The sequence below is a fragment of the Balaenoptera physalus genome (assembly GCF_965194825.1).
Source record: "Balaenoptera physalus genome assembly, chromosome: 3".
Classification (NCBI taxonomy): domain Eukaryota; kingdom Metazoa; phylum Chordata; class Mammalia; order Artiodactyla; family Balaenopteridae; genus Balaenoptera; species Balaenoptera physalus.
The window spans coordinates 36,033,710-36,177,888 of record NC_138890.1 but is presented as its reverse complement, the minus strand read 5'-3'; the positions used below and the strand labels follow the sequence as shown (position 1 = coordinate 36,177,888).

Genomic DNA, 144,179 nt, shown 5'->3' with positions numbered 1-144,179 from the left:
CTGATTCTATAAACCAGAAATTAATTTCATTAACAAAACAGCCTGGAAAGAAATAAACTATATAGCTAGATAAAATAAATTTAATTTCTGAGACCTATGATGTATTTTCTAAGCAGCACAGTATTTGCTATATATTTTTTTACATCTGGAAATTGATATGTATTTATAACTTGAATAGGGAGATTTTGTTTGGCATACTTTGATGTAGATGTGTACGTTTCACAAATATGAGTATAGGCTGCACAGATTTTTTTCAGAATTTTAAAACTTAACAGAAACCCATATCTCACTGAGTTAAACATCTCTGTCTTCATGTAACATATGAGGGAATTAGGCAGCAATAACTCCAGGTGTACAAAGAGGTCCCCCAATTCTGCGTGTTACATTATTTTGACAATATCACACTCCAAAAGAGATAGGCATGAAGCACCAGAATTGTGCATTTGAATACATATCTTTATAGAAGACACAGGGACATATATATGGTATATATACTATATATATAGTATACTATATACATATATATATATATATATATATATATATATATATATATATATATATATATATATAGTAATAACCTATATTTCAGCATGCGTCTTAGAACAAACTTAAGTGTGTGTGTATTACTAATGTTATTACTAAGGAACTTAATCTGAATTAACTAAAAACAACTAAACCATTCTCAAAGCTGAATCCCAAACCATATCACAGCACAAAACATTTTCATAGGACCATTAAAAATGCTAATCCAATATTAATCTGCCAAACCTAAACATTGTGTAAACCGTTTCAAGATCTATTCTGAGCCAAAACTATTCACCGTGAGTCAGTGGCTCTAATTCCCTTGCTCAGTTCCAGTTATTCCAAACCATGTTATGCCCAGTCATCACAGTGACCCAGACTCAACAAGGAACCAGCATTAGCACTGGAATAAAAAGATTTAAAGTAGGTCAGTGGATGATCTGCTTTTTGTTTTTCCTGACAAGTTTAATGAGATATCCAGTGCATTTATTTGTTCATTTAAAAAATATTTGTTGAACACCCACTGTTCACTCAGCACTGAACAGAGCTCTGAGAGGTACAGGAGAAAACTTGACAATGGTTTTGCCCTTGTGGAATTTTCTAGATTAGTAGAAGAAAATAGATATTAAGCAAATACTTTCCCCAAAATTTGTGCAATAGATTGTGATATGTGTGCAGAAGCAGCAGCATAAGCACTTGTAAGAGTAGATGATACAGGGCTCTCCTAAGCAAATGTTGCAGTAAAAATTGGAGGCTGAATCAAAATGCTCTCATCTCTTAAACTAAATTTGGCTGGTGAGTGAATTTTTTCTGGACGGGTAAGTGATGCAAATTTATGCAAATACTTTATATCCTGACTCTTCACACCCCTTTTCATATAATTTCCTTATTGGGCTCACTGCAGTTAAAATAATGTTTATACTATAGAGAAAGTCTTAAGACTGCATGGGATTTGCAACGCTGAGAAAGTTTAGAGCTAGTTTTTTGTCTTTGCAGCCTTATAAATCTGTCACTTTTCAGACTGTTTTAAAAAGATATATTTATTTTAGCAAATCTATTCTGTTATTTTGATAAAATCTCTGGGTTATATTTAAGTTGTCTGATTTAAATAATTTTGCAGTGTTTAGTTCATGTCTAATTTATTTATTTCATCTCTGACTGGTAGAGGTGGAAGTATGTATTACAAAAGACATGGAGATATCGTCGTGTTTGGAGAAAAAAGTACAAAAGGAAACAATAAGAAAAACATTATGTACTATTTAATATCTTTTAAAAATGTGTGGTGATGACAGTAGACTTTGCTGATTTTTTTCTGCATTTGTTTCCATTCTTCAAAGTGCTTTTATCTTTGAGTTAGTTTTTTTGTATTGCAAGCCGTTTTTCATTGCGCCTTGCTTTGTAAGGTTTACAAAACTCTCCCACACAACACGAATATAAAGAGGGATGTAATTTGTGAGGTTATAAATGGCATCTTTTAACTGTAATAAAATAAGCAAAGAATAAATAACACTGGATTAAACTGAAGCCCATTAGTGAATTGTGAAACAACACCAAAAGTGACTGAAAGGATTTAGTAACAAATCCTCAAAGAGTGTTCCTTTGTGTAATAAATGTTTTTGACTGTGGTGGGAAGCCTCCTCCGTGTGTCCTTGCACGTGCCAAGTAATCCTCTGCCTTTGCAGCTAAGAGAAGAAGAACTATGTTGTCTGTATACATAACAGTAGCTCCCCTGCATCTATTAGAAAAGAGTTAAAAATTGGGAACCATTGAAATAAAGTCTAATTCTACAATAATTTATTGTTAATTCTGTCAATGACTTTCATTACGTAGACACTAGCTTCTCTTTTTTTCTAGTCCCCAGCTCCCAACACCTGGGTTCTGCTGTCATATGGTGGCAGAGGGTGGGAGGGTGGGAAGCAGAAACATCGGTGAAGGCGGAAGGATAATAAGACTATGGAAGCTGGAGACAGGTAGTCAAGACCCACATCTTCTCTCCATCACTAACAAGCTGCATCACTTTAGGCAAGTTATTTCACTTTCTAAACCTCAGTTTCTACATCTGTGAAATGGTATAATAGTAGTCTCTACCAGAGAAGGTTGTTGTGAAGATGTACTGAAATGTAGCGTGTAATGTGCTCCAGACAATGCAGCATACAGCATGTTCATAGTTATGAGGAAAATTAAAACAGAAGAAAGTATATGTTAAACATTGAATAAGTAGTAGAAGCAGATATAAGAATTAAGAGAAGCCCAGAGAAAAGAGGGAGGTAAATATAGTAGCACTGATGTACCATGGGGGTTCCCACACATAAATGAAGGTGACATGATTAACAGTCGTATGAAATTATAGTCGGATTTCAGTTTCAGAAGCTGTGCAATCCTGAATCTGCCTCCTTCCCTTCCTGAATTTTATATTATAGTCACTTAAAAAGCTTTTTATTGATTTAAAAAATTCACGTGGGTGTCACTAGTCACTACCAGCTGCTGGAAATACTAAAGGAGGTTTGAAAGCATCTGATTTGGAGACTGTAAGAGTCTCTTAGTAACTGTTGTCATGCATAGCATCCATCAATGGAACTTAATATTTTAACTGATACTAGAGTAAGATACAGAAACACTGATGCTTAAATTTCTCTGTTTATGGAATGCTTACGTTAATTTTTATGTTAAATATTTCCATTCCAAACATATTAATACATCTGAAAAATTCTCAAGACCTAACTCAGTGCTGTCAGTGAGTTGGGTAAACCAGAAGTGATCAACTGGATGGGAAGGTACAAATAAATTGTTCTGTTCACCCCAAACATAAATGCAGCTGACTCTCCTTAGTGACAGAGTATAAATAGATCACGTTATAAAAGGCACATTGAGGTTTTTTTTAACCTTTCAAAAGAATTAGCATTGCACATAGCATTACTATTTAAGAATTTCCTCCACACAGAACATGGTGTTTAAAAATCTACCCCCACTGACACTCATCAGAATCAAGAGAGTAAACAAAGATTGAGAATCTATATCTTGAGGAGTCCTGGTAGATGAACATAGACTGGTGAAGGCACAGTCATGAATGCTTGAGCAATGCTGAGAGTAGGCATCTGGTTAAATGAAATTTCCATTTAACAGAGTCTAGCAGAAACCTTAGTTACCTGTTACAAAAAGTCAGATGGCTATTTTTTATCGAGTAGCACATGGAAGTGTCCTTAAATTTCATAACTATTGGGTTGGCCAAAAAGTTCATTCGTTCTTTTTTTCACGTAAGATGACTCTAGTAGCACTTAGTTGTCTTTAACTTCATTTGAAACAATTTTGTTAGATTGTATGTAATAGTTGTCACATCAGCGTGTATTTTAAAAAAGACTTGTCAAAATTGGTGAAATTTGTGTAGCCATTTTAATATTGAAGACGGAAGAAAAAAGCAACATTTTTGGCATATTATGCTTTCTTATTTCAAGAAAGGTAAAAACGCAACTGAAACACAAAAAAAGATTTGTGCAGTTTATGGAGAAGGTGCTATGACCAAATGAACGTGTCAAAAGTGGTTTGCGAAGTTTTGTGCTGGAGATTTCTCTCTGGACGATGCTCTATGGTCGGATAGACCAGTTCAAGTTGAGAGCGATCACATCGAAACAATAATAGAGAACGATCAACGTTATACCACACAGGAGATAGCCGACATACTCAAAGTATCCAAATCAAGCATCTAAAATCATTTGCACCAGCTTGGTTATGTTCATTGCTTTGATGTTTGGGTTCCACATAAGTTAAGCAAAAAAACCTTTCTTGACCATATTTCCACATGTGATTCTCCACTTAAACGTAACGAAAACATTCTGTTTTTAAAACAAATTGTGACAGGCGATGAAAAGTGGATACTGTACAATAATGTGGAATGGACGAGATGGTGGGGCAAGTGAAATGAACCACCACCAACCATACCAAAGGCCGGTCTTCATCCAAAGAAGGTGATGTTGTGTATATGCTGGGACTGTAAGGGAGTCCTCTATTATGAGTTCCTTTTGGAAAACAAAATGATTAATTCCAACAAGTACTGCTCCCAATTAGACCAACTGAAAGTGGCATTCGACGAAAAGCGTCCAGAATTAGTCAACAGAAAACGCATAATCTTCCATCAGGATAACACAAAATCTTCCATCAGGATAATGCAAGACCGCATGTTTATTTAATGACCAGGCAAAAACTGGTACAGCTAGGCTGGGAAGTTCTGATTCATCCGCCATATTCACCAGATATTGCATCTTCAGATTTCCATTTATTTAGGTCTTTATAAAATTCTCTTAATGGAAAAAAATTCAATTCCCTGGAACACTGTAAAAGGCACCTGGAACAGTTCTTTGCTCAAAAACATAAAAAGTTTTGGGAAGATGGAATTATGAAGTTGCCTAAAAAATGGCAGAAGTTAGTGAAACAAAAGGGTGAATAGATTGTTCAATAAAGCTCTTGGTGAAAATGAAAAATGTGTCTTTTACTTTTACTTAAAAACCGAAGGTACTTTTTGACCAACCCAATACTTTGTGAGTCCTGATTGCATTCTTATTTGTTTCTAGTACCAGTGACAGTCAAGAGATATCAATTTTGTTAATTTGCATCTGGAATGCTTTAGAAATTCATGATTTACAGTAATACAGGTGGTTCTCTGTTATTTGAACCAATGAGCATTACATGTAAGTGTCTCAAAATCAGTTAGGAATATCCAGAAGAAAGCAATCCTTCTTCATCCCATGCCAGTCAATTTCATAATGACAAGACCAAGCTTCCTGACAGGATCTTTACACTGTCTTGAGGATCACTGGCAGGCAGGCACCATAATGGACATGAGGACATGGGCAATTTCCCTTCTGACTGAGTGCAGCTCTCCCTTACCCTCTGTGTGCTTCTGTGTGAACCAGGTTGTAATCACACTCACTTGAAAGGACATCAAATCATTTTCCTGTGTCTGTGGCATTTTTCCATCAATCACTCTCATCAGTGCATGGAACAATTGTGCATTATCTGGGGACTTTGTTGGGGTCCAGATATACTGTCCACCTATCATCTCACTGGCCTGGCAACCTCATTATTATGAGAGACAAGTGTTAATTGTGAATACAGGAATATTGTAAACTGAAACAGTTATATTTTCTCACCTGAAGCACATTTTAACAATACTTGCAAATATCTGGACATATTTTAACTTCATATCCTATTTTTTTCAAATAGTTCGGAATTTATCTTGACAGCAAGAACAAGCCACTGAAGGCTAGAGCAAATTAGAGGTTGTTGGAGTGATCCAGGGAAAGATGAAGTGTTGCTGATAATGCCGGGGCCCTGGGAAGCAGTGAAGAGACTTGGCAATATTTAAGAGAGAAAGTCAGCGATGTTTATCAACCCATCAGATGTGGATTTCAGAAAAATGGAAGCAGGGTTGTTTTAGTGTGTTGATTAGTACATGGTGGATCTGTGGATATAATACAGAGTCAGAGTCAGTTTGGGCTTTATTAAGTTTGAAGTGGATGAAAAATATGAATTTGTGTATATAAATCTGGAGTTCTATAGAGAAGTGGAAAACGATGATTAAAATTTGAGAGTAAACAGCACATAAATACATCATAAATCATATTTGAAATTATCAGCAGGGGAGAGTATAAAGGGTAAGAAGAATATAGGGTATAAAATGGAACCCTAGGAACAATGAGTGTTTTCAGAATTGTACAGAAAAAAGGAGCAGCTAAAGGAGACCGAGAGTCAGTGAGACTCGGTGCTATTCTAGAAGAGAATAAGTGTTTCAGAAGCACAGAAAAGAGGGAATGGCCAACTCTGTCAAGCACAGCAGAGAGATTGGGTAAAATGAGAGCTAAAATTACCCAATATACTTTGTAATGGGAGGTCACTGTTGACCTGAGCCATTTACGGTGGCTTTTGTGGAGGTATAAATCACACTGTAGTATAAAAAGTCGAGAATGGTAGGTGAGAATTAGATAAAATATAAACTACTGTCTCAAAAATTTGATGGTGATGTAAAGACTATATATAATCATAGTTATAAGCGATTTCATAGTGGAATGAAATTATGGATTAGCAAAGTCTCTGAGGATGGAGAGTTTGAAGGTATAGGTAGAAAGAGGATATTTAGTGATGAAAATAGGTTAGCAAGTCTGAAGACCCAATGCTTTAACTTAAAATGACAAAAGTGAGAGTACATTTTGATTCAATATTACAGCTATGTTTTAAATAATTTAAAATATTTTTAAAGATTACTTTTCATTTACACTTATTACAAAATATTGGCTATATTCCCCGTGTTGTATAATACATCCTTGAGCCTATCTTACATCCAATAGTTTGTATCTCCCACACCCACACCCCTATACTGCCCCTCCCCCTCTCTCCCCACTGATAACCACTAGTTTGTTCTCTATATCTGTGAATTCTCTATATCTTTTCTGTTATATTCACTAGTGTGTTGCATTTTTTAAGATTCTACATATAAGTGATATCATACAGTATTTCTCTTTCTCTGACTGATTTCACTTGGCATAATGTCCTCCAAGTCCATCCGTGTTGCTGCAAATGGCAAAATTTTGTTCCTTTTCACAGCTGAGGAGTATTCCATTGTGTGTGTGTGTGTGTGTGTGTGTGTGTGTGTGTGTGTGTGTATGTATATATATACATCTTCTTTCATGGACACTTAGGTTCCTCCCATATCTTGGCAGCTATGTGTGTTTAAAATTTTATATAGTTGAATTTAAGTACTCATATTGTACATTTAGTTTATAAAATGAGTATTCCCAATTCAAAGATATAAACCTCTGGCTTTCAACTTGTTACCAGAGTCAGTGTGTCCAAAGCATTTGACAGATTCCTTTAATGTGAACTTTGTTAATTTCAAATGCTATGGCCATGGCCTAGAATAAAATGTAGAAAGACATTTCACCAATAAACAAACAAACAAGTAAATAAATAAATAAACCATAGAAAGCCATACTATTCAGTTGGGTAAAATTATCTAAGTAGGTGCAGCCAGGAAACCCAAAAGACTATTAAATCTATGAGTGGAGAAACTATCTTCTTCATTTACTTTATCTTCAGGACGTAACACAATTCCTGGTACATACTAGACATAATACTGTGCATTATACAGTGTAGGTGAGTTTTGGGAGCATCAGACTGGGGAATTATTGAAGCCATTGAAAACTGATTTCTTTTGTCATCCATTTGTGTAACTTAGCAGAGAACTGGACACACATTTAAAGGTCTGGACCCCAGAGTTGATTTCTAAAAGCAAACTGATACTGGAGAAAAGATAACAATCCTTTCATATTTGTCTTAACTCACCTGCTTCCTCTGCTTTCCTATATGTGTTTCCTACATTTTCTATAATCATAAATCTAACACCCCCTCATTTTCTCTCCCTAATTTTCTTCCTTCTTTCCTTAAGAGTAAACTTTTAGCATTTATTTTGGCTATTTTTACCTGAAGGAAAATAACAGCCACCTAGATGGTATCTTTCTATTTTTTTTTAACATCTTTATTGGAGTATAATTGTTTTACAATGGTGTGTTAGTTTCTGCTTTATAACAAAGTGAATCAGCTATACATATACATATATCCCCATATCTCCTCCTTCTTGTGTCTCCCTCCCACCCTCCCTATCCCACTCCCTCTAGGTGGTCACAAAACACCAAGCTGATCTCCCTGTGCCATGTGGCTGCTTCCCACTAGCTATCGATTTTACATATGGTAGTGTATATATGTCCATACCACTCTCTCACATCGTCCCGGCTTACCGTTCCCCTTCCCCGTGTCCTCAAGTCCACTTTCTACATCTGCATCTTTAATCCTGTCCTGCCCCTAGGTTCTTCAGAACCTTTTTTTTTTTACATTCCATATATACATGTGTTAGCATATGGTATTTGTTTTACTCTTTCTGACTTACTTCACTTTGTATGACAGTCTCTATGTCCATCCACCTCACTACAAATAACTCAATTTCCTTTCTTTTTATGACTGAGTAATATTCCATTGTATATATGTGTCACATCTTCTTTATCCATTCATCTATCGATGGACACTTAGGTTGCTTCCGTGTCCTGGCTATTGTAAATAGAGCTGCAATGAACATTGTGGTACATGACTCTTTTTGAATTATGGTTTGCTCGGGGTATATGCCCAGTAGTGGGATTGCTGGGTCGTATAGTAGTTCTACTTTTACCTTTTTAAGGAACCTCCATACTGTTCTCCATGGTGACTGTATCAATTTACATTCCCACCAACAGTGTATGAGGGTTCCCTTGTCTCCACACCCTCTCCAGCATTTATTGTTTGTATATGTTTTGATGATGGCCATTCTGACTGGTGTGAGATGATATTGCATTGTAGTTTTGATTTGCGTTTCTCTAATGATTAATGATGTTGAGCATTCTTTCATGTGTTTGTTGGCAATCTGTATATCTTCTTTGGAGAAATGTCTATTTAGGTCTTCTGCTCATTTTTGGATTGAGTTGTTTGTTTTTTTGATATTGAGCTGCATGAGTTGCTTGTAAATTCTGGAGATTAATCCTTTGTCAGTTGCTTCATTTGCAAATATTTTCTCCCATTCTGAGGGTTCTCTTCTCATCTTTTTTATGGTTTCCTTTGCTGTGCAAAACCTTTTAAGTTTTATTAGGTCCCATTTGTTTATTTTTGTTTTTGTTTCCATTTCTCTAGGAGATGGGTCAGAAAGGATCTTGCTGTGATTTATGTCATAGAGCGTTCTGCCTATGTTTTCCTCTAAGAGTTTGATAGTGTCTGGCCTTACATTTAGGTCTTTAATCCATTTAGAGTTTATTTTTATGTATGGTGTTAGGGAGTGTTCTAATTTCATTCTTTTACATGTAGCTGTCCAGTTTTCCTAGCACCACTTATTGAAGAGGCTTTCTCCATTGTATATTTTTGCCTCCTTTATCAAAAATAATGTGACCATATGTGTGTGGGTTTATCTCTGGGCTTTCTATCCTGTTCCATTGATCTATATTTCTGTTTCTGTGGTAGTACCATACTGTCTTGAAAACTGTAGCTTTGTAGTATAGTCTGAAGTCAGAGAGCCTGATTCCTCCAGCTCGGTTTTTCTTTCTCAAGATTGCTTTGGCTATTTGGGGTCTTTTGTGTTTCCATACAAATTGTGAAATTTTTTGTTCCAGTTCTGTGAAAAATGCCATTGGTAGTTTGATAGGGATTGCATTAAATCCGTAGATTGCTTTCGGTAGTATACTCATTTTCACAATGTTGATTATTCCAATCCAAGAACATGGTATATCTCTCCATCTGTTTGTATCATCTTTAATTTCTTTCATCAGTGTCTTACAGTTTTCTGCATACAGGTCTTTTGTCTCTTATGTTAGGTTTATTCCTAGGTATTTTATTCTTTTTGTTGCAGTGGTAAATGGGAGTATTTCCTTAACTTCTCTTTCAGATATTTCATCATTAGTGTTTAGGAATGCAAGAGATTTCTGTGCATTAATTTTGTATCCTGCTACTTTACCAGATTCACTGGTTAGTCCTAGTAGTTTTCCGGTTGCTTCTTTAGGATTCTCTATGTATAGTATCATGTCATCTGCAAACAGTGACAGCTTTACTTCTTCTTTTCTGATTTGGATTCCTTTTATTTCTTTATCTTCTCTGATTGCTGTGGCTATAACTTCCGAAACTATGTTGAATAATAGTGGTGAGAGTGGACAACCTTTTCTTGTTCCTGATTGTAGAGGAAATGATTTGTTTTTCACCATTGAGAATGATGTTGGCTGTGGATTTGTCACATATGGCCTTTATTATGTTGAGGCAAGTTCCCTATATGCCTACTTTTTGGAGGGTTTTTAGCATAAATGGGGCTCAATTTTGTTGAAAACTTTTTCTGCATCTACTGAGATGATCATATGGTTTTTCTCCTTCAATTTGTTAATATGGTGTATCACATTGATTTTTGTATACTGAAGAATCCTTGAATTCCTGGGATAAACCCCACATGATCATGGTGTATGATCCTTTTAATGTGCTGTTGGATTCTGTTTGCTAGTGTGTGGCTGAGGATCTTTACATCTATGTTCATCAGTGATATTGGCCTGTAGTTTTCTTTCTTTGTGACATCTTTGTCTGGTTTTGCTATCAGGGTGATGGTGGCCTTGTAGAATGGGTTTGGGAGTATTCCTCCTGTGTTATATTTTGGAAGAGTTTGAGAAGGATAGGTGTTAACTCTTCTCTAAATGTGTGATAGAATTCGCCTGTGAAGCCATATGGTCCTGGGCTTTTGTTTGTTGGAAGATTTTTAATCACAGTCTCAATTTCAGTGCTTGCGATTCGTCTGTTTCTATTTTCTATTTCTTCCTGGTTCAGTCTCAGAAGGTTGTGCTTTTCTAAGAATTTGTCCATTTCTTCCAGGTTGTCCATTTTATTGGCATATAGTTGCTTATAGTAACCTCTCATGATCCTTTGTATTTCTGCAGTGTCAGTTGTTACATTTTTTTTATTTCTAATTCTATTGATTTGAGTCTTCTCCCTTTTTTTCTTGATCAGTCTGGCTAATGGTTTATCAATATTGTTTATCTTCTCAAAGAACCAACTTTTAGTTTTATTGATCTTTGCTATTGTTTCCTTCATTTCTTTTTCATTTATTTCTGATCTGATCTTTATGATTTCTTTCCTTTTGGTAACTTGGGTGTTTTTTTGTTCTTCTTTCTTTAATTGCTTTAGGTGTAAGGTTCAGTTGTTTATTTGAGATGTTTCTCGTTTCTTGAGGTAGGATTGTGTTGCTATAAACTTGCCTCTTAGAACTGCTTTTGCTGCATCCCATAGGTTTTGGGCTATCGGGTTTTCATTGTCATTTGTTTCTAGGTATTTTTTAATTTCCTCTTTGATTTCTTCAGTGATCTCTTTGTTATTTAGTAGTGTATTGTTTAGCTTCCATGTGTTTGTATTTTTTACAGATTTTTTCCTGTAAGTTGTATCTAATCTCATAGTTTTGTGGTCAGAAAAATACTTCATAAGATTTCAATTTTCATAAATTTATGAAGGCTTGATTTATGACCCAAGATATGATCTATCCCAGAGAGTGTTCCATGAGCACTTGAGAAGAAAGTGTATTCTGCTGTTTTTGGATGGAATGTCCTATAAATATCAATTAAGTGCATCTTGATTAATGTATCATTTAAGCTTGTATTTCCTTATTTATTTTCATTTTGGATGATCTGTCCATTGGTGAAAGTGGGGTGTTAACGTCCCCTACTATGACTGTGTTACTGTCCATTTCCCCTTTTATGGCTGTTAGCATTTGCCTTATATATTGAGGTGCTCCTATGTTGGATGCATAAATATTTATAATTGTTATATCTTCTTTTTGGGTTGATCCCTTGATCATTATGTAGTTTCCTTCTTTGTCTCTTATAATAGTCTCTATTTTAAAGTCTATTTTGTCTGATATGAGAATTGGTACTCCAGCTTCCTTTCAATTTCCATTTGCATAGAATGTCTTTTTCCATAACCTCACTTTCAGTGGGCATGTGTCCCTAGGTCTGAAGTGGGTCTCTTCTAGACAGCAAATTTACAGTTCTTATTTTTGTATACATTCAGCCAGTCTATGTTTTTGGTTGGAGCATTTAACCCGTTTACATTTAAGGTAATTATCAATATGTATGTTCCTATTACCATTTTCTTAATTGTTTTTGGGTTTCTTATTGTAGGTCTTTTCCTTCTCTTGTGTTTCCTGCCTAGAGAAGTTCCTTTAGCATTTGTTGTAAAGCTAGTTTTGTGGTGCTTAATTCTCTCAGCTTTTGCTTTTCTGCAAAGGTTTTAATTTCTACACTGACGCTGAATGACATCCTTGCTGGGTAGCGTAATCTTGGTTGTAGGTTTCTCCCTTTCATCATTTTAAATATGTCCTTCCACTCCCTTCTGGCTTGCAGAGTTTCTGCTGAAAGTTCAGCTGTTAACCTTATGGGGATTCCATTGTATGTTATTTGTTGTTTTTCCCTTGCTGCTTTTAATATTTTTTCTTTGTATTTAATGTTTGATCGTTTGATTTATATGTGTCTTGGTGTGTTTCTCCTTGGATTTATCTTGTATGGGACTCTCTGTGCTTCCTGGACTTGATTGAGTATTTCCTTTCCCATAAAAGGGAAGTTTTCAACTATAATCTCTTCAAATATTTTCTCAGTCCCTTTCTTTTGCTCTTCTTCTTCTGGGACCCCTATAATTCGAATGTTGGTGTGTTTAATGTTGTTCCAGAGGTCTCTGAGACTGTCCTCAATTCTTTTCATTCTTTTTTCTTTATTGTGCTCTGCAGTAGTTATTTCCACTATTTTATCTTCCAGGTCACTTATCCATTCTTCTGCCTCAGTTATTCTGTTATTGATTCCTTCTAGGGAATTTTAAATTTCATTTATTGTGTTGTTCATCACTGCTTGTTTGCTCTTTCGTTCTTCTAGGTCCTTGTTAAATATTTCTTGTATTTTCTCCATTCTTTTTCCAAGATTTTGGATCATCTTTACTATCATTACTCTGAATTCTTTTTCAGGTAGACTGCCTATTTCCTCTTCATTTGATTGGTCTGGGGGTTTTGCCTTCCTCCTTCATCTGCTGTGTATTTCTGTCTCCTCAGTTTGCTTACTTTACTGTGTTTGGGGTTTCCTTTTTGCAGGCTGCAGGTTTGTAGTTCCTGTTGTTTTTGGTGTCTGCTCCCAATGGCTAATGTTGGTTCAGTGTGTTGTGTAGGTTTCCTGGTGGAGGGGATTGGTGCCTGTGTTCAGGTGGATGAGGCTGGATCTTTTCTTTTTGTTGGGCAGGACCAGGTCCAGTAGTGTGTTTTGGGGTGTCTGTGACCTTTTTATGATTTTAGGCAGCCTCTCTGCTAATGGGTGGGGTTGTGTTCCTGTCTTGCTAGTTGTTTGGCATAGGGTGTCCAGCACTGTAGCTTGCTGGTCGTTGAGTGGAGCTGGGTCTTAGCGTTGAGATGGAGATCTCTGGGAAAGCTTTCGCTGTTTGGTATTACATGGAGCCAGGAGGTTTCTGGTGGACCACTGTCCTGACCTCAGCCCTCCCACCTCAGAAGCACAGGCCTGACACCCGGCCAGAGCACCAAAACCCTGTCAGCCACATGGCTCAGAAGAAAAGGGAGAAAAAAGAAACAAAGAAAAAAATAAAATAAAATAAAGTTATTAAAATCAAAAATTATTAAAAATAAAAAAACAATTTTAAGTAATAAAAGAAAAAAAGAAAGAAAGAAGAGAGCAACCAAACCAATAAACAAATCCACCAATGATAACATGCACTAAAAACTATACTAAAACAAAACAAACCAAAAAAAACGGACAGACAGAACCATAGGACAAATGGTAAAAGCAAAGCTATACAGACAAACTCACCCAAAGAAGCATACACATGCACAATCACAAAAAGAGAAAAAGAAGGAAAATATATATATTTTTTTTTAAATGAAGAGAGCAACCAAATCAGTAGACAAATCTACCAATGATAATAAACTCTAAATACTAAAGTAAGAGAAACATAAAACCAGAAACAAATTAGATGCAGAAAGCAAACCCCAAGTCTATATTTGCTCCCAAAATCCACGGCCTCAATTTTGGGATGATTCATAGTCTATTCAGGTATTCCAGAGATGCAAGGTACATAAAGTTGATTGTGGAGATTTAATCCACTGCTCCTGAGGCTGCTGGGAGAGATTTCCCTTTCTCTTCTTTGTTCGCACAGCTCCCTGGGTTCAGGTTTGGATTTGACCCCGCCTCTGCATGTAGGTCGCCTGAGGGCGTCTCTTCCCCACGCAGACAGGACGGGGTTAAAGGAGCAGCTGATTTGGGGGCTCTGGCTCACTCACGCCAAGGGGAGGGAGTGGTACGGAATGCAGGGCGAGCCTGCAGTGGCAGAGGCCAGCGTGACATTGCAACAGCCTGAGGCACTCCCTGTTTTCTTCCGGGGAAGTTGTCCCTGGATCACGGGACCCTGGCAGTGGTGGGCTGCACAGGCTCCCAGGAGGGGAGGTGTGGATAGTGACCTGTGCTTGCACACAGGCTTATTTGTGGCGGCAGCAGCAGCCTTAGCATTTCATGCCTGTCTCTGGTGTCCACGCTGATAGCCGTGGCTTGCGCCCATCTCTGCAGCTCATTTAGGTGGTGCTCTGAATCCCCTCCCCTCATGCACCCCAAAACCATGGTCTCTTGCCTCTTAGGCAGTTCCAGACTTTTTCCCGGACTCCCTCCTGGCTAGCTGTGGTGCACTAGCCCCCTTCAGGCTGTGTTCACACAGCCAACCCCAGTCAGAGCCTCAGCTCCCAGCCACAACCCGCCCCGGAGGGCGAGCAGACAAGCCTCTCGGGCTGGTGAGTGCTGCTCGGCACCGATCCTCTGTGCAGGAATCTCTCTGCTTTGCCCTCTGCACCCCTCTTGCTGTGCTCTCCTCCGTGGCTCTGAAGCTTCCCCCACCACCACCCCAGCCCCCGTCTCCACCAGTGAAGGGACTTCCTAGTGTGTGGAAACTTTTCCTCTTTCACAGCTCCCTCCCCGAGGTGCAGGTCCTCTCCCTATTCTTTTGTCTCTGTTTTTTCTTTTTTCTTTTGCCCTACCCATGTATGTGGGGAGTTTCTTGGCTTTGGGGAAGTCTGAGATCTTCTGCCAGAGTTCAGTAGGTGTTCTGTAGGAGTTGTTCCACATGTAGATGTATTTCTGATATATTTGTGGGGAGGAAGATGATCTCCACATCTTACTCCTCCACCATCTTGAAGGTCTCCCCTCTTTCTATTATATTATCTAAAGAACCACCAGTGTCATCTTTCCAAATTGTAATTGATGTCCTGCTCTAAAAATATAATGGCTCCACATTGCTCTCAGGAGCAAGTCCAAAGTCCTATAAGTTTTTTAAGTCCATGTTTAATCTGCCTTTACCTAACTCCCCATTATTATCTCATGTCCCTTTCTCTCTCCCTAACCATGTTGTTCTACTGTTGTTACCTCTTCTCAACTAGAGTCTGTGTACTAGCAGTGCCAGAAATGCTTTTTCTAACCCACTTCCCCTCTTGCAACTAGCTGGTGCTGGCTACACAAATCACAGTTGTCTTCGTAGTTCTACATGTTCATGACAGGCTGTGTTCTTTGTAACGAATATCATATAGTTGTTAATAAACTTTTTTTTCCTTGTAGTATACTCTTCTTCCTCTACAGGATATACATTCCACAAGGTCAGGAATTTATCCATTTGCTTATCTCTATGTTCCCATTGTCCCTGAACATAATAAACACAATAAATATTTATTTGAAAAATAAATGAAATGATGGTTTTTGAGGAAAAAATATGCTATGAGCCACTCATAATTAGTACAATTTTAAGTGATTTTCAAGGATGAGTATCTAGGGTCATAGTGCAGAGAAAAAAATCCAATTCTTTTTCAGCCTCCCACACATGCAAGTCTGATGGTCAATATTGTGGTAAGAAAGTTTGGAAAATGAAATTTTGATTAAATGAAGTTCTCAATGTTCTCAAGTTAACGATCTTTTAAGGTTCAATATTAAGTAAAGAACCAATTTTAACTTAACAATATTGGCATCCATCTCCACTAAATGTAACACAATCACAGGTTTTGTCTATTATATTATATAGGATTATATAACCTCATATAAATTTCCAGAATATTTACAACTTCACAATTTTAATACTGAATAATAATAATTTATTTTTTTCTTGGTTGACCTTTTATTTATTTTTATTTGTTATTAAAGTATAGTTTATTTACAATGTTGTGTTAGTTTCAGGTGTACAGCAAAGTAATTCAGATATACATATATTCTTCTTCAGATTCTTTTCCCTTATAGGTTATTACAAAATATTGAGTATAGTTCTCTGTGCTATATAGTAGGTCCTGGTTGGTTATCTATAATTATTTCTTTTTTGATGACTAGAAGTTTTAATCAGACTCTGGACCCTCAATCTGGATGTCAGAAATTGCAAACCATGTTATACTAAACAATCACGAAAATAAAATAATTGAATGTTACTTTCAACAATGAGATTGGGACCACCCAAAGGATTTTTTTTTGTAAATTTCAATGAACCAGAAATTGGTTGTTTCTGAAGATCCCATTCCCCCAATACTTTTTGTTGAGGTTATGGCAAAATATATAAAATAGAATTTACGATTTTATCCTCAAATTTTAAGGTTAAATAAAGATGTAATGTACATGGTAGAGACTACTTTGCTGTTCTCCAAATCTGTTTCTTCTCTTTCTTGTACTTAGTGCTATCGTTTATTTCTCAGCTGTGCTATTAGTTCAGTGTGGTCATATGGCTGGATGGTAGCCCATGGAATACGGGGTGTGAGCGGAAGCTAGTTGCTCCTCTTCCACACTTTCTCTATACAATACTTCCGTCCAGAGTTCCTCCATGCTTTTTCCTCATCTAGTGGTTGAATGAAAGGACTAAAAGGCCACAGAGGATTGTAAACTCACAAGAGGAAAGGATGTTGGTTTCCTGAATGATCACTTGGAAACTGAACTGACAAAATGGAGCATTTAATGCCATCACTTAATGTGGAGTGGAATTTGGAATTTTGATGGTCACAGATATAGAACCTGGCATTACCCTAACAAATACTATGTGCTCTCCATAGCAGATGCAAATATTGACTGATAGGTTTTCCAAGTATTAAACTAGCGAAACATACGATGGGTGCTTTTTCTTTTGTTTGTTTTCCTCTTAATTGACCGGCTTCCGGAAGTTGATGGTAGCAGTTGAAGAGACAAATAAAATGACCCTATATTACTAATAGCAGGAAGAAAGGCTACGATGAGCAGTACATCCTTTTGGGGATGGCACAATTCTCTATGGAATGCTTGAGGCAGACCTGAGTTCACATCAGAATGTAATGATGGTTGCCATGGCAACAGGGTGGTGGCATTTATTTCTGTTGAAAATATCTGAAACACTTGCAGCACCTTTTCCAAATTGAATGCTCTACTTTGAAGTTATTTGCCCAGATTCCGTACCCTAAACTGCTACAATTCCCTGCTGAGCTCCACTCCTTACTATAAAGGGCAAAAAGCCTCAGCACACACTTGCCATGTCACTGTTCACTCATTTTTCAGCTCATTAGGAAGACTAGATGGGAATACAGAAGGATTCCTGTGACTGGGGAGAACTTGAACCATAAAGGTGATAAGGTATAAACTGCTCCCTGTGAGAGGAAGGGAGGAAGTTACTGACTTCCTTCTGAATCACTGTATTTGGATGGATCTGATAGTGAGCTCTGCTAGGGTAACTTAATAGAAAATATAGCTCACTTTCTCTTCTTAAAGAGTTAAAACAATACTCTTAGGAAGACCTGGGGGATGGGGAGATCTCTAGGTTAATGAAGCTCACCTAGAATGATTCTTTTGTAAAGCAGCCAATATTACCAGAGAAATCACTCCCTTGCTTAAAATACTTCAGTGGCTCCCCATTAAGATAAATGTTTAAATTCTTAAGAGGCTACAAATACCTTACTCACTGCTACATACTCATCTCAGGATAACCTCCCCATCTCTGCCTTTACTTCAGCTTTATTTCTTTCATTTCTCCAAAAGGTCATGCTTACTTGCATCTCATAACATTTCCATTTGCTGTTTGTACTGCATGGAATTTTCTCTGTGGACCACAGTTTGCAGTTAATTACATCTCATCCGTTAGAACAGCACTGAGACAGTGCTACCCTCAGGCTTTCCTTGCTTCCTTAACTAGGCTGAGGATCTCTTTCACATGTCTATTGTGGGTTGCATTATTTGTTTAAAATATCCTCGGTGGGACCCTTCTCTGGTGTTGCTCTTTATAGGAGGAGTGTATTTCCTTTCCCACTGATGCTTGATTTTACGATGAGGCTTGCTTTATACAATGAAATGAGAGTGAAAGTGCTGATGGCATGTTCATGAAGAGGCTTCAAGGCTGGTATAGCTAAGATAGGAGATGATCTTTTCTCCTGGATTCTGGAAAAAAAGGACATGGAGCAGAGTTGCAGCTGACCCACAAGGGACATTAATATGAGCTATAAATAAGTAATTAAACCTTTATTGTTGTAGGTCACAGAGACTTGGGATATGTTTGTTATTTGACTATAATGTAATGAAAGCTGAGTAGTTCACTGTCATAGTTTACTTTTTTTTTTTCTTTTTAAATAAGAGGAAGTATAGCATGGTAGTATTAGACAGGCTCTAAATTCAAACTCCTATATTCGATGTCCATTCTGCCACTTGGTATTTTGTGTTCTAAGATATCACATTATTTAATGTCTTTGGCTTCTGTTACTTTACTTGTGAAATAGAGATAATACTAGTATATACCTCATAAGGTGGTGGTCGGGATTAAATGAGTTAATATTAATATTAACATTAAATGTAATTAAATATTACACCAATGTCTGGCACAGAACAAGCCCTCAGTAAGTGTTAATTATTAGTATTCATAGGACTTAGCAAATTTTTCCGTCACAAGTTTTCTATGATTATTTGATTAAGGTCTGTTTCCCCTATTAGACTGTTAGAATCCTGAGAGCAGAAACCTCACCAACTTGATTCACGTTTATATCACCAGTGACTAGCATAAACCTGACACATAATGAGCGCCTGACAAATATTTGTTCCTACAATGAATTTTTTAAAATAAATGAATAAAACAATAGCCCAAAGCTAACATCAGTCACTGTACTGAAAGGAATAAAGAATACTATTAACATTTAAAATTACTTGTAAGAGGAGTAATATTTCAAGCAATGCTAGCTTTGTCCACTGAAATTATATAAAATCTAGACTGATGGAAAAACCAGACTTTTTGGTTGAAATTTGCAGAGTAAAATTTCCTGTGGTAGATGGCACTGCTGGTCTGGTGTCAGCACCATTGCTATTCCAAAGGGCACAATTGTGTGAAATATGGGATGGCGATCATTTGTTAAGATGTTTCTCAAAAAAATACTTCAATAATGACACATCTAATTATTGAATTTTATGATGAATAAAACCAGTCCTAATATCTATATAATGCTTGTTCTCAAATTCTCCCATTGCCATGTTCTGCCTATCTTAAAGGACATTTCCTGGTACCCCATGTTGGCCATCATTTTTCATATTGTCTGATGTGACTGCAACTTCATGCCCATCCCTCTCTGATAGCACCACCATCTCCCCATTTCCCCTAACCCTCAGCCCCTGACAACTATTCTACTCTCTGTTTCTGTGAGTTTGGCTTTTTTAGATTCCACATGTGAGATCATACAGTATTTGTCTTTCACTGAATTAGTTCACTTAGTATAATGCCCTCAAGCTCTATCCATGTTGTCACAAATGGCAGGATTTCCTTCTTTTTAATGGCTGAATATAATGGAGTATATATATCACATCTTCTTTATCCATTCATATATAGACAGTCACTTAGGTTGTTTCCATATCTGGTCCGTTGTGAATAATTCTGCAATGAACATGAGAGGGCAGATATCTCTTTGAAATCCTGATTTCATTCCCTTTGAATATATATACAGAAGCAGGATTGCTGGCTCACATGGCAGTTCTATTTTTAATTTTCTGAGGAACCTTCATACTGTTTTCCACAGTGGCTGTACCAATTTACATTCCCACCAACTGGGCCCTTTTTCTCCATATCCTTACCAACACTTATTTTTTAACTTTCTGCTAACAAACAGGTGTGAGGTGATATCTCATTGTGGTTTTGATTTCTATTTCCCTGATGATTAGTGATATTGAGCATCTTTTCATATACCTATTGGCCATCTGTACGTCTTCTTTGGAAAAATGTCTATTCAGGTCCTCTGCTCATTTTTAGTTCGATTGTTTGATTTGTTGCTATTGAGTTGTATGTGTTCCTTATATATTTGGGGTGTTAACCTGTTACTAGATAGGCAGTTTGCAAATATTTTCTCCCATTCTGTATGTTGCCTTTATATTGTATTGATTGTTCCTTTTACTTTTAGTTTGCAGAACTAAAAAGTGCAGAAGCTTCTTAGTTTGATGTAGTCCCACTTATCGATTTTTGCTTTTATTGCTTGTACTTTTTGTGTCATATCCAGAAATTGCTGCCAAGACCAATGTGAAGGAGTTTTTTTCCCCTGTTTTCTTCTAGGAGTTTTACAGTTTCAAATCTTATGTTTAAGTCTTTAATTCATTTTGAGATAATTTTTGTGAGTGGTGTAAGATAGGAGTCCAATTTATTTTTTGCAGGTGGTAATCCAGTTTTTCCAGCAACATTTATTGAACAGACTATCATTTCTCCATTAAGTATTCTTGACTTCTTTGTCAAATATCAGTTGAAGTGTTCATTTCTAGGCTCTCTATTCTGTTCCATTGCTTTATTATGTTTTTTTTTTTTTTTGCCAGTACCATAGTGTTTTAATTAATATAGCTTTGTAATAAGTTTGAAATCAGGAAGTAAGATGCCTCCAGTTTTGTTCTTCTTTCTTAGGATTGCTTTGGCTAGTAGAGGCCTTCTGTGGTTCCATACAAATTTTAGAATATTTTTCTATTTCTGTGAAAAATGTCCAGACTTGTGGTTGCCAAGGAGGGGAGGTAGAGGGATGGACCGGAAATTTGGGGTTGGTAGATGCAAACTATTACATTTAGAAGGGATAAACAACAAAGTTCTACTGTATAGCACAGGGAATTAAATCCAATCTCCTGGGACAAATCGTAATGGAAAAGAATATTAAAAAAGAATGTCTGTATGTCTATGACTGAATCACTTTGCTATACAGCAGAGATTAGCACAACATTGTAAATCAACTATATTTCAATAAAAAAAGAATATCCAAGAGAAATCTAAATGACTGAATAAAATTTATTCAAATTATTAAAGACTATATTCATTAGATAATAGATGAGATTCATGTGATGGTAAATGTTTTTCCTTGAGTAAAGAGCAGAGACAGTTTATAACAATGAATAGAAATATTTGATTTAAACAAAGTTTAGAGGTGTAATAAGCTTTGGACTCTAAATTTCTTGCCCTGTTATCCCTATAAATATAGATCTGACTTCCTTAGAAAAACTGGGTGCTTGTTTTCCTGTATCATATTTTCCTGTATCATATTTTTATCTCCCCAAAGAAAACTTTGATATCTCTGACATATAATACAAGCTTCCAGTGCTCCTCTTTCTGTGAGATGCTGTCTCTTATGGGCTTCATTCTATTAGTCCTGTGTGGATTGTGGGCACATTTAATCTGGGCAGGACACCAAAGGGACAAAAGCACATTCCTGAGCTTTTACATAAAGCCCTTCATTTGTCTAGCCCTGGCACCAAAGGGTGAAATATCAATTATTATAAACGCATTTTGGGCACTTAGAGGCATTACTCATTCTTCGATGTGGAATGGGAATTTGTGTTTCTAGGAGAAGAGAGGGAGTTGGCAGGTGCAATGAGAAGCACTGCAGTAAAAATATCCCTAAAAAGAGAGATGTTGTGTGTAGAGAGTGTGCGTGCAAGACCTCCTGCATTGCTTAATCCATTTCTCTTGGGTAGAGAAGCCAGTTTACATTTTCCAGTGAACCATAACCACTGATGATTGCTTTGATTTCACTGTACAGGAGGCTTAACAAACAGCCAACGGATTTACGCTTTAGTGGAAAGCATGGCATAACCTTCAGCAGAAAACCTCCTTCAGAAAGAACCAATGTACTTAGACTGCCAAATGCATTTAAGTGTTGCAACAGATTAAGAAAACAGGACATATGTGTGCCATGTTCACCAGGCTGAGTGTCCTCTGAATAATCCCCTTGGGAACAAGTCCACACACAATAGCACTCACATGCTTCTTGATCTTAGCAACATCTGCATCTCTCTAGTTGGTGCTATAGAGGTTGGAAAGAAACTATTTGATGGTAAGATTGTTTTATTCCATTTTAGGGATTTGTACCTTTAAGAGCTGTTCCTTTTTTTTTAAAAAATAAATTTATTTATTTATTTTTGGCTGCGTTGAGTCTTCCTTGCTGTGCGCGGGCTTTCTCTAGTTGCAGCAAGCAGGGGCTACTCTTCATTGTGGTGCTCAGGCTTCTCATTGCAGTGCCTTCTCTTATTGCAGAGCACGGGCTCTAGGCATGCAGGCATCAGTAGTTGTGGCACGCTGGCTCAGTAGGTGTGGCTCATGGGTTCTAGAGCACAGGCTCAGTAGTTGTGGTGCAAGGGCTTAGTTGCTCCGTGGCATGTAGGATCTTCCCAGACCAGGGATTGAACCCGTGTCCCCTGCACTGGCAGGTGGATTCTTAACCACTGTGCCATGAGTAAAGTCCCAAGAGCTGCTCCTTTTTAATTCACACATTTTGCTCTCTGTTGAGGGCAAAAGCAAGATATGCTGTTTTAAATGATATGTGTGGATAGTACAACATATCATTAAAATATCATTTTCCCTTGTAAAATTTGAATTGCAAACAATTACAATTTTAACTGCTTTACTGAGGTATGAGTAACAAATAAAAAGCTGTAAATATTTAATTTATACAACTTGATGTTTGGAGATAGGTATACACTCTTGAAACCATCAGCACTATTAGTGCCATAAATGTATCCATCACTTACAAAAGTTTCCTCTTGCTCCCCCCTTGTGTTTTTTGTTTGTTTGTTTATATGTTTTCCCTTTTTGTGATCAGAGCACTTACTATAAGATCTAGCCTCTTCTCGAGTCTGTTGGGCCCTGATTGTCTTCAGCTAGAAATAACTCACTTACCAAAGTGGCACATTCTGGGGCAGCCTCCCTTGAACCCCATCACATCATAATAGTAGGCTTTATTTTTCAAGCAGGGATACTGCCTTTGGGGAAGTTTCAGGAAAAATTATGGGATCAAATATGATTTCTGTGGCTAGTTTCTATGTGGGTTAATAGAGAGACACATTATTTTATGCAGTATAGATGGAGGGAAGGAAGACTGAAGCAAAAAACTTGTTGGTCCTTGACTTACAAGCTTTCTCTCAAACAGGTCCTGCGAGCTTTATCCCAGCTCTATTTCATTAGTGGTTATAATTAGAAAGTAACTGTTCTCTGTTCCTATGGTATTCTGATATAAAATTTGGGGAGAGATGTGCTTTATTGATTTTATATTAGTGCAATGTATGAGACTTTTAAGAGAAAGGTTTTTTCCTTATTTGTAAATAATCTTTAAAATTATTTTTAAAGTCACTTATTGCTCACAAGCCAGCCTAGCATCTTCAACCTGTGTGGCACCGTGCGTTAGAACTTGGCCCCTGCTGTTCCATTTGTCCAGAACACATCTTCAAACCAGCTCAGGTCTTTCTCCCTTTCTTCACAATGTTGTTCAGATATCATCTGCTCAGTGAGGTCTTCCATGGTCACTCTATTCAAAGTGTCACCTCCATATCTATATTTCCTGATCCCCTTCCTTGTTTTACTTTTCTCTCCAGAACTTAACACCTTATAACAAAGTATATAATTTTTACATTGTTTATGTGATCTCCATCCACAAGGATGAAAGCTCCATGTGGGCAGAGGTTTTCAGCTGCTTTTTTACTAATACTAACCAGAACTTAGAACAGCCTTACATCTAATATATACATATTTGTATATATACAAATATAGCATTAAAAGCTATTAATACAAGAAAATTTGAACAATATATAAATATAACTACATATATCTTAGATTCATTTTAGTAAACTACATATAATCAGGGACTCTAATAGAAGCAATAACCAAGGATACTTGTCTAAATACTTAAAATACTATGATTCCATATTTAGGGAATTATTTAAAAATTAAGAAGGCTGCATTAATTTTAAAAGGAATAATTTATCATGGATTTAGGCATCAGTTCCTGAAATCTTTCAAAATTTGTTTTGCAAGGTATATTTTAGCCTAAAGGATACTATTGCTTTCAAAATATTTTCCCAGTAACAAAAGAGGAACTTTTTTCCTTACATTTTAAAAGTGTCCATAAGAAATTATAATAGAGTTTTACCTAATTTCAATCATTAACTGAAAACTATTAAAACAAGAAAGACCAAAAGCAAAACAAAACAAAAATTACATCTTGAGAAAATAACAACATTGCAATCTCACATATTATGGACTTTTTTTTTCTCTTAGCACCATCTCTCCCACCTGTGTTTATCTGCCTGCATTTACTGGCAGTGGGTCCAGCTTCATAAGATCTGTTTTCAAAGAGACGTTAGCAATCAAACCTCGTGTATGAGTTTGTTTTCCATGTTAAACCTGACTAGGAATTAATTGCCAAATAAAGGATTACATATTAATTCATCATGCATTTATTCATTCAGTATGCATGTGTGTGTGTGTGTATTTAGCAAAAGCCCACTATGTACAAAACATTAGGCTTTGTGCTACCTGCAAGAAGAACAAAACACAGTCTTGGTCTTCAAGCAACTTACATGCTATGGGAGATAACAACTTGAAAATCCAAGCTGTGTGTGGCGATACCCTGGTGACTCCCCTGGGGGCCTTCGTAGTATTGCTCCCTCCGTGGGGATCCCTAGAACTGTGAAGTGCACAAGTGGTCATAAGGTCTGAAAGTGTAGGATGTGATGGAAACAATTTTATCGAAGGCAGGACAGCATAAGTGTTCTTCAGGAGGTGTAATCATTGTGCCATGGGAGTAGTTAATTCTGCCTCAAAGACTGGAGGGTGGCAAGCGGGTGGCAGGAGCTGCAAATGGTGTAATGTGATTTCTTCCAAAGTCAGGAAGATTACTTGGCTTAGGTAGACTGTTACGAGTAATTGGACATAAGAAATAGAAAACATTTTACAGATCACTTCTAGTTCAATATCTTTGTTTTATCGGTCAGGAAACTGAAGCTCAGAGAGAGGAAGTGACATGCCCAAAGTTACAGAGCTAGTTAAATGCAGTATGGAATACTAATCGCATTTATTAGCTGTTACTTACTATTAGATATTATTTTCAATTTAGAATTTTCCTTTACTTTTTTCAATGAAACTCATCTTTCTCTCAATCTCTTGATTATTGAAGTGGTCTTGGATCAAATATTAAGGGAATTGTAAGGTGATATAGTATGGAAGACTTTTTGGATAAGATCATGTGTTAAAAATCTACTTCAGGGAAGAAAACTATTAAAAAACAACTTTGTACAGTTTTCCTTAACTAAATGCACTAAAACTTAAGATTCTATATTTTTTAGTTTCTTCTCATGCTTTAAAAAAACTGTGACCATAGCAGGAATAGCATGTCATGGCAATACTGAAGCGGATTTATATGTTATTTAGAGATTGTGAAAAACTCTTTCTAACAAAACTAGGAATTTCTTTAAATCCTTTAAGTCTACTGTGACTAAAAGAATTAGAGTTGGAAAAGTTTCCTCAGCAGAACATAAATTAGAAAGTGTATGGCCTCAGTGTGCGTTCCATTTCTGATTTCACTCCCACCTTCCTCCCGACACAGTGGCTCTACTGGTAAAAACAATTTCATTTAAATACTATTTACTTAAAATTGAAAAAATGCTTGTAAAATTAAACACAGTTTAAATTATCTTTTAAATTAAAAAAAAAGATCTGTTCTAAAGCCTTTAGATAAATAGCCACTGAATCTTGAATTTACATTTACCTATATTTGTAAAAGTTGAGAGTACTCATATTCTATAAGCACAGGAATTTAAGGGTAATGGTATAGTACCCTTATATACCCTCTATATATATGTGTGTATATATATGTGGCTAATATATAAATAATACATATATTTTAGCCACAATGTGATAAGCATACAAAAAAATTTAAAAATGATGTTCTATACTTAATGATTTGTATTTTCCTTGGCAATTAGTTAGAAATTAGTGATTAAACTGAATTGAAAATGCCATTTGAAAAGTATTAAATGGGACGGTTAACTAATCAAATAAATTTACATACTTGAAAAAATGTTATGAATTTGGAATATGAATGATAGTAACTAAATTTTTGAAAGACTTTAGTTCTGGTAAAATGTGCTTAAAATCCAGAGGCATTATGAAAATATTAATTAAATAAAATCTTTAAATTGCTGCCATCCTAAATATAAATCCATCCCATTTATGGAATATTGTATTAATTTTAGTGCCAGGTTAATACTGTTCACTAACTTGAATCTGGATTTCCAAAAGTGTTCATTATTTTACAGCATTTATGAAGAGGAAAAGAGAATAATGTTTACGTGTGGGTATTTATTTTTCCATGGAAAACAAAAGTTAAAGAGAATGAGAGGTAAAATATTAATGGTAGACATACTTGAACAATGAGATTATCATCACATTTTTCTTTGCTTTAAATTTCTAAATTTTTCACTGTTTTTGGTTTAGTATGTATTGTATGTATCATTTGGAAAAACAACCATGACTTAAAAACAGACAAAACAACAACAAAACTAAAGCAAGTAATTTCTCATAAGACTCCTTGGTGGGGAAAGTGGTGGGGGGTGGTGGTGGGATGAATTGGGAGACTGGGATTGACATATATACACTAATACGTATAAAATAGATAACTAATAAGAACCTGCTGTATTAAAAATAAATCAAATACAATACAGAAAAAAAAAAAGATTCCTTGGTAGATTTTTTTACCTATAGGTAATATAGAACCAGATAGAAAAGGTCTGAGGGTAACTTGTAAGAGAAAAACACCACAAAATAATTAAAAATCCATAAGTACTGAAACATTTGTTGAAGATGACTAATTTAGTGGCTTAATTGTACACTGAAAAAATGGCAGTGATCCGCCATGCCTTTGAGTTTTATGGAATATGGATGTACCACATGATCTTACTCTAGAGTTCGCTGTCTCCACATTATAATATAGGCCAGCTAGGAAACATAGGCAATAACTCAGCAGATGGCACTCCTATCCTTAGGTCTAGACTAAAACCAAATCTAAAGATGTTTGTTTCACACTTCAGGATAGAAGTGGCACTTAAAAACATGTAAAGACTATTTATCATAATACTAACATGGATCAATGCAATCCGCATCAAAATCTCAGCAAGTCATTTTGTGGATATCAACAAACTGATTCTAAATTTTATATGGAGTGGCAAAAGACCCAGAATAGTCAACACAATACTGAAGGAGAAGAACAAAGTTGGAGGACTGATACTACGTGATCTCAAGTTTTACTATACACCTGTAGTAGGCAGTTCAGATCAGGATGGTGGAGCTAAAGGAGTGTGGCGCTCACTTTCCCCCATGAACACAACAAAAACGCATCTACAGGTGGAACACTCCTCACTGAAATCTAACTGGAAACTGTCAGAAGGGCTTCTGTACAACCAAGGCTGTAAGAAAGATACACACCTAATTGAGTAGGAAGGGAAGAAAGGCAATCAGGTCAGGACCTGTGCCCTTGGGAAGGGACACAGAGGAAAAAGGAGATAACACGGGCAGACTTCCACCCTGGGTAGTGTACAGTTTGAGCCACAGACTGGGCACCCGGATCCTGGGGCCCCATGAGAGGGAGACTATCCCCGTTGGCTGGTTGGAGGACCACTGGGCCTAACAGAAGGGCTGTGGGAAGCCTGGACTCCACTCATGAGGGGCCTACATGCTAGCTTGCCCCCAAGGCAGGGTGCAGAGGTCTGTTCTGAAGGCTACTGTATTTCCAGCAACTACTGCTCTGTGTATCCCAGTCTGAGCTGAGCAAACACTTCGGCCCCACTCACTCCACGTCACAGAGCAGCACTAGATCTGGGGTGGCTATGACAGGGGAAAAGAAAGACCATGGGACGCAGAGGTGACCCGGTCCTGAGACAGAGCCTGAGTGGGACAGTGGCCATGGTCGGTGCTTATTCAAGCAGTGTCTCAGAAGCAGCCCAGATCTCTGACGGTGGCCGCACAACCACAGCTCCCCTCCTGAGGCATGCTGAGAGCCCACGTGGGCCCTGCCCACACTGCAAAGCAGCTCTACAATGGGGCAGGGGCAGCAGAGGCTGGGGTCAGCGATCAGCTGTGTTGGACAAAGGGGACTTGCATCCAAGGATACATCTGAGAGAAGGCACCGGTACCTGCACACTGAACCTCTGTCTGTGGCTGACACAAGCTGAGAACCTGCAGGGGCCCCACTTACTTCAGCACTACCCTCTCCGGGGCAAAGGTCCTGGTGCTGGGAGAGGGAAAAACACACAGTTCAAGGGAACAGAGCCTGCTTGGGCTTCAGACCGCACCCTGATAGGGTGGTGATTGTCACTGAGCAGAGAGGAAGTCCCACCTCACACCTGGCTCCAGCTCTAGCCCCTCCACCTCCAACGCCACCTCCTACCAAGGTGATAGCTCTAGCACACCCTGAGGAAAGATGTGACTTGCATCCGCATCAAATCCAGCTCTCCCACCAAAGGCACTGGGCACACATGGTCTGTACAGGAATGCTCCCACGTAAGACACACATTCAAGACCACAGTAAGTAGCTGTTTCACTCAAATTCATAGATGCAGAGAAAGTTAAGCAAAATGAAAAGGCAGAGGAACTACTCTCAAGTGAACAAGTATGAGAAAACTCCTGGAAAAAATAAATAATGAAACAGAAATAAACAATTTACCAGATAAATAATTCAAAGCATTGGGAATTAAAATGTTAACTGAATTAGGGAAAATAAGTTGATGTAATCAGTGAATACTTTAACAAGAAACTAGAAGATAAAAAGACCCAACCAGAAATGAAGAATTCAATAGCGGAAATAAAAAACACACTAGAAGGAATGAATAGCAGACCAAGTGATACACTTTGCTTGATTCCCAAAACAGCAACGCTGTAAAATGGACTCAGTAACTACACATTTTAATCCGGGAGCACTCCAGTATTGTTTCTGGATTGGTGCTTGCTGACATTCTGTCTGCCCCTAATTTTACTTTACACCTAGTGTAAAGAGAAACATGGCATTGTCACTTTGCTAAAATGCCGTTTCTTAAGAAAGACAGAATTTTCTTGATCAAACTGTGGAAAACAGGCTCCACCCAAGTTATATCACTCCCGGAAATTGTAATATATATTTATAAACTGTAACTCCCATCGTCAGTAATGTGGAGGTATTGTCTGCCTCAGGCACTGCTTAAACCCCAGTGTTTAGAACAGTGCCTGAATGAATGAATGAACCTGTGAATGCAAAACAGAATAAAGGAGGCTAAGAGAAATGTATTTTTAAGGAATTTATCCAAAGACTCACAACTTATAAGTTGTACAACCAGAATTTTAACTACAGATTTCAGTCCAAACCCTGTGGGCATTCCACTGGGCCAACTGTTTCCGTCTTGCTTCCAACGGTTAATGTCACCATGTCCGTGGAGAGCAGCATAATGTAGTAGTAGTTTGAGCCATATGGAATTTCCTTTCTGAGTTGAGTGCCATTTAATCTATAACATGAAGTATATAAAGGAGTCACTCTGCTAATAGGTACGCTATGTTATGCAGAAGAATCAGTAAGTTCAAGGGCCCATATGTCAGGGAAGAGTACGGATTATTCTAGAAACTGACAAAAGGCCAACATAGTTGGAATTTGAGTGACTGACAAGGAAAGTGTTTGAAATGAGACTAAAGAGTAGGCAAAGTCTAGATCCTACATGGTCCTGTAGGTTATATAAAGGAATTCAGATTTTATTCTAAGCACAGCAGGAAGCCACTGCTTTTAAGTTAGAAGAGTGACATGATCTAAGGTGAGTTTTTGAACAGTCACTCTGGCTATTGCATAGAGAAAGAACTAAGAATGGGTGAATCTACACACATGCACTACACCTTCACACCCCACATGCCACCTGTGGAAGGGTGTAAAGGATGGGGAAAGAGTATTTTGCACAGCATTAGGTACATGGTGACAGTGGAGTTTATGATAGCATTCCACGTCTCTGAACACCAGATATAGGTGTGTCTCCCTCTCTCTCTGTCCAAGCTGCCTGCCCCTGCAGCAGTATGAGAAATCTCATGGGGAACGGGACCCTACCCTACAGATGGCAACTCTGATATGAATGGAACACTAAACTAGATATAATTTCATATGCAAAACATTCAGTGCGTAACAACTTACATATTTTCTATTGTTAAGGTGCATTTTATTCCTGAATGCTATCCAATTGTTAACGATGGTTTTCTTTAATTTTTTTCTATGGCCAGGTAATTCTTACCTCTAATTTTTTTTCTTTTTTTTTTTTACCAGCTCTCTGTTTTCTTTTATTTTCTAGGATAAAATTCAGGCATTTAAAGTTGCTCATGGAAAAGGGAACCTTCCTACACCGTTGCTGGGAATGTAAATTGGTGCAGCCATTATGGAGAACAGTATGGAGGTTCCTTAAGAAACTAAAAATAGAGCTGCCATATGACCCAGCAATCCCACCCCTGAGCATATATCCAGAGAAAACCATAATTCAAAAAGAAACATGCACCCCAATGTTCATAGCAGCCCTATTCACAACAGCCAAGACATGGAAGCAACCTAAATGCCCATCAACAGATGAATGGATAAAGAAGATGTGGTGCATGTATACAATGGAATAATATTCAGCCATTAAAAAGACTGAAATATGCCATTTGCAGCTACATGGATGGACCTAGAGATTATCATACTAAGTGAAGTAATTCAGAGAAAGACAAATACCATATGATATCACTTATATGTAGAATCTAGAATATGACACTAATGAACTTATCTACAAAACAGAAACAGACTCATAGACGAAGAGAATAGACTTCTGTTTGCCAAGGGGTGGAGTGGGTGGGGAAGGGACGGACTGGGAATTTGGGATTAGCAGATGCAAACTATTATATATAGAATTGAGAAACAACAAGGTCCTACTGTGTAGCACAGGAAACTATATTCAATATCCTGTCATAAACCATAATGGAAAAGAATATGAAAAATAATATATGTATGTATAACTAAATCACTTTGCTGTACAGCAGAAATTAACACATTATAAATCAACTATACTTCAGTAAAATAAATTTTTTTAAAAAGTTCTTCATGATCTGGTCCCTGTACCTTTCTCTATTCTCACCTTTATAAGCAATTCCCGTTCATCCATCACACACATACAAACATGCATACACACATACTTTGTGCTGAAGCAATAATGAATATAGTCATTGCATTCTATGATTTTTTCCCATGCTTTTATATCTTTTGGGATGTTTGCTTTTTGATTTGACAAACTTGTATTCAATCTTAAAAGCTCATTTGCTGTCGTATTCCCAGAAAGCCATCCCTGGTACTCCTTTAACTGGAGGCAGTTATACTTTTCTCTAAATTTTCTCTACACCTTATTTATGGATATATTAATGAATTCACTTATCAAACTGGTATTTATTTATTACCAGAATGAATTTCCTGTTAAGGGATTACTTTTCATTTGTTTTATGCTTCTTGTGTCTAGCAGCATTGGGCTTGAGGCAGTTTGGCCATTCAAGGAATATGTTCTAGATTGAATTCTACTTTTCATCTATACAGATATTCTGAATAACTACTATGCATGTGCAAATAAAGTAAATTCAGATTATGAAGTAAAAGTGGAGACCAGGATAATTATTATTAGTCATTTGTCCAGTCCCCCTTGCAAAAAAGTATTGCAACTTGACAAAAGGAAACAACATAAATTCTTAGTGAGATTGCAAACGTTCTTAGGCATTTTATTTTTTTTCTTCGTGGTTTTGTAAGTCTATATTTATGAAAGAGATAATGAAGAATAAAGGATAAATTAAAAGTCCAAAACAAGCTTTACTATTTAAAAAAACTGAACTTGGAAGAAATATGTCAGTATACTGTGGATACCACCTTTTTATGGTTTTGATTTAAAGCACTTTAAAAATAATGTTTCCACTGAAGGCCTCTACCACAATTTATAAAGGTTTTTGGTCTTTACTCTTTTGTTCAGAATGCTGCTGACCTTTGAAATTCAAGGAACTGGGAGGGAATCAGTATTTATTATTTGAGGTGGCAGTGCACAACCCGGCTGATTTTAGCTCTGACAAAAGAGATCAGAGCTTGTGAAGGTACAGGAACAGTTAAAAAAACAACCAAACCAAACAAACAAACAAAAAACCTCATCCATTCATAATCCTGGTAATAATAGAATATAACATACTTTCTAGACTCAAGATCCCAGAAATTAAAAAAGAGAATACGTTTGCCATAAAGAAGAGGTTTAGGTGGATAGAGTTTTCTGTTGAATGTTATTTCTTCCTCAGATTTCCTCGTCTCCTTTCACAAGGCCACTGGAATGTCTAAAAATAATATAAATAAAAATAATGTTCTAATGAATTAATTACTTCAGAAAAAGAATCACAGACCTCACATGGTTATGTGAATTCCACTAGATTCTAGATATTTGTGGGCGGGATCTTTGTTTATATCTTGTTCCCCCTATAGATCCTGTACCTAAAATAGCGGAACAAAGTGGAATCTCAGTATTTGTTGGACTAATGAATGATATATTGAACACCCAACTTAAATATAAATGGAGATAACTCTATTCTTTCCAATGGTCATGCAAATATATACATATATATGTATACATATATATTTTTTAAAGTTTTTTTGTTTTGTTTTTTAAATTTATTTTATTGAAGTATAGCTAATTTACAATGCTGTCTTAATTTATATTGCACAGCAAAGTGATTCAGTTATATATATTTATACATTCTTTTTCATATTCTTTTCCATTAAGGTTTATCACAGGATACTGAATAGAACTCCCTGTGCTATACAGTACGACCTTGCTGTTTATCCATGCTATATATTTATAATAGTTTGCATCTGCTAATTCCAAACTCCCAGTCCATCCCCCCACCATCAGTTGAATGATTCTTATCTCATCCCCCACATCTACTTTGTCACCAAATCTTGACTATGTCTTCCCGTTTCCATTGCTACCTTCTTCTTAACTCATCATCTCTCCACTGTAGGTCCTCCAACTGAACCTTTTCTTCCTACTGCTGAAAGAGTGTTTTTATTGAAAACAGCTCGGATATTTCTCTTATCCAATCCTCTGATTGTTAAGTTTTGCCACATTTTGTTCTATCGCCCAACCTATATATAAATATATAGCTATTATCTTTCATCTTTTCCTAAACTTTTCAAGAGTAAGATGTAGGCAGAATGTCCCCTCACTCCAAACAATACAGTATTTATGTTCCCTAAACAAGGATACTTTCTCGAATAAAAATCATATAACCCTCCCTCAATTTAAGTTCCTCAATCAGGAACCTAAAATTGGTACAAAATTCAAGCCCACATTCCCATTCAAATTTTATCAGCTGCCACAATTATGACTCCTTTCCCATTCTGGTTCTCATTCTTATCCAAGACACCATAGTGCACTAAATTGTCAGGTCTCTTCTGATTCCTCCATCCTGAATCAGTTCCTCAGTATTTTCATGTCTTTTTGTCTTTGATGGGTTTAAAGAGAACAGGTCTTAAACTCTATAGCATGACCCTCAACCTGGGTCCACCTGATGATTCTTCATGTCCTGACGGAGGTCATGCATTTTTGGTAGGAATTCCACAGAAATGATGTTACACACTTCTTGGTGCATCACTTCAGGAGACACTTGATGTGGAACAATCCTTCCTTTGGTCACTTTAACTACCTGGTAATACTGGCCTCTGCCAAGTTCTTCCCCTTTACAGTCATCATTTCCCCAGTTTAATTGATTAGTATTATATTGTAGGAAAGTATTTAAAAATAATTCCATAAACCCATTCATCAAACTACCACCAAATAATTTTGGTATCCATTAACAGCATCTTCTTAATTAATCATGATTTCTGATGTTTGCCAAATGGCAATTCTCTATTTCCATTATCCCTACAAAATTTGTTGGCAATCTATTGTAAGGAAGAATTTTATCTCTACATAGGTTTATTTATATAGCTATAACATAATATATAGGCTATCTATAATAGAACCCACAATTCTATTCATTCATTTATTCGTTCATATATTCTATCAGTATAATATCATGAGTTAACATCTGATTCAATGGGGTTGCAATCTATCATTATTGTTATTTATTTTGATGCCAAAATCATCCCAAACTGTCTCCTATGTGCTTTAGACATGTCCCAACATTCACTGAGCATTACATTAATTTCAGGTACACTATGATGTTCAAGGCTTATCTCATCCTTTCCCTGCCTAGTCCTAGGAATAGTTAGTTCTCCAGGAAGCCCTGGTTCCTTTTAGTAAAGACATCATTGAGATGTCTTGGCACTCACTGTACTCATTGTTAAAAGATTGCTGTTGCCCTATTAATTAATGGGCAGAGCTTGGAAATATATGTATATGACTCCATATACAACTACAATTACTTATATGTATAGTTGTATGTATATGTTACAAAATCATGAGTCCATAGTGAAATCTCCAGTTTTAGTCTAACACTTCATGCTTCTTTTCATGCTTTACTTTTCTTTGTTAATATCTTCTTTTGCTTCCAGAGGCTTCATATTATTCTCAATGCATGTATTTATTTGCTCAATGTAACCACACTCTAGCCATGCAGGTCATCTCTTCTGTCATCTCCAACCTTCTCACATCACTCCCATTCTTGGTCATCAAGTCTTCCAGTCTGCTGAGCAATGTGTATCTCTAGCCCTTCCCCAGTGCCCTGCCTCCCTGGTCACCATCAATCCTACCATCCCACAGCTCCATGCAGTTTTGCAACTCCCTCTCCCCTCACCACCTCACATGCTAGGTGACATATGTTCTCCTCTACACAGGGAAGAGAAGGAAAAGAAAAACTACACATGAATTTTTAATAGCATTTTTGTCCACTAATGAGTACTTCACAAAAGATTCATCATAGTTCACACTGTACATTCTTAGAATACCAACAGAAAGAGAAAGGAAAAGAAGAGGGAAAAAAAACACAGCTCTTTCTGTTTGCTTTTGTGGTTATATATGTAAATTTGAGTCAACTAAAGAAATAATTCTACAATAGTACCTAAGACTTTGTCTCTTTGCAGTTCTATCCCCAGGGGAAAAAATTAAATTAAATTAAAAGGTGTTTATTTTAGAATTCAAGAACTCTATCACTTGTAAACCCTGAAATTAGAATTAAAAAGGTTGTGGTGCAACACTAATTATATAAACAATTCTAAGTTTCTTTATAGAGAATACTCACGTAAAATCTTATGATTTTAATTCAATAAAGTCAACTATATATATTATATGCAAAGTACAGCCCTTATATAAGACCATATGTAGGTAGGTCATATTTACTGTCACTATTCAACAATAGTTTTATAAGTTCTCAGAAGTGTCAAATTCTTCCACTTTCACTATACCACGCAACTGACTTTAAGACAACATAAAATTACACTTAGAGTATTTTGCTCCTCTCTTCCAAAAATACACAGTATTGTGATAATATCTTGATGGATGACTTGAGCCATAAACAATAAAATATCCCATGTCTAGAAAACATCCTGACTACAGACCTACAAAATTAGTAAGAATCATGAAATCTCACAGATCCTGAGATGAATCAGTTTATGGAATGATGATTCTTAGAGGGCATTTAATCCAATGCCTGAAATTCACAATAAGGGGTAATTATTGGGGAATTATACTACTTCACACAACAGGAAGCTTACTGTCAATAACTGTAAAGGGTCTGAGATTTTGCTCTACCTGTAAAAAAATTGGCCTGTAACAGTTTCATGAATGCAAGTGAATACAAGACTCTGGGTCAGAAACAGAAGGCTTTATTAATCACAGCAATAACACGGGCCACAGTATCAGCTTTTGCACCACTCCCATGAGTCCCACTTCCACAGGGAAAATCAAAGGGCTGGGTGATGCCTGTTCATAAAGTTGGTCGCATTACAGGAGAGAAATTCTAAGCTTAGGAAACCAGAATCTTTTTTAACAGGCTGTAATCTTGCCTAAGCTTTATCTTAGAGGTAAATATTATCTTCATCATACTGAAAAGTAAACAAACCAGCTCTTTGTTGCAGAAGAAGACTCAATTTCTATCTTCCAAGCCTGTTCATTATACAAACATCCTTGAAAAATTAATAAGAAACAAAGGCTGTCAGTACCACTGCTTGCAAGATAGGCAGAAATGCAGGAGACCCATGGGAAATTGTCTCTCAAAGCTTAGCTTCAGGTTGATTCCAGGATGGCTTTAGCAAGTCAGCAATAGCATCATGGACCCAGGGCCCAGAGAACTTTGGTTCTCTGTTATCCTTAGCAAGTTGATGTTTTTACTCATGGTTGTAAGATGTTTACAGCAGTTTCTTGGTATCATATTGATGTCTGGCCTGATATAGTGAAAAAGAGATGTTTCTACTCTTGCTTCTCTTTTACTGGTGAAGCCACATTGACAGATTTACATGCCTGTTCTTTTGGTCAAGATTGGGTCGCTCATTCATGCCTAATTAATGACTGCCAAGGGGTAGAAGACCATCAGAATTCTTCCCCTCTATTTTCTTTTGAGTCATATGAAGGGGAACATCAATCAAATGGAGATTCTGCAGCAAAGAAATAGGCAGATGGGGCAACCAACTGAGACTGCCAGGCTCCTGGATTCCAGGAACATTTCTACTTCTCTGCTTTATAAATTTTAAACTTTTTTTTTTCAGTGCAAAGGAGGAATATGGTCTTTCTCTTCCATATAGAATAATAGGATATAAGCAATTGCAAAGTTTTTACATTTTGGGAAAATCATAATGGTGGAGCTAAGCAGAACACACACTTTCATCCTATTATCTGAGAGTCTGTGATTCTTACTCAATTTATGAGATTGTAATTCAGAGATTTCCTTTTTTTTACCCTGAGGATTAGAGACAATGAATATCAATGTTACTACACCTTTAAGGAACCCTTCTCAAGCTTCTATTCCGAAGTGTTTCTTCTTATTTACAACTTGAAAAAAATGAGTAGGATTGCTCTTAAAAATTGAATTTTCTTAAATTCCTTTGAGAGCTTATCATTATTATCTTCATCAAGAAGTCATCTCCTGAATTACCAGAGAGCCAATTAGCATGATTATGAGAGCAATTTATATTTGAATGGTACCTAAATATGTATTTTATGGAAGGAAAGTGAAAAATATCTATTTGATTAATTTAATTACTAAAGGTGAAATTCAAGAAAAGAGAGTACTTTCCTTCCACTAGATTGGCTTTTCTTTTCCCCTAGGCTAAACTTTTACATCCAAGAGCTCTCAAACATGCACCCTGCTGTGATGTAATGGAATCTTATGAAACTGGATTACCAAGTACTTCTAGAAACCTAGGGAAGATTCTTTAATCTTTTAACTGGTGGAAGCTTAACTGAATATAATAAAGGCCTTTTTTAAATTACTATTATTTGAAGGAATGTGTTCTCATGTCTCCCTTCTTTAAGAGAAGTAATTACATACAGTGTTCTACCTAGTTTTTAAAATCTGATTTGAAATATGTCACATTTAGTTTCTAAACGGAGGACGCTTCAGTCTTTGATTTCTGACACTGGTTCAAATGTTGTTTCTTTAGTTGGTTTTAGTTTTTTTTTTTTCTTTTTTTAAACCAGGATTGTACCTTCTATCAAAAATTCAGGAAAATAAATGTATCCTAATTCATACATACACCAGTCTACATGGTAGAAGGGGCAAAACTAGAGTCCTGGACCAGGGCTTTCCCCCTAGAATAAGTTGCCTGGGAGCACTTCACATAGTAATAAATTTGAAGTAAGGTTCAGGAAGCCCTAGTTAGCCTCTATTACTGTGTGACATTGGAAAATTTGCTTAACTGCCCTGGGATCTTTGTTTCCTTATTGTGAAGTTCAGGTACTGGATTAAATGCTCTCTAAGAATCATCATTGCATAAGCTGATTCATCTCAAGATCTGTGGGATTTCATGATTTTTACTAATTTTATAAAACTGTAGTCAGGATGTTTTCTAGACACAGGGAAATGCCTTTAATCCTTGAAAATTTTTGTTTTATAAATGTTTTAAAGGTTCAGTTCCATGATTTTTATCTCACTGTTTTCTTTTCCATTTGTGAAAAACAAACACTAAGCTTCCTGGCTCTTTATCTTCCTAATTTCCAAATTATCTAAATATTATTGTCTTTTTTTCTCATTGAATATATTTCTCTTATGGAAATAAAGAGATGAATTTAATTGATATAAAAGAGAAGCTTCTACCATGTGCAATAATGTCCTCTTCTTCTGAATTTGTGCTCTAGGACATCAGTAAAACTTTTAATAGAATAATGATAATAAAGTAGAGGTAGTGAACACCACAAGCCATGCCATATTCTCTTTGAGAACTAGGTGGAGTCCATATAAAAATAAGCAAAACATAAGTAGACTATGTGCTTATATTATGTTCAATAAGTAGGCTACTTTCTTGAAATATATGTCTAATCTACCTAATCATTATTTTCTAGTTAAACTATTTATTTATTTATTAAGTCCACTGGGTATGCAACAGCATGATGCAATTTTCCACTCACTCAGCCTCTGCCATAATCTGATGGAGGTAGTGTTGCTTTCTCCCAAAAGCTTTGTGAGTAGTGGTTCTTGGTTACATACTCTTGCATGAGGGTATGTATTTCATGAACTCAAAAGGAAAAAGTTTCCTAAGGGAATAATGTCAGAGGTGGAACTCTTTTTAAAGGAAGATAGATGGTAGGCAAAAGCAGCATTGATGAACTTGAGTTCAGCTTCTTCATATGCTGACTGATTTCTCCCAGAAATCTAGCTGGCAGGGTGGATGGAGGTGATGAGAGTTGTGGATGGGATATAAATAATTGCAACATTGTTGTTTTAATTTTAGAAAGGCTAAGGGATCCTAAAAATGTTATTGTCTCCCAAGGAAATAATCATTTTCTCTGAAATTGGGACTGTGCAGATTTTTGTTGATGCTGTGGTCACTGGTTCATTAGCTTAAATGGTACTACTTCAGTGAAAAAACCCCTGGCTTCAGTCACAATGCTCAAATGCCACAGTGGCCTGTTTCTCAGCATCTTCTCAATACCAGGAACGGTGAGCCCTGGAAAAATGGAAGTCTCCTTGACTACAGATATGAAGAGATGCGTAGATTCTGTGCTCCTATCCTGGGATCACAGGAGGTCTGCAAAGTGGCAGAGAAATCAAACCCATCTTCAGCATGGAGCAAGCTGAGTGTTAGTGGGAGAACCAGTTTAGATCAAATAAGCATCAGCATTTTGTGCTCTTAAAAAAGAAAAAAAAGTGGTTCTTTAAAAAGTTGGAGAATGGAATTTTTTAAAAACTTTTATTTCATAGAATCAGTTTCCTCAAACATGGGATTTCTATTGGTAAAATGAGTCAGCATGCCTTTTTCTCCTATGACTGTTGGTTAGGTTCATGGAATTGGCATTGCTCCATGAATAAATACTAGTGGCCTGTTACTAGCCCGTCAAAGAAGTTACTACTGCAGCGGTTTGTCCCCTCTTGATATCTGCTCTGGACCATTCCAGTAGATTCCAACTTGGCTTTCTAATATCTAGTTTCATACCCCACCTCAATTACCTCCTCAAATTAGCCTCTCTTATGCATTCTTCACAGTGACGTCAGAGAGGTCTTTCAAGAACACAAATTTGATCATGTTTCTTTTTGCCTAAAATTGCTTAAGAGTGCCACATTGCCTAGAATATAAAGCCTAAGTTCCTTAGATTTGCATTAAAAGTCTTTCACAGTTTTGCCTTTGTCTACCTCTCTAAATGTGTAATTCTGTCCCAGGACCAGGTATCTACTTAAAGGCCAACTCACTTTTATTCTCCAGCTATAGCAAAGATGCTGAAGTTCTTGGGAAACACCATACTGCTGTCTCTTTTCACTTACTATACTACATTTTCTACCCATCTTGTATTTCCATTTCTTCTCTACTTGCAAAATTCCTATTCAACCCTCAAAACTGAAGTGAGCTTCTTTTGGAAAAACTTCCACGACATACTCAGAGTCAAACATTCTCTCTTTTCCCACATCCTCAACATTCGCACAGTAGCCGGTACATGGTAATTTCTTTTTTTTTTTTTAATTTTTATTTACTTATTTATTTATTTTTGGCTGTGTTGGGTCTCCATTTCTGTGCGAGGGCTTTCTCCAGTTGCGGCGAGCGGGGGCCACTCTTCATCGCGGTGCGCGGGCCTCTTCACTGTCGCGGCCTCTCTTGTTGCAGAGCACAGGCTCCAGACGCGCAGGCTCAGTAGTTGTGGTTCACGGGCCTAGTTGCTCCGCGGCATGTGGGATCTTCCCAGACCAGGGCTCGAACCCGTGTCCCCTGCATTGGCAGGCAGATTCTCAACCACTGTGCCACCAGGGAAGCCCAGTAATTTCTTAATAGTTGTTTTATTTATGTATGTAATGTTTATGACAGTAATTTTCAGGATCTTTAATAAACAAATGTGCCTGCAATCCTTTAAGAGGAGTGTGGAACGTACAGGGTGTATCAGGAATTGCATCCAATTGCTGGTAACAGAGACCTGGTTGGAATGGCTTAAACACATTAGGGTTTTATATTCTCACTGAAATCAAGATAAGAGGTAGGGCTGATGTGGTAGTGTCACAAAGTAAACTGAAGTTTCATTTATAGAGTTCTGTAGAAAAGAAAAAACTCTGACAGTTTTTCTTTTTGTAATGCAAGTGCGTGATTTAAAATCTGCCTAGGCATCCACTTCAATGATGGCTATCTGGAATGAACACAATGCCAACCACAGGGCCAGATAAAGAGCCAGGCCATGCCCCCTACCCGCTTTGTTTTAGAGGTATTGGTTAATTTCAATAACCGACTATTTGGGACATTGTTTTTCTCTTCCTGTGCCTTAAATTTCCACATTTAGGTTTTAAATTCTCCAATACAGAATGAGCCTTTGAAACCATAGGCCCTCACCCTAGACCCCAATCAAGCTGAACTCCAAGTGCGCTGGCGCTCTCTCTCTCTCTCTCTCTCTCTCTCTGAGACCTGCCGTGGGGCCCTAAATGTGCCATGTAATTTCCATGACTTGTAAGTAACAAACATTTTTTCCCCCTAAAGTTTCCTGATGGTTATTGCTGGGGGTGTCTTGCGTAGGGAAGCAAAAGTGGCACTCCAGCGTGTGTCTCTTTGACATGAGGATTATTTTAGGTTGATTATTTTTAAGAGAAAGAAGACTCAGGAAGTCTTTCTTTCTACTTCACCCTTAGCTGCCTAAAGAATTAGATAAAAGGGGCTGCAACAGGAATGGAACTATCACCAAAGATATCTACCAAGAACCGGGGTATGTGGGGAGAAGGAACTTGGCAGGGCCTGGAGAGTCCTTGGCAAAGTCCTGCCTGTGTCCCATTGTCTCTGCGTGGCCCAGCAAACATTTCTTTATCAAACATTTGTTTTTCCATCTCCATGTGAATCGCCTTCCTTCCCTTTGAAGTCCCAATCCAATACCCCCAAAGTTCCCTTTTGTCTTTAGCTGTAAATAGATGGTGTTTAAGGTGAGGGCTTTGGCCATTTTAGTGAGTTACTTGGTTTTCCTGGGTCTCTTGCATGTGAGAGACCCAGGAAATGAAATTAAAATTATTAAATTTTTTGCTCATTTTTCTCCTGTTAATCTGTCCCATGTCAATTTAATTCTTAGATCAGCCAGAAGAACCTGGAAGGGTAGAGGAAAGTTTTTTCCTCCCACAAACTTGCAGTCATAATAAGTACCACAAGGGCTGGTCCAGCCACAACCCTGGTTATCAGTAGGCTGAGACTGGCACAAAACAGTGCTATCATGCTAACTTCTTGGATTTTATCCTAAAAACAACCCAATGTCACACGAGTGTGAACTACTGGAACTCCAGCCATCACATATAACTACCAACCAGAAAAGTAAAACAAGAAAATGGTAAAATGGATCCCTTCCAATCTTACTTACAGCCCTCTCTAAAGAACTTTTCTCATAACACAATCCAAAATTAGATTTACATTTCATTGGCCTCCTCAGTGAAATAGAGGCTGGGAAATATAGTCACCTGGTTTTAATATATATATATATATTACCCTAGTTCTACTCCTTCTTCAACTAAAACATAAAAAACGGTGTTCTGTTACTAAGAAGGAAGAGATGTGGATAAATAAATTCTGCTAGAGGTGTTTCAAACTATGAAACCCTAATTTCATAAAACACTAGCATTTCTAGAAACGTGCATTCTTTGCAACACAGTTTCGGAAACAATGGTCTAGATAATCTCTTTTAAACATTTTTCCCAGTGTAAAAACATGTCATTAATTATTAGGTACCCTAGGAGTGAATTTCAGATCCCCTCAGATTTGATATTCTACTCTTCTATTAGATCAAAGCCTGCCTTTTTAGTTAAGATAAATTTTTGTGTTTCCTTTGGCTCTGCATTTGTGAAGCATTTTCTCTAGGATGATAATGATCTTTTCTCTTTAGAGATATTTTCCAGAAATGCATCATTTTTCTTCCAAAGGACCATAGTCTAGAAGCACCTGGAATAAAGCATGGGTCAGCTATTTTCTTATGCTAGATGATCAGTTTTGGCACTTCTGCCCATCTTATTATGTAGACAATCTGTTGTCTGCTATGGCATCCACTGGAAGAAAAAATGTTATGTGCTGTATTTCAGCTGCTGTATAGAGCCAGGCTTTTCAAACAATGCAGATAAAAACCACCAATCATCTTGTCCCATGACTGAACCTAACAATCGTTGGGATACTACAATTCTCTACCAACTGATGACAAAGCTGCCTGCTTTATAAGGGAAGAAACATCTGCAGCATAAAAGATGCTGCATTAAAATACAGGCTGCTTATTCTGCAAATATCCTGGCTCTGGAGCCAGATTGTTCCAAGGTTCAAATCCTGGCTCAGGCATTGGGTAGATGGAAAAATCTCAGGCAAAGAGCTTTACCTCTATGAGCCTGAATTTCCATCTCTGAAAAGAGCATCAAAGCATTTTGCAGAGTAATTTCAAGGTTTAGAAAAAAGCCAGTAAAGCATTGAGCATGGTTCTTGGCACACGTGCTCCTCCATAATTTGTTGTTTTCCTTGTCTTCTTGTTCATTCCCCATCCCTTCTCATCCTTTTCCTCATCTTTAGATTATTTTTAGTAGCAGTAGAAGTATTAGTGTTTTAGTAGTAATAGAAAGTTAGTTGCAAATATACTTCATCCTGTTCTACAAACATTTCCAGGTAAAGGCATTTTTTTTCTCATTTTTTTTCACACTCCATACACCTGCATTCCACTGTGCAAATGTATTCCTTATTTTCAGAAAACTCATGGCATCAATAGACTTTGAGCTTTTTTAAAAATAATGAGGAACGTGAGCAAATTTAACTTCACAAAGGAACAGAGACAGCATCTATCCCACCTGACTGCCTACTGTAGTCTATAATTTTCAACAAGATCTGGCTCCTGCACAAATGGCTCAATTCATCCCATATCCCTTTTCTAATCACTCATTATGTTCCAGCCACACTGCCTTTCCTTCTCTTTTTCAAGCTTCAGTGTTTACTCTTGCTGCTTCTCGCTCTCTCCCTCTATCTCTTTTTCCCTCCTTCTCTCTCTCCCTCTCCTTTTCCCTGTCCTCCTGGAATGTTCTTTCCCCAAAACTCTACATGGCAGATCTTATCCTAAATGCTATCACTTCAGAAAGGCCTTCCCTGACCTCCCTAATTAAAGAAGCTGTCCTAGTGACATTATCCTTTTCATTTAGCTTCATAACATTTATAACCATCTGGGATTTTAAAATCTATTTATTCACCTATTTATATTTGTCCCTGCTCACTAGTAGGCATGCAGCGAGAGGAGGGATATTGTTAGCCATGGTTAGTGCTCTATTCCTGGTACCTAGAATAATACCTGTCACCCGCAATGTGCTTGATATATGCTTGAATCAATGAATTAATGCTAAGTAAACATTTATTAAGCATGAAGAAAGGGAATCACAGGGTATTGTTTGCTCTTTTATCCTGCCACAGTTCTTTTATATGCCGTATCTCTTTATTTTTCTATGTTCTGTCAAGAACCATGAAGTATCTAATACTTTATCCTACTTGTAAGCTAACACTTTATTCTGCTGCAGTTTCATGGATGCTGGCAGAAGACATAAGACTCCTAAATCAAAGATGAAGGACTTTATTATTCCAGGCACAGCAAGCAGCATGGGCATCACGTTTGCATCAGTGCTCCATGCCCCAATTTCCACAGGGTGACACGAAGAGGGCCAGGTAACATCTGCAAATGGAATGGGGTGCATTATGGGAGAAGATCTTTCAACTTAGGGAACCCACATCTCTTACTATGAGAAGTGAGCATGCTTGCCCTTTGTTCCAGATGGAAACACTATCTCTACCTTCCAAGGGTATAAGAAAATATGCTTTTTGCTCTGAAGAGAGACACTCTCTTATAAGGATGTTTACTAAAGAAACATCCATGAAAAAATAATTTGGAATAAAGCAACGATTGTCCTCTGCTCATAAGATGTGCAGAAATGTTAGAAAACAACAGAGGATTGTCTCCCAACAAGTCCGTCTAACTCGTACTCACATTTCACCCCAATGTCTATTTTGCTCTTCTAGCTTCTATCTTATACATGACTTGTTCAATCCACTTGTCTACTCTGAAAGCTTCTGGTTCTCAGGGAGCTTATAGTCTAATATTAGTGAGTAAGGAAACCCAGGTTTTCCAGCTCCAAAACCAGTATTACCTACCCCACCCCGTGAGTACAGCCCCCTAAGTAGTTGAAGTGGCGGCCACTGTTTCTCAGGGCTATCTCCCTAGGTATACTAGACAAAAAGTAGTCATGTAATGCTTTTCAGTGAGAATAGAAGGCTGGCTATCTTCTGAAGCACTTAGAAATATTAAACTCAGCAGGAGAAGTTTAAGAATGATTGCACTGAGGGAATTCCCTGGCAGTCCAGTGGTTGGGACTTCGCCTTCCAATGCACGGGGTGTGGGTTCGATCCCTGGTTGGGGAGCTAAGACCCCACATGCCTTGTGGCCAAAAACCAAAACAGAAAACAGAAGCAATATTGTTAACAAATTCAATAAAGACTTTAAAAATGGTCCACATCAAAAAAAAAAAAAAAAAACGACAAAAAAGAACCGCTTCATTAAAAAATAATAATAATAATTGCACTGAGAAAAATCCCCTCATGTGAATTGTTGATATTTGTAATAATCAGAATATCCCTAATCAGCATGGCTCCAATACTTTGGAGCTGGAAATATGCCTGTCATAGTTTGCAATGTAATCTGTCTATATTTGTAAGGACAGGATTAGGGGAGGGAAGTTTTTAGTCCAGTAGAAGCCTAGGCACCAATACCTGAGTGTCAAGTTTTTGAAAATGCTCAGTAAGGTCTTTTGCCTTCTACATAAGGGATACATGGGCTGATATATAGGAAAACAATCTTCTTGCCTAATAATTGCAATGAGGGACATAGCCTTTAGAATTCAAAAAGTAGAGAAGGGGATGGGGGCATATACAACTTGAAAACTGCAACATTAACATACATTTACTTATGCACAGATTCATGGAGCCAAGGAGAAGTAATTGTGCATTCTGACTGATCTAACTTCAGTGTTCGTATGATCTTGATCTTTCTAAACATTTATCACTAGAGTGTAGTCTTTAAAATAGGGTTATCTAAAGCCTATGACTGCCCATGCTGATATACATTAGCATCACTTCTAGGAATCTTGAATTCATCCATTAAATCCTAAATTGTACAGTGCATTCAGAGACATGTGTTCCTTGATGTGTGGCATTTTCATGCTTATTTTGTAAATTCTCAAGCGATGGTGACACAGCTGTGTTCCTTAAATAAAAATCTTATAGTGTCAGTGTCTCCAGTAATGGTACCTATGGTGAAATTTCCCTCAGATTATTGATTTCTAACCTCACTGTGAGGAACAAATATTAATCTCAGTCTACAGAGAAACTGAGTCTCAGAAAGGTTTCTTATAGTAGTGATAATAATAATATTAATAAGAATAGAAATAATATCAGTTACCTTTTTTAAAATGTTTATTGAGCATTTATTATGTGCTAGGCACTGTGCTAAGCACTTTATCTATCCAATCTAGGCCTCATAGGAAAAAATTTGAAGTGGCTCTTATTCCTAATTATCAGGCAAATAATCAGAGACACAGGAAGGTTAAGTGACTTAGCTCAGTAATTAGCTGAGCCAAGACATGACCCCTGTTTCCCTGAAACTGCTCTGCTGTACCTCTACTTGGACATTTATTTCATGGAGTTTATTTTGAACAAAACCTCTAAGCCACCTTTATGCCCCTCCAAGATTGGACATGTAGCCCCTACCTGCAAACTCTACTCTATCTTCATCTGAAGAGCAGAAGGGAAGTCCTCTTTATAACCAGTCTGGAGACTGATGCATGCCTTACTTTCCTGGACCATGCTACTGTTGACTATCAAGCTAAGCTTTACTCACTTAAACTCTTTTGAAATGTAAATTTATTTAAGTTGTGTGGGAAATAAGAAATGCTAGTCTCATCTACCATGATGCAATAGTAAAATGTAATAGAGTTTTAAACTTAGAAGTGTTTCAATAAAATCCGGCAGATATATTTATCAATGATTAAGCCTGATCCTTTCATCCTTTAGACAGAAAGCTATGCTTTCAATCCATAGAAAATAGATGCCCAAAATGTAATGTATATGCATTATGGAAGAATTGTTTTCTTTCCTTGTACCAAGATGCAAAGCAGAATTATACTTTTCTCTTGACCATGAGGTTAACTTTTTAAAAATTTCCATAAGAAATGAACTTATGATGGTACATATTTTAGGAGTGAAAACAAAGAAACTTGAGACATTTAAATTTACTCTCTGTTTTAAAGCTTACTCTCTTTGCTGAGGCTATGTGAAAACAAAAACAAAAACAAAAATAAAACCTTCCATATGAGGGAAAAGAACATGCTTGATAGGGATTTGGAGTTGTTTACTCACTTACCTGTTATGCAAAACCACAGAACCAAACTTACACATCTTTCAAAGTAAGGGATAAAAGGGGATTTATTTAACAATAAGCCTATGAGAATTACATACTAGTGAAGAGTTCCAAAGTCTGCAGACAGAGAACTAGGCGAAGAACTCTGGTTCCCATCAATGTGATGCTAACATATTTAAACATAATGCTCTCTAGGGTAAGTGGCAAGCACAAAATAAATTCTGCCTGAAACCCTGAAACCAAAAAAAAAAAAAAAAAAGAAAGAAAGGCTGGGGGGCTGTAAGTCTCCATATTGGTGATACTGTAAACTGATCTGGTATTTATAGCATGAACCCCAGCATCTGTCCTACTCAACCATGTCTGTTGGTTGATTGACAGCCTCTATCTTTCCATCATTTGTTATGGAGTTTACAGTAAACCTATAAGCACATTATTTGGAGCAGTGCCTAAGATTCTGAACAGGTTATCTTATTTCTGAAGGAAGTGTTACTCCTGGATAACTAGGTAATTAGGAAAACGGAGAAAGTGAGTTTGAGCTTCTAGCACTAGGCTGCCACTTCCTCCTCAACTTCTAAGAGAAGTGAATGAAATCTCAGCAATTCTGAGAATCCAACTCTTTCTGGGTGATAATTATAATAACAAACCTGTCTCTGTAAACACATAAGAGTCAGACTTCTGGGGTTTTAAGTGAACTCAGGTGTTGTTGATTTATTTCTTCTGTATCCAGGCATTTGTCTTATCCTTTTTCTTTTGGTTATTGTTTTATTAAAAATTTTACAAAAGATGTACACACTTACTTAAAAATTGTACTATGTGGAAAGGACAAAATAAAAAGGTGTGATCTCTGTTGATGGTTTTAGGTATCTGAAATGTGTGCCATTTCAGACCTATATTTTATCTTGTTTTTATATGTATTTTGCAAAACAGAAATCATACTATTTACATGTTTGCTTTTTGATTCAGCAATACATTGCAAGTATCTTTCTGTGTCAATGGGTAAAGATTTACTTAGTTCTTTTTAAACATTGCATATAATTTCATGATGTGAATACACCAAAATTTATTCAACCATTCCCCTATTTTTGAACTTTTAAGATGCTTCTAATTTCAGAGGTATTTACAGATGATTCTACATTAAATCTCCATCTACATATACCCTTTCCCACTTGCACTAAAATATCTAAAGAATGAATTCCTAGAAATAGTATTATTTAAATTTTGTATATATGTACTTATCATTTGATATATACTAACAGAATGCTTCCAATTTTATTACCAGCAACTTTTCAGATGAACATTAAATAAGAACATCAAATTCTTTAAAACATTTTTATTCATCTGGTAACCAGGACATTATCTTGCTTTAGTTTGTATTTTCTTGATCACAATTGCAGTTAAATATCTGCTCTCATGTTTCTATTAGCAGAATTTCCATACTGATGTACCATTTCATCCTCTGTACTCATTTTTCTGAGGTGTTTGTGTTTTATTATTGATTTAATTGATTTATAGGATTTGTAGATTCCTCCCTTCACCAGGAATCCATTTTTATTTACAGTTGGAGGTGTAAATCTAATTTAAAGGTTTTTGTTTGATTTTAATGTATGATTCATAATCCTGTTCATGTATTAAATAATAAACTATTTCACTGATTAGGAATACTACCTTTTCATATAAAATTTCTCATATGTGCATGAATCTGTTTCTGGGCCAGACATTTTGAGTTTATTTACTATAGCTATTCATGTATATTCTTCTATGTGGTAGAACAATCTCTATGCCTAGACTTTTTCTCCTCCCCAAAATTCTTGATGATTTTGTTCACATATACTCCTTCAGAAGAACTTGTGAATTGACTTCACCAGTTCTAAAAATAATCTGACTAACTATTTAGTACATTTGTGAAGATTTTATATCAAATAAACTCTGGAAAGTCCAAGGCAGTAATATATATAGATTGAATTCTGCAAATGGGCATGAGAAAGCGAAACTAGTAGTCCTAAGCAGATGTGTCCTTCAACAGAGTATGCTGTTAAATAAAGAAACCTCAAATTTGAATTTGGAAACTAAATAGAAATTATGATTTGTAAAAAGGGTGGTTACTGAAGCCTCTTCAGATAAAAATGGCATGAACAAGTCACTACTTAATATTGTCCAGGTGTCATTTTTTAAAATTTTATATAAAATTTTATTTTTCCATATATTTGATGTGTTTAGCTCTGAAGACATTACTTATCTTTATGTCTTAATCACTGTTTCAAAAGAGAAGGGATTTTAGCAACTTTAGAGTAAGAATGATATTTGAAAGGGCTACATTTTCAAATTTTACAAACACTTTCTCTACCTGTATCCCTGCATTATAGTAGAGGAGTTACTGTAAGGTTTAAACAAATTTAGTCCTAAAATGTTTGGGTCTTTTTCCTCCTACATTTTCCTGGTGCCTCACAAGCACTTCTCAAGGAAGGTATTAGCCTGTCTCCTGTTTTTATTTTTTTATTTTCCTTTGTTCTTATATATTGCTCAGGGCCAAGTTATACACTGATGTGGAGAAATGTGAGGGGAGGAGGCCACAGTTTGTAATGGATTTTTTTTCATAATTTATGGGGCCTCCCATGAGCATATATATGGGCTATAGATGCCGCTCTGTCTGAGAACAGGGCTTGTATTTGCATCCTCCTTAAGCCTTTGACAAAGGCTTTCTGAACCCTGACTGACCTTCCCCAGCCCTCTTCTTCCAATGCCACGGGGCAGTTCTGAATTCGCTGACTTGCTTGGGAGCCTGACAAAAATTTCTCTAGGCAATGAAATCATGATTTAAACATATGGCTGTCAGACTAACTTAGGACAGTTCAATCCCTGAAATAGCTAGTTTTCCTAGAGGTATGGAGTCTCTCAAGGTCACCTAAAGTGTAACTATAGTATTTTTTTTTTAATTATTTATTTATTTGTGGCTGTGTTGGGTCTTCGTTTCTGTGCGAGGGCTTTCTCTAGTTGCGGCGAGCGTGGGCCACTCTTCATCGCGGTGCGCGGGCCTCTCACTATCGCGGCCTCTCTTGTTGCGGAGCACAGGCTCCAGACGCGCAGGCTCAGTAGTTGTGGTTCACGGGCCTAGTTGCTCCGCGGCATGTGGGATCTTCCCAGACCAGGGCCCGAACCCGTGTCCCCTGCATTGGCAGGCAGATTCTCAACCACTGTGCCACCACAGAAGCCCATAACTATAGTATTTTAACCTGGTTCACCGAACTAATAATGAAGGATAAGAACAGAACATCTGTCTAGTAAGCTGCTTTTCAGACACTGTTTCTATGTTCTGGCTTTATACCACTTGGCTCGTTTAGAAGCAATATAAGCACGCTTTTAATTCAGATGGATCTATTGAAAATTGTGAAACAAAACAAAATGTTTTGCATGATTTTCAATTCAATAATAGTTGATATTTGTGTTTAACTTGAATTTCAGAACATCGATATGATTTGTTTGGTTTATCAAGGAATGAACTTCCCTGCTGAAAGATTCCCACACACATAAATAAAAGAAAAAGCATGGTATAAAAATAGATCTTCATAAGAGTTTTCCCTGATTCCTTATTTGTCTAGTAAAGGTTGCTTTTCAATTTCAGAATTTGCTGAATCCATAATAGATGGCTTGTCCTTCAATGTTTCCTTCTAGAGTTTCTGAACTGCTTCCTACTTCAGCAGCATCTACTCCAATTATCAGACAAGAGTAAAACATAGCAAGAATAGATAATTTTCCTCAACCTTTTATTCATTAATTTTCACCCCATTTATTTTGTATTCCATTTCATCTAATTTCAATATTAAGCCATCTTATATTTTCACTAAACGTATATTGTCTTACTGGCAAAATAGTTGAGCAGAAGTTGGATGGGGAAGAATTTTTCATCTCTGTTGTGGGGTTATGGCTGAGTCTTGCAGATGCTTCAGCCTTAAGCATTTTATGTCTCATGTCCTACCACCTACTGAGTCTGATTTCTCTGAAATAATGAATTCACTTTCCTTGCAAAGGCCAATGGTTTCTTACTACAGCCTCCAACTATATGAGGAAAAAGACTGAATGGTCAATCTGGTATTTGATACACTTTGGCTGTACTGGTTCAACTGCAAAACTTCCACTTAATTGTTTGCCATGTGCAAAACCTTAATTTCAATATTTGAAAAACTAAGTTACTGGAAAAGTCATATGTTATCACAGATTATTACATTGCAAAGACTGTGTTAACTACAACTACCAATTGTTGAAAATATTTTGTAGGTATTATATCATGAATGTTCCATGTAAAATAAAGTTATTAATCATTAATATAATACAAATAAAGAAACTGAAGTTTAGAGAAGTTAGGTGACCAAACAGTAAGTCATTGACAGGGAAGGAAAATGTCCGACTCCAAATTCTACTTTCTTTATATTATTCTGCTTCTCTATACCAAACATTTAAACATTTTACTTCATAAGAACTACATTTCACTGTCACAAACATTTGTGGTCAGAAATATTTTCATCAGTCTCTCATGACAGTTCTACCCCCAAGCTACACAGAAGGGACCTACCTTCATTGCCTTATAATTACGAATTTTTGGAAGCCACAAAATCTATGCCTCGGTTCAAATCCAGGCTCTGATTTATACCCCATGTGTCTCTGGGAAAGTCCCTTATTCTTTCTGAACCTAGGTTCTCTATCTGTAAACAGCATTATTGTGAGAATGCAGTTGCAAAGATTATGTTGAGGGGGGAGAAATTAGTACAGTGTCTTGTATATTATAGCTATTAAATAGGCGATAATCTCTATTGTGAGGGGAGAGAATAGTATTGTGGAGCTCATTATCTCATCTCCTTAAATGAAATTTATGAAAGGTCTACTTTATGTTGAAATTCTAACACTGAATATGAGTAGTGACAAACAGTAAGCCCACTCAACTGCTTTCAGAATCACACTTTACATCTTTCAAAGGCAATTAGGAGCTGTCATCTTTATAAGCAGTTGAAGTGTAAGACAAATAAATATTTCTTCATTTGTCATCTTGAGTCTTTAAGTTGGTATTGGACTATATGGTTTCTGATGTATCTTTTCACTCATCAAGAGCAATGCTCACTGGGCCAAGTATCTAGTTCTCATGGTGAACAGCCTACATTTACAAGATTTGCATGGGTTTTTTGTTTCATAAATACAATTACTCAAAAGTGTTTATAATTCTCCTTTAAAACTCTTTAGTTCCTCCCTACCCCTGCCCAAGCTCATATGTATACATGTGTATATATATACATATAACTGAATATATATAATTGAATATATGTATAATACAATATATATAACTGAATATATATTATATTACAAGAATACATATAATTAAAGGAGGTTTTGAAATATTCTCTTAGAAAAAGCTTGGTGAATGTTATTTTAAGCAAATTGGAAATGGGTTAGGTTGAGATTCTTTAGTTGTAAACGATAGAAAAAAAAAGTCTAATTAGTTCTATTTTCTACATTTAATACAAGGACATAAGTTACATTTGGATACATTTATTAACAACCTAATAAAAATGCGTTCATATCTACAGACTCATTTTCATTTCACTGTACAGAGCACAATTATTATAAACATCAAGAATTGGGAGCTATTGAACAGATGGGGCATTAGTGTCTTAATTCTTGATCTTTGTTCTAGTAAATCCTTCCGTTTCATATCCTTTCCACAAATCCTATGGCCATTCAGGGCATGATGAATGATTTTTTAAATGCTGCTTTAATGTTCATGTCACTTTTTGTGTTTTACAATTTCAAACAAATATGTAAACACAGGTGATCAAACAGGATAATGAGGACACATTAAAATCTTCAAATATTCCAAACTAGGCATATCCTAATCCTGCCAGAAGATTCTGCATAAACTAAATGCAGTTTCTTGGCACCAACATGTCTAATGTTTTTTATTATTTCTGATAACTAATATCTGAAAATTGATTCCTGACTCAGATCTTTATTTTTCCATGCTGCATGCTAGACACTTAATAAATGATACTGATTATCTATTCATTATGTTTATCTTAAAGAAAAATAGGAATATATGAACATACTAATGGTTTATAGGACATTACACAGAGACCCTGTGCACACATGCACACTCTCAAAGCTTACTGAAGGAAACAGATAGACATCGCAAATGCCTTAATTTTGCCATAAAAATAGAGAATGCATGTTTCCTCAAGCAAGTCACATAGGATATAACATTTAAAAATATCGAATCGAGGGTTGTGACAGTATTTTAACAAACTATGTTTGTTTTCTTACTTCCCTCCTGGCTTACATTGCAATCTTCAAGCTGCAAATGGAATCTACAGACGCCAAAACCCTTGTTCAAAGTTTTAGAAATTATTGATACTTATATGACATTTGAAAATAATTTCTTTCAACTATCAGCATACTATAATTCCTCTTAACTTTGAATAAAACTGCAGTTTCCTGCTTGGATTGATGGGATTGACATCTATGCAAAGAAAAGACTTTGAAAGAAAATGGGTGAACCTAAGCTACACATGAGTTGCTGATAACTGAAAACTGCCACAGAAGAAAACTGGACAATGGTCGGTTCTATCTTGGACCATATTCTCTTCAAATCCTTCTGGTTTGGGTGAGAGCAGCCAGGATGATGGGGAAAGACTCTGAGCTCACCTCCTCTCACAAGCACACCAAAATCACAACTATCTGCAGAATAACCATCAATGAAAAAGACTGGAACCTACCAGAAAAGACCTTCTCCAACATAAAGAAGGAACCACAATGCGAAGGTAGGAGGAGCAGACTCGCAAAGTAATCAAATCCCATCCCCCGCCCCCCAGGTGGGCGACACACGCACTGGAGAATAATTACATTGCAGAAGTTCTCCCATAGGAGTGAGAGTTCTGAGCCCCACGTCAGGCTCCCCAGCCCGGGGGTCCAGCACCGGGAAGGCGAGCTCCCAGAGCATTTGGCTTTGAAGGCCAGCGGGGCTTCACTGCAGGAGCGCACAGGACTGAGGGAAACAGAGACTTCACTCATAAAGGCACACATAAAATCCGGGGGCAAAAGCAGTCATTTGATAGGAGCCTGGGCCAGACCTACCTGCTGGTCTGGGAGAGTCCCCTGGAGAGGCGGGGTGGCTGTCCCTCACCCTGGGGCCGTTCATCCACGTGAACATGGCGGCTGCGTGTTGGCCTCGTCAGCACCGATACCGCACCTGGTCCCACCCAACAGCCTACAGGCGCCGGAGCTGGGAAGCCTCGGGGCCACACAAGTAACGCGGGAACAGAGCCCAACCCATCAGCAGGCAGGCTGCTTAAAGACTGAAGAGCCCCCCCACTAGACGCGGCCCAGCCCACGTGAGGGCCAAGGCCTGGCTCCACCCACCAGGGCGCAGACACCGGCCCCTCCCACCCGGAAGCCCGCGCAAACCTCAAAGCAGCCTCGCCCACCAGGCGGCAGACACCGGAAGCAAAAATTCTACACTCTTGCAATGCAGGTTAGACCCTACCCTGGGACCACCTGGGCCCTGGCTCTGTCCATGATCAGACCAACGCAACCCTCGGGACACCCCCTACCCCTTACCCAACTGTGCAGGAACTGTCTCCCACCACCAATTATATGAATCGAGCTCTGGGATCCCTGAGCCCTGCAGCCAGACTCCAGGAAGCAGCTCTGCCTGCCAGTAGACTGGCACTAACCCCAGGACGTGGCTCTACCTGCCACTGGGTGTGCAACAGCCTGAGTCTTCAGGACCCTGACTCTGCCCACCAGTGCGCCAGCACTAGCCCTGGGACTCCTAGGGTTCCTCAACCGGCCCCCTTGTGACCAGGCCCCACTAAACAGCAGCCGCACAAGGCAGGGCCTGGCAACCAACCAGACTAGGGGCCAACCAAGCCTACCAGACAGCCCACATAGTCAGCCCCACAATAGAAGGACTCGTGCAGCCCTCGTAGGGGGAACCGCCAGAGCATAGAGCTTGGGTGACTGCTGGGACTCACAGGACGCCTCCTACAGAGGGCCACTTCTCCAAGGCCGAGAAGCATAACTAACCTACCACAGACATGAAAATACAAATAGCAACTTAGAAAACATGAGGTGGCAGAGGAACATGTTCCAGGTGAAGGAATAAGATAAAACCCCAGAAGAACTAAGTGAGAGACTTCCCTGGTGGCACAGTGATTAAGAGTCCGCCTGCCAATGAAGGGGACACAGGTTCGACCCCTGGTCCGGGAAGATCCCACATGCCGCGGAGCAACTAAGCCCGTGCGCCACAACTACTGAGCCTGCGCTCTGAAGCCCACGAGGCACAACTACTGAAGCCCGTCTGCCTAGAGCCCATGCTCTGCAACAAGAGAAGCCACCGCAATGAGAAACCAGCACCGCAGTGAAGAGTAGACCCGGCTCTCCGCAATTAGAGAAAGCCCACGCACAGCAACGAAGACCCAATGCAGCCAAAAATAAATAAATTAATTAATTAATTAAAAGAAAAAAAGAAAAGAGCTAAGTGATGGGGAGACAGGCAATCTACCCGAGAAAGAGTTCAGAGTAATGATAACAAAAATGATCAAAGAACATGGAAGGAGAATGGATGCATAGAGCAGGAAGTCAGAAGTTTTTAACAGAGAGAAAATAAGAACAACTGAGATGTATGGTTTGGATTGTGTATAAAATCCTCTATGCCTAGGGCAGGAGTAGTGAGAAGCATTCTTTTTCTCGGAATACCTTAGAATTAAGAATATGGGCCTAGGATTTAAGGTGGCATGTGAGCTAGCTTGCCATAGTAGCTTGTCTGATAACTGAGAATTTTATGGTTCAGTTAAAGCTTATGGAAAATGTGGATAAAATAATCAGTATTGCGAGTTATATGAACATGCTGTAGATAATGCACTAAAATGTTTGATAAATAATGAATTTGTGTTGAGATAAAAAAGAGAAGGAAACTGGCATTCACTGGATACCTACTAGATGCTATGCAAGAGGACTATGTGATTTGCATTTGTTTTCCCATATTATGCCACAACTAGCTAATAATAGTACCTCATTTTAAAACTTCAGAAAATGAGATTCAGGAAAGTTGAGTAACATACCAATGGTCACACATCTATTAGGGGTCAGTGACTTCAGATCTATATCCATGTATGAGCACTCGTGGTGCCATCCTAACCTGGGTTCTTCTTCTGCAAAAATCTTGGGGGAAATTACATAATCTTTTGGATTTGTCAAAGAGGTTGGAACAAACAATCTCTACATTCCTTTAGAATGTCAAACATTTATGACTTAAGTATGAGAAAAGTTTGGTTTTCTTTTTACTGTACTCACCAAGTCTCTCACTATGCTGAGATGTCAAACTAGCTTTCCAGCCTGGGAAAAAGAATTTGTCTAACTAACCTGATAACAAAGAAGTCTCGCTTAAGGAACAAAAATTACTCTATTACTTATCGCAGTTCTTTTCTTTTTATGAACTGAACTATTAGTTCAACATCAATTATAAGAGAAGGGCTAGCCCTCTGGACACATGTATAGTTCATTAACAAGATGGTCTGTATTATATACAGGGAAATTAGAAAAAGGGGAGCTAGTTTAGTGGGTGAAAATATTCCATATAAATATCCAAATATATATATACATAAATTGGGGTGAAATCATATTTAACTGCCACGTGTACATTTCTTGTTACAGATTGATAACCATTAAAATGTTAGCATTAAAATATATTTTCAGCATATATATCTGAGCCATGCAAACACATTTAAAAAGACCACTTTATCCTAGATTTCAGCTGAAGCTTATTTGGTATTTTATCATTTTACTTATCTCTTCTCCCTCATCTCAAATTATTTTGTAAATGTTAAAAAGCCACACTGAATTAATGAGAACATGCTTGCTATTTTTTTCTCATTTGGTTCACATTTAGTTGGATAAAGTAAAAACATTTCTGTTGAAAAGAATCAGTACACTTCTTCAATTAGGTCAGGGCTTCCTGCCATTTAAAATTGACAGAAAAAGCAAAATGTACCAGTCTGCAACACTGGAAATAGAGCTGTGAGGCCTCCCCAGGATCCCTGGTCCTAGGTTTGACCTCAAATCCCTTCTGCCCAAAACTAGTGACTGTTCAAAGGGCCTTCAAAACTGGCCTCATGAGACTGAAGGAAAACAGCAGGAAATTCCAAAATACTAAAGTCAGCCTGACACCCTGTTACAGTTGGATGCACTAGATCATCAAATGGAAGAATCTCATCATGAATAAATACCTTTTTTAAATACTCAGAGGTAGGTTTTATGTGACTGCTATTAAGATAGTCGAACATAGATATAAGAAGAATAAAACAGATCTTAACATGAGCTCACAACCACATAGTAAGGAAATAAAGTAATGTAGAAACATGGTTAAGAGAATAAGCTTTGAAGTCAGAAGATCCGAGTTTGCATTCGAGCATAAACACTCACTTGCTGTGTCACCTTGACCAAATCTCTCGCTCTCTCTAATCCACAAATTATTGAGTGATTTGTAAAAGAGGGATATAAGACTATCACAGACTTGTTTTGAGAATTAAATGGAATGATTTATGCAAATTGTTAGCACATTACTTGGCACTCAGTAAATATTTTAAGAATATTAAACATCATGGTTATTGTGATTTCAAAAACTTAATTCAATCAGATGCACACTTACTTTGAAGAGATTTATCAAGAATTTCAACAATTATATAAAAGAGTCAATTTAATAAGAAAATATAAAAAAGTGATTTCCTTGCCATTAATTTCTTATGGTTTATTCCCTAGTGTTATGTGCATATGTTAATGATACCTTAGATGGAAAATAATAAGCATACTCATAATTTAGATTTGCAATTGCTGTTTTTGGAATAGTCAAATTACAATATTTTAAACACCCACAATTTATTTATTAAATTTATTTATTAAAAACATACATGTCCCAAAACAAATTATATATACATCATCTAGCAAAAACTACCTTGTGAATATTGTATCTTAAATAAAGAATCAGAATATGGAATTTCCATTTCCATATTTGTACCATAGTTTTAAGATAAACCCATAACTATTTATAAATATTCATTTGTTTTAAAATGTATGGAAATGCTGTGCAATTGTATCCTGTTGGATAGTCACATAACACTTTTAGTCTCAAGTAAGATGTGACTGGCATTGTTTTCAGAGATTATTGTTCAAATGATAAAGTTTCAGCGATTGTGCTCGAAAAAACAATCAGTAGAGTGATTTAGTTGTATGTCATTAGGTATAGGATATAAAGTCATTCTCAATTTGTAAAGGGAAGTCAAATGAGCTGTGAGAATTTAGTCAGGAGGAAAAAAAAGTCTGAAAGGTCACTTTTAGGACTATTAGTCTTTGTTGAATCAAAACAAAACTATGGAATTGCATTTTATATTGCCAGGTAAGAAAATAATGTTTTCTAATTAACTCAGGGTTTCAAAACCTTACCAATGTGAGCTTTATTCTCAGAACTGCTCAATAAATAAGTAAATTAATGGATAAGCACATAAATAAATAAAAATTGGGTAATGTCACATAAGGAAGCTCTGATGTTCCTTCAATGGCTATCGTTAAGAATATATTACATGGGCTTCCCTGGTGGTGCAGTGGTTGGGAATCTGCCTGCCAGTGCAGGGGACATGGGTTCAAGCCCTGGTCCGGAAAGATTCCACATGCCCCGGAGCAACTAAGCCCGGGTGCCACAACTACTGAGCCTGCGCTCTAGAGCTTGCAAGCCACAACTACTGAGCCCACGAACCACAGCTACTGAAGCCCGTGTGCCTAGAGCCCTGCTCCACAACAAGAGAAGCCAGGACAATGAGAAGCCCATGCACGGCAACGAAGAGTAGCCCCCGCTCGCCTCAACTAGAGAAAGCCCATGCGCAGCAACAAAGACCCAACACAGCCAAATATAAAAACAAACAAATAAATAAATTTATTTAAAAAAAATACATTACATTTGTTGTGTCTGAATAGAGTAGGCGACTAAACAAGGATATTATAAAATGATCTTCAAATCTCCCTTCCTTGAAGATTTATTTCTAAAATAATTTCCCAATGACACTTCCCTTTCAAAACTCAGAAGAAACAAGCCCAATTCTAAATGTGATCTTCAATTATATATTCCTTATTATTTCATTCACCTGTCTTAAGTTTTATTCATGTAAGCTGACTGCATTGCAGCACAAAGTCAACGAACACTTGTAGAATCAAAAACGCATGAGTGGTATGGACTGGCCATTTAGATTTTTTTCTTCCCTTAGCCAAGATCTGACCCTATCTGAAATGTCTCCTCTGGTAGAAATCCACGGAAAATGACTAGGGAGCTCACCAAAGTTCAGCCCTTATTCACCAGAAGCACTGCACAGAGGCACCCCATCTTTTCTTTTCAGCACCTGCTACCTAGTCCAGGGGAAAGTGCTAAAGGGACAATTCCCAGAGCCTCAGGTCATTTCAGTAAGCGCTCCCAGGAACACGGTACCCATCTCCTCTCTGCTACAAACACCCATTCACAAAATCTGAGGAGAGAACTACAGTCGTCCCTGATTCCTTGGAAATTTAGTTAGACTGATGTTGAAACACACCCTCCTTCCCTCAGTGTATAATTATTCGTGGGTGAAGAGCCACCAGGGAGGGTAACAGAAGAGGAAAGAGGGGAAAAAAAGTAGAAGCGGGTTTTGACCTGACTTCTAAACGGCTTTCTGTTAATCTCTCGTCCCCCTCTCTCATTTTCCTAATCCCGAGGATGATGGAGTTATAGGCAAGGGAATGATTCCGGAAATGCAGATATGACTCTCAAACCTAGAAATGATCTGGGCGATTTATTTAAAGTTAAACCCTCCTCGTCCTAGGAACCCAGCACAAGTCATATTTAAAGGAGGCCGCGTTTTCTCCATCATGACATAAACAAACAAACAGTTGCCTCCAAAGATGAAAAACCCGGTTCCGGAGCGCGTTCTTGCTGTCCTCTAAGCTGCAGACTGAGGGCCGGTGGAGAGCGCTCACAACCTGTGAAAGTGTCGAAGACTCTCTCAACCCGGTGGCCAATTCCCCACCGGCCAGAACTCTTCCCTACCAGCCCTCATCATTCGTGACTCTGCAAGACGCAGGGACTCAGACGTGTGTGGGAGTGCGTGTGAGGGAGACAGGCGACAGGAGAGTGCGCTTTCCACATGTGGAACCCTGCATCTCCCTGTTTCATAGCTTGCGCCCGTTCATATGCGTGCAGCGGTTAAATACCTGATCAAAGATGGAATAGTTATACTCATCAGTTGTATTTTTAATAGGCACGCCTTAAAATAGAGGGTTCATCAATTGAAAGCGTGAAAAGATTCTGAGTATCGTCCCTATGTCTCTAACCCTTTTCTACTCTTCCCTCCCCCATGTCTACTCCCCCCCAAAAAAGGAAAGCTTGCAGCAGATTGTAGAAGGATTTGAGTCTGCAGCTAGAGAGAAGGGGATTAGGGCCAGAGCGGTGCAAGTTAAATTGTGCTGCCTATAAAAAATGGGCGGATTGGTCTCCAGATCCAGAGGCTGGTACCACCTTCCTTTCTAAAATAAAATCTCTCTGGCATGAAGTCACCGCCTATTTCACATCCGGTTTGCCCTGGGACGTATTACTACTGTCTTGGTAAAGAAAAATCTTTTGTTGTATAGCTGCAGATTGGATACTGGGAAGCAAATTTGGGTGTGAAATCTTCAGCAAAGGAGCACGCAGAGTCCATGATGGCTCTGACCGCTCAGAGCGAGTGAGCGAGCGGCAGAGCGAGGACGCCCCCTGCGCTGCCGGCGCGCCGGGACTCGCGGACTCGCGCTGGCTCCCAGCTCTCCACGATCTTCTCTCGCAGACTTTTCTCGGGTCTTGAGCGATCCTCTGCCCAGAGGGGGCCCGAGGTAAGTGCGGCATCGGACCGCCACACACAAGCTTTGAACGTGCCTTTTCCTTGCTGGAGGGACAGGAATGCAATAGAAAAAAAGAGAAGGAGGGAACAGGACAAGAGCCTGATCCCACAGCAGGTAGAAAGAACGACTGTTTTTCTTTCAGGGTGAAAACCGCAGCGATCTAGGAGCATTATTATTATTACTATTATTATTTTCTCCGTCTCTCTTCTTTCCCTCTTTCTTAGGCAGATTTGAATGTATTCCGCGGGGTGGGTGGTGACATGTTGTTTTGGTCTTTTTTTGTTTTTGTTTTTTTTTGCAAGAGGGAGCTGGGGTGAGGTGGGGAGGGGCGTTGGGTGCATTGTCTAAAGTTAAGACGCTGGGATAGAAAACCTATCTCAATGTTCCATCGTGGGGAAGGCACTCTCTCTTTCTGGCTGCAAAAATGCTTCTTTTCTCCTTTCCAGTGGACGCTGCTGTAATGCCGTCTGATGTAGGGGTCTCTCTCATTCCGAACACGAAAAACTCAAGTTATCATTTGCTGTGGGTGGCATAGATATGGGTGTTCGGAGTGTGTGTTTGATGGGGCGAGGTTGAAGGTGGAAAGGGGTAAGGAGACAGCTTAGCGTTTCTTTTAAACTATTAGGTTTGCATTTGCAAGAAACTTTCTTACTCAACAACTCAAGTGCCATGATAGGCTTGTTTTTCTCTTTTTAAAATGTCAGAGGAGGACAAAAAGCTATGGTATCTTGCTTTGGGGTTTTGTTTTGTTTCATTTACCCCTTTGGGAATTACCCTTTTTTATAAAGACCAACAAATATTAAAAGGGTACGAGAAGTTGTCTTTCCTTCATAACGGATGTTGAAGGTTAATAAAAGGGTGAATTATAATTATGCAATTTAGGTGCAATATTTTAACATAAGGATATTTACCCAATATTTCTTGTCGTATTCAACTCATCTATGTCAAAAGCAGTCACTAAATTAGGGAAAACCTATGAAGCTCATAGTTCTTACCTCTAGGTCTAGACCATTTCACTCTAAACACTTTATGTTTCATTGCTTACATGCCTGTTTGGAATGGTTTTTACTGATATAAATGATCCTGGAGAGTGCGGAAAGCATTTGTGTAGATGTATTTAAAGGCATACCACATTAAACTTTAGAGTGCCTAATGAAAAATATGCTTTAAAAGACTTGCAATCCATTAATCACTGACCCAACTAAGGAGTACAGATTCAGGGAAGTGCTAACAAATTTTACCTTGAACATTTCTCATATTATGACTGGAATCAGTTATAGCAATTCAAATAGTGTTACCATGTCTGCTCTTTCACCAGGTAGTGCTCTGATTTTTAAGAAGTAATTACACAAATAGATTATAATTTTAAAAATTCTCTAAGCTTTCCATGCTCCTCCATTCCTCCAACATCCCACTACCAAGTCTAAATTCAACAGAGGGTGATTGATTGCACTTTACCTAAGAGGGAAAAAAGATTCCCTTTTTCATGCAAAGCAAAGCACTCCAGCTTCCATCTGTTTGAGATAAAACATTTTCTAGCAGCAACCTGGCAGAACTGAGAGGGCTTAAAAGACATGTGTGGGCATGCTTGTGTGCATTTATGTGAGTGTGGTTTGTATGTGAGATATCAGCACATGGCTTGACCATAAAGTGTGTCCTTTAGCCTCACAGAAGCATTAGCGAGCATATTTAACAAGGCAATCACAGGCAGAGAATTACAAGCATGATTTCGGCATTCAACTGAGTGTTTCCTATGATTTTATTTTAAAAAAAAAAAGATAAATAGCAGTTGCTTCTGAAATCAAGGTGCATCCAGAATCCAAAGATGAATTCAGTCATCAAAGCATATTAACCTACCCCATCACAGCCTCCAAACATGCTCTCTCTGTTGTAGACACCAGCTGAAAATTTTCAGTGCACAGTTCAGTTGTGGGAACTCAAATCAGAAAGGTCAAATTTTTCAGATGATAACAAGAAGAGAGTAATTCAAACTATACTGTAAATATAAAACCTAGAGAAAGAACAACTCACAGTTTTTATGTTGAGCAATATTGTCACCTGAGAGAATTTCAACTTGTATTCTTTTACAGGAGAAATTTAGACACTGATATTTCTGAATGGAGAAATGGAAGTGAAAGTGGAGAATGGATGGTCCAGGTTTCCATTGCTTCCAGTGAGGTGTCATATCCCAGTGAGGTCATTTCCTGACTTCAAAGCGTTTATCTGAACTGCCTCAGTCAGCCCTAGTGGTTATAACCTGATGTTTCTTGCAAGAGACATTGATCTCTACTTGTTCTACTTTTCAGCTGCACAAGCCCGCAATGAAGAAAAGTCCGGGTCTCTCTGACTACATTTGGGGCTGGACCCTCCTTCTGAGCACATTGACTGGAAGAAGGTGGGGACCTTTATTTTAAATCTGCATGAGAATTTCTGTAACTTTTCATTTATTCTTTCAGGGGGAAGAAAATTGTCCTTGGATGAATTTATGACTAAGGGAATTCAAAAAACTTAACTGCAATAAAATTCCAGCTCATAAAGAAGAACAATATGAAAAAATAATCAACTTATTTGCATGTTGGTTAGAATACACTTAACACGTTTTTGTTAAGGAACATATTAATTCAAAATTTAATTCTTAAATTGAACTTTTCACTGCTCAGTTGTAACTGAACAAAACATGTGGTTTCCTAATTTACAGAAAAAGTTACCCCAATTAATGTCAGCATACTATGTGAGTTGATTTTCCAACAAGAAAATTTCTAACCAGTTGCAAAGATCATAGAGTAACTTCTAACTATGTAGAAGTGGAAAGGTTAGAATAATATTTGTAATTTGAAAGTCATAAGTTTTTATAAATGCATGTGCATTATGTTTTGAAACTGTTATTTATATAACCAATAGAAGTAGAATATACTAGACACATATTTAAGAACGTTAGATAAAACTGAACTTCTCTATTTAAGTTTAACTACGGTGGAGACAAGTTATGAGAAAAATGTAATAATATGATTAACCATATTCAAAATATTTGCTAATGATCCCATCAAATGTATAGACATATTATACTAGCAAAGATATAAATAACCAAATATTTCAGATTCTCCTTTATCTGCTTTTATATTTTTTTGTGTAGTCCACTCCTGTGGCCCCAAAGAAAGTCTTAGACATATTACAAAAATCTCAGATTCTCCATAATGTAATGAAAAGTGAACCCTTATGAGTTAAGGCAGAGAGATGGAATAGTCTGGAAAGATAAGGACTAAGGAGGATTTTTTAAATTGAGAAGTTGTCTATTTTTATTGTTTGTTATTGTGTATGGTAAATAATGACCGCCAGATGAACAGAAAATGCATTACTGCCAGATACTCTTAATCTGAGGAGTTAAATGTTCTTCACCGCTCTTGAAAAATTATATGAAGTGTTGCTATTGTAATGACCTGTAGATGGAGTTAGTGCACAATGTTTTATTATATAGTGGTTCATATGGAATCAAAATCACGTACTGTAACTGACATTTCTCTACAAATTATATATTCAGTTTAGGAAACATTACATTGGCATGAGTGTTTAATAGCAAATAAATAATCTTGATCTTTATCCTAGGGTCATTGTCTGACAATTACATAGTAAATTAGAATTAAAGATGAAGCATAACCTGATTAAGAAAAGCACATAAAAGAAAGATTATCATTCCAATTGGCAGAGCAGAACTGGTTCTCTGGGAGGGAGGGAAAAGTCTCTTTTGGCATTTGTATTCCAACGCAAACAATTGGTGAGTGCAACATTTATAAATAAAACCAGGGGGGAAAAAAGCATTTCCTGAATTTGACAAAAGCTATGAAAACAAAGAGAATGCAGGTAAAGGTAGTAGATCACCCCATATTTGGGGAATCATATTAACAATCTAGTTTGCTCTGTCATGTCACCCCACCTCATCTTTTTCTCCCTTCTTATTTTAGTGATTCTTCCTTAGACTACTTGGTCAGGCTCTCTTCACAACTCAAAGTGTATTAGCATTTCTTTTCCACCTTTATCAAGATGACCTTCCAGTATCCTTGAAAGATGCATGCATGGCAGTAGGTTTTGTGACAAAGGAGTTTTTATAAATAATTGTATTCAGAAAACTATTTTTGCTTTACTGCTATCATCTGCTAGCAAGACATCCTGGAAGACACAGCGCTCATTGAAAATTCGATTTCAAAAACTAGTAAGATCTTTAATTCTGCCAAAGGAGAGTAAACCCTCAATCTGCACAGTATTAATGTTGAATTTAGGAGAATGGAGAACTGTTTCATAGAGGTACATTTCATATATTTCATATCATGAATAACTTTTAGTTATAATAGCTTATTAAATTAAAATTTTATCAGAAAAGTTTTGCATTTTGCCAGTATAACATTATTACCCAAACAATAGTGTTTGTTTTTGAATTGATACTTTGATTATATTTCTTGCTTCTGTCAAATCAGTGAACCCTGGTTTCAAATGTTATTATCTTTCTTAGATTGATCAGTAATATAAACACACAAGAGAGATGCCAAAAGCATATTAAATTGAAAGTATGAAAGTGACACTTTTGTGTCAGTTTTTTAGTTTACACTCTGTATTCTTTTTTTTTTTTCTTTTTTTTGCTCAAGGTCAGAGCTATCGTTGAAATATATCAGTAAGTGTGCTCCCTCCTAAGATAGAAGACTCTTCTCTCAAAGGATTTTGGAGCTGTCATTCTAATCATTACATAAATATGATTTAAGGAGCATAGATAATAATGTGATTGATGTAATAAATACATAATATGTGAACTGAAGTCATTATGTGGTCAAAATTCAAAGACTAGTAATGATTGGTAAGGGATAAAAACTAGACCTACACATAGAAAGACTTAAATAGGAACAATTACTCTGATATAGAAGAATGAAAATAAAGTTTTAGACTAAAAGTTAAAGAAAGCTGGATTCTAGTTCAAACTCTACAAATGGCTGTGTTTTCTTAAAACGCTAATCCTACATTAGTTTAGTAAAACCATAAATTAAGAATACTGGACCATATTTTTTCCAAGGTATCTTTTACTTCTAAGACCAGAAATGACAAAATTCAATTAATTAGAGGTTTGAATAGACAAATTATAAAAATTGGTTCATAAACCTTAAGAAGAATGGAAATTACACGCTGATGTGAACATGTAATTATCCTCAGAAACAAGTTTTATCTATTTTTCTCATCTAAATACCAGAAAGAACATCAAAAACACAAAACATAGATATATATGAAGTGGATAAAGGGACGGTTGTTGGTAGGTGAAATCTTAGGATTATGCTATGTGTTAAATTAAATGAAAACAAAGCTATTAAGTATTTTGGTAGCTCAGAAATACATTTTTTTTTAATTTGGGAAGAAGTTTCCCAGATTTAGGTTTTTTACTAAAGTGCATTAATGTTCTTGCTGCCCAGAGAAAACATTCATTACAACATTGTATACACGCTGAGAATTATAAATGTAAAGAGACAACTCATTTCCTGTAATTTTCCTTCCATAGTTAGAAATATTAGAATAAAGAGTATATCATCTATGAGAACAAATATGAGAAAATGGTAAGAATTAAACTATGACTTTTTTTTTACTTTACCAGAAGAAATTTTCAAATTAAGATTCAATAGAAAGGAAGTTGGAAAATTGCGGAAGGTTTTATTTGGAAAAAGGTTTTAGTAGAAATGTATAATTTAGATATTGCCTCCCTTTACATTTTTTTTCAGCTATGGACAACCCTCATTACAAGATGAACTTAAAGACAACACCACTGTCTTCACTAGGATTTTGGACCGACTCCTAGATGGTTATGACAATCGCCTGAGACCAGGATTGGGAGGTGGGTAGCATTATTGTGTTTTTATTTTACAGAACAATATTAAACATTTACTATTAAAGTATTGCTTCCCTCTACATGTTAAAGTAATAAGAATGGAAGCATGTAGTGTAATGACATCCTATTTTTAGTATATTGCTCAACATTAATTCAATTTTCCACGGTCATCCCATGCACATACCCATACGTAGTAGAAGCCAGATTCAAACTTCTCATAATGTCATGAAATAAATGTTACATTTACTTGACAATCAATCTTTTCCATGTATGATTTGATTTTACAAGGGAAAAAGGGGGGTAATATTATCTCTTCCAGCCCAAATACTGCATCTCTGTTTCATTAGGCATAGCTATGTTTGCATTGAATTCAAGTAGAATATCTCTGAATCTATTGCTCTAAACATTTATTTTGGAATATTACATATTGATCCACTATTTTGTGTTAGATTACCCCCACCTCTAGGATAAAAGGTGAATGAGATAGATGATAGTGTGTTTTTTTTTTTGATTGTGAATTTAAAATTAAACCCTAATTTTCTATAGTTAAAATGTATTTTTTTTTTTTTTGTATGTCAGTTCATTGGTTTTACAATGAATTTCTACTCAGGGAGAAGTTAGCACTTAATAATACAGTATTTATAACAATAAGAGTAAATAGTGCAAGGCATTACACACTTGTTTAAATAATCCTTGAGTAAGATAATCAACCTATCTTATTTAGTTAAACAAAGACTAATGAAGCCAAAACAAAATATTGATCTCAGAGTAAAACAAGTGAAGCAAGGAAATAAATTATTGTTCAAAGTCACATAGGAAACCAAGGATAGAATCTATGACTCCCAACTATAACTTATGCTGTACTTTCTCCAGAGCATTTGTTGAAACTATTTAATAGCAATATTTAAATTACAATGAAATAACAATATTAAGAAATTTATCTCTTCTTCATCTAGACAGCAAAGTTATGCAAAGAATAAGAAGGTTAAGAATTCAATTTTTGATTTTAAAACAGAATGGTAACATGGATTTAGGGTCTTCCTGTTAATACTCTGGGCAGTGTAATGACACAGATATGGATCATAGGTCTGTTTTGAGGCTGCCAAATGTCACTAGTGTCTCAGAGGTTTAAGGGAAACTCCCTTATCGAAGACATGACTCAGATATATGTCAAAGGTCTTACCAGGTGTCCTTTCCTATCAATCTCAAGCATTCATTCTAGGACACACTATACAAATTCCTCCAGGTTTGTATTCCACTTGGTTTCCTTTTACTAAGTTCTTTGAAAAAATATTAAGGAACAAAATGCATTGGTCACAAAATGGAGTGCATAAATGTGTATGTGATGTATTAATATAAGGTCTGTGTATATCTAAACCTCTGGAGTGGTTTCAGGAAAATTGTTCTTGGTTCATAAAATTTGAAGTAAATTACAAAGACTGCAGGTAGGGGAGGAACATACAAAAAGAAGAATTTCAGGACAGTGGTAATAACTTTTAAAAAGAAGACTTTTAAAGTACTAATGGGCATGCATCTGATTTCTTTACTTATTCTTCTTCCTTCTCCATGATATCAATCCTTAGAAAATCAGCAGAATTGTATAACACATCTAGAAAATCTTATCTTCATCCTAGTTTAGGAAATCCCATTTAATACTTCACCTTGTGAATGTGAGTACCCTCTATAAGTTCTGTGCATAGTTTTCAGTTTGTTAAACAATTTTACACACACACACACACACACCCCTTCTTTAATAATCAGCTGTTTGGTTGTATTGTTATTTGGAGTACAAATAACAAGCCCATGACTGCTCATTTACATTTAATTATGTGTAATAACTCTTTAATAAATGTATATATTAACTCTTTAATCAAATATTGTGTAAGCAGGAAGCATTTCACCTACTCCTCATATGCATACCTACGTCTTGGAGAGCCACAGACCTTGAGGATGTATAATATAGACTAAGAATGGGTCAAAAAGCTAATTTTCAAGACTCAAGATAATGGTGGATTTATTAACAGAAACAACTACATTAATTCAGGCTGCAGTTTTGGTGGAATCTACTTTATTACCTACTTAATCCCTCAAAATAACAAAAATAGATATTTAAAGAACAGAAATAGTAGTTGGCTAAATATAGACAGGATATATTCTTTTTAATTGAAATGGATATAATATGCTACAGTAATAGAGAATTCAAGGGCTCAGGAAAATCAAAGAGAATGGATATGCTTTAATTTTTGCTAAAGATGATTTTTCTGATATTTATGATTTCTGGAAACAGTGATTTTGAGATTATGATAGACATGAAAACAAATTAAAAAGTAGCCCAAATAGTTTCCTCTATTTCTATTTTATGTATCATCCTGGAGCATACTGCAATTAAATCTGATGGATTTGAGATTTATGAAAAAACTTTAATACTAACTAAATGTTTGTCATTTTTTTGGCATGCTTTTTCAGTCTTAAGGGATATAATGGCATGTGTTTATTACATATATAGCATGTGTTTACTACATATATCTCCAGAATCATTAACACGTTTAAATACATTTTGAGAATGTTTATCTGTCTTCAGAAAACATCTTAAATATTAAGCACAGATTTTAGATGTTTTAGAAAACATAATCAGCTACAGAATAGAGAAAAATGTTAACACCATGATTTTTGGATGCTATAAATTGAAATTATCTAATGTATATATTTCTGCAAAATTATTTAATTTTATTTCTTTATCATAGATTTCTGGTAAGCTAAGTATGACATGCATTCTAGTAGCTCTCCATTATAAACATGGATTTTTTTACATGATCCGTTTGCTTTCAGATGTAAAAACTATGTAGAGGCAATACGTGAAAGATTATCATTAGCTTATAAGGCGGTAAAAATTTCCTCTTAGAAGGTTCATGTTCACAGCTGGGATAATCTTCTCTCGCAAGAGATAGGAGCCCACTCTCTTCTTTATTGTGATAAAAGTCTGGTTTTATAAAAATAACAACATTGTGCAGAAGGCAGGGATATTTTGTTCTGAATGTCTTGAGAAAATATAGAAATGTGATAAGCTAAGACTTGAGACTAATGTAAGAAACTCTTGTACATGCAGATTCATCATGACCTGTTTTTCAGAAACACAGCATCCAAAAGTGTAACATTATTCTTTGGAGATGTACACCCTGGATCCAATAACTAAGAAAACAGATATATAACATGGTTCATCCAGATGATAGGAATCAGTTACAGATATTGTAACACTATTTAAAAAGGCTGTCTTTTCAGGGTCAAGAGCAATCCTGAGAAAGTAGAAAGAAAAGGGCAACATAAAGAGAGATATCCTGGAAGACACTTATCTTTTTAAATGAGATAAAAGAACTAAAAAGGATAGACTGTGTGGAATTCTAATAATATACTCTATTCAGGGATGTAAACAGAAAAATATGTTGGCAAGTTCATATTTTAAGTATAAAATTAATGAAGAAACCTTTAAATAGACTTGAATTGAAATAGTCAGTACTCAGAAAATACAAATTGAAACTGTCAGTGATTGTTGGATTCATTCTCATTTAATATCTCTTTCTTTGAGGGCAAGATGTGGAGGGCTGGTTCTTCCTTGCAACCAGGGCCTGAAGAATTTGAAAAGCTCTTGCCTAAAGCATGGTCACTAGAGAAGAATAAAATGGTTGAGGGAGGGGAGGAGGTAAAATCCAGAAAAAAAAAAAAAGTGGCAAGAGAAGAAAGAAAAGGTTACAGAAGAAAGGAGAGCAAAAGAGGGTATTGAAAATAAGGAGAAAGAACAGAGAAAAGTGAGAGGGCTGGAGAAGGCGAAGGAGAGCAACTTAAGAGAAAATGGAAAAGGCAGCTGTGGCAGGAGGATGGGTAGGCTCGGGTGTTCCTTGGTTAATCAAGATTCCTCTTTTCGTTTTAAATCAAGACCAAACCAACCACCTTCTGAGAAAATCCATTTCCTCAAGGTTTCTCCTTATTGACTCTGAATCTAATAAACGAAAGAAGCCTGAATTTTCTCCAACTTCCTAAAAAATTAAATGATGCTCCCCCTGAATTGCACCTATCTGGGTTAAATTTCAGCCACCATCATTTTGGCTTTCCCTGCACTCTGGGAGAGGGAGTAAGAAAAATCCAAAAACATAGATCCAAAACTACATTCTGAAGAAAGTTTTCAGATTTTTAAGAAGTAATGCCCTTCCAGTGACATCTTTCCCTTCCGTTCTGCCACACCATATGTACAGGCTACATCTCTCTTTCTTTTGAAAGAGTGCACGTGTGTACTCATCATGTGACAAACCCAGATGGATGGGGCGAGAAGTAAATAAGTAAACAGGTAGGTAGGAATGTAGGTAGAGAATGGGCTTTATTCCTACTAGATGCTTAACACATTTAGTTAAGATTTTCTTCTTTCTCCTAGAAGTGTTATAGAATTGGGGGGAATTTTTTTGTTTGTTTTAGATTTTACTTAATTGAAGCTATCAGTTAGGTGAGTATTTGTGACTGGAATGTAGCTGGGATTTTTCTCTCAAGGTATTTTAGCACGACATACTATTTAACAAACAATCTATGCTTCAAAGCAGACTTACTCCTTATCTTCTTAATTTTCCCAATTTTTGATTTTTTATGCCTGTATGAGACCTTTTAGACTTCATTTAGCCCAATTATTGCCAGAAATCTTAGCTTTAAGATATAAGCATCTCCAACAAGGCAAGGAGACTGGGTTGGATATGAGTGCTACTGGCAAGGCGGTACGGGCTCCTTGGGGAATTAGCTTGGGATATTGGGTTATGTTTCTTTAGGTCAAAATAAGTAAAGGTGGGAAACTAAGAGTGTTCTGGAGAAAAAAAATCAGATTAACTTGTGAAATTTTGTGCAACTCTAAACTTTAGGTGACTAGACTTTGTTCTATCTCAAGATGATATCTGATATTCATGTGATATTTTATTATGTTTTTGTATCCTGTGTGATGTTGAGATCAGAGGCAACCATTTTATTCATGTTCACCTAACTTAAAACACACATTTTGTATTTATATTAAAAAGCCAGAATTTCTAAAATTTACAGGGCAAGATATCTGTGTCACAATGTGTTTGCCTTCAATAAAATAAAAAGATTCTAAATTACTGACAATACCCCCACCCAAATTTAAAAAGGTTAGATTTATCCAATATTTTTTTATTGTTGTTGTTACATTTTCTTTACCAGATAATGGCTTTTCGTATCAGCTTTTGAAATTCTACTCTGGAACTCTTCTCTTTGAATTTTCTATAGGTGTATCTGGTGCTTTTAATGCAAGGTGTGGAGCAGATGCTCAGACTTTGGCATAATGCAATCTATTTCCAATGAAATACTATATCTAGACATTCTATAATTCAGTTGAATTTTAGAGAAAAAGCAGTTACCAAAAACCCAAGAGGAATTGTTAAAATGAACAGAGAACACCTTTTAACCTTTACTGGCTGAGAAATCCAGTCAGCTCATGAAGCCAGCTCATCTAATGAATCCAACTGAGATGCCCAGAGGAATGTTCTAGCATATTTAGAAACTTTCTCCTTCCATCTTTTCCTATTGTATATAAATCATCTTGCCAAGCATTTCCTAAGATAAAATGTAGCCACTGAGATTTTGCTGAAGTTATAAAGGCCAAATTATTAATAAACAGCTGCAGTTTATATTTTGTGCAGTTACTTTTGGACTTTTTATATAGTTTCCATTTCCTATCTTGATTCTAGAACCAATGTGAAATATTAAAAAATATACATATATATTTTTTCTGTATATGATTTTTTTTTGCAGCCTGAACTTGAGTTCTTTATTTGAAAAAGAGTGTTTGTAATGTTTCTGAGGTAAGAATCTCATTGTTAATAGTCATGGACTCTGCCATTTTGAAAAACTTAAAACCAAGTCCTAAGTGGATGCCATATCCCTCCATAATATATATATAATATATAATGATATTATATTATTATTCTCATATAATTAAAATTCAATAATAGGAACAGAAAGTAGGATACCTTAAAGCTACTGCAGGTTAGGCAATTTTGATCAAGACTTCTACAGACCAAAAGAAACCTATTCCTCCAACACAGCAATCACATTCTTCTCTACAGCTTTGCTCTCTCCCAATAGAAAATGCCATGATATAAGGAGGGAAGGAGGCAAATTCTCAATTGAGATGAAATAAATGTCTCCTGTAATAAACTTTACCTTTTTTTCCCTGGGAGATTCTTGTATCATCTGAGTTCTTGGAATCTGAAAACACAAAGGACCAGGAATTGGTTAGACACCTCGAAATGTGATTTTCTACCCCATATCCAGGTTTAGTAGCTGAATATCACCAACATTAAGTTGCTCTACGTTATCAGGGAGGGGAAAATTGCCAACTATTCTAAAGAATTAAGGGAATGGAAATGAAGGACAAGGAGCAAAAAATGTTGCTCCAGGCAGACTGGCAGGGAGCTGAGACATTGTCCCATCCAGGAGTATAAACTGATGGTTATGTAGGGAGCTCAGGATATTTTCAATTTCCAAACAGGACCATTTCAAAGCAGGGTTTTAAGAAATACTTTATTATGATGACTAATGTTAGCCAATTCATTCTCCATATAGTGACTGCCTCTGTGAATTAATAGAAGCAAAGTAGCTTGAAGGAGGCAATAAACCTCCTTCATAAGTTCTGAGTACACGGAACTGGCCCCAGTGAATATTACTCTGAGTTCCTCAATAGACAGCATTTCCAGTGAAAATAGGGCCAATGCCATATTAAATAAATTGTTGTAATAGGGATTCCTAAGAAAACACCACCTACCATTCTTCACTATTGATTCCCTCTTCCATTATTTTTAAAATTACAGTCACTCTTAAAATCCACTCTTCACACATCAGCTGTCCTCTTAAACTGCAAGTAACATTCCTTCACTTCATTACCCAAAGACTTCTTATTGCATTAGAACAAAGGTCAGCTGCTTCTATAAGAAGCTCTTTAGGTGTGGCCCCTCTTTCCTCTAGAGTGTCATCTTGTACCGTGATCATCAGCATCACCAAGCTCCAGATGTACTGGACTTTCTGTTTCTTAAGTCAAGCGCATCTATTCTCACCTCAGATCTTTGCCTTATTCTTTCCTCTCCCTGAAATGTCTTTCCCTGTCTCTGTTCATCCTTGAATTTTTCTCACCTTTTAGGTTGCAGTTCAAATGTCATCTCTTCAAAGACACTCTTTCAGAACATTTATAATGATCTGACATTAACTAGTATAGTTTGTGCATATGTGTTCGTACACAACTACGTATGTAATTCTTCCTATCTATCTATCTACCTACCTATCTATCTATGTCTCTAACCTATTTACCTAAAATATGTTTTACCTAAGATTGTGAGATATGCTACAGAAGAAAAGGAGCAATTGTACTTTTGCTCACCAATGTATCGATATTACTATTACCTAGAACAGTGCCTTCCTGGCACATAGAAAATGCTCAGTAAACATTTGTTGACTAAATTAATGTACCCAGTAAATACATCTCAAAGTGTTTTTCGCATTACAATCTTATTTGACCCTCACTCTAATGCAATGGAGTTGGCTTTGCGGGTATTATTTCTTCATTGAAGAAGTGATGAAACAGTCTCAGGGACATTAAAGGATTGTACCTAAAGTCACACAGCTTGTTCTCTAGGAAAATCAGAGTTAAAATCCAAGTGTTTTGACTCTTAATCCAATGTGCTTATTACTCACTATACTGCACTGCTTTTCTCATTTCTGCCTCAAGCACTAATCATCTTTTTGAATTATCACTTCAAAACATCTGTTACTTCAATACTTATCAGCAGGATATCAACATTGTAGGAAATCCCCAGTAAAAACAGATTTACTGCTGTCTAGCTGTTATAGAGGGATATAATATAGTGTGTATATATATGTATACATATATGTGTGTTTGTGTACATATATGTGTGTGTGCTCATATATGTTATATAAATTATATATATATATATATATGTTGTATGTAAAACATGTCTTTGAAGAGTGTGCTTGTTCAAAGACTGATTTTAATTAATTTATCATCATAAACTTCATTTACATTGATGTACTATCTTAAGATATTCTTAGTCACTGCAATAACAACCATCATCATCATAATCTCATTTTATATAATTCCATTCTATCTTTATCCTTTGAAAACTTGAACATGTGTATTCAGTTATACTAATTTGAAAGAATCTTGATTTTTTTACATTGGACAGAGAAGGATTATTGTGATGAAAATATTTGATTGAAAAAAATTATTTGCTGATTAATCTACTCTCTGAACGTTTCTTCCAACTGAGTTATTTTAATTGATTTCCACTTGCATACAATTTCCTCATTACATAAGAGGTTCATTCATGTTTAACTTTGGCTAGGTGTATAATCTTCCTAGCTGAACTTCATCAGAAGTTCCTGACTCATGCTGTATGCTCTTAAATAGAATATATCGAAGCATAAAAATATTTTGACTTTTCCTCATGTGACCCATAGAAAGGCCTTGAGTACTTTATAGGTATTTCTAATAACACTTCAGAGTCTAATGCTAAGTCAATAAAGTCTAGTATTAGAGCACGTGATTTAAATTCTGTTTCAATGTTCCTTAAATAATAAATTATATATGTATATTATATATATATAACCCCTACAACAGGGATTTCATGTTGGCGGGGGGGATGACAAAGTTTTTCTGGAATTGGGAAAAAATAAGTTTCCTCAGCAATTGCCCTAGCTCTCAGCCAAAGCACATAGGTATGAGCTCATCTTCCATTTAAGCCTGGTACACCTGAAGAGCACTTGATTTCAAACCACCATTTCTTTGTCAAAAAAGCAAGTTAACCATGCCTCTATTTACAGTTTGGTTGAAGTTGATTCACAACAACCCTCTATCTTGAACCTTTGCACTCCAGATTATAAACTTTCTATCTTAAAGCAGAACGACTTCACATGCCACTCATGGACTCCCTGGTGAGCTGGAGTGAAAGACACACTTTGGTCAAAGGATCCTATTCCTTGTCTCTGAGACTGTACTCAACTGAGTGAGAATGTGGTTTGAGGATAATCATTAAGTATATATTTGAATAGAAAAAAATATGTAAGGGAATACATCAAGATATTAACAGTGGATTTATGTGGAAGGTGGTATTTCAGGGAATTTAAATTTTTAAAAATATTTTTCTGAAGTTTCTGAACTTATACTATGAACTTTTAAAATTTTTTATAAACAACATAATATGTTATATGGGCCTCATGCTTACCCTAAAGCTTTTGCAATGTTTTAGAGTAGCATTCCCAAGTAAGTTTGGGAAACACAGGGGTAGATGATGTTGACCACATTTATTTAAAACATGGTTTCTTAGAGACATTAGCATGCTAATGTCCAAGACAAATCTTTCGGAGGCATACGTAATAAGCAGAGTTTTACAGCAATGGAAACTTCTTGTTCCACTGCATACTTACTAACAGCTGATGACAAATCAAAGAAAACTGTTTGGATGTGTGACAAGGGAAATATATTAGAAGGGAAAATATAGAAAGTGAGTGTTCTCCTCTTCTGATTATCTTACCCCCACAAGTTAAAGATGGAATCATCTGCTAACAATCTAAAATCAGCAGAGGGAAATAGTCCATATATTTGGCAAGTGGATAGCTCACTTCTTCAGAGCATTTTATCATGCTAGATAAAACAGATTTGTGGTGTGTATGTGTCAATCACAATCTCCCAATTTGTCCCTCCCCCACCTTACCCCCTGGTAACCATAAGTTTGTTTTCTACATCTGTAACTCTATTTCTGTTTTGTAAATAAGTTTGTTTGTACCCTATTTTTTAGATTCCACATATAGGTGATATATGGTATTTGTCTTTTTCTGTCTGACTTACTTCACTCAGTATGACAATCTGTAGGTCCATCCATGTTGCTGCAAATGGCATTATTTCATTCTTTTCATGGCTGAGTAATATTCCATTGTATATATGTACCACATCTTCTTTACCCACTCCTCTATTGATGGACATTTATGTTGCTTCCATGTCCTGGCTATTATAAACAGTGCTGCTATGAACATTGGGGTGCATGTATATTTTTGAATTATGGATTTCTCTGCTGGATCATATGGTAGCTCTATTTTTAGTTTTTTAAGGAACCTCCATACTGTTCTCCATAGTGGCTGTACCAATTTACATTCCCACCAACAGTGTAGGAGGGTTCCCTTTTCTTCACACCCTCTCCAGCATTTAAAAAAAAAAAAAAGAAAAGATTGGTTGCCCCTAAAACATCTGGTAAGCCAAGTTTTGTAAAGCTAGCTACCTTGGGGAGTTACCTTAAAGTACAGAAATTATACCCTCCTCACACCCCCGAAATGGATAATAGTGATAAAGGAGTCCAAGAGAACCATCCCGCACCACCAAGCACTTGCAAGTGTGCAAACTGAGATTCGTGTATATTTCCCAAATGATTATGCATTTAATGACAGATCTCTGCCGTAAAAATAAAAATGAAAGAAAGGACATAATTTTAATTCCATAAGTGTCACTCAAATCTGTAAGATATTCACCATAAATCTTATAGTTTATAATCTGGAGAGAACCAAAACTCAAACTTGGGAACAAAATGAGGTTTTTTGCTTGATCTAGAAGGGGAAATCTTGAAAGAGAAAGATGAAAGTGAGCTCAATTAATAAGATAGATTCTAGCTTTTGTGACTAGATAGCATATATTTTCTTTTCATTATGGTTTTTAATTGAAAGTCATTCCTGACATTCTAATAAAGTGTGAGCTCTTGATGGAGTCTTAAGAAATAACAGATATTTAAACTAAGAAAAGAATCAGTCTAGTAAAAAATATATATATATGGAAAGACAGTGTGCAGTAGAGAGATGTATACACTGGGGAAGTGACTGCTGGAAGGGGTGAGAAGGGGGACTGGTATGAGAGGCAAGTGGTTATTACAGCTGAGACTTATTGCTGACAGCTGCTCTTCTTAAGCGACGCAGTTGCTGCAGGATGTTGGATGTTAAAGCTGAGGTTGGAAATGAGTTCTAAAAACATATCTCTATTCTTCTCTTTGTCTCAAACTACCTCCTCTATCTTGAAGCGTTAAACAGTAAACCCCACATAACTTTATGTCAGGGGGCTCATTTAAGCATTTTGGAGCCAGTCAAATTGTTGGGGGGGAAATGGCCTAAAAATATTAGATTGGTTATTGAGGCGACTATCTCCACCTCAAAATTATTATATCATTTGTTGAGCCAAATTTATATTGAAAGTATTAACTGTTTACAAGTGAATTGCTAAGGGATAAAAGTTTTGATTTTCAAAAGAATTCTTATTGCATGTATTGGATCACCTTTTTAATGTCCTATACCAAAGATACAAATGTCCTGATAAATGAAATGAATTGCTTAAAATACTGGACTGTTATATCTCAGAGCTAAAGTTGAAAATTACGGAGTCATCTTTTTTCATTTTCACCTCTTAACAAAGTGTTTCCTTTTATACAGGCAAAATTTTTTTCTTTTTTTTTTTTTGGTGAGTGACTGTATTTCCTTGAAAATATCTGTGTTGAGTTGTCACCAAACTATAATACATATGTTTTATTGGTTGAAATATATGCCTCAGAGACCAATAACATAAAATCACATTGAGCTTGAAATGGAATCTATTAAATGAACTTTTGCTGTACCGTAATATGTTCTTCTCATCCTCAAAACTGAAGAAACTTATATAGGTTGTCAGATTTTTTTTTCCCAGGGAGTAATTTGGATAATTAAGTTATGATTTAGTGCCAGAAAGCAATCATTTATAAAACATACCCTTGAGTCCTTAAACAGTTAATAAAGCTCACTACAGTACACTATATACTTCCCAAGAGTAGCCGAAGTACCTGGAGCATCTGGAGAGCTGTATAAGACTATTTAAGCTCAAACCATATCCATACGCTAACATATTTTTATTATAATATGAAATGGCTTGGTATCATTCAGGAAAGTGTGTCCATTCTTAAAGAATTCATTAAGCATCATCTGACCTCTCCATAAAATCTGTCTCCCAAAGTGGCATATTTAGGCTCCATTTTTCCATGGAAAGATATTCACTGTGAAATTTCATGTGTAAGCAGTAAATTATCAGGACTTCACAGTGGACTAATTTTAGAAATAGCTAATCAAAGCCTATAAATTTCCCATTTGGGTGTGAGTTTGTGGTGGTGAGATCTAATAAGGGCTGTTGATAGACATTCACTGTCCCAATTTCCTGCTTCATCAGAGCGTGTAACTGAAGTGAAGACTGACATCTTCGTCACCAGTTTCGGACCCGTTTCAGACCATGATATGGTAAGTGACTGCATTTTTGGTTTTTCTGGGGTATTTTCTAAATTTAACTTTTGAAAGAAAAAATATAGATTAGGTATTTAGGAAGCAGCTCACGATGCCTTGGCTATATCTTTGTGTCTCTCTGTGTGCACAATATGAAACATGTAATACATATAATATTTATGTAATAGAAAATACCCATTTACTTTCCAGACCAGGCCTATTTATGGTTATCAACCACTGCAGTCTTCTTTTGTTCCATACCTGAAATTATTCCTTTGCCTTGGTTTATGTTCTGCGAGACAAGTACTGTCTTATATTTTAGTTAGGAGGACATACTGATTGAAGGATGCTAGGTTTCTGGCTAGCCACAGCTATTATAAAACAGCCATAAACACTGCAATTGTTGAATTATTTTTGGTTAAAAAGGAGAAATGTGTTTAAAAGCTGAATGAATACTTGACCAGAATTAGACAGAGAATGAAATAACACCTGTGGGAAAGGTTCAGCTTCATTGCAAAAGGCAATCGTTAAATTATTACCAAGAGTGAGAATAAAATGAATACATACCTGTTCTCTCTTTTCCCAACCCAAATGAACTAACATGAATTTCTCTTCTGTCTGATGGGAGTTGGTAAATCCGTAGAGCTCTGCAGATATTGTATAATATTTCTGAACTCAGAACAGACAAGCTCCTGTATAAGCAAAAAATCATAAAGAGGCCGTGAAGATACATCGTTATGGATATTTTGAAGATATATTAATTAAATACTATTTTTGAAATGCCTTTTGTTGATACCACCTTAACATTAAAGTCTTCTGATTTCATAGTAGCTCAGATGATTCAGAATAAAAGTTACAGAAAATATCAATTTAGACCAGCATTTCCCAAAGGGTGGAAATTCACAGGGCACCCAGCTTGGCAGGGTTAAAGCTCTGACCAGCCCTGAGGTAAGGTAAACTGTTTAACTGCATTTAATCTAGTGTGTTCCAATCATATTTGTCCAAAACCCTTTCCTTCAAGTGATACTTGTTGACAGTCTGTGAGTCATACATTGGGAAATGCTGGCTTAGGATAAGAGAGGTTATGAAATGCACCAACTGTACAAATTAGAGTCAGTGGAGCATATGAGAGACAGCAGAGTGCTAGGTAAGAAGACAGATCTCTGAACCAGAATGCCTGGGTTTATAATCCCAGCTCCTCCACTTATAAGAGTGTATCCTTGGGGAAGTTGCTTAATATGTCTCTGCCTCAGTTTCTTCAGATGTAAAATGGGAGTAATCATAATAATACTTCATGGGGTTATCACAAGTATTAAACAAATTAATACATGAAAAGCACTTAAAAATCATTGGCGTATCATGAGCACTCAACAAATGTCAGCCATTATTACTGTGTAAGAAATAGAAATATAAAAGTTAGCCATAATTGTGGATTTATTCCTCTGGCAATTCATTTTGTCAGTGTGGTCAGTCTGTAGACCACTTTATTGAAATACTGTGTGATACAATTATTTTTGCTAGATTGATTGCGGTCTGAGGACCTATTGTGATTCTCCCATATTGGAACTCAGTCTTTCCACCACCCTATTCTCTCATGCTACTTTTCTAATCAAGAACATTTAATAGATCCTAGTCAAATTTAAAGTCAAATTTAAACTCCTCTTCCTGTATCCCATACAATCCATACACGATTTACCACTAGACCTCACTTGTTCCCAATATTTACTATTTAGTTATTTACGTTAGTACTACTTTCTGTGAGGCATAACACTGGGGGTTAGTTAGCAGGATTGGCTCTAGGATTCAGGCTGGCTGAATTCAAATTCATCACTAACAGCAGCATGACCTTGGGCAAATCAGTTAAGGTTGTAAGGCTCAAAGTCTCTAAAGTGGTATATTATTATAATTACCTATCCTTGTAAGACTGTTAGGAATTTTAAATGAGATATGTAAATAATGGTCTATTGATGGCGCTCAATAAATAGTAGCTATTATTATTTTGCCTCTGAACCCTTTATCATGCCATGCACTCTTTGTGGAAATTTCCTCTATTCTCCACCCATCTAAATTCTGTATTTCCACAAAAGCCCTAATCAGGACCCAAATGCTTGATGAAAACTTTTTTTTTAATTAATCCAATAACAAGTTAACTTTTCCTTTCTGCATTATAATCACATTTATTGACTGTAAAGTACAATTTAGCTTTTGCACACTGCTTTGTAAAGTTATTTATCTTACATAAATATCTTATTTTCCTAAAGTGATGCCAAAAAACATAAAGGCACTCTTGTTTTGCATCCCTCACAGTAACAGTGCATTGCTGTTTTACAGTAAGTGTTGAATTTCTACTTATTTGGTGAAAGGCTTAGGAGTCTATATTATCTTTTAAAAATTAAGGTCTTCTGAAACTCAGTAAATAACACCCTCTTTCTTACCTGAATCCTGAACCTTTTGAGAAATAAGGCCACAGTGTAAGGGATATGGAAAATGAGAATATCATCTTTATTACTAATAATGATGGTATTGCAAAAGGTGGCTCATATCTGCAGACAAGTGAGTTTCCAGAGTGTAAACACCAGTCAGATTAACCCACCCCATCAGCAGGCAGTGTTGGCTTCCCTCTGCGAGGGTGTAGACTGTCCATGTAAAACTTCTAGCATAGAGGAACACAGCTGCATTTGTGAGTCTAATGGACAGCCAGCATCCAAAATGCAGAAGACAAGAGGAAGAGGCTGAGATAGGCAAGATTGATTTCTCCTTCCAAATTCTCCTGTCAAATTAAATTATTCCTCCTCTCTCCCCTCCCCAAATAGAAGAGTGTGAGATAAAGGAGAACTTTCGGAAGTTTTACACTGGTGAAGCTCTCTTCTCATAGATGGAAACACTGAGAGAGGGGATGAAGCATTACAAAGAGCACGTACTGATAATGATATTACTCCTAATAATAATAATAAATAACTTTTCTCTCTCTATCTCTGGCACCTAGCATGATGTCTCACAAAGAGTAGATGCTTGATAGAAGTTGTTAGGGACAGTGCCCAAATAAAGCCATATGCAATCAAAAAGTTTTCTCTTAAAAATATTTGGCATACCTTTGAGTTATTGGTTCAGATTAAGTATGATCTTAGGAACCAATGATGTCTTTTGTCTTAGACAAAAGATGCACTCTAGGATTTTGGATACACCATTAACCCTAAGATTATCATGAATTACTTTTTATTTATGGCCTTTGATCAAATATCAGGTAGGAAGATGGGAACGGAGTCTAAACCAGTGATACTGTTTTGCCTAAAACTCTTGAACAAGACAATATTTGAATTGTTCTATCAAGGGATCAAATTAGCCATAGGTCTGCAACTGGTTTCCTAAGTGACAAGCAGAAACTGTACCTTACCACTTTGAGAAGATTAATCATTTAAACTACATTACTGGGGAATTATCTGTAAGAAAGAGCAGTATGATTTAGAGGCTATCAAAATTAAAAGGCAGAATGACAAAGCTATTTTTCAAGACATGAAATGTAGTTTTTAAACTGAGCGCTAATAAAATATCTAATTAATAATAATAACCATAACAACATTCAACACTATTGAATGCTTACAATATGTTAGGCACTGTGCTAAGGGTTTTATTGATCATATTTCTTCTAATCCTCCTGCCAACATTTTAGCTAAGTGTTATTATTACCCACATTTTCCAGAGGAGAAAAGTGACCCAGCTAGGTAGCAACTTGAACTCGCCTTGTCCGTCCTTAGAGACTCCACAGCTCCCAAGGCATTTGACTTTATCTGGAATAGAAAACAAAATTAGGACAACTCCTTAACTTTATTTTAAAAACCATTAATTGGCAATCAAACCTCACATTCCCAGGGCACTAGGTTCTGACAGAAATATCCAGGCAGCACAATCATACAGCCCTGTTTTCCATAGCGCTTAAAATGTATTAAATCAAAGCACACACAGACAGTAATAAATGGTGCAAGCGGGAACGCTTCAGTACAATATTTATTTAGGAATATAACGGATGTTTTGTCCCAGTCTTCAGAAAAAGGCTCATATTCTCTAGGGTCCTACTCTATTGAACAGGGTAACTTGGAGAGAATTTTCACTCAAGTGGTGTGGGCTAGAACACTGAACCCTGAACAAAGTGTTCACCAGAGCTTCTTATTTGTTCAGGCACTTTTCTGTGGAGTCTTCTGTTTTGCCTTCTTCTTTTGTTTTGCTTAGTTATGACCACTTTCTCACTTTCTTCAGGTTTTCTGTCCTACCACCCTTCCAAAGAAATAGCACTTTTTCCATTCCCAGCTACCTAGAAATCTAATATAAATTTGTGTTGATAAAAAAAAAAAAAAGGGAGACAATAACTTTTAATGTTTACTGAGAACTTCTGTGCTCTAGACTAGGGGTCCCCAACCCCCGGGCAGCGGACTGATGCCAGTCCGCGGCCTGTTAGGAACCGGGCCGCACAGCAGGAGGTGAGCAGCGGACAAGCGAGCGAAGCCTCATCTGCCGCTCCCCATCGCTCCCATTCCCGCCTGAACCATCGCTTGCGTTACCGCCTAAACTATCCCCCTGCCCCTCACCCACCATGGTCCGTGGAAAAATTGTCTTCCACGAAACCGGTCCCTGGGTGCCAAAAAGTTTGGAGACCACTGCTCTAGACATCTTGTAAGCTGTTCACTTGTGTTGACACTTCTCACAACAGGAAAGTGAAATAAGTATTTCCATGATCCCCACTTTATAAATTGGCAACTAGGGCATTAGAGAAAATAAGAAAATGACCTAAGGCCATTCATCTGGCAGAGGGACGATTCAGTTCTAGTTAGCAGACTTAGAATTTACATTTGTAACCATTATGCTCTGGCTCTACCCTCTCCTTCTTGTTCCAGCTTCCTAAAGAACGGGCTCTGGCCCATCTTGGTCTAATGAATTTCGACCATGGGGAGAGGTCACACTATACAAGGAACTGCTGGGAGCTGCATGCTGCTACCATGGCAATATTGCAGGGGCCATTCTCAGAATATGGGAGACCAAATACACTCTTTTTTAGGCAAGAGGTGATCATGATCAACTGCTTTATATCAGTTTTCATTTCCACTTCTAACAGAGGAAATCATGGAAATGGAAGCTAATCTAGTTAATTTTGCCCCTTGTACTCGTGTATGTGTGTGTGTGCACATGCATGCTTGTGTAACTAGGACAGTATTCGAAAAGAGAGCATCTTAAATGAATTTGGGGATTTCATTGTCCACCATTATCACAGGTAAATAAAGCTAGCTGTAAATATGATAAACTTGTAAACCTTAGGACCTTGGCAAGTTTTGACATAAGTTTTTGGAATCTTTGCCTTTGGGATATATCTTGTCAAACACTTGATGATAAATATATTTTAAGTTTATTTTATATGTAACATTTATTTTATATTCAAAAATCTCCTTGGAGCAAGCAACAAGGGAACAAATGTTTCAGATTCATGGGAATATGGTCAGTTTAGACATCCTTGGAACCTTGGTTTACGAGAGACTGTTGCCTCCACTGCTGACCAGGCTAAAGTTGTTCAGTTGGATAAACTATAGAGCGCTGATTCCTGAGTAACAGAAATAGCATCATTATCATAGCCCTATCTCAGAAGCTTCTCTATTGTCCAGAGAAGAGAACATGCACAGCCCAGAGTAAACCCATCCGCTCTGCTTCCCTAGCAAGCACTGCTACTCTGGATCTTTTCCTGATATAATCCACAGGCACTCCCCTCATTTCTCTCCTCATGGAAAATACTATTCTAAACCCATTTTACTCCTCCACAAGTTTTTCCTATAGCTTCCAAGTCCAAACAGTTTCTCCCTCTGCCGAATTTAACAGATGCATAATAAATGTTTCTAAGTAAATTCCTGTGCCAGGTATCCCAGTGCCTCTCATCTGACACTTCCAGACAGAAAAAACAAACAAAGTAACTTCTCTTGCCTGCAAAGATAGACTGGTGTCCTGTTACACTTTTTTGTTTCTATCTCAATTGCATTTACCACTACGCCTGGTACATTATAGACTAACCAATAATAATTCTTAGTTACCTGATCAGTAAGGGCTCAGCAATGTCAAATGTGTGCTTTGAAAATCTTCATTCAGTCTTTACCCAAACTTGCATTAACCCTGGGAAAGAGACAGGTAGTAAAATTCGTGCACAAAAAGCCTGAACACAGACACTATTGTGCATGTGCTAAAGACGATGTGTATAAAAGATTTTAAAAAACAGCTTTCTGATGCATCAGGGTTTAGGGGATTAAGAAAACGGAGCATGATGTTTTCAAGTTAGTTTTCCTTCCAGTTTGGAGCATTCTAAGATTAATGGAGAATGTGGTAATCTTTATTTCAAACCACTGACTTCCAATTTTAGTGTCAGTGTAGCAAGTCCTGCAAGGAAGATGGATATTATTACCCCTTTCAATTTTAGGAGCTGGTAAATCACATTGCTTGTTTTCAGATTAGCAGATGTTTGTCTCTGGGTCTTGCCATGAGGAATGCTGTGCTTATTCAAATAAATAGATTCCCTGGCTGTGAATGATGATGAGCTTCACACATTTCTCCTGTGTCTCATACACACATATATATATATACTCACAAACACACACTCACACACACCCGCATATTCTGCATTCTTTTCTTTTTTTCTTGGAAAGTATGCAAATTACCAGTGAAACAATTTCTTATTTTCATAATCTTCTTCACTGTGTAGAACTGAAAATCTGTATACATTATTTGTGGAAAAAAATGTTCACTTAGCCAAAAAGAAGATGGGATTATCACATCCACATTAGCACCATGGATGTCTTGGGACTGGGTGTGGGGTTTACCGTGAGAGGGCCCCCCAAATGCTTTATTTTTATAACTAGAATTGCCTAACTTAAACATTTTCCTGTATGTAATAATCTGTAACATGAGTTTTGTTTTCCTTGCAATATATTCTATCTCTTCGAGTACTGATGTGGTGGAGGTGGTGGTGGGAATAGGGTGCTAGTTTCCTTTCACATGTCTGAGGAGATACTCAGCAGAAGTTTTCTCACCAAAAAGTAATTCAGGCATTTAGATATGTTTAAAGTGATTATGTCAACCAACGATTCACCTGATACCATTATGTACAGGCCCCCACAAGTTTACTTCTAGGAACATCGTCTAGGTCAAATTTTGCTTCTAAAGTTGCAAAAATTATGCATCGTCTGTGTAAGCCATTTGCATTGCAAAATACAGCACCGTGAACTCTTTGCCATTTTCCAAAATTACCTAGGAATATACAATAGATGTATTCTTCCGTCAAAGCTGGAAGGATGAAAGGTTAAAATTTAAAGGACCCATGACGGTACTCCGGTTAAATAACCTAATGGCAAGTAAAATCTGGACTCCGGATACCTTTTTCCACAATGGAAAGAAATCAGTGGCACACAACATGACCATGCCCAACAAGCTCCTACGGATCACGGAGGATGGGACCTTGTTGTACACCATGAGGTAAGGATGACTGTGCTTCCATTCGTGAATTTTTCTAGACCTTCTCTGCCATGTGTAGGCAATCATCAAGCTGATGGGCCATTGTAGGGCATCTGGTTTCCTGTTTTCCCTGTTTTTCAACTTTAATAATTACTCTACTATGAAAACTAAACTGGCTGAAATATTATGCAAGTATTAAAGTGTTAAGTAAAATGATTAGACAAAATGAAAAAAAAATGTTTACAATGTATAAGTAATGCAATATATATATATATCTCCAATATGTTCTAATTCAATAGAGGAACTTCTCCCTACTATTAACCTCATGGATTCCTGCATTCCAGTAAGGTCTAGATTAAATTTCTAGAAGCTATCTCATGGTATATATCTGAAAATGTTTCTATTTAAAAAGGAGAAAAAAACCAGAACATAGAAAAAGTTCAAAATTTTTAAACATAAATTCATGTGGAAGTATACATTTTGAAGAAGTATATTAATTCACAATGATATTAATTAGACTGAGAATATAAATATTCTTAATTTTGCTTAAATTGAAGACTACATATATATTTTTGCTCCATAAACATTTCCCCCATTTTGAGATTACTGTAAGCCCAGAATCTGGATGCCAATCATTCATTTATGGATGAATGAAAGAAACATGAATTGAATAAAGGTTTGAATATTTTTAGAAAAAAAGTTGTTTAAAAATATTCCTAATTTATGAGAAATTAAGAATTATCCAGGACTTGGGACTTCCCTGGTGGTCCAGTGGTAAAGAATCCGCCTTCCAATGCAGCGGACATGGGTTCGATCCCTGGTCGGAGAACTAACATCTCACATGCTGTGAGGCAACTAAACCCGTGCGCCACAACTACTGAGCTCGCGCACCTCAGCTAGAGAGCCTGTGTGTCGCAGACTACAGAGCCTGCACGCCGCAACTAGAGAGAAGCCCACGGACCGCAGCGAAAGATCCCACATGCCACAACAAAGATCCTGTGTACCACAACTAAGACCTGACACAGCCAAAATATAAAATAAATAAATAAAATAAATATTAAAAAAAATTATCTAGGACTCATTCTGAAGAGCAGTTTTTTCATATCCAGATGACTTGTTGGAATGTTGTTTTTGTAGATCTGGCCAGCATTTGGTAATTTAGACCATCCAATTATTCCTTTGTTATGAAAAGGTAATGAAGGCAACTCCTAGACTTGGTGGATTGTGTTTCGAGTGGGAATAGAGTGATATTTTGACTTTGGAGAAAGCTGCCAGAATTCCTAGCTTTTTATACCCAAATGAAAGAAAAACTGCTTTAAGGGCCACTTTAGATAGACGCTGGACTCAACTAGTAAAAGTGTAATAGGACTGAAAGAATGAAAAATACAGGAAAGAGAGAAAGCAGAGGATCAGTGGACAGATGTGTTGAGAACGTTCCAGATCATCTAAGCAGGATTTATTTATATTTGAAATTTGAAATATTCTCCCCTTGTAAAATAACCTACACTTGTTTTTGAGCCTAAATCTAGTATCCTTTCCTGCCAGCTGGTAATTATCTAAGGAGGGATTTGTGTATACTGAAAAGTTTATCAGTTAATAGTTCCTGTTATATGTAATATTCTTCATCAGTAACTAACCTATATCCCCCTTCTCCTACATTTCTCATCACCTTTGCTAATGTGTTACCACTTTCCTGAATAGTTTGACTTAAGTATATGAGTTTAATCATTAATTTACACATTTCATATTTACTTTAATTAATATTGTAATCACTTCATGATTTTACTTGTTATAAAGCCATCTTGCCACATTAGAGTTACTTAATAATATGGGTAAATATATTTTCTGAAAATTATGTGAGGAATTTGGGTGTAAATTCTCCATGGTTCCACCAAATGAGATCAAATATATTTCAGTGAATTCCTTTCCTGACTACCCTTTTTAAAACATAAATAGAATTCACATTCCCATTCCCATAACATAGGGACTAAAAAGAAGCTCAGCAGAGTCCTGGATTCAATTAGGCAGTAGATTTGTAGGTAAAACTAAATGGTTGGAATATAGTGAAATCACTTATAAAGGAGACTTTAAGTGAATGTCAGCTTCACAGAACCTGAGGACAGTTCCTCCCTCACCTATTCCTTTGTTGTCTTATGCATTTGGTGCTATATTAGGGAAGGAGGTGGGGAGAGATGCACCTAGGAATGGAGAAATTTGCCTCTCTTCTTAGTTATCCATGTCTTCTCAACCAAGGATGAATTAGTATTATTGCAAGTATTTATTTGCTTACATCCCATTTTATTCTCAAAGGATTTGCTCTGGTAGGTGGAGTAGTTGATGATGCCTATTTTGGAAAACTTGGGCAATGCTTGCCCATCATACAAAATCAGGTGTCACTTATTTTCTCAAAACAGACCAAAAAATGCATAGAATCCAGTCATTGTTGTAAATAATTCTTTTTATTTTTTATTTTATTTTTAAATATTTATTTATTTATTTTTGGCTGCATTGGGTCTTCGTTGCTGCGCACAGGCTTTCTCTTGTCGCGGTGAGCGGGGTCTACTCTTCGTTGTGGTGCTGAGGCTTCTCATTGTGGTGGCTTGTCTTTGTTGCAGAGCATGGGCTCTAGGTGCGTGGGCTTCAGTAGTTGTGGCTCATGGGCTCCGTAGGTGTGGCTCGTGGGCTCTAGAGCGCAGGCTCAGTAGTTGTGGTGCACGGGCTTAGTTGCTCCGCGGCATGTGGGATCTTCCCGGACCAGGGCTCGAACCCATATCCCCTGCATTGGCAGGTGGATTCTTAACCACTGCACCACCAGGGAAGTCCAATAATTCTTTTTAGATCGTTTGATTATTAACAGCTCGGTATAGCATTGCCATTTGTGTTTGTCTCTCCTGCTTTCTTAATATATTTGCTATAGTTAATAACATCCCACTTGTATTTAACAGAAAGTATCTAATCTATAGGACTTTTGTCTGTATCCCATATTTCCCTTAATCGATAAGGCTGACGGTGAGAGCTGAATGTCCAATGCATTTGGAGGATTTCCCTATGGATGCCCATGCCTGCCCACTAAAATTTGGGAGCTGTGAGTAAATTTATTTTATTTTTATTTTTATGAGAGGCATGTCTTTAAGCAAGAAACCTCCAGTTAGTTATGAATGTTCAAGAGACAGATAAAGAACATCAAGAAAGTTTAAACAGTGATTTACTGCAAGTGCTTTCTATAAGTAATAATCTTTTACTTCACTTTTTAATATTTTTTTTAGGAAGGGGTTTTTCCCTATCTGTTGAACTAGAAAGAATGGATTTAACTATTTACTGGAAAAATTCTATTTTTGTTCAAGTAGTATTCATAAAAAACCAAATGGAGTATGGATGCTTATACCTCATAGATAATATCTTCTTTCCAATAAATGGAGATCACTGTGTTTATTTTATATCATTACTGACATTTGTTTGTTCTTAAGAATAATTTGACTTGTTGATCAAATGGAAATATTGGTAGGTGGCAAAGGACAATAATTAGGTTTTCTTAATAATGAAGCCTACACCCAAAGATGATGCTAGAAAAGAATTTACTCTAATTATTGTCTTAAAACAGTTCTATATATGTTTGAGTATCTCATGAAGTTCATGTATATATTAATGCTTTTGAAGCTATCTTAGAAATCACCTTTATGATAACTTTCAGGGTTTCTGCTACTTGAAAATATGCAGGCACACAGGTTAGAGGAGTCCAGAGAACAGTGGTCAGCAGAGTTAGGTTCTCTTGTCTTCCTCTACTTTTCTGCTTTTGATTACTGTGCATGCATAAAGTGAGGAGGAATAATGTATTCCTGGTTTCCTGCAGGGGAGTTACGTATAAGGACTGAGTCAACCTCTGGACTAACCTAACCAGCTTTCTGTTCTCACTAGACACGCAATCTGAGCAACTATTTTGGTGAAGGTATGATTCACAGAAGAAAAATAGTGGTAGTGTAGGAAGACAGCAAGCAAAGAAAATAGCAAAGGGCCTTCGGGTCCCTAGCAGCGCTAGTCATGGAAAGACAACTTTCTCTATTTATAAATCTCATTCTATACTGAAACCCAAGGGTAAACTACTTTAAAAACTGTCAGCTAAACAGGCCTTTGATGATAACTTCCTCCTCTCCATTTTTTTCCCCAATTTAATGTATGTTCTATACCATGAACTATTATTTTTTTTCTGATTACCAGTTCCATTTTTAACAATAATATTATGTATTATGTGTTACTTGTATGTCAGGCAGTGTACTAAATATTTGTATATGCATCAGCTCATCTAATCCACAAAATAATCTTATAGTTAGGGATATCATACATCATAGTTTGCCTGAAACAGATTCATGCCTAAAATCTTGGTATAACTAATAGTGCCTCCTTTTGGCTTCAAAAATACCTTGTTTTAGACAATTAATTTTATGTTTAGTATATTAGTTAGCTCACTCACTTTTAAGCAGTGAGTATAGCTTAAAAAAGAGGAGTTTATATTTTTATATAAGATATATGAAGGTAAGTGACAGTTAATTGCTGGTTAGTTCAGCATCTTAACAAGGATGCTGTCTTAAGACGTCCTTAGAAGTTCTTCCTGATGACAGAATGGTTGTTGCAACTCCAGCCATTGCCTCTGCTTTCAAGATGAAGAGGAATAGTGGGAAAAGAAGAAAAGAGTAGTGCCTGTGTCAAAAAAGTAAAATCTTTCCCTAAAATCCTAACAGGTATCTTCTCACATCTTATTAATTAAAGCTGTGTCACATGACCAATGCTAACTGCAAAGGAGGCTGGGGAAAAATATTTTTAACTAGGCACATTGTCATCCTGAAGAAAATGGACAGTGAGGAGAAAACAAATAATGTCTCATATAGGAAAACTGAAATTTAAAGAAAAACAAGTAAGCTGTTTTCCACCTCAGAGCCTTTGCACATGCTCTTTTCTCTGCCTGGGTTACTCTTCCCTTGGTTCTTAGCAGAGCTGGTTTTATTTTTTAAATATAGGATTTTTATTTATTTATTTTTTTGGCCATGCCTCGCAGCTTGTGGGATCTTAGTTCCCCAACCAGCGATCGAACCCTGGCCCTCAGCACTTTCTGGACCGCCAGGGAATTCCCCGTGGCTGGTTTTATTTATCCCCTACATTTCAGCATAAATATCGGTTCCTAGGGCCTTCCTTGAAGCCCTTATCAAAACTTGTAGGTGCTCCCATCAGTCTTCTTGATCACAATACACATTTATTTTATGCTATTTATCACAGGAATAATTATTAGTTTTGTTAACATTGTTATTGTCTGGAGACTGTAAACGCCATGACAGCAGAATCTATTTTGTTCTACATTTCCTAGCACAGAGCCTAATACAATGTAGGCACTCAATAAATATTTATTGAATGGATAAAGATGATAATAATCAGGTTTTAAATGCCCCTTCAGTGTTTAAGCCTTAGAAATGATGGCCTCAGAAAAGAGGGTTTAAGGACTGCGGGGAATGAAACCTCAACATCAAAGACTTAATATTGAAGAAAAGCTCAAAAGGCACATGCTCAGTGGAAGGGAACACCATGGCGAATTACTGTTGCCTGCCAGTGGCATGGGAAGATGCAGCAGTGGTCCATTTATTGTATAGTCATTTCTCAAACGTGGACTAACTAGCGTATTTCAGAGATAAAGAAACTGAGGCAAAAGTGAGATAAAAATGCTTTGACCCAACTTTTAAAGAAAACACCTTGCCAAAGTATCAGAGAGAATAAGGAAAACATAAGCATGATGATTTTAAAATAATTTAGTAAAGCACTATGTAATAAATGTTTATGAGGTACGGAAGCAACTTCATCCATATGTTGATAAGAACCAAACCTGGAAAAGCAGATGTTTTCCTTACCACTCGCCATTAGATTCTGATTGTCAGTGCTATGTTATACTTTCTGCTTGTTAGGGATAACACCCTCTGTATAAGGCCAGATAACTCAAACACAGTATGCATAAGGCAGCTGACATCTTTTAACTGCTTTCTGAGGAATTTACAAAATAAGGCTTTGATTCTAGAAGAAAAGATTCAGATTATATTCTGACAATAAGATCTAGGCAAGTGCTAGATGTAGTCAGGATTTAATAAATGATCATTTCCTGACTGATTATCAAGCAGTGTCTTATAAACAAGGAAAAAGGGATAAATAGAGATGTAAACAATGAGTAATCTCTACCTTCACAACAATAGCATATTTATAGTAGATTTCATACACAATGGAGTTTCTAAGAAATTGCAAGAAATGAGACACTGAATTATATTAAATGAGAAATCGATGGTAACACATTTTTCTTTTCCCTCTACAAGTACATTAGCAGCCCATTGGCAACACATGACAAGGTATAAAAGATAGGGTACAGGCACTGTTGCTAATGACAGTGTGATAAAGTGGCAAGAATTCTAATTTGTTATGAAATGACACAAGATCTAGAATTGGTTTCATCAATAGTTACATGACCACCAGTTATCTTTGCTTGGCTTTTGAGCATATATTAGAGAGTCTTTGCCTAGAAAATTCTTACTAACAGCAGTGGAATAGAATGGATGGCATTCTATGTTCTTATCTTGGTTTTCCCACTAAGTAACTATGCACCCTTAAACAAGTCATTTAATGTACCTGTGCCCCAGCTTGCCACTTGTAAAATGAAATAAACTATGTGACTCTAAAAGTTCTTCCACATTAACATTCAGTGATTCCAGGTCACCATAAACCCAGTATGTCCTCTTTGGTAAGACCCTTCCACTTGACAAACAAGGGTTTATCATGACCAGAAAAACATTTTACTGAATATAGGTACCTACAAATTTTAAGTGATATGGTTCTTTTCAAATGTGTGCTCTGGCCTCTCCAAAGGGATTTTCTTTTTTAATAAATAAAGTTTTAGACCCTCCTAACAAATGCAGTCATGCCACTACATACAATTCTGAAATGCTTAATTTTTTTTGTTTGTTTTTTTTTTAAGTCAATGAGTTGTGTTAAGTCAATGGGAGAAATCCTTTCACAATGTATATGTATAATAAATCCTCACGTTGTACACTTTAAATATCTTACAGTTTTGTTAATTATACCTCAATAAAGCTGAAAATAAATTAATAAAAGATTACTGCAGTTAAAAAAATTTCATTGAGGACCACCACAATTAATAAAATAAAAAAGGCAATGACGATAAACTCTAAAATTATCCACTGTCACTCTTACATGTTTCTGAAAGAAGCCATAACCACTAAATTAATTCCTAGTATATTCTCTCAAACTTCTGAAAAAATTTGTTGAAAAAGCTATCTGACTGTAAGTTGGTTCAGGAATGATGCTGGAGCAGACAGGATACCCACATAAAATCTGGGGAATACTAGCTACATTTTTCTGCATCAATCACCCAAAAACAAGTGGTCACTCTAAAGAGAATGTGGTTCAGAGAATGAGGGGCACGGGCTCACATCTGGTTTTAGGCAGCCTGATGTTTGTGTGAAAAGGCCACCATTATTTTACATCTCATAGTATTGTAGCTTGGACAAATACAGATTTGGACAAAGTACCCAAGCCAGGTTACCATGGGGTGAGGGTTGTGTTGAGCAGGGACTCATTATGACTTCTGAGCCACAGGCATGTTTGCCTTTGAGGGCCGTTCCTCCAAACATATATATTAAAAATGTATTTTAATTTATTTTCTCTTTTAAATTTTTATATTTTATGATGATGTTAATAAAAAGTTGGATTATATTCATTTTTCCTTCTGATTTTAAAAGAAAGTGAAACATGTCTGTGCCTCCTAAAAGCATTGTAGGCCCCAGGTACGGAGCCTACTGTCCCTAATGGAGAAGTTGGCCAAGGGGTAAAGCTTTCACCATAGGGCTAACTTTTGCTATCATATCTCCCACTCAGAAGCCCTGGAAACTGTTTTTGCTAATGTGACATCCCTTCCATGTTTCTCTCTCTACATCTAAACAGAGGAGAATAGGTACCATCATTACAACCTAAATGACGTGGGTGTTCTGTGACTAGAGATCAGAAAAGCTATGGAATTCCTTCTCTTTCTCCTTCTCTGTCTCTCTCACTCTGTACATCTCCTCTTCTAACCTTCCTGAATTAAAGATCAGGATTATGACCTAATCTCTCCTATAGGAGGATGACTAGGTTAAAGTGTTACATGACAAATAAGAATGATTGAGAAGTGGAAAGAGCTATATGGTACTCCTCCTCCTCCTCTTTCTCATCATCATGATAGCAAATATCTATGAGAAGGATAATTAAAAAGAAAGTAAAATCACACTTTCTTTAAAAATGGAGGTATCACCTCACACCAGTCAGAATGGCCATCAACTAAAAATCTACAAACAATAAATGCTGGAGAGGGTGTGGAGAAAAGGGAACCCTCTTGCACTGTTGGTGGGAATGTAAATTGATACAGCCACTATGGAGAACAGTATGGAAGTTCCTTAAAAAACTAAAAATAGAACTCCCATATGACCCAGCAATCCCACTCCTGGGCATATACCCTGAGAAAACCATAATTCAAAAAGAGTCATGTACCACAGTGTTCTTTGCAACACTATTTACAGTAGCCAGGACATCGAAGCAACCTAAGTATCCATCGACAGATGAATGGATAAAGAAGATGTGGCACATATATACAATGGAATATTACTCAGTCATAAAAAGAAATGAAATTGAGTTATTTGTAGTGAGGTGGATGGACCTAGAGTCTGTCATACAGAGTGAAGTCAGAAAGAGAAACCAACAAATACCGTATGCTAACACATATATATGGAATCTAAAAAAAAAAATGGTTCTGAAGAACCTAGGGGCAGGACAGGAATAAAGACGCAGATGTAGAGAATGGACTTGAGGACATGGGGAGGGGGAAGGGTAAGCTGGGACGAAGCGAGAGAGTGGCATGGACATATATACAGTACCAAATGTAAAATCGAGAGCTAGTGGGAAGCAGCCACATAGCACAGGGAGATCAGCTCGGTGCTTTGTGACCACCTAGAGGGGTGGGATAGGGAGGGTGGGAGGGAAACGCAAGAGGGAGGAGATATGGGGATATATGTATATGTATAGCTGATTCACTTTGTTATAAAGCAGAAACTAACACACCATTGTAAAGCAATTATATTCCAATAAAGATGTTAAAAAAAAAAGGATGCTTAGTAAAATTTCCAGTGTTATCACATTTATCATGACCTTCCCCTGGCCTGATATAATCTGGACCCAGGCTACTGCCTCTAACCTCATTTCAACTCTTCATTCTGGCCACATTGGTCTTCTTGTTCTTCGTTAAATATGTCAAGCTTTTACCTGCCCTGGAGGAAGAAACTTGTTAGCTCATCTATCCAGCGTACTCTTCCCCAAGACTTACATGGCTCCCTCTCACATTTCTGTCATGTATTTGTATAAATATAATTTCCTCAGTGAACCTCTTTGAGTCCCTTACCTAGAATAGGCCCCATCCCCTTCATTCTCTATTCTCATATCTGTTGTATATGGCTTTACTGCATTTAACACTACTTGAATTATGTATTCATTAGCTTCTCTGCTTTTGTCCCCACTACTGCAATGCATGTTCCACAAGATCAGGTGTTTGTTATGTTCACTGCTGTATCCTCAGCAAAGTACTTAGTCCTTTGTAGATGCTTAAATACCATTTGTTATGAGTGAACAGATAACTGAATGAATCAGGAAAATGTGTCTCAATTTTCCTAAACTAAGGGATATGGGCTCTCCTTTCCTAGGCTGACCTCTGGAACCATGTGTTAGAAAATATGAAACTGATAGAACACACCAACTAACTAGGAGAAGCAAAGTGGCAAAACACATGGACCATCTTCCATTCTTTCCTTTTAGATGCTTACACGAGAGCAGAAGTTGTTTATGAGTGGACCAGAGAGCCGGCACGCTCAGTGGTTGTAGCAGAAGATGGGTCACGCCTAAACCAGTACGATCTTCTTGGACAAACAGTAGACTCTGGGATTGTTCAGTCTAGCACAGGTAAGTGCCATTTAGTTACTTTAGATAGGGGAGAAGGACCAGAAGAAGTTTTTGTAAGAATGTGCAAATTCAGTTTAGTCCTTCAATGACACAAGTAGAGAGAGTGAAAATTGCACTAAACTGGGAAACAGTTGGACTGGGAGCTAGTGTAAACTCTATAGACCCATGACCTTGAATTTGACATTTAATGCCTTTTGGTCTCTGGGGGGTTTTGTTGTTGTTGTTGTTTGTTTGTTTACAAAATGAAGAAGTAGTTCCATGTGATCAGGGTAGCATTGTATTTAGACATGTGAACTTCTGGAGAAGAATATATGGGTTAAATCCTTATTCCTCCAGCTTGCCAGTTAATTGTGGTCACCTCACAGGGTTGTTGGAAGGAATGAACTAAATCCATGAAGAGTAATCATCACACTTCCTGGCACATAGAAAACTCTTAATAAATGTTAGCTATTAATATCATCTAGGCCCCATTTATTGTCATGATACAATAAATCTTGGTAAATTTCTAGCGGCAATCATTACACATAGGATACCAAAAAGCCTTTTTTTCCCCACAAATCCATTTGTAACTCTAGCCAGGGATCTTCCACAGCTAAAATCTACACTGGTCACTCCATACTGGAATTAAAAGTAGATGGGCCACCATGCTTCTTGGTACTGTAACTGTTTTACCAATGAAATACTCAGAATTAGATCAGATACTATCAAGCAGCTGGATCTAAAATTTTAAACTTTTGAAGTTGTTTCAAGAAATAAGATGAGTTTAGTTATGCAGGTATCCCTTTTGTGACTAAGGGATATGTGATCATAGGGTCAGATAATTATAAATAAAATTTGGATTCTAACAATTAGGAAAATGTACTCCCTTAATCCCAATATTTTTAATTATGTTCAATTACTGAAAGCTTAGCAAGGATCAACAATTTTATGACTGTATTTAAAATTTGAAATTAGTTCATTCACTTTGATTTGTAATTCCTAAAAAAAAGACAATTAAGTGATATGTAAAGGCAGAACTGTTCTTTTTCTCAGGAAAATTCCTTCCTTACATTTCAGACTTTATATTAGTACCACGATCATTATAATCTGACCATTCAAAATTCAAGTAATAGGTCAATATATCTTACTCTGATTATTGGATAATCGCTGCTTAACAGGATCTGTCTTTTGCTTACTTTATAGCATCCATGGCTACTGTAGAAGTTGAAATATTTATGTTTCTTGTTTTGAAAAATGGAGAAGATTTTCCCTCAGCTTTGCCTACCTTAAGAAATGCACATGGCGTAGTGGGAATGTCTTAGGCTTTGCAGTGAGAAAGATGTGGGCTCAAGTCCTAGTCCTGCCTCTTAGAAGCCTGGTGACTTTGGGAAGGTCATTTATCCAATTAGAAACTCTGTTCTCTTCTAAGAATGGCGAGTCTGTAATTTTGCATTAAAGATGAGACAGTATAAAACACGAAGCAGAGTGTTATACAGCAGATGCTCATGGTGTGCAGTAGCTGTTGTTATTGTCCTGAAAACATCCCAGAACGTGGAAAATACCAAAAATTTTTCTTCCTCACCAAGTTATGTTGGAAAAGATACTAAAATGAGCAGTGCTTACTTTTTAAAACTTGAATGCTATCATAAACTGGATATTGTGGCAGGCGCTACAGTCAATGATAGACAAGACACATATCTTGCTCTCATGAAATCTGAAGTCTAAAGGAAGACAAACACAAACTATAGTTATCAAAATGGGTGGTAAGTGTTGTGATTAACATTTTTGGGAGGGCAAGTACGTGTCTGTCTTCCATATCCCTATGACTTACTACAGTAGATGAAACAGGAGGCACTAAATAAATATTTTGAATTAATGAATAAAAAATAAATGAATCCAGCCTGGGTAATCAAGGAAGGATTGCTGCAGGGGTTGACTTTCATTTTGTCAATCTGTATTTATTGGGATCCAAGTAATCACTATTCTAGGCCCAGGACATTCAGAATAATAGACAAAGAACTTTCCCTCAAGAAATTCTCTCCCTACTATCATTTGAATGGAGGTTGGAGGATGTCAGGGAAATAGTATTTCAAGTGCAATAGCATGCATGCAATAGGACAAACATATACGATGGTTGCTGGGAGGAAGGAGTGCTTCCATTCTATTCTAATGCTAGTGACCTTGGTGTGTCACTGTATCCCTCTTTATATTCTAGTTCCCATGTCTGCAAAATGAGTGGCTTAGTTTGATGAACTTGGAGACCTTTTTCACTTTTGGTTTCCTAAATCAGCCTACCTACATTCTTGTTACTCAGAAAAGATATACAGTCCCAAAAGGGCAATAGGTGAGAAAGAGTGGTCCAACCCACCACCACCAAGCTGGCTGGACCTCATAAGTTGGGTTTATTAAAAGTCATCATTTCATGTTAGAGCTGCAAGTTTATCTGTACAAAATAAGATCTTTTCCTTGTCATTCCAATAATGGATATGGGGGGAGGGGGGAGGAGAATAAAGAGCAAATTCTCGAATGTGGGAGCTCAGTTTGATGTATGTTTTCCCCTCCACACTAAAACCCTGAACTACCCTTCCTCTGGGTCTCCTTTAGCTCATCAAAAATCCTCCTTGAAACATTTCTATGAGAAGAAACAAAGATCTTTTGTAAGGTCTTCAATCCCATATTTCACATCTCCTATAGAGCCTTGAAAACATTAAGATAAATGACACTGAGTGCTATTATCTCCCTGTTTCTGCCAGAAGACTAGGAATGGTGGCAGAAAAGTACACACACATTGAGAATGATTAGATAAAAAGCATCTTCTCCTACCTTAAAATTCTCTGTGGGAGAGAAGCAATTCAGGTCACCTTCTAGAAGGTTAGAAGGTGTTTCCTCACTTGTGTGTAACCAGCACATGTGTGGATACTCACTCACACACACTACCAGTGACCTCTTTCAGGTCAAATACCTCTAGATCACTTCAGTGCCATAGGAGGGAAGATAAGAGGCTCAATCCAATACTTGGATTTTTCTCAGTGCAAACATATTAGAGGGACAGTCTCTTCATTGGAATCTGCCATCAGTTTGGGGGGAAAAATGAGCTGGAGACTTAGTTTGAAGTGCACTTAGTCACCTGGCAGAGCAAACTTGTTACAAGGACACAGAAGGATGAGTCTAGTCAGCTTTCACATCCGATGCAATTCTCTGTTATCCATTCATTTATTCACTTATTCCTTCAACCATTTGCTCATTTACTCTGTTTGACACTGTGATTGGGCCTGGAGAAGAGAGATGAAGGACCCATGGTTCCTGAACTCAAGAAGCTCATGGTTGAGTGATATAAGTAGCTAATATGCATTGTGTTGTTCTAATCCTTACAACAGTCTGAGGTTGTAGGTATTATCATTATCTCCATTTTACAGGGTGGGACGTAATTGAGGCCTAGAGAGGTTTAATAATTTTTCCAAGGTCACACAGCTAGGCAGTGGCAGAGCTGGGATTTGAACTTGGGAAGTCCAGCTATAGAGTGTGTGCTCTCAACCATATGACACACTAGTAATAGGCAAGATAGACATGTGAAAATGCAGCAATGTGGTATAGCACAAAGCTTAAGGGGTGGATCCTGGAGATATACTGTGAGGTTTTGCATGCTGGTTTTACCACTTATTAACTGTGTGACCTTTATCTGTTCATCTTTTCTCTTGTACTACTTGGAGATGATCAGAGGATCTACTTCATGAGTTACTGTGAAATTGAAATGAGAAAAATGCATGTAAACTGCTTACCAGAGTATCTGACATGTAAAAATTATATAATAAATATTAGATATTACTATTAATAATAATGATGAAGTTAGTACAAGAAAGCTACATGATGACACCTAAGAAGAAGTCATTTCTTCTTGAAGTATGAGGGAGGGTGGTTTGAAACTAGACCGCAGCCATGGCCCCCTGACTCATTCTAATATACCACATTATGCTTCCTAAGGAATTCTTTAAGGAAAGCCCACACAAAAATTATAATTGTAATTAAGGGACATGACAATGTGACTTATACAGAGATGCAAAGTTGTTAAATTTGGCATTAGGTATAAGAATTATATCACGGCTATAAAAGAAGAAGAATGTAATATAAAATGCTTTTTTAAAACACAACAATGATGACTGGAAAGTCGTCATATTTACCAAAGTCAATAGACAGGTGTGATCAAAGGAAACATAGGTGAGTTTTGTCTAATAAGAATGTCTCTTGTTTGTGAATGACTATTGTTTAATCTTAGAACAGATGACCAGGAAAAATTATAGGATCCTCTTTCCTAGAAACAGTCTTCTCTGGATGAGTTAAGGATGACTCTGCAGGGTTGAAATGAATGAGGAAAGCAGCTGTTTTCACTGACCAGGGAGCAACACTGGTGATCGACATTCACCAAAGGAGCCTCAGGACTTCTATTTTTGCAGCCTGATACATGATCTCCAGAGAAATAATGTAACCGTAAGGCGTGAAAACAGGTTTGTAGGGTGGAAGGTGGAGAGGGAGATTTACATAGTCATCTGGTCAACCTAATCATACTTCAGATGAGGAGATAGGTCCAGAGGGGTTAAGTGGCCTAGAACTATAACCATTGTTTCCTTATTTCTATTTCAGTATTCTCTGAAGCAGATATTAAAATACCAGCCCCTCCCTCAATGACATTTTTTATTCCTCATTCCTTTGAAAAAGGTAGCATCTTAGAAAACACAAAATTTAGAATACTTGAAAGGAAAGTGATAGCTTTACATGGAATCAGTATCCACTACAATTTTGTTAAAGAAATGAATGGAGCTAGAGAATACATTTCTATCCTTTCTACCTTTACACTGTAAATCTGTATGTGACTCAGACTTTTTTAGAAGAACTTTCACATCTGTTATTTCGTATTATCCTCACAGCATCCCAGGAAACAGTTAAGTAGCACATTATCATTTTTACTGAATAAATGAGAAAACTGAAGTCAGATAAAGTTAAGCAAGGAATTTACTCTAAGTAACCAACATTTAAGAAAGTAAAGGATGGAAGCCAGATCTAAAGAAACCCTCAATGCTGCTTTACAAAATTATATTCCTACTTCTTTTCTTCTCTCTCTTTAATTTTGTATTGTGATGTATAAGAAATATTGTCACATCTAATTTACAAGCTTCCCTCAGGGTTACATGATGTGAAAGGATATTTGAATTACAATGCTTCTAGACTGTTAAATCAGAGGGAAATAATTTGACATGCTTAGTGCATAAGCACTTGATGTCTAGAGATACTCTTTCAATCCAATTTACATGACTTTTTTATTGTGTTTTTCTTTCATTTTTAAATGATTAAAATGTGATTCTGATTTTGCCACCTTTTGCTTTCCTTATTTAAATGTTATTGATGGAAATAATAAATAAATAATATATAATAAGAATACATAAAAGTTTTATTTGAGCCAAACTGTGGACTATAGCCTGGGAGACACAGATTCAAGAAGTGCTCAAATTGTGCTCTGCCAGACTACAAAAATGCGGGAGGCTTATAAAGGCAAAAACTGCAAAATTACATAAGTTGTTTGTCAGAAATTATAGATGTAGCTGGCAAGAAGTAAGGATGTTTATTAAGCAAGGGTTGGTTGGGGTCCGAAATGTATGCATAGTTACATGGGGAGAACTTGAGACCATAAGGTTGCAGCCGGCAGCTGCTAGCAGATATTATTTTGAGAATGGCTAGAGGTGTCCTTGAGTCTGGTAGAGTTCAGAAAATTGAAATTCTCAGTGATATAGGAATATATCTGAAACCACATCCACAATGGCCACCCAGATCCATTTTGGATGCCTGAACCTCAGTTATTCCATTTAGATTTTTAAATGCATTCTTTTCTTTAATGGTTAAAGTAGACGTACAATGCATGCTTGATAGGCCCCAAGACAGGCTGTTCTGGTTAGCAATAAGTATCAACCAAATCATGTATAAGCCAGAATGACTTCCCTCAACATATGAAAATTTCTTCCATCAACATTTTGTACCAAAACTTCTTAGATTTTGTTTAATTCAGGAAGGTGACGTCAAAAGATTTGAAGTTTTCCTCTACTTTTTCTAATTTGTTAGTGAGGAAGTGGTTTATAAAACAAATATAATGTCACATGATAGCTTCTCCAAAAAAATAATCTTTGCAGAATCTTCCTAAAATGTCACATTGTGAACAACAAAAGATGATAATGGAATATATATAGACACTCACCTTTCTGGCATTATATGAGAGATGGAATTTTTTCTTTGAGCTGATGACATTTTGCAGGCTACAATTGAATGAATGGTTAGGAATAATAATGTATACTCCTGGGAGGTGAGATGTAACCTGACTATGTCTACCCAAGGCTACATTTTAGCAGAGTCGCAGGAAAAAATGTTTTTTTGCATTTTTCTCAAATTTGAATCACTTGTTTATTTCAGATGACCTTGGAGACATTATCCAATTTATCTACAGAAAATAGAAAAAAATTAGATAACATTTTATTTACCTTTCAAAAAAGAGATGCTAGTGGATGTTAATTGCAATGAGTATTCTTAAGCCTCATTCATCCCTTTTTACCACAGGCAGGTGCTGAATATTTAGGATATGTAAAGCCATGCTATACTCAAAGAACTATCTCTCTTCTTAATTAGCTTTCAGTTTGGTGGAGGGGTATAAGTACATAAATAACTAAAATTAAAAGTATACAATATATTTATAAGTGTAAACAGAAGCTGTAAATAAATTTGAAGTTACTTAATATTGATCAGTAAATGGCAAGTGTTATTAATAACAATCATGAAAACATAAATGAATATATCAATGATTTCCTACTATAGAGAGTATAGGGGGCATTTCTTCTACCAATAATTCTACCAATTCTGACTGGAGAAACGAGAGAAAAAAATGGAGAAAGGAACTAAAATTTATTTTAAAACTCTTATGTAGAATGATCTTAACTAGAGCCCTTATTCTTTATTCTCCCCACAATATACTTATCACTATTTTATAATGAGGAAACTGAGGATCAGAGAGTTTAAGGCTACACAGCAAGAAAATAGCATATCTGGTTTTTGAACCCAAATTCATTTGCTTCTAAAGCTAATAAAGTCTCCCCATACAGTACATTTCTTCCTCTTCTACTATGGACTGAGCCCAACCCATATATGAACAAAATATTCGGCTATAGAAGAGGTCAAGTAGGGAATTTTGTTGATCAGATTACTGAGATATGAAAATGTGTGGTGAGACATGAGATGTGATACTGAAACGCGTATCCGAGCTAGGATGTGGAGAGTGTTGAATACTGGTTAGGGAGTTTGCTTGTTAGTATGTAACACTGGAGACATTGTTGATTATCACATTGTGGGAAAGGAGAGTGGCTACTAGTGGCATCTAGTGGGCAAGAGGCAAGGTATGTGGCTAAATATCCTACATTACACAAGACAGCTCCCACAATAAACAATTCTCTGTTCTGAACTGTCAGTAGTACTGAGGTTGAGAAACCCTGATGTGGATAATAGGAATCCATTAAGGTGTTTTAAGGTATGTACGTATGCTTTAAAACAATCACTCTGACCTCAAATTTAGGGAAAATTGTAGTTTAGGACCTGACTGGAGACAAACAAGACAGTTCATAGATTATGGTAGATTTACACTGTAAATCTGCAAAGGAGATAAGAGCAATGACCATGAGATAAGAGATAAACTGAAAGATACTGCACAGGTGAAATTAAAATTGTGATGATCAACTGATTCCTTTCTCTCTCTTTTGGAAGTCCTACTTAACATCCAAGGATTAATTCCAGGTTTTTATCAATAGCCTGAGTGAATAGACAGATGAGAGTGCCATGAATTTAGAAATGGACGCTAAGTGGAAAAGAAGCCCTGCTATATGCTAGTCATTATTTTTTATGGAAAAGTTTAAGTAATATCACTTTTGAACATAGTTAGTTGGTGATATCAATGAAAAATCAGTAGCTATGAAATGTCTAGTAGATATTTGGAAATACAGTGGTTTTTGAGAGCAATGTCACTTAGACATGTAGATTCCCGCAGCCATCTGGATAAAAATGACATTAAGAGCAGGGGTGAGAAGGAAAATTCCTTATTAGAGTCAAGAAAAAAAAAATAGAGATGACAGCTAAAGACAGAACTACGCCAGGAACCTCTACATTTGCTTTGCAGAAAGATGAATATTAGCGCCCAAGAGACAGGAAGAACTCATAACTCTCTGACTGAAATATCCAGTGAGTTAGCAAAAGAAACTGAAAATGAGAGCTAAAAGGAGAATGTGAGTTTAGAGAGTGCTATCAAGATGGTAGGGGCAGTCAGCATTGCTTAATTTTTAGTGCTACAAAGAAGGTGGTCAGTGGGCTTGAAGGTTGAGATCTCCTTTAAGACTGAGATGTTCAATTATGGGTATTAAGAGATCATGAGCAGTTTTAACCACATTATAGGGGCTGAAGCTGGATGGCCATGAGCTGAGACATAAATCACAGGTTGAAGAGAGAAAAGTTTGGAGTTGAAGGGAAGGAGGAAGATAGAGAAATGTGAATACCACAGAAAGCAATATTTTCTTAGTAAGAATACACCTATTTTTCTCCTACCCACACACAGATAACTAAGTATATATTCAGAGTGAGTAAAGCTAAAAACTTCTAAGACTTGCAATTAAGAAATAACATCAACTAAAAACAAAAAACACCTCCTACAATTTGGGTTGTGTGTTTATTTCTTTGGGCCTCTAATCAAATCAGACTTTGACATATATAAAGACCATGGAGAGTTCCTAGCTACTCCATTATTTCCCAGACTGGTCTAGGAATTGGGACAAGTTCAAAAGCTAGTGACTAATAGGATTTTTCTGCCCTCACCTTAAAGAATGGTTTGTGTGTACAGGTGGGACCTGAAGAGCTGCATGTTTCGAAACCTTCCCAGGTGATTGTGATGAAGGTGCTCCTCAAAACAAATTTTGAGAGTTCTATCACACTCTTCTCATTTTGATAATCAGGGTAAGCCAAATCCAAGGTCAGAGAGCTACCGAAAGAAAGTGCAGGAGCTGGAATTCAACTCCCCTGACTTGGACACCAAAGCTCCTCCATTAGACAGCCTGACTCTTTTCTGCAGAGGACAAACTGGGGATCTGGTGTCTTCTAATCCACGGGTGTACATCATCAGGATCTAGCACATTGCCTTCAGGGTTATTAAAGCCAATCTGTAAATATATGCTCAGATTTGTCTCTTAAATGTATCAGGTACCGGGATTAGGACATAAGAAAATCGATGAGACCTCTGGCACATCAATCTCATCCTCAGTGCCATTTTGGTGTTTGGCTTTTTTTTTTAATTTTTATTGGAGTATAGTTGATTTACAATGTTGTGTTAGTTTCAGGTGTACAGCAAAGTGAATCAGTTATACATATACATATATCCACTCTTTATTTTTTTTTTAGATTCTTTTCCCATATAGGCCATTACAGAGTATTGAGTAGAGTTCCCTGTGCTGTACAGCAGGTTCTTATTAGTTATCTATTTTATATACAGTAATGTGTTATGGTGTGTTTTTTAAATGTCTCTTTTCTTCCCTGGATAAAAGCTTACCAGATGTCACGTGGAGAAAGGCTATGGTCTAACCTCCAGGTCCTTGCTGCTGATGGAAAAACTCAGAGATAATTTCTTTTCAAGGTCAAATTGCTCACCTTACTGTCTGTTTCACCCTCCAGGAGAATATGTTGTTATGACCACTCATTTCCACCTGAAGAGAAAGATTGGCTATTTTGTTATTCAAACATACCTGCCATGCATAATGACGGTTATTCTCTCCCAAGTCTCGTTCTGGCTCAACAGAGAGTCTGTACCAGCAAGGACTGTCTTTGGTAAGTGCCAGTCAAGACGCCCATGCAAGGGTCTGGAGGGCAAGTTGTATCATATCTGTGACATTGCAGATAGAATGAAAAAAATAATAATACATTAAAATCTGAAGTTAGTACAATAGGAATGTTCAAGGAATTACCATTCTCATTATGACATGATTGTAAAAAAATTCTTTTTTAAAAATAGCAAGCTGTTTTAGTGCATGTTAATCGATGGGATTAATGAACACTTGATTTGCTATTTTAGGAGAAAAATGGAATGAAGCAGGCATAAAATGCATGGGATAGATTAAAATGCACACATAGAAACATGAATACTTAAATCATACATTTAGAATCATTTAGAATCTAATGATTCTAAAACATTAATACTTAAATCATACATTTAGAATCATGTGTCAGTGTATTTTTTAAGAATCTGAGAAAATATAGTATCAGCAGAACTACTTCCTTACATATATGAAAGCAAGTTGTCCTTATGTAGAAAGAACTCATTGATGACCATGATACCAGTACAGGAATATCTCATTTTACCCAATGTGTGCACTTCTGAAGAGTTACAAATATTTTTTTCTATGAAAATATTTTAAATGCCTTAGATGCTTTAAGTCAGTCTAATGGAAAAATGTTTAAAGGGTAATAACTTTTTACTAATAGGAAAACTCACTCCCTAATTTATAATTTTAGAAGTTTGTATTTCATATAAACAGGTATTTCCTGCCTGTATCATAGTACACTGTCTTAAGTGTACTTTTCAGACTGATGAAAACAAGATTTCATCACCAAAAACTTACTGATTCATTCATTCTCTCATTCAATCACTGACTTTTTCTTTGAAATCTACTATGAGGTCCTACTATGTTCTATGCATGGAATGTAGCTGTTACCGTAACATAAACCATTCTTTTCATGAATGTTAAATTCTGGAGCTTAAAATTTGAATAACAATAAAATCATGCAGAATACTCATTGAATGCTTTTATATCAGGCTTTGTTCTATGAAACAACCCTATATTATCTTATTTAACACTAAAAGAATCCTCTGTAATATTATCCCTGTGGTGTAGACAAGAAAGCTAAGGAGCGAGATATTAAGTAACTTGCCCAAGTTCAGAAGCTATGAGGTGAAGAAGTCTGGAGTAAGACCCAGCCTCTTAGCGCTTAATGATGATGAGGTACAACTATCCATGTACTGCCTGCTGCAATGACAAGGCATGGAACGGGGTTGTCGTGGGCAACATAATTCATCTGGAAATTATAACCACATATTTAATTGGTGAAAGGTACAATTGTCAAGGTTCATTCCAAAAATATCAACTAGGCACATGCTATGTTTAAAACCCTTTACTACAAAACAGAAGACTTCAGGTGCTTACAATCTAAACTGAGGATTATTCTTGTGCAGAGAATATGCACAATATGCCCTGTGGCATCAGTCATCTCAGGAAAAAAAGCAAGACTCTGTTACAAGGGCCCAGAAAAACATCTTTTCTTCTGAACTTAGCAAGGTGCTTCTGGGTTGGAAACCACGAAATCTTTGCTGTGACATTAGCCTGAGAACACAGCTAAATCAAGACCCAGGATGATTCCACCTGCAGAGCAAAAGAGTAGTTCATTTAAAACTCTTTTTTTCCCTTAACACAATTTGTAAATATTAACTAGTGTTTACGCCACTTATTAGAACTGAAGATTGAACTCTTGTCAGATGCTCACTTCTATATGTGTATGTAGTTTGAGCCCTTTATTCACTTGAATTTTTTTTAAATGAGAACAAAAGACATGGACTTTATGTTTTATGTTTATTTTTGTAGAATGAGCCCAGCACTATAGTGAAAATGATTTTTTAAAATGCTCACTTCCCCCGCCTCGGTCCCCAACAAATCCTACCCTTCCTGTTTGGAAATCCCCTAAAGCACTTTGGAATGTTTTATAAGTCAAAAACCTTGTTCTTAACATTTTCAAAAGTCTGCTATCTCAGCCGACTCATGCCCTTTTGGTAAACATAACTGCATATCTGTAAACTCAACCATGGCAAGTGTTTCTGTGTATCAAGTTATATATTTCTAATGTTTTAAGTTCAATAAAATCACAAATACAATTTTCTGAGACCTTCAGCCTTCTAACATTTATTTAGTACACGTCTCTATTCCTTCTAGTGTGCGCTCAGCACATTCCTCTGAGCTGTGGGGAATGCCTGAGAGGGTCATGGGTATTTAAAGAAAAAATACCAAAGGGAAAAAATAAAGCAAAAGTTGTACCTTATAATAGTTTATTAAATGGCATCCAAAATGCAACAAAGCTGGAGCCATTTCATGTCTTAAAACATCATCTTCTTGACCTTCCATGCTCTTTCTCATTTGGAGGCTGTGGTCATGTAATTTTGCTGCCGGATAGACCCAAGTTTTAGGTTCAATCTTCAGTCTTCTAAGTGTCAGTTACCTATAAAATGCGAGTACAATTAAAATAAAATAGTGCCATTTAAAAGATTAGGTGAGAAAAATAAAATAAAATTTGGAAATTGTCGGGCTCAATACTTGAAACTTAATAGATACTCAACATATTTTTGGTTTTTTCCCTTTCCCTATAGCAGGAATTGTAAGACAACACACACACACACACACACACACACACACCTCTCTTTATGTTATTCTTAACTGTTTTTAATTTATGGATACATTTTTTTTAAGAACACTCATTCCCCAATTACTTTTAACAGTTGGTTGCCCACATAAACCAAAATTCAAATAAAAAATGGAATTCACTTTAGCGGGGATTTATCCAAAAGGACTGAAGTTGTCAATAATAAGTTACTAACTTTGGGGCTTCCCTGGTGGCACAGTGGTTAAGAATCCGCCTGCCAATGCAGGCGACACGCGTTTGAGCCCTTGTCCGGGAAGATCCCATATGCCACGGAGCAACTAAGCCCATGCGCCACAACTACTGAGCCTGTACTCTAGAGCCCGCGAGTCACAACTACTGAGCCCACGCTCTAGAGCCCGTAATCTGCAACAAGAGAAGCCACCGCAATGAGAAGCCCATGCACCGTAACGAAGAGTAGCCCCCGCTCACCGCAACTAGAGAAAGCCTGAGTGCAGCAGCAAAGACCCAACACAGCCAAAAACTAAAAAAATGTTATTAACTTTGTCCTTAGTAAGTATCAGGCTAAGTGCTAAACACTTTATTACATTATTTTATTTAATACAATAGCCCTCTGAGTTAGACTTATTAAAATTAATTTATAAGGAAATAATTACAAAAAATCCAGAAGCTCAGAGCTGTGAGGCAATTTTCCCAACATCACTCAGCAGTTACAGAGCTGGGGTTTGAAACTGGGTTGCTCTGTTCTCCAAATACTGACATTTAATTACCTTGCTCTTTGCTCAAGTTAATATTGATATGTAAATTTGGGGGCTATTTTCCCGCCAATATTCCTTAAACCATTTGTTGGTTACATAATATGGTTAATGCCCCAGAACTTTCTGCAACACCTCCAATGTTCATAGTAAGTCTACTTCCTACAACTGTGACCATGTATCAAAAATATGTTAATAAAAATCTCAGTGTTTCTTCTTAGTCCTATCACTTTCTAATAGACTTATAAAGATCATCTATCTTGATAATCGTGGAAACTAGGGAATATTGGATGGTTTAAAACAGCTTAGAAAAATTAGCCACCTACCAGCTGTGTAACCCTGCTGATTCTCTAAAATTAATCAAAAGGGGGAATCATAGGTATGAGTTTTAGACACATGGGATGACAATATCTTCTGTGGCAATAATTTACTTATCTTTAAAATGCTTTCACATATTATTATATTTAATCCTCAAATAATCTTGTAAATGTGCAGAACTTTTCCTCTCTTAGAATTTCAACAATGATGTAGACAAGAGAATGAAGTTTAAATCATCACTTTTACAGTTATGGAGACTGAGGGCCCTAGAAGTTAACTCGCTTACTCAAGGCTATAGAGCTAAGAAGTAGTGAGGAACTACTTACTGGAAGAGGTTAAGATTTTTTCAACACCATGCAATCTAAGCCACCCCCACTGGGTTCCTGTGATTTTTTTTCATACATTTTCAAACGGCTTAAAAGGGAACTTACAGTATTCTAACTAGTTTAGTGCATTACATATAGTAGGTTGATAATATTAATTTGTTAAATGAACATTAATGGATGTCATCATTCACATACCAACTTATATAATAATCTAAGTAAACTAAAAGCAACTGACTTGAAAATTGCTTTGAATATAGGTGATTTTAATAAGTAGGGATAGATTCACAGAATAGGGAAGATAGGGCAGAGAGAGTAAGACTGTGGACATTTGAATCAGATGAATGTGTTCAAATTTGGTTTTGCTACTTCTGAGCTATGTGACCTCAAGCAAGTTACATGCAACTTATTTCAGGAACATCTTCAAAAGAGTAGCTATTTGAAGAATCAGGAAAATATAGTATAAAGGCCAAAGAGTTAATAATGTAACAAGATATTATCCTAAAATAATTTAATTATCTATCAATGATGAATTATCAAAAAGTTATTGGTTTCTTGGATTGTATATTCAAAGTACACAGGTAGAATATTAAACAGAGCTGAGGATCCAGAGATTACTTATGGATCAAGGACAGTGAAGATACCTGCTTTCCTTTTCCTAGAGTTGGGGACAGTGAAGGAATATTATTTCCTTTCCTACCCAGGACACCATGTTCAAGACGCCTATTTACGGGAGTTCACTATCTTATTAACAGCTTCTCAACAGCAGAGGAGTTTATCCCTCCAAAAGCTCTCCATCAATACTGCCATACCATGAACTGCAAACTACACTGGGGTTAAATTAAAACTCATCCATCCCAAACCAAAATGGGATGAACTTGAAAACACACTCTGTCTGTGTTTCCCTTTACATAAGTAGGCTGACCTCAGTGATGGAAGTTTGTAGTATGAACCTACAAATTCACTTTCTTTCTTTACAGGAGTAACAACTGTGCTCACCATGACAACTTTGAGTATCAGTGCCAGAAATTCCCTCCCTAAGGTGGCTTATGCAACTGCTATGGATTGGTTTATTGCAGTGTGCTATGCCTTTGTATTCTCAGCTCTAATTGAGTTTGCCACAGTAAACTATTTCACCAAAAGAGGTTATGCATGGGATGGCAAAAGTGTGGTTCCAGAAAAGGTAAATGCTTTAATATTTCCTGTGATATAGCACTATTATGTCTTTTTAAACATATAGGATGGGATGTTTGGACTTGGGGGAATGGATGAAGAATGCAGAGAGAGGGTAAAGAGGATTCTTTGTTTCTTATGTTACAAATGATTAAGTGCTGTGAGAATTTTGTTATTGCTAAGGAAAGGTTGTTTCAGTGGATAGATGTTCAGAGTAGAAGGAATGAGATAAAGGAGAAACACAAAGGTAAACATCTCTCCTCAAATATGCTTTCCTATGGTCCCCATTGATGTGAGAACAGTTTTAACAAACCTGACATTAGGAGCAATTATGCCATTATAATTTTTGTAACTTGAAAATTATAGTCTTCTGGTTGTTTTCCAAGCCTAATAACTTTGGTCATAAATGTTATTACTTTAATGGCTCAATTGAATTGAGCTTGCAAAATGCATTATCTCTAATTTTCACTAAAGGGTAGGAAATACATTTTCTTTTTCCAAAATAGAGGTTTGCTTTAAGAAACATAGCACACAGAATTCACAGAAAAATTCTTCACTGTAGAAAATTATCAAGTCAAGAATATCACTGTTCTTCTCAATTAGAACCTACTTTAGAGTGGATTTTAAAGCATAGTTGGGAGGGACTTCCCCCATGGTCTGGTGGTTAAGACTCTTCCTTCCAATTCAGGTGGTGAGGGTTCCATCCCTGGTCAGGGAACTAAGGTCCTGCATGCTGCAGGGTGCAGCCAAAATAAATAAGTAAATAAATAAAGCACAGCTGGGGAGGATATTTCTACTTCTGGGGTTTGAAGGAAAAATATGTCAAAATGCAAGGGAGCCTTGGGATGGTGGAAAGAAGGGCAAAGTCAGAGACAAAGAGATTCTAAGACATCTAAAAGTAATCTAGGAGGAATCACTCTACAGCAAATATAGAATTCTAGTGTCTTGAGTCAGTCCCTAAATATACAGTTCTGTGGTCAAATACACTCGAATAATTCTGCATACTGTCACCAAGTCACAGTATATTAAAGAGTCTGAGAGGGTGTATAGTAAAGAAATCCATTTAATGATGTTTTTCCCATAGCTCCACAAATATACTAGAAAAGAGGATCCTTTGTGTTGGAAACATCTACCACATTTAATAGAATCTAAAGTGTTACTGATTATACGACATACCACTAATATACGTATACATAAGAAAGAAAATATGCTGCCAAGCAAAAGCTCTTTGAGCTTTACCTTTCAGCCACAGGTGAATCAGTTGAACACCTCGATGATCTTGTACACAAGCAACAGCAGAGAATGTTCTGTATCAGATGCACTATCACAACCAAAATGGGCCAGAACCAGTCCTCAAAATTCACCTTGCCTTGAAACATCCTTGCCCAGTATAAAAAAATCTCTGAATTTTCAAATCAAGAGCCTTGGCTCAGGTTCAGTAAAGAGGAGACAAGACAAAAGGGACTGCATTTACCAGTTGGAGAAAGGAGTGACAGAGTGGAGACAGCATTTTGTCTAATACTTACCTTAGCCATTGATGGCCTCCATTTGTCCTAGAACAGAAGGGCAGTCCCAAAGGAAAGAGCACCAAAACTGAAGATGAGTGATCATAAGACACTACCAATTGTAAGACATAGCCCAAAGTCATAGATGTGGACATTTAAAAAATGCACATCTTAGAATCACTGGCATACTCTATTAAAGTTCTTCAGAATTAATTATATGCAAACATTGGTAACATGCAACTGAAAAATGAAATGCAAGCACTGGGAAAAGTTGCTTTTCTATCTTAATCCTTTCTTTCCATGCTGCAAGAGGCCAATGTCTTTCTGATTGTGGCTCATCAGTATCAGTTGTCAATGACTTGTTAGATGAATTGAACTTGATCTGAAAGCATAGAATTTGGGTTGAGGCATTGGTGAGCTCATAGTTGAGTTTGTATTTCTCTCTTTCTGACCGTATGTTAGTCTTTCAAGTGCTGTGTCTCAAATAAAATATTTCAATCTCTATCAATCTACAGTCCGTGTTATTCAGTGTACATATATAGATATAGGTATGGTCATATCTACATCTCTCTCTCTATATATATTTTTTTATGTATATATATAGATAGATAGATAGATGCATATACATAATGCCTATATCTGTCATCCTAATGAGAAAGAGAATATTTTTTATAATTTATCTATGTCTCTGTAAAAATCTTCCCCAGGGCTTTGCCAGTTTGATTAGCTTATAATAAGGAGATTGATCACAGTGTGATCCAGGTCTCATTTTGACATTCAGAGAGAATAAATAACATATTTCTCCTGTGACCAGGTGAGTGTTTTCAGGAGAGGTAAAATTTCAATCTCTGACATGGTATAACTTCAACAACAAAAAAAGAAAATCCCCATAGGGCATCATGTTTTCAAGCAAGCATATAGTAGCCTTCTTAAGATTCATCCTCATATGTTTAATTGCTGAAAGAAATACCAACTTCTTGATGAATATGGGGGAGCTCAATATTTTCAGAAATGAAGAAAACTATATTATTTCCTGAGAAACCAACCAGATATTTCTAAATATCCTTTTCAACATGATGCTGCAAAAAGAAAGAAAGAAATAAAACACTTAAGTTGAGAAAACTTAGTATTAGGGTATTATGATAAATTGGCAGTGGGAGAGACGAAATCTACCAATAATACAAACTCTTCTCCAAGAATTGTTCCTGTGGCAGATTATTCATTTCAGTTTATCTAATAAGGTGTCTGTCACTCAACAAATTTTGTTTAGATTAGAACCCATTGCCTCTCTTAAACATCAGAGTGCATATACATTTTATCTAAAGGAGATACATGCTTTTCAATGTATCCTTTAATATTAGATCTGCTATTTTCTAAGCAGTGGACTCAATACAAGTTCAGTCTGGCTGTTTGTGTTGAAATAATTCATATAAATTTTTGACTTGTAGTCATTTGGACCACATTCAGAGAGAATCAATTTTACTCATTTTATTTTTATACAAATAATTACAGAAATTTCTGTCAATCCTCCTAAAGCTTAAACAAATCTGCCTTCACTATGAAATGGGTGTATACTTGGACTAAGTGACCTTACTTTTAATGGTGTAATACTAGGAGAAAAAAAAATCTGGGCTTTTTTTTTGTTTAAGTCCCAGTGAATGTATGCTTAAGGATTTGGAGAGGAGAAAAGGTAGCAGATAGGTCATGGAGTTGGATAATAAAGAAATTAACCTGTTAAAATTGCACCTTGTGAGTGAGAAGTATCAGCTCTTCTAGAAGTAATATTTTATTCTGATTTGATATTAAAAATACAGATTGTCCAGAGTATATCGAGGCTGGTTGGTCAAGTTTAGCTGCTCATGAACATTCTCTGTGTAGTGTTTTCACAATGTCAATAATCAGGCTTCACTTCCCTAGGAGTTCTGATTCAAAATGCAAGATTGTGCCCAAGACATTTACACTTAAAAAAATTTTAACTGGTGATTTAGTGTGCACAAAAAAACAAGGCTCACTCTTCTAGACTAGTGCTATCCAGCAGGAATATAAGTGAGCCACAAATGTGAGCCATGTATATAATTAACATATTTCTGGTAGCCTTATTTAAAAAGTGCAAACCAGTGAAATTAAGTTTAATAATGTACTTTAGCCAATATATCAAAAATATCCTCTTTAAATGTAAATAATTCTAAACATTATTTAGGAGAAATATTGCACTTTTTAAAAATTTTTCATACTAAGCCTTCAAAATCCTATGTGTACTTTATACTTCCAGAACATCTCAAATTAGACTAGCCACATTACAAGTGCTCAATAGTCACAAGTTACTAATGGCAACTGTATCAGAGCACATAGCTCTAAACAATGATACACTTTATTGTTGAGAAATGTCTGTATGACAGAAACTCTAAGAAATACTGCACTTGTCAATTACTGCACAGAAAACATTGATAAGCAGCTAACTCTGAGCAAGAATTGAATTCAGGATATCCTGACTACCCCTGCTTTGTCATTTCCCCATTGGAAACATGGGGAGAAGGAGCAAATAATAATTAGCTCAGCAATTTTTCACTGCAAAACAAACTACCCCAAAACTTAGTGACCTAAAACAACCACCAAGCATTTTGGGCTGGGAAAAACCTGATGGTATTTCTATTAGTCTGACCTGGGCTCATGCCAAAAAGTCCTTGATACGTGGTCATACTTGGTCCTGCCCAAAACATCCATAAGACGTTTGGTCCACACCAAAGGACTTTGTTATTTGATCCTGTCCAAAACCATTTGGCATGGACCCGATATGCTCATGGACATTTTGGATAGGAGCACATTTCAAGGACTTGGCGTAAACCAAATGTCTTACGGACCAACTGTCTTATGGACATTTTGGACAGGAACAAATGTCCTGCAAGGTCACTTGTCAATCTTATAACTAGATGTTTGTATCTGCGTTTTTCATTTTTCCTCAAAATACAGTCGTAAATTACATTCCTTAGATTTTAAATAAAGCACATGTTTGAGTTCTAAAGTAAAGGTCACTTTGCTCAGCAACTTATAAACGTGCTTCCCACAGTTTACTAAACAAAATACGTTTACTCTTTCCTTCTATAGCCAAAGAAAATGAAGGATCCTCTCATTAAGAAAAATAACACTTATGCTCCAACAGCAACCAGCTACACACCTAATTTGGCCAGGGGTGACCCCGGCTTAGCCACCATTGCTAAAAGTGCAACCATAGAACCAAAAGAAGTCAAGACGGAAACAAAACCACCAGAACCGAAGAAAACCTTTAACAGTGTCAGCAAAATTGACCGACTGTCAAGAATAGCCTTCCCGCTGTTATTCGGAATCTTTAACTTGGTCTATTGGGCTACATATTTAAACAGAGAGCCTCAGCTAAAAGCCCCTACCCCACATCAATAGGTCCTGTCATTCACATTCTGTTGTTCAGTCCTCTGCACTGGGAATTGCTTTCTGTTCTCAACGCAGTAATTCCCATCTGCTTTATTGCCTCTGTCTTAAAGAATTTGAAGATTTCCTTATTTCCATAATTCATATAAGAACAACAGACCCCTGTCTGGCAGTCCAGAGCAGAGCATACAGCTGAGAGACAGGATTCTGAAAGAGGGAGCAAGAGAGAAAAATCATGACAGAAGGAGACAGAAGGGAAGAGAGAGGAAAGGTGGGGGAAGTAGGTCCAAAGACATGAGGAAAATAGAAGAAAAATCAAACTTAACTCTATAACTCTGGGTCATTTGTAGATATATATTTCCAAATATTCTAGAAAAAAAGATACTGTATATGTCAAAAATATTTTTATGTGAAGGTGTTTAAAAGAATAAATTATAAATGTTTAATGAAGAAGCATTTTAAAAAATCTATGTCTTTATTGCACAAACTACAATGTGCTTCTTACATTTCTGTTTTGTTTTTTAAACCGATGTATAGCTTTAACATTCTGTTTCCAAAGCTAAAGATCCCCATTCTTTCTCCTTTTAAGAAATGCCTAATGCATTATTTTGTTGTTAAATGCTATTTTAAAATTTATGGAAATTGCATTGGCAAATGTGCAGTTACTCACTGTAGAGCACATTTAATCCAATGGAGACAAATGCTTTAAATAGGCTGCTTTATTATCATCTGAGCTTTTACCACTAGACTCAATGAGGAGTCATTTTAACAGATACACACTCAATAAAACTAAAAAAAGAAATAATAAATTTAAAAAGAACAATTTTAAAAGATTTATTTTCCATCCTGTCTATATCCAGATAGCACATGCATCCAATAATCACTGGATTTTCATTCTGAAGATGTTTTTAGAGGGGCAAAAATATTTTGCAAGCTCTAGAATTGTTGAATGTATTATTTTATATAACAGTATATTAAAAGCTTTAGATTGAAATTTATGACTAGTAAACAAATATAGAATATATAAATTATATATGTAAATATACGGCATGAGATTGTACATTTTTTTACTTTTTTAAAGGTTGTGTTCTTAAAATATTGTGTAGGACTCACCGCTCTTAGCTGTTAGAATGTTGCTAAATGCTATGGAAATCCTTTTAGAGCCTGCATTTAAGACCAGAACAGCCTGAAGGAATCAGATGGAAGTTCCAATATATGGGTATAAAATCTACTTATGGAGAGAAAGCTTGTAATTCAAACTGTTGTCCAGTGTACAGCAGTAACTCAGTTGCTATCTGCTCAAGTCATCCCACATTTCCCTATTTTAGGCTCTTGTGATATAGAAAGAAAATGGAAAAGCATTAGTGGGAGCTAGAAAATCAACTGTATGTTATTGCTATCTTTGCTGATACCAACTATTTCAATAAGTGTTGTACCATATGTAGCATTAAATATAAAAATAAATGAAAGAATGTACAGGAAATAGCTTTTATTGAGTAATATTACATTTCATTTATACTGTAGCAATATATTTGTAGGCATACTACGTAAGGGCTTTAATGACAAGAGGTCCATTAATACTCCCTATGAAAATTCTAGTCTGTTTCATTACTTCCCAGATGTTTTAGAAATAAATATTTATGCAGAAGGTATTTTTGAAGCCTCCTTTTGTCTGACAGAATTTCAGAGATATTTAAAATTAGTGTCCAGAATCCACAGGTTATGGTCTAACCACATTTAGAATACTATGACATAAACCTGTCGTCATAATTACCAAATAAGACAGTTGGGATCCATACCCAAGTTTTGAGCAATGTTTGTCTCAAAAAGCTGCTATCCAATGATGCAGGAAAATACAGTTTGTGTTTTCCCAACAAACTCTGGTTTTCTTTTTAAATGTGCTTTATTGTTTGATATGGTCCTGCCTAAATTCAATGAGCTAGCCCAATAAAGGCTGAACCAAGGATATTTCATCCTTTGGTATCATGTGTAGATATCATGTATAGAAATAAAGTAAAATATGGCTCTAACTTCTGTGTTGCTGTTAATCTTGTTATTTTGGGGCGTTAATCTAATGTGTTTATTAAGAGCATTTTATCTTCCAGACTCCTCATAGCTAACATTTGGTCTGTATTTTGCTCATTAGATGTGACTATTTCTTATTAGTCTGCTTTCTGCTATGCAATGACTGCATTTCTATCATTTCTTAGTTTGTTAGTATATGTGGACAGTATTCTATTGTATAAATTGATTGCACAACTTATCAAAGACAAATGATTCTATGTAGCTTTTCTACCGTGCTTTGCTAAACCATGTAATACTAGTTAAGTCTTCCTTGAAAATAAAGATACACTCTTATAGAGGACAGTTCCTGTAAACTCCCAGGAAAAATTTTTTAAAGATGACACTGAATGTTTATTGCACCTTAGTGCAGTGAAGTGGCAATAAAACCTAACATGAATCGAGGTTGTTTATGGCAGATGCATGTATTGCTTTACAGAGTTTAGCAAAAGCTCTTAATTTTATGTCATACTGTATTCTATTATAATAATAAAGCTAACATTATTCAGTAAAAAATGGAATGCTTGACTTTCTTTTCATGTTATCAATATGACCTACCGTTGCCTTGTTTTAAAATATTTTCAAGTAGGAGCACCTAAAAGTGCCAAGTGCTAATAAGAATCTAGGCTACTCAGAAGATTTTTGAAGATGCATCAATAGTATGATCCTAAACTATGATTTTAAATGAATCACTTTCAAAAAGAGGAATTGTTAAACACCTGGTATCTGGTGCTGCCAGTAGCACCTCAACTCAAAATTTATAAAGCATAAATAGAAAAGAGTCAACATACTGAAACAATAGTAGTTTGTTCATCTCTATTGTTAATACAGTTGATTTGTTTTCTGATCTACTCCCGGGAGACTGGTTTAATTGTTTTAGAGGAAGAGTCTGAGCATTATACTTTTAAAAGCTCCCGCAGAGCTATTACATTCCTTAATGTTTCTATAAGCACAAAGTTAAAGTACAAAACACTGAGAGGGACCTTCAAGATGGTGGAAGACTAAGACATGGAGATCACCTTCCTCCCCACAAATACATCAAAAATACATCTACATGTGGAACAACTCCTACAGAACACCTACTGAACGCTGGCAGAAGACCTCAGCCTTCCTAAAAGGCAAGAAACTCCCACATACTTGGATAGGGCAAAAGAAAAAAGGAAAAACAGAGAAAAAAGAATAGGGACGGGACCTGCACCTCTGAGAGGGAGCTATGACGTAGGAAAAGTTTCCACACACTAGGAAGCCCCTTCATGGGCAGAGACCGGGGTGTGGGCGGCAGGGAAACTTTGGAGCCACCAAAGAGAGTGCAGCAACGGGGGTGCAGAGGGCAAAGCAGAGAGATTCCTGCACAGAGGATCGGTGCCGACCAGCACTCACCAGCCCAAGAGGCTCATCTGCTCACCCGCCGGGGTGGGCGGGGGCTGGGAACTGAGGCTCGGGCTTCGGTCGGATTGCAGGGAGAGAACTGGGGTTGGCTGCGTGCGCACAGCCTGAAGGGGGCTAGAGCGCCACAGCTGGCTGGGAGGGAGTCCGGGAGAAGGTCTGGAGCTGCCGAAGAGGCAAGAGACCATTGTTTCAGGGTGCACGAGGAGGGGGGATTCAGAGAGCCGCTTAAACGTGCTCCAGAGATGGGCGCGAGCCGCGGCTATCAGCGCGGACCCCAGAGATGGGCATGAAACGCTAAGGCTGCTGCTGCTGCCACCAAGAAGCCTGTGTGCGAGCACAGGTCACTATCCACACCTCCCCTCCTGGGAGCCTGTGCAGCCTGCCACTGCCAGGGTCCCGTGATCCAGGGACAACTTCCCTGGAGAACGCACGGCGCGCCTCAGGCTGCTGCAACGTCACGCCGGCCTCTGCCGCCGCAGGCTCGCCCCGCATCCGTACTCCTCCCTCCCCCTGGCCTGAGTGAGTCAGAGCCCGCGAATCAGCTGCTCCTTTAACCCTGTCCTGTCTGGGTGGGGAACAGACGCCCTCAGGCAACCTACACGCAGAGGCGGGGCCAAATCCAAAGCTGAACCCCGGGAGCTGTGCGAACAAAGAAGAGAAAGGGAAATCTCTCCCAGCAGCCTCAGAAGCAGCGGATTAAAGCTCCACAAACAACTTGAGGTACCCTGCATCTGTGGAATACCTGAATAGACAACGAATCATCCCAAATCTGAGGTGGTGGACTTTGGGAGCAACTGTAGACTTGGTGTTTGCTTTCTGCATCTAATTTGTTTCTGGTTTTATGTTTATCTGAGTTTAGAATTTAGAGTTTATAATCATTGGTAGATTTGTTTATTGATTTGGTTGCTCTCTTCCTTTTTAAAATTTTTATATATATATATATATATATTTTTTTTTCCTTTTTCTCTTTTTGTGAGTATGTACATGTATGCTTCCTTGTTTGATTTTGTCTGTATAGCTTTGCTTTTACCATTTGTCCTAGGGTTCTCTCTGTCCATTTTTGTTTTTTGGGTTTTTTTAAAAATAGTTTTAAGCACTTGTTATCATTGGTGGATTTGGTTTTTGGTTTGGTTGCTCTCATCCTTCATTCTTTGTTTCTTTTCTTTTTATTACTTTTCTATTTTTAACAATTTTTTTATTTTAATAACTTTATTTTATTTACTTATTTATTTTCTTTCTGTTTTTTCTCCCTTTTGTTCTGATCCATGAGGCTGACAGGGTCTTGGTGTTCCAGCCAAGTGTCAGGCCTGAGCCTCTGAGGTGGAAGAGCCGAGTTCAGGACGTTGGTCCACCACAGAACTCCCAGCAACATGTAATAACAAATGGCGAAAGCTCTCCCAGAGATCTCCATCTCAACACTAAAACCCAGCTCCACTCAACGATCAGCAAGCTACAGTGCTGGACACCCTATGCCAAAAAAACTAGCAAGACAGGAATACAACCTCACCCATTAGCAGAGAGGCTGCCTAAAATCAAAATAAGTTCACGGTCACCCCAAAACACACTACCAGACGTGATCCTGCCAACAGAAAGACAAGATTCAGGCTTATTCACCAGAACACAGGCACCAGTCCCCTCCACCATGAAGCCTACACAACCCACTAAACCAAACTTAGCCACTGGGGGCAGACAGCAAAAACAACAGGAATTACGAACATGCAGCCTGCGGAAAGGAGACCCTAAACACAGTAAGTTAAGGAAAATGAGAAGACAGAGAAATACACAGCAGATGAAGGAGCAAGGGAAAAACCCACAAGGCCAAACAAATGAAGAGGAAATAGGCAGTCTACCTGAAAAAGAATTCAGAGTAATGATAGTAAAGGTGATCCCAAATCTTGGGAATACAATGGAGAAAATACAAGAAAAGTTTAACAAGGACCTAGAAGATTTAAAGAGCAAACAAACAATGATGGGCAACACAATAAATGAAATTAAAAATCCTCTAGAAGGAATCAATAACAGAAAACTGAGGCAAAAGAACGGATAAGTGACCTGGAAGATAAAATAGTGGAAATAACTACTACAAGCAGAATAAAGAAAGAAGGATGAAAAGAATTGAGGACAGCCTCAGAGACCTCTAGGACAACATTAAACACGCCAACATTCGAATTATAGGGGTCCCAGAAGATGAAGAGAAAAAGAAAGGGACTGAGAAAATATTTGAAGAGATTATAGTTGAAAACTTCCCTAATATGGAAAAGGAAATAATCAAGTCCAGGAAGCACAGAGAGTCCCATACAGGATAAATCCAAGGAGAAACACACCAAGACACATATTAATCAAACTATCAAAAATTAAATACAAAGAAAAAATATTAAAACCAACAAGGGAAAAACAACAAATAACATACAACGGAATCCCCATAAGGTTAACAGCTGATCTTTCAGCAGAAACTCTGCAAGCCAGAAGGGTGTGGCAGGACATACTTAAAGTGATGAAACAGAAAAACCTTACAACCAAGATTACTCTACCAGAAAGGATCTCATTCATATTCGACAGAGAAATTAAAACCTTTACAGACAAGCAAAAGCTAAGAGAATTCAGCATCACCAAACCAGCTTTACAACAAACGCTAAAGGAACTTCTCTAGGCAGGAAACACAAGAGAAGGAAAACACATACAATAACAAATCCAAAACAATTAAGAAAATGGTAATAGGAACATACATATTGATAATTACCTTAAATGTAGATGGATGAAATGCTCCAACCAAAAGACATAGACCGGCTGAATGGATACATAAACAAGACCCATATATTTGCTGTCTGCAAGAGACCCACTTCAGACCTAGGGACACATGCAGACTGAAAGTGAGGGGATGGAGAAAGATATTCCATGCAAATGGAAATAAAAAGAAAGCTGGAGTAGCAATTCTCATATCAGATAAGACAGACTTTAAAATAAAGACTATTACAAGAAACAAAGAAGGACACCACATAATGATCAAGGGATCAAGCCAAGAAGAAGATATAGCAATTGGAAACATTTATGTTACCAACATAGGAGCACCTCAATACATAAGGCAACTGCTAACAGCCATAAAAGGGGAAATCAACAGTAACACAATCATAGTAGGGGGCTTTAACACCCCACTTTCACCAATGGACAGATCATCCAAAATGAAAATAAATAAGGAAACACAAGCATTAAATGATACATTAAACAAGATGGACTTAATTGATATTTATAGGACATTCCATCAAAAAACAACAGAATACACTTTCTTCTCAAATGCTTATGGAACATTGTCCAGGATAGATCACATCTTGGGTCACAAATCAAGCCTTGGTAAATTTAAGAATATTGAAATCGTATCAGATATCTTTTCTGACCACAATGCTATCAGACTAGATATCAATTACAGGAAAAATCTGTAAGAAATAAAAACACATGGATGCTAAACAACACACTACTAAAAAACCAAGAGATCACTGAAGAAATCAAAGAGAAAATCAAAAATACCTAGAAACAAATGACAATGAAAACACGACGACCCAAAACCTATGGGATGCAGCAAAAGCAGTTCTAAGAGGGAAGTTTACAGCAATACAATCCTACCTCATGAAACAAGAAACATCTCAAATAAACCACGTACCTTACACCTAAACCAGTTAGAGAAAGAAGAACAAAAAAACCCAAAAGTTAGCAGAAGGAAAGAAATCATAAAGATCAGATCAGAAATAAATGAAATAGAAACAAAGAAAAAAAGAGCAAAGATCAATAAAACTAAAAGCTGGTTCTTTGAGAAGATAAACAAAAGTGATAAACAATTAGCCTGACTCATCAAGAAAAAAGGGGGAAGACTCAAATCAATAGAATTAGAAATGAAAAAGAAGAAGTAACAACTGACACGGCAGAAATACAAAGGATCATGAGAGATTAGTACAAGCAACTCTATGCCAATAAAATGGACAACCTGGAAGAAATGGACAAATTCTTAGAAAAGCACAACCTTCCCACACTGAACCAGGAAGAAATAGAAAATATAAACAGACCAATCACAAGCACTGAAATTGAGACTGTGATTAAAAATCTTCCATCAAACAAAAGCCCAGGACCAGATGGCTTCACAGGCGAATTCTATCACACATTTAGAGAAGAGCTAACACCTATCCTTCTCAAACTCTTCCAAAATATAGCAGAGGGAGGAACACTGCCAAATTCATTCTACGAGGCCACCATCACCCTGATACCAAAACCAGACAAAGATGTCACAAAAAAAGAAAACTACAGACCAATATCACTGATGAACATAGATGTAAAATCTTCAACAAAATACTAGCAAACAGAATCCAATAGCACATTAAAAAGATCATACACCATGATCAAGTGGGGTTTATCCCAGGAATGCAAGGATTCTTCAGTATACACAAATCAATCAGTGTGAAAAACCATATTAAAAGTTGAAGGAGAAAAACCATATGATCATCTCATCTCAATAGATGCAGAAAAATCTTTCAACAAAATTCAACTCCCATTTATGATAAAAACTCTCCAGAAAGTAGGCATAGAGGGAACTTACCTCAACATAATAAAGGCCACATATGACAAACCCACAGCCAGCATCATTCTCAATGGTGAAAAACTGAAACCATTTCCACTAAGATCAGGAACAAGACAATGGTGCCCACTCTCACCACTACTATTCAACATAGTTTTGGGAGTTTTAGCCACAGCAATCAGAGAAGAAAAAGAAATAAAAGGAATCCAAATCGGAAAAGAAAAAGTAAAACTGTCACTGTTTGCAGATGACATGATACTATACATAGAGAATCCTAAAGATGCTACCAGAAAACTACTAGAGCAAATCAATGAATTTAGTAAAGTAGCAGGATACACAATTAATGCACAGAAATCTCTTGCATTCCTAAACATTAATGATGAAAAATCTGAAAGAGAAATTAAGGAAACACTCCCATTTACCATTGCAACAAAAGAATAAAATACCTAGGAATAGACCTACCTAAGGAGACAAAAGACCTGTATGCAGAAAACTATAAGACACTGATGAAACAAATTAAAGATTATACAAACAGATGGAGAGATATACCATGTTCTTGGATTGGAAGAATCAACATTGTGAAAATGACTATACTACCCAAGGCAATCTACAGATTCAATACAATCCTTATCAAACTACCAACGGTATTTGTTGCAGAACTAGAACAAAAAATTTCACAATTTGTATGGAAACACAAAAGACCCCGAATAGCCAAAGCAATCTTGAGAAAGAAAAATGGAGCTGGAGGAATCAGGCCTGGCTTTAGGCTATACTTACAAAGCTACAGCCATCAAGACAGTATGGTACTGGCACAAAAACAGAAATATAAATCAATGGAACAGGATAGAAAGCCCAGAGATAAACCCACACACATATGGTAACCTTATCTTTGATAAAGGAGGCAAGAATATACAATGGAGAGAAGACAGCCACTTCAATATGTGGTGCTGGGAAAACTGGACAGCTACATGTAAAAGAATGAAATTAGAACACTTTCTAACACCATACACAAAAATACACTCAAAATGGATTATAAACCTAAATGTAAGGCCAGACACTATAAAACTCTTAGAGGAAAATATAGGCAGAACACTCTATGACATAAATCACAGCAAGATCCTTTTTGACCCACCTCCTAGAGAAATGGAAATAAAAACAAAAATTAAAAATGGGACCTAATGAAACTTAAAAGCGTGTGCACAGCAAAGGAAATCATAAACAAGACGAAAAGAAAACCCTCAGAATGGGAGAAAATATTTGCAAATGAAGCAACAGACAAAGGATTAATTTCCAAAATATACAAGTAGTTCATGCAGCTCAACATCGAAGAAACAAACATCCCAGTCCAAAAATGGGCAGAAGATCTAAATAGTCATTTCTCCAAAGAAGATATACAGATTGCCAACAAGCACATGAAAGGATGCTCAACATCACTAACCATTAGAGAAATGAAAATCAAAACTACAGTGAGGCATCACGTCACACAAGTCACAATGGTCATCATCAAAAAATCTACAAACAATAAATGCTGGAAAGGGTGTGGAGAAATGGGAACCCTCTTGCACTGTTGGTGGGAATGTAAATTGATACAGCCACATGGAGAACAATATGGAGGTTCCTTAAAAAACTAAAAATAGTACTACCATATGACCCATCCATCCCACTACTGGGCATATACCCTGAGAAAACCATAACACAAAAAGAGTCATGTACCACAATGTTCATTGCAGCTCTATTTATAAGAGCCAGGACATGGAAGCAACCTAAGTGTCCATCGACAGATGAATGGATAAAGAAGATGTGGCACATATATACAATGGAATATTACTCAGTCATAAAAAGAAACGAGTTTGAGTTATTTGTAGTGAGGTGGATGGACCTAGGCACTGTCATACAGAATGAAGTAAGTCAGAAAGAGAAAAACAAATACCGCATGCTAACACATATATATGGAATGTAAAAAAAAAAAAAAAAAAGAATGGTTCTGAAGAATCTAGGGGCAGGAAAGGAATAAAGACGCAGACATATAGAATGGCCTTCAGCCCACAGGGATGGGGAAGGGGAAGCTGAGATGAAGTGACAGAGTGGCATGGACATATATACACTACCAAATGTAAAATAGCTAGCTATTGGAAAGCAGCCGCATAGCACATGGAGATCAGCTCGACGCTTTGTGTTCACCTAGAGGGGTGGGATAGGGAGGGTGGGAGGGAGACACAAGAGGGAGGAGATGTGGGGATATATGTATACATATAGCTGATTCACTTTGTTATACAGCAGAAACTAACACACCATTGTAAAGCAATTATACTCCAATAAAGTTGTTAAAAAAATAAAAATTACCTTTATAAAAAATAAAAGTACATAATACTTGTAATCGCTTGAAAGACAATGGAGAAATTTCAACAATAGGCACAAAACTGTACCTGCTTCCTACAGACAAGACCATGTGAGGCCAAATCTTTCTATGTCAGATGGTTGCCAGGTGAAAACAAAGTAAATTATATTTCTACAATAAAACATGCATCTTCTTAAAAAATGATTCAGGACTTAGGAAAATTAATACTTTTAAAATCCTCCAGTGAAATGACTTATTCAAGCCAAATAAAACTACCCATGTAAACTAGGTGAACCATAACATTCATTGATTTCTTGGCTTTCATAAAAATGAACGTAGTGAATGATGATTATTTTGCCTATCAAACTACATCCATGTCAAGGCTAACCATAACAATTATCAAAGGAATCAGAATAAGAATGGACTTGGCATTATAACCGACCATCTGTTTGAATTTAATTATACCTGTTCGTTAATCTCTTCTGTTGGAGTTTTCTAACATCCATCCAGCTCTTGTGACCAACAAGAGCAGTCATCTGACTTGATTATGTTATAGCCATGATTTAGTCAAATAAATTAACTCCAAATGTTAATTTAATTAAACTAAATTCTACTAACATTTGCTGAGTCTCTACCCTGTGTTAAGTACTGTGCTAGTCAGTAGGGATGTAGAGATAAATATTTCATGGCCTTTTTCCATTTGGAAATCAATGCTATCATTGGGGAGGAAAACAAAGAATTAGGCAAAAATAATGATAAAAATATTGTAAGAAAAGTAGAGGATGCAATGAAACACATAACAGGGGTTCCTTGCCACTCTTCATAAGGTTAGGTTATTGAATCTGTAGGAACTAATAATGTCTAAGATGAAACTTGAAATACAAGAGGAAATGAAGTAGTCATGCACCACAGGACAGTGGCCTTGGGATTTAAGGCCAACCTATGAGGTGTTAGCCATTTAACCACTGACTAAACAGTTGGGACATCTTAGAACCCTTCCGGTATTATAGTAGTTACTGAGATTACAGAGATGAAGATAACAGTATGGTCTTGGAAAGCTCATAACTTCATAGACAATCCAAGTGAACCTAAAGTTATAACAGTAAAAAAAGATGTAAAGGGACAAAGTACAGGGCATTTATACTTGTGAAGTGGTATGAGGGACGTCTTCAGATGAAAGTGTTAGCTGAGCTACGTTTTGAAAGATGATTCAACATTTATCAGGCACTTTAGTGTTGGGGAGGCTGCTGATGATAAGGGACATATTTTTTATTCAAAGATAATAACACGTTAAAACTTAACTCAGTCACAAAGTCTACTGCCAGGGAACTAACATGTATATGTAAAGCAGACAATATCACACCAAGGGAAGCTTTGGGGACTGTGAAAAACAGTACATGCCCCCAGTCTCTTTAGCCTCAGCTCCAGCTATTTGGTGCCATGTGGGGAAAGGGGCCTCTTATTGCTATGTATTACAGTGTTACAATAAAAAAAAAACAAACAAACATTTGATTCTGAATTTCTTTTTAACTCCAGTTTTGAAACTATTGTTTGTCACATGTAATGTATCAGCCAGTTGAATTTGGCTAATTCAGCTGATTAGTGATCTCTGTTTTTCAGAATATCTATACAAATCCACACATTCATTTGGTAATCATTAATTGAACAGCTATACTATGTTCGGTGTTAAGATTATTTCACAGAGAAAGGGAAGGTTGTCCTCTGTATTAGTTAGCAAACATTAAAACTCTATTTGAAAGAATGCTGATTTACTACATTTTTCAAAAGCCACATTATTTTTCAATAAAACATTTATAGTCTAAAAAGAGATCAAAGTTTCCATAGGATTGTAAAATATTAAGATTCTTTTTGGTTTTGGTTGATAATTTACCTGTCTTTCTTTGTAACATGTAGCACATGTTATTATAGAAAAGATGATGTCCTAATTAATAGTCCATCAAAGTATAATTTATGCATATTACCTCCTCTGATCTTACCATAGAGTAGTTATAAAAGAAGAAATTCATATAGGTCTATTGATTCGTTTAAAACACTGTGTAAGTGATTTTGCCAGATTAAAAAAATAATTTGTACTTAATTATAAAGATACTTTCAAAACTCATCTTTAAAAATCTTACACTAGATCTCCTTGGTCTATGTTTTATTTGAAAAATTAATCATTATATAAAGTATGAGAAACAACATGAAAAAAATTGGCATTTCAGGTCAAAAAGAAAAGTCATCCTAAACAAACTAGAGATGATGAGGATGGCCAGCACAAACACTTTGGTATCCATTGAAGCAGAAAGAGCATGGCCACTGGAGTCAGAGATCCCACTTTAAATATTGACTTGACCCATTTTACAGTTCCTTCTGAGCCTCATTTATGCAGAAAACAGGAATAACAGTAGTTAACGTAGACATTTCTAGAGTGGCGCAGTGAGGACCTGAACAATTCCTCTCCCCAAAAGCAATAATAAAACTTGACAGGTTTTCTAAAAGCAATAATTTCCAGATTCTAGAAATCAACAACAATATAAGAATATAAGGCGTATTTATTTAAAAAAAAAAAAAGCACTACTGAAACTTTTGTAAGAATGTTCATATGTAACATTTTAATTTGCAATTGCACTCATGGCCTCTTCAGCTCCATTTTTGCAATAATGCTACCAGTGAAGCACAAGCTGTATAAATATGTATCTTCACCACTGGGGGGATGGGGGCTCTTACTTAAATTGGAGCAAAGTATGCAAAAATTCTATACCCATGGAAATAGTAGTAATCTTGTAGGCAAATGAATAGGAAGGCCAATACTGAAGGTAACCAGAAGTTACAATACTTATTAAAGCAAACAAAAGACTGGCAAAAGAGGCAGAAATGGAAATTTAACAGGAAGATAAGGAAAAAGAGTCATCTGTAGTGGGCTGATTTCAAATCAGTATAATATGCATGTTCAAAGGATGAAAAAAGTTATGTTCAAATAATAAAGTATTATAGCAATGATACATTAAATATAGAATCTCAATAAAGAGAAGAAATCATTAAAAAAGTAAATCTACAGGGAGAATCTGGACTTGGAAATAAGAATAATTTAAGTGATTAAGTTACTAGAGGAGCTCAGAAGCAGATTTGAGATTTTATTTTATTATTTGCATATTGTATCAACATTACCCACAGCCTATGTTTACGGATTCATTGGTTTTATTTCAGAAACTAAAGTAACAATACTTGGGGGTGAGGAAGGAGGGAAGACTGGGGATTTAAGCAATAAAGTGTGGTGTTACTAAGGAAAATCTACACAGTTTGCTGTCAATGACAAGGAATTCAAAGTTTCATTAAAATAAATCTTGGAGATTTTGTCTCATTCAGTATGAAACCAGTAACTATAATAAATTCCCTCCATAAATGGAAGAGTGAGTATAAATTCAATGAAAAAATAAAATTCAATGGAACTGTTAAATCAGAGGGTTTTTTCTTTCATAATAAAACTCAAATATTTTTTGAAAATTAAATTGCTTTGTCCTTTAAAGAGGAAATTCAATTTCAGACATCATAAATAAGACTATACTCTTCCCTCTACATTATAGCACAGTTATTTGTAGGTCAAGCAGAAACATTTGTTCCTGCTGTTTGTAGCTATCTTTATTTTGCCCATTAGCTCTCATTTTCAACTAATATAAGAGCAGGGAGAAGTCTGTGGATATTATTACAAATTTTTATAATCTTGAAAGATGAAGTATAGTTTATGCTCAGAATGATCTAGTTTTAGAGCTTGGCATGAAATAATGAAACACTGCCTAGATGTTTATAACACTGATGGTTACAAAACGACATTGTTGAATATAATTTGGATTTCTGGCATCACAATTATCTCAAGGCGAAGGGTGCAATAGGGTCTCTTCAAAATATTGTTGAGTACTTTTCTTTAACAAAGTTATTCAACTATTAAAAGGTAAACATTTAAAATTGTTTTTATTAATATTGGTGAGTCTCTGTTCCTCAGCAGCCCTATTTCCGCACAGACCACCACTGGGAGTTGGTGAATTAACATGTGGAAACTGAATCCACACATAGGTAGGTCAGTTGTCCACATAAATTCAGCTTTTTTCCTTCATGGCCACCACAAAAAATAGAAAGAAACAGAAATATCAAAACTGTTTTTAAATTCAAGCCTTAGGTAGTATTCTCAGGAACATTTGTGATTCAAAAACTTTTTCTTGAGCAAAGGATTATTCAAAGGTAAGATTAAAGTGATATGTGGCCCAAAGAAAAGGGACTTTTTCTCCCCAACAAATTTTGGCCAGGGCACCCTTGAAAAGTTGAATCTTGATATTCAGTCATGTCTGTGTATTCTATGGATCCTAAACAAAACTTTCCATAGGAAAATAAACCACTGTATGATATAACAGGGATAATCATCACTAATTTATAGCTCCCAATAATGTATTGCTTTCTTAGTGACAGGGATTACACTGCATCATTTTCATGTATTATTTTATTTAATTCTCATATCCCTGTGATGTTGTGATGGCAATCCCATTTTACAGATGAGAAAACTGAGGTTTAAAAAGATAAATGAACTAACCCACTGCTGTGTAGCTATAAAATGCCAAACCACAATTCGAAACAGGATTGGAACTAGGTCACTTTTTATGAGTTTAAATGGGCTTAAATTTTCTCTAAATTAATTCCTTTTTATAAATAAAAAATAATGAAAGCCATAATGGATAAACTCCCTGCTAGAGGTAGATTCAAGATTATAGTGCACATTTTTTGAATGCCAATAAAAAAAAAATGACAAAAAAAACTATTTTTCCAATTGGAAAAATAGTTGAAAAAACCCAACAATGAGATTATTGGGCCTGCCAACGAAATCTAATTTTCCTGGAACAATAACTTAAACAGTATGTCTTCTGCTTACGTATGTTTTAACATGTGAATTTTATTCATATCCTATTGATTGCCTAATGCCAGGGGGTGATATAAGTGGTGGGGAGCGGAATGGAAATATGGAAAATTGTAAGTACAGATGGGAATTTGGTATAAGCTTTGTCTTTTTTAGTAAAGAAAGACTGCCACCAGTAAATTGGGAAGGGCCAGCTGTGGAGGTGAGATCAAGACGTTGGGCTAGAAAGATGCTGCGTTCACCTCGCCCCACGAACACATCACAACTACCTCCACGTACGGAGCCACTTTCTCTGAGAACTACGATAGCTCTTCTACAACCAAGGTTATAAAGAAACAACCACAGAGAGTCTGGTAGGAGGGAAGGAGACACAGTCTAGTCTAGACCCACACCCCTGGTGGGTGACCCAAAAGAGGAGGCGGGATATCACAGGCTAAAGAATCCTGCCTAAGGGCTGAGGAGCGGCTTGTTTGAAAACCAGTGGGGCTTATCAGAGGGTTGTAGGAAATAGAGACTCAGCTTCATTCATTAATATTATCTTTTTCAGTTTTGTAGGCATTTGGGGGCCCCTACCTCGTCTACAACACTGCACATCTCAGTGGAAGCAGAGCTGTTAGACTTTTTGATGCAGTGTCTTCTTCATATATTTGGGTTTTTAACTTTCTCTCTCTTTCTTATATTTGGGAAAATAACAACTACGTATGTGTACATATATGTGTCATGCAGTATGTGTGTCTATTTATATCTTTCCCTCTCTTTCTCTCTTTCCATACGTAGAGAGAAAAATACAGAAGTAGAGAGATAAAAACATAGGCACACACAGATACATACACACACATACATATGTAGTTACTATCTCCCCAAATATTTCCTCCTATTTGCAGAATTTGGTGAAGAGAGGGTAAAAAGTATAACAAAGATGGTAACCACATGCGGGGATTTTTTTTGGTCTAGAAATATAACAAGAACATAGGTGATCTAGATTCTAAATGAAATTTCTCAAGAGCTAATGCCTTCTTGTGGGGGTCAATGACACCTGAACTTTTTAAAACAAAGAAAGGGCAAATTCTCTGTATTGGCATCCTTGGCTCTCAGGTACCTGTTTGCTTTTGTTTTGCCAAAGGTTATTGGGACAAAGCAGAAACGACAGATTGTCTGGAGACCATAAGGCTGCTAGCAGCCCACAGCGGTCCAGGCATTGCCAGGGAGCAGCCTTCACAGACTGCCAGGCCCTGTGCTCTTTAATGAGGACTGCTAAACAAGGCAGGTGGCATGGAGATTGGGGCATCCTAGTATGACATGGGAGAAATAAGTGAATATTCCCTTTCCACCTGTTCCATCTGGCTTCTCTTCATTCAATACAAATGTCCTTGGGAGCAAAAGGGACCTGCTTTTAAGGACAGGTCCGATATCATTTTTTTTTTATTTGTAAGAATAAAAAATAAATACAAACCTAAGGGGAAAAATTTTAAAACAACAACAAAAAGATCCTGTTTGTCAGAAGCAGACAAGGGCAGAGAGCCACAAGGCCAAAGATTTCTACAGATATTACAGATAGAATGTGTGGTTTTCACCTCTACCTGCCCTGGAGAGGACTGCCTCCTGCATGGGCTTGGTTAAGTCCCTGGGCTAAACCTAACTTCCCTGTGAATATCTGCATTATGGGTTACACCTAAACCACCCCAAAGTCTTCTCTAACCTCTATGGCAGGGATTTTGTTTTAGATCAATTTCTAATTCTTATATCTTCCCATTTAGTTGCAGGTCTGTCTTTTGTTATTCTCCTTATTCTCTTCACCAGCAACCCAACCTTCATTTGCCTTGCCAGGCATCCACAGCCTCACTAGCCGCTCACCCCTCCACTTGTCCCTGGATCCTGAGACTCTTATCGGCCCAGAGACTGACCATGGAGGGATCCGACACGTAAAATCAGTATTAACCCAACGGCAAAGCTAGTCTGATTTGAGTCACCTACAAACTCAGCTTCGATTGACTGCAAACACTCTCCTCTTAACCTCAACAGAATTTCACTAAAACCACAAGAAAAAGAGTAAATAGAAGAGACAAAATGCACTATGAGTTCAGAGGTGAGTATACCCATGCAAGCTCAAAACCATCAGGGAAGAATGCTCCTTCTTCCCAAGCGGCTAGGTTAGGTGTGAATAAGCAGATCAGAAGTTGAGAGCATCACGAAGAGGACTGCACAGGACAAAGGTGCCAAGTTAGAAACAGCCTGGGCATACTGTGAGAACGATGAGAAAAATGGGAAAGCAAGAGCGGAAGCCTACATTGTAAGACCATGTTCTAAAGTCATGTGTATTGATGCTTGCGTTATTTCCATTCATGAAGGGATCTAATAAAGTGCAGTGCTTATGATTATGGATTCTACTTTAGAGAAAACAAAATCCAAATTTCCTCTGTCAGTGTCTGTGTGAACAAAGGTAAACCCCATATCCTATCTAGGCTTAGTTTTTCTGATTTAGGGTGGAAATATTATTTCGCTTCCAGATTGACTGAAAAAATTGAATGAGGTAATGCATGGAAAAACTAAGTACATTGCCCAGCACATAGAATTATTCAGGAATTATATGATTATTATTAATTTTTCAATCATGCAAAACTTTTTTTGAGAATCTATTAGGTTCTCTTTGTTGTGTTGGGCACTAGGGATAGAATGAAAAGACAACCCACAGAACGGAAAAAAAATGTTTGCAAATGATGTGACCGACAAGGGATTAATCTCCAAAATATACAAACAGTTCATGCAGCTCAATATCAAAAAAACAAACAACCCAATCAAAAAATAGGCAGAAGATCTAAATAGATATTTCTCCAAAGAAGATATACAAATGGCCAAAAGGCACATGAAAAGATGCTCAACATCACTAATTATTAGAAAAATGCAAATCAAAACTACAATGAGGTATCACCTCACACCAGTCAGAATGGCCAACATCAAAAAGTCTACTAATAATAAATGCTGGAGAGGGTGTGGAGAAAAAGGAACCCTTCTGCACTGTTGGTGGGAATGTAAATTGGTGCAGCCACTCTGGAGAATAGTATGGAGGTTCCTTAAAAACCTAAAAATAGAGCTATCATATGATCCTGCAATCCCACTCCTGAACATATAGCTGAAGAAAACCATAATTCAGAAAGATACATGCACCCCAGTGTTCATTGCAGCACAATTTACAATAGCCAAGACAAGGAAGCAAACTAAATGTCCATCAAAAGATGAATGAAAAAAGAAGATGTGGTATCTATCTATCTATCTATCTATCTATCTACCTACCTACCTACCTATCTATCTACACACATTATATATATATAAAATATATATATTTATATATAATATATATTTTATATATAATATACATAATGGAATATTACTCAGCCATAAAAAATGAAATAATGCCATTTGCAGAGACATGGGAGGACCTAGAGATTATCATACTAAGTGAAGTAAGTCAGATAGAGAAAGACAAATATATGCTATTGCTTATATGTGGAATCTAAAAAACTGATACAAATGAACTTACATACAAAACAGAAATAGACCCACAGACATAGAAAACAAACTTATGGTTACCAAAGGGGAAAGGGTGGGGGGAGGGATAAATTAGGAGTTTGGGATCAACATATACACACTACTATATATGAAATAGATAACCAACAAGGACCTACTGTATAGCACAGACAACTATACTCAATATTTTATAATAACCTATAAGGGAAAAGAATCTGAAAATATAAATAAATAAATAACTGAATTAGTTTGCTGTACACCTGAAACTAATACAACATTGTAAATCAACCATACTTCAATTAAAAAAATGTAGAATAAAATTGGGTTCCTGTTCTAATTTCACTATCTATGGAAGAAAGTGGGAAGTTAGCAAACAAATTCAGTACCATATCATACATAGTGTGATTAAGGTAAGTACAAAGGCCCTGGATCTGCTGAGGTGGAGTAAGCAGCCCCTGCGGCTGAGGGGTTGAAGACTTTACCTGATTCATACCTGGGAGGTCAGGTAAGCTTTCCAAGATATAGAAATAACAAGCTGTCAAGATGGAGGAGGGATCTTCCCAGCAGAAGGAACAGCAGGTGCCAAGGCTTCACATGGTTCATAACGGCCCAGCCAAATGACGCACCTGGAGCACACCCAGGCAGGACAGGAGCTGGGACTGGAGAGCTTCCCAAGGATCTGCCTTTTGTTCCACCCTGATTGCCGTGGGGATGGTGCAGGCTCAGATGTTACCTTCTGTGTGCAAATCACAAGGAACGAGGAGGGAGGTAATGTGCTTCATACAATCTGCTGTGAGGGTTCAAAGCAGGGACTTTGGAGACACGGCGGTTCTGTATTTTTATACTTGGTTGTTACCTTTGTGACTCTGGGCAAGTTAACTGCTGCAAATCTCATTTTCCTTATCCGTAAAATGGAGACAGTATTTCTCATAGAGTTACTATGGTGATTAACAATGATAATGTAAATAAGCAATTAGTACAGTGCCTGGCCTATAACCAGGACTCCGTATTGGCTAGCTTTGCTTATCACTGACTATTTTATTAATGATAATAACTTTGGCTTCAGAATGTTAGACAGAGTTCCAAAGCCATGCCTGCTGCTGTCACCACCTCTGCTTGTACAAAAAGAAGTATAATAATCCATAAAATTTATAGTGAGAAAAGGAAAACTTAACCTTGAAGGCGGAACTCCACATTACAAAAGAGATGGAATTAGAGAAAACCTGGCTTAAAATATCATAACTCTGGTTTCTCTTTCACATTTCCTCTTTCTCCAGACTTGCTATCCTCCAGTTGTCTTCACCACTTGCTTCCGTGACCCAAGTCCTAGCTACGCTTTCCTATACTGTCTTTATCATTGTGCTCTATGAAGTAGAGGAAAATGTTTCATAACGAAGTCATAGTGGAATGGGTAGCCCTTTATAACATGGCGCCCTACTCCCTTAAACACAGCTGATTTTACCAAGACTTGAAAATCGATACCAAGTTCTTTCAAGAAATTTGGAAGTTGAGTCACTTAAACATTATGTTTGAACTGAAATATCACAATGAAAATATCAGCTAGCACTTAATTTCTTACTCTGTGCCAGGTACTGGCTAATAACTTTACATGTGATACGGTGTGATCCAACTGTTGACAAATTGTTACTTACTTAAACACAGAGGAGCGAAAATAAATTGGGCAGGTCATCATAACTAATAAGTGAACTTTGTTAATTCAGAGTCTTTGATTTTAAAAGAAAACTTAAATTTGATTATGTAACCTGAAAACTCCAAACCAAGAAATAGAAAAAATAATTTCTTGCTGATCAACGGAAGGGCATTCTTGGGCAAGCCCTCTTATCCTCTCCAAATCTTGACTTCCAAGTCTGTAAAATGAATAGATAGGTTTGAGACATCTTAACAATTTTATGTTTCTATGATTTTACATGAGCCCTCAATACATTTCTCAAATGAGCATTTTCTACATCTCCATGGGAAATTTATGGGAACTTTTAATTCAGAAAGGTAACTAGAGGATAATGGATTATACCAGCACATGAATGGAAAACACCTATCACTCCTCTTCAAACTCCCTCATTCCTCTTCCAAGAGAGCTATTGCGATTCAATCACCATACTCATTCATGCCAAGACTGGCCTCATTATCCCACTAAAAATCAGAATTGACATGTGAAATAAAACTTATTTGTCACCACATCTACACAGTGATGAAAGGCTACCCTAGAAAAGTGCTGCAGGTTTCACAAACACCATTTTGAAGTACCAAGTCTGCAATGCTGGGACCAAAATGTTCTCACTTTTTGCAACTCCTTGGATGCTATCTGTCTTCATGGACCATATCAAGCCCCATGTTGTTCCTGCATCCTTCCTTAGTAACCTCACCAGCACTAATGCATTCCTTCCTCTCCTTCCTTCCTTCCTTCCATCTGTTCCCTTTTCCTTCCTTCTCTTTTTCTTTCTCTTTCTCTTTCTTTCTTTCTTTTCTTTCTTTCTCTTTCTTTCTTTTCTTTTTTTTGAATTTTACTTTATTATTTATTTTATACAGCAGGTTCTTATTAGTTATCTATTTTATACATATTAGTGTATATATGTCAATCCCAATCTCCCAATTCATCCCACAACCCGCCCCCCTTGCTTTATCCCCTTGGTGTCCATAAGTTGGTTCTCTACATCTGTGTCTCTAATTCTGCCTTGCAAACAGGTTCATCTGTACCACTTTTCTAGATTCCACATATATACATTAATATACAATATTTGTTTTTCTCTTTCTGACTTATTTCACTCTGCATGACAGTCTCTAGGTCCAGCCACGTCTCTACAAATGACCCAATTTCGTTCCTTTCTATGGCTGAGTAATATTCCATTGTATATATGTACCACATCTTCTTTATCCATTCGTCTGTCAATGGGCATTTAGGTTGCTTCCATGACCTGGCTATTGTAAATAGTGCTGCAATGAACATTGGGGTGCATGTGTCTTTCTGAATTATGGTTTTCCCTGGGTATATGCACAGTAGTGGGATTGCTGGGTCATATGGTAATTCTATGTTTAGCTTTTTAAGGAACCTCCATACTGTTCTCCATAGTGGCTGTGTCAATTTACATTCCCACCAACAGTGCAAGAGGGTTCCCTTTTCTCCACACCCTCTCCAGCATTTGTTGTTTATAGATCTTCTGAGGATTCCAATTCTAACTGCTGGGAGGTGATACCTCATTGTAGTTTTGATTTACATTTCTCTAATTATTAGTGACATTGAGCAGCTTTTCATGTATCTCTTGTCCATCTGTATGTCTTGTTTGGAGAAATGTCTATTTAGGTCATCTACCCGTTTTTTGACTGGGTTGTTTGTTTTTTTGATATTGAGCTGCGTGAGCTGTTTATATATTTTGGAGATTAATCTTTTGTCAGTTGCTTCATTTGCAAATATTTTCTCCCATTCTGAGGGTTGTCTTTTCGTCTTGTTTATGGTTTCCTTTGCTGTGCAAAAGCTTTTAAGTTTCATTAGGTCCCATTTGTTTATTTTTGTTTTTATCTCCATTACTCTAGGAGGTGGGTCCAAAAAGATCTTGCTGTGATTTATGTCAAAGAGTGTTCTGCCTATGTTTTCCTCAAAGGGTTTTATAGCCCAGTCTTACATTTAGGTCTTTAATCCATTTTGAATTTATTTTTCTGTATGGTGTTAGAAAGTGTTCTAATTTCATTCTTTTACATGTAGCTGTCCAGTTTTCCCAGCACCACTTATTGGAGAGACTGTCTTTTCTACATTGTATATCCTTGCCTCCTTTGTCACAGATTAGTTGACGATATGTGCGTGGGTTTATCTCGGGCTTTCTATCCTGATCCATTGATCTATATTTCTGTTTTTGTGCCAGTACCATATTGTCTTTACTGTAGCTTTGTAGTATAGTCTGAAGTCAGGGAGCCTGATTCCTCCAGCTCCATTTTTCTTTCTCAAGATTGCTTTGGCTATACACGGTCTTTTGTGTTTCCATACAAATTGTGAAATTTTTTGTTCGAGTTCTGAAAAATGGAGTGGTAGTTTGATAGGGATTGCATTGAATCTGCAGATTGCTTTGGGTAGTATAGTCATTTTCACAATGTTGACTCTTCCAATCCAAGAACATGGTATATCTCTCCAGCTATTGGTATCATCTTTAATTTCTTTCATCAGTGTCTTATAGTTTTCTGCATACAGGTCTTTTGTTTCCCTAGGTAGGTTTATTCCTAGGTATTTTATTCTTTTTGTTGCAGTGGTAGATGGGAGTGTTTCCTTAATTTCTCTTTCAGATTTTTCATTAGTGTATAGGAATGCAAGAGATTTCTGTGCATAATTTTGTATCCTGCAACTTTACCAAATTCCTTGATTAGCTCTAGTAGTTTTCTGGTGGCATCTTTAGGATTCTCTATGTATAGTATCATGTCATCTGCAAACAGTGACAGTTTTACTTCTTCTTTTCCAATTTGTATTCCTTTTGTTTCTTTTTCTTCTCTGATTGCAGTGGCTAGGACTTCCAAAACTATGTTGAATAAGAGTGGCAAGAGTGGACATCCTTTTCTTGTTCCTGATCTTAGAGGAAATGCTTTCAGGTTTTCCTGAAAAAAACACCATTGACAATGATGTTTCCTGTGGTTTTGTTGTATATGGACTTTATTATGTTGAGGTAGATTCCCTGTATGCCCACTTTCTGGAGGGTTTTTATCATAAATGGGTGTTGAATGCTGCCAAAAGCTTTTTCTGCATCTATTGAGATGATCATATGGTTTTCATTCTTCAACTTGTTAATATGGTATATCACATTGATTGATTTGTGTATATTGAAGAACTTGTATCCCTGGGGTAAATCCCACTTGATCATGTTGTATGATCAAGTGTGTTATTGGATTAATGTGTTTAATGTGTTGTTGGATTCTGCTTGCTAGTATTTTGTTGAGGATTTTTGCATCTGTATTCATCAGTGATATTGGTCTCTAATTTTCTATTTTTGTAGTATCTTTAGTTTTGGTATCAGGGTGATGGTGGCCTTGTAGAATGAGTTTGGGGGTGTTCCTTCTTCTGCAATTTTTTGGAAGAGTTTGAGAAGGATGGATGTTAGCTCTTCTCTAAATGTTTGATAGAATCCACCTGTGAAGCCATCTGGTCCTGAACTTTTGTTGGAAGATTTTTTAATCACAGTTTCAATTTCATTACCTGTGATTGGTCTGTTCATATTTTCTATTTCTTCCTTGTTCAGTCTTGGAAGATTATACCTTTCTAAGAATTTGTCCATTTCTTCCAGCTTGTCCATTTTATTGGCACAGAGTTTCTTGTAGTAATCTCTCATAATCCTTTGTATTTCTGCAGTGTCAGTTGTTACTTCTCCTTTTTCATTTCTAATTCTATTGAGTTGAGCCTTCTTCCTTTTTTTCTTGATGAGTCTGGCTAATGCTTTATCAATTTTGTTTATCTTCTCAAAGAACCAGATTTTAGTTTTATTGATCTTTGTTATTGTTTCCTTCATTTCTTTTTCATTTATTTCTGATCTGATCTTTATGGTTTCTTTCCTTCTACTAACTTTGGGTTTTGTTTGTTCTTCTTTCTCTAGTTCCTTTAGGTGTACCATTAGGTTGTTTATTTGAGATTTTTCTTGTTTCTTGAGGTAGGATTGTATTGCTATAAATGTCCCTCTTAGCACTGCTTTTGCTGCATCCCATAGGATTTGGATCGTCGTGTTTTCATTGTCATTTGTCTCTAGTTATTTTTTGATTTCCTCTTTGATTTCTTCAGTGATCTCTTGGTTATTTAGTAACATATTGTTTAGCCTCCATGTGTTTGTGTTTTTTACGGTTTTTTTCCCTGTAATTTATTTCTAATCGCATAGCTTTGTGGTCAGAAAAGATGATTGATATAATTTCAGTTTTCTTAAATTTAGCAAGGCTTCATTCTTAAATTTACCAACGCTCCACATCCAAGATGTGATCTATCCTGGACAAAGTTCTGTTTGCACTTGAGAAGAAAGTGTAATCTGCTGTTTTTGGATGGAATGTCCTATAAATATCAATTAAATCTATCTGGCCTACTGTGTCATTTAAAGCTTGTCTCCTTATTAATTTTCTGTCTGGATGATCTGTCCATTGGTGTAAGTGAGGTGTTAAAGTCCCCCACTATTATTGTGTTACTGTCGATTTCCTCTTATAGCTGTTAGCATTTGTCTTATGTATTGAGGGGCTCCTATGTTAGGTGCATATGTAATTGTTATATCTTCTTCTTGGATTCATCCCTTGATCATTATGTAGTGTTCTTCCTTGTCTCTTGTAACATTCTTTATTTTAAAGTCTATTTTATCTGATATGAGTATTGCTTCTCCAGCTTTCTTGTGATTTCCATTTGCATGGAATATCTTTTTCTATCCCCTCACTTTCAGTCTGTATGTGTTCCTAGGTCTGAAGCAGGTCTCTTGTAGACAGCATATATATGGGTCTTGTTTTTGTATCCATTCAGCAAGCCTGTGTCTCTTGGTTGCAGCATTTAATCCATTCACATTTAAGGTCATTATTGATATGTATGTTCCTATTACCAATTTCTTAATTGTTTTGGATTTGTTTTTGTAGGTCCTTTTGTTCTCTTGTGTTTCCCACTTAGAGAATGTCCTTTAGCATTTATTGTAGAGCTGGTTTGGTAGTGCTGAATTCTCTTAGCTTTTGCTTGTCTGTAAAGCTTCTGATTTCTCTGTCGAATCTGAATGAGATCCTTGCCGGGTAGAGTAATCTTGGTTGTAGGTTCTTCCCTTTCATCACTTTAAATGTATCGTGCCACTCCCTCTGGCTTGTAGTGTTTCAGCTGAGAAATCAGCTCTTCACCTTATGGGAGTTCCCTTGTGTGTTATTTGTCATTTTTCCCTTGTTGCTTTTAATAATTTTGCTTTAACTTTTGTCCATTTGATTATTATGTGTCTCAGCATGTTTCTCCTTGGGTTTTTTCCTGCCTGGGACTCTCTGCACTTCCTGGACTTGGGTGGCTATTTCCTTTCCATGTTAGGGAAGTTTATGACTATAATCTCTTCAAATATTTTCTAGGGTCCTTTCTCTCTCTCTTCTCCTTTTGGGACCCCTATAATGCAAATGTTGGTGTATTTAATGTTGTCCCAGAGGTCTCTTAGGCTGTCTTCATTTCTTTTCATTCTTTTTTCTTTATTCTGTTCCATGGTAGTGCATTCCACCATTCTGTCTTCCAGGTCACTTATCCATTCCTCTGCCTCAGTTATTCTATTATTATTTCCTTCTAGTGTATTTTTCATTTCAGTTATTGTACTGTTCATCTCTGTTTGTTTGTTCTTAAATTCCTCTAGGTGTTTGTTCTTTAATTCTTCTAGGTCTTTGTTAAATATTTCTTGCATCTCCTCGATCTTTGCCTCCGTTCTTTTTCCAAGGTCCTGGATCATGTTCACTATCATTATTCTGAATTCTTTTTCTGGAGGGTTGCCTATCTCCACTTCATTTAGTTGTTTATCTGGGGTTTTATCTTGTTCCTTCACCTAGTACGTACTCCTCTGCCTTTTCATTTTGTCTATCTTTCTGTGAATGTGGTTTTCGTTCCACAGGCTGCAGAATTGTAGTTCTTGCTTCTGCTGTCTGCCCTATGGAGGATGAGGCTATTTAAGAGGCTTGTGCAAGCTTTCTGATAGGAGGGACTGGTGGTGGGTAAAGCTGGGTGTTGCTCTGGTGGGCAGAGCTCAGTAAACCTTTAATCCGATTGTCTGCTGATGGGTGGGGCTGAGTTCCCTCCCTGTTGGTTGTTTGGTCTGAGGTGACCCAGCACTGGAGGCTACAGGGTCTTTGGTGGGGCTAATGGTGGACTCTGGGAGGGTGCATGCCAAGGAGTACTTCCCAGAACTTCTGCTGCCAGTGTCCTTGTCCCCACAATGAGCCACAGCCACCCCCTGCCTCGGCAGGAGACCCTCCAACACTAGCAGGTAGGTCTGTATAAGTCTCCTATGGGGTCACTGTTCCTCCCTCCGGGCTGTGATACACACACTACTTTGTGTGTGCCCTCCAAGCGTGGAGTCTCTGTTTCTCTGAGTGCTGTTGAAGTCCTACAGTCTAATCCTGTTAGCCTTCAAAGTCTGATACTCTGGGAATTCCTCCTCCCATCGCCAGACCCCCAAGTTGGGAAGCCTGACGTGGGGCTCAGAACCTTCACTCCAGTGGATGGATTTCTGTGGTATAATTGTTCTCCATTTTGTGAGTCACCCAACCAGTGGTTATGGGATTTGATTTTATTGTGATTGCACCCCTTCTACCATCTCACTGCAGCTTCCCCTTTGTCTTTGGATGTGGGATATCTTTTTTGGTGAGTTCCAGTGTCTTCCTGTCCATGACTGTCCAGCAGCTAGTTGTGATTCCAGTGCTCTTGAAAGAAGGAGTGAGCA

At 36.8% G+C, this 144,179-nt stretch overlaps 1 protein-coding gene across 2 annotated transcripts; it reads left to right on the top strand.

The window, feature by feature from the left end:
• Window positions 1-57,057: 57,057 nt before the first annotated feature.
• GABRA1 (gamma-aminobutyric acid type A receptor subunit alpha1) lies at window positions 57,058-120,375 on the top strand. 2 transcript variants are annotated; one of them, XM_082456497.1, is made up of 10 exons: window positions 57,058-61,337; window positions 63,653-63,741; window positions 67,097-67,209; window positions 79,493-79,560; window positions 86,822-87,042; window positions 90,024-90,106; window positions 96,904-97,047; window positions 106,765-106,917; window positions 111,889-112,091; window positions 116,692-120,375. In XM_082456497.1, exons 2-10 carry the CDS (start codon window positions 63,668-63,670, stop codon window positions 117,001-117,003), a joined length of 1,371 nt encoding a protein of 456 aa, XP_082312623.1. In that variant the 5' UTR covers window positions 57,058-61,337; window positions 63,653-63,667; the 3' UTR covers window positions 117,004-120,375. The 2 variants fall into 2 exon arrangements, with proteins under 2 accessions (XP_082312623.1, XP_082312624.1); XM_082456498.1 differs by having other exon boundaries at window positions 57,058-61,460.
• The last annotated feature ends 23,804 nt before the right edge of the window (window positions 120,376-144,179 follow it).

What these genes read in the sequence shown, in the direction of transcription:
- GABRA1 (XM_082456497.1), top strand. Translation starts at nt 63,668, where the DNA reads ATGAAGAAAAGTCCGGGTCTCTCTGACTACATTTGGGGCTGGACCCTC. An exon ending in AGCACATTGACTGGAAGAAG is followed by an intron (nt 63,742 to 67,096) that starts GTGGGGACCTTT and finishes ATTTTTTTTCAG; the next exon opens with CTATGGACAACCCTCATTAC. An exon ending in ACCAGCAAGGACTGTCTTTG is followed by an intron (nt 106,918 to 111,888) that starts GTAAGTGCCAGT and finishes CTTTCTTTACAG; the next exon opens with GAGTAACAACTGTGCTCACC.